We start from the raw sequence: 144,179 nt of genomic DNA, 5'->3' as shown, positions 1-144,179 counted from the left end.
CAGAGTTCAGTAATGGTACAGTTATAGTAATGTTATAGTTTTCTTAGAGTTAATGTAACGGTAGAGTTAAAGTTATGTTAGAGTTAAAAGTATGGCCAAGTTAAGCTAGATGTCGGTAATGTTAGAGTTAAAATATCGGCAGACTTACAGAAATGTTAGAGTTAAAGTTATGTTAGAGGCACAGTAATGTTAGAGTTAAAGTTATGTTAGAGTCACAGTATGTTAGAGTTACAGTATTGTTAGAGGCACAGTATGTCAGAGTTACAGTATTGTTAGAGTTTTTGTCAGAGTTCAGTAATGGCAGAGTTACAGTATTTGTTAGAGTTAAAGTTATGGTAGAATAAAAGTTATGCTAGAGGTCAGTAATGTTAGAGTTACAATATTGGTACAGCTAAAGTAATGTTAGAGTTAAAGTCATGGCAGAGTTACAATAATGTTAGAGTTAAAGTTATGTTAGAGTCATAATATGCTAGAGTTACAGTATTGTTAGAGTTTTTGTCAGAGTTCAGTATTGTAAGAGTTAAAATATCGGCAGACTTACAGAAATGTTAGAGTTAAAGTTATGTTAGAGGCACAGTAATGTTAGAGTTAAAGTTATGTTAGAGTCACAGTATGTTAGAGTTACAGTATTGTTAGAGTTTTTGACAGAGTTCAGTAATGGTACAGTTAAAGTAATGTTAGAGTTAAAGTTATGGTAGAGTTAAAGGCATGTATGAGTTAAAGTAATGTCAGAGTTAAAGTAATGTTATAGTTTTCTTAGAGTTGATGTAACGGTAGAGTTAAAGTTATGTTAGAGTTAAAATTATGGCCAAGTTATGCTAGATGTCAATAATGTTAGAGTTAAAATATCGGCAGACTTACAGAAATGTTAGAGTTAAAGTTATGTTAGAGTTAAAATTATGGCCAAGTTATGCTAGATGTCAGTAATGTTAGAGTTAAAATATAGGCAGACTTACAGAAATGTTAGAGTTAAAGTTATGTTAGAGGCACAGTAATGTTAGAGTTAAAGTTATGTTAGAGTCACAGGATGTTAGAGTTACAGTATTGTTAGAGTTTTTGTCAGAGTTCACTAACGTAAGAGTTACAATATTGGCTGAGTTGCAGTAATGGCAGAGTTACAGTATTTGTTAGAGTTAAAGTTATGGTAGAATAAAAGTTATGCTAGAGGTCAGTAATGTTAGAGTTACAATATTGGTACAGCTAAAGTAATGTTAGAGTTAAAGTCATGGCAGAGTTACAATAATGTTAGAGTTAAAGTTATGTTAGAGTCACAATATGCTAGAGTTACAGTATTGTTAGAGTTTTTGTCAGAGTTCAGTATTGTAAGAGTTAAAATATCGGCAGACTTACAGAAATGTTAGAGTTAAAGTTATGTTAGAGGCACAGTAATGTTAGAGTTAAAGTTATGTTAGAGTCACAGTATGTTAGAGTTACAGTATTGTTAGAGTTTTTGTCAGAGTTCAGTAATGGTACAGTTAAAGTAATGTTAGAGTTAAAGTTATGGTAGAGTTAAAGGCATGTATGAGTTAAAGTAATGGCAGAGTTAAAGTAATGTTATAGTTTTCTTAGAGTTGATGTAACGGTAGAGTTAAAGTTATGTTAGAGTTAAAATTATGGCCAAGTTATGCTAGATGTCAATAATGTTAGAGTTAAAATATAGGCAGACTTACAGAAATGTTAGAGTTAAAGTTATGTTAGAGGCACAGTAATGTTAGAGTTAAAGTTATGTTACAGTCACAGTATGTTAGAGTTACAGTATTGTTAGAGTTTTTGTCAGAGTTCACTAACGTAAGAGTTACAATATTGGCTGAGTTGCAGTAATGCCAGAGTTACAGTATTTGTTAGAGTTAAAGTCATGTAAGAATTAGAGACATGTAAGAGTTAGAGTAATGTTAGAGTTACAGTAGTGTTAGAGTTACAATATTGGCAGAGTTAAAGTAATGTTAGAGTTAAAGTTGTGCTAGAGTTACAGTAATGTTAGTTTTTGTCAGAGTTCAGTAACATTAGAGTTACAATATTGGCCAAGTTACAGTAATGCTAGATTTAAAGCTATGTTAGAGTCACAGTAATGTTAGAGTTTTTGTTAGAGTTCAGTAATGGCAGAGTTACAGTATTGTTAGAGTTAAAGTCATGTAAGAGTTAGAGTAATGATAAGTTGTGTTGAGTTTTGTTAGAGGCCAGTAATGTTAGAGTTGAAGTAGTGTTAGAGGTAAAGTTATGTTAGAGGTAAAATAATGGCAGAGTTATGATTGATGTCAGTAACACAAGAGTTACAATATCGGCAGAGCTATAGTGATGTTAGAGTTAAAGTTATGTTAGAGGTCAGTAAAGTTATAGTTACGATATCGGCAGAGTTACAGTAATGTTAGACTTTAAAGTTATGTTAGAGGCACAGTAATGTTAGAGTTTTTGTTAGAGTTACAGTAATGTTAGAGTTTGTCAGAGTTGCAGTAATGGCAGAGTTACAGTAATGTTTGAGTTTTGTCAGAGTTAAAGTTATGTTAGAGTTAAAATTATGGCCAAGTTACAGTAATGTTAGAGTTAAAGTTATGTTAGACTTTTTGTTAGAGTTCAGTAATGTTAGAGTTGAAGTTATGCTAGAGTTAAAATAATGTCCAAGTTACAGTAATGTCAGAGTTACAGTAATGTCAGAGTTACGATAATGTTAGAGATATGTTAGAGTTCAGTAATGGTAGAGTTACAGTAATGTCAGAGTTAGAGCAATGTTAGAGTTAAAGACATGTAAGAGTTAGTGTAATGTTAGAGTTACAGTAGTGTTAGAGTTACAATATCGTCAGAGTTACAGTAATGCTAGAGTTAAAGTTATGTTAGAGTTACAGTAATGTTAGAGTTTGTCAGAGGTCAGTAATGTCAGAGTTACAGTAATGTTAGAGTTTTGTCAGAGTTAAAGTTATGTTAGAGTCACAGTAATACTACTTTTTTTTTTTTTTCAGAGTGCAGTAATGTTAGATTTACAATGTTGGCTGAGTTAGAGTAATGTTAGAGTTTGTTAGAGTTACAGTAATGTCAGAGTTACAGTAATATCAGAGTTAAAGTCATGTAATAGTTAGAGTAATGTTAGAGTTTTGTTAGAGTGCAGTATTGTTAGAGTTGAAGTAATGTTAGAGCTAAAGTAATTTCCAAGTTATGCTAGATGACAGTTACGTTATAGTTAAAATATCGGCAGAGTTACAGCAATGTCAGAGTTAAAGTTATGTTAGAGTCAAAGTAATGTTAGAGTTCCAGTAATATTAGAGTTAAAGTTATGTTAGAGTCAAAGTAATGATAGAGTTTTGTTAGTGTTCAGTAATGGTAGAGTTACAGTAATGTCAGAGTTACATTAATGTCAGAGTTAAAGTCATGTAATAGTTAGAGTTAAAGTTATGTTAGAGTCAATGTAATACTTTTATTTTTATTTTTCAAAGTGCAGTAATGTAAGAGTTACAATAGTGGCTGAGTTAGAGTAATGTTAGAGTTTTTGTTAGAGTTACAGTAATGTCAGACTTACAGTAATGTCCGAGTTACAGTAATGTCCGAGTTAAAGTCATGTAATAGTTAGAGTAATGTTAGAGTTTTGTTAGAGTTCAGTAATTTTAGAGTTTAAGTAGTGTTAGAGTTGAAGTAATGTTAGAGTTAAAGTTATGTTAGAGTTACAGTAATGTTAGAGTTTGTCAGAGTTCAGTAATGTCAGAGTTACAGTAATGTTAGAGTTAAAGTAATGTTAGAGTTAAAGTTATGTTAGAGTCATAGTAATGGTAGAGTTAAAGTTATGTTAGAGTCACAATATGTTAGAGTTAAAGACATGTAAGAGTTAGAGTAATGCTAGAGTTACAGTAGTGTTAGTCAAAGTAATGCTAGAGTTAAAGGTATGTTAGAGTTACAGTAATGTTAGAGTTAAAGTTATGTTAGAGTCGCAGTATGTTAGAGTTACAGTATTGTTAGAGTTTTTGTCAGAGTTCAGTAATGTAAGAGTTACAATATTGGCTGAGTTACAGTAATGGCAGAGTTACAGTATTTGTTAGAGTTACAGTAATGTTAGAGTTAAAGTTATGGTAGAGTTAAAGTCATGTATGAGTTAAAGTAATGTCAGAGTTACGGTAATGTTAGAGTTACAGTATCTGTTAGAGTTAAAGTTATGGTAGAGTTAAAGTCATGTACGAGTTAAAGTAATGTCAGAGTTACGATAATGTTATAGTTTTCTTAGAGTTGATGTAACGGTAGAGTTAAAGTTATGTTAGAGTTAAAATTATGGTCAAGTTATGCTAGATGTCAGTAATGTTAGAGTTAAAATATCGTCAGACTTACAGAAATGTTAGAGTTAAAGTTATGTTAGAGTCACAGTATGTTAGAGTTAAAGTATTGTTAGAGGTACAGTATTGTTAGAGTTTTTGTTAGAGTTCAGTAATGGTAGAGTTATAGTAATGACAGAGTTACAGTAATGTTAGAGTTTTGTCAGAGTTCAGTAATGTTAGAGTTACAATATAGGCCGAGCTACAGTAATGTTAGAGTTAAAGTTATGTTAGAGTCACAGTAATGTTAGAGTTACAATAATGTTAGAGTTAAACATTAGAGTTAAAGTAATGTTACTTATGTTTCTGTAATACACAGAGAGAAGAAAATATATATTACATGATACTGTGTTTTTAATTTTGCTTGCAGTATCATGTAATATATATTTTCTTCTCTCTGTGTATTACAGAAACATAAGTAACATTACTTTAACTCTAATGTTTAACTCTAACATTATTGTAACTCTAACATTACTGTGACTCTAACATAACTTTAACTCTAACATTACTGTAGCTCGGCCTATATTGTAACTCTAACATTACTGAACTCTGACAAAACTCTAACATTACTGTAACTCTGTCATTACTATAACTCTACCATTACTGAACTCTAACAAAAACTCTAACAATACTGTACCTCTAACAATACTTTAACTCTAACATACTGTGACTCTAACATAACTTTAACTCTAACATTTCTGTAAGTCTGACGATATTTTAACTCTAACATTACTGACATCTAGCATAACTTGACCATAATTTTAACTCTAACATAACTTTAACTCTACCGTTACATCAACTCTAAGAAAACTATAACATTATCGTAACTCTGACATTACTTTAACTCGTACATGACTTTAACTCTACCATAACTTTAACTCTAACAGATACTGTAACTCTAACATTACCGTAACTCTGACATTACTTTAACTCATACATGACTTTAACTCTACCATAACTTTAACTCTAACATTACTGTAACTCTAACAAATACTGTAACTCTGCCATTACTGTAACTCAGCCAATATTGTAACTCTTACATTACTGAACTCTGACAAAAACTCTAACAATACTGTAACTCTAACATACTGCGACTCTAACATAACTTTAACTCTAACATTACTGTAACTCTAACATACCTTTAACTCTAGCATTACTTTGACTAACACTACTGTAACTCTAGCATTACTCTAACTCTTACATGTCTTTAACTCTAACATTGTTGTAACTCTAACATATTGTGACTCTAACATAACTTTAACTCTACCATTACTATGACTCTAACATAACTTTAACTCTAACATTACTTTAACTCTAACATTACTGTAACTCTGACATTACTGAACTCTGACAAACTCTAACATTACTGTAACTCTAACATAACTTTAACTCTAACATTACTTCAACTCTAACACTACTTAAACTCTAAAATTACTGAACTCTAACAAAACTCTAACATTACTCTAACTATTACATGACTTTAACTCGGACATTACTGTAACTCGGACATTACTGTAAGTCTGACATTACTGTAACTCTAACAAAAACTCTAACATTACTCTAACTCAGCCACTATTGTAACTCTTACATTACTGCACTTTGAAAAATAAAAATAAAAGTATTACATTGACTCTAACATAACTTTAACTCTAACTATTACATGACTTTAACTCTGACATTAATGTAACTCTGACATTACTGTAACTCTACCATTACTGAACACTAACAAAACTCTATCATTACTGTAACTCTAACATAACTTTAACTCTAATATTACTGGAACTCTAACATTACTTTGACTCTAACATAACTTTAACTCTGACATTGCTGTAACTCTGCCGATATTTTAACTATAACGTAACTGTCATCTAGCATAACTTGGAAATTACTTTAGCTCTAACATTACTTCAACTCTAACAATACTGCACTCTAACAAAACTCTAACATTACTCTAACTATTACATGACTTTAACTCTGATATTACTGTAACTCTGACATTACTGTAACTCTAACAAACTCTAACATTACTCTAACTCAGCCAACATTGTAAATCTAACATTACTGCACTCTGAAAAAAAAAAAAAAGTAGTATTACTGTGACTCTAACATAACTTTAACTCTGACAAAACTCTAACATTACTGTAACTCTGACATTACTGACCTCTGACAAACTCTAACATTACTGTAACTCTAACATAACTTTAACTCTAGCATTACTGTAACTCTGACGATATTGTAACTCTAACACTACTGTAACTCTAACATTACACTAACTCTTACATGTCTTTAACTCTAACATTGCTCTAACTCTGACATTACTGTAACTCTACCATTACTGAACTCTAACATATCTCTAACATTATCGTAACTCTGACATTACTGTAACTCTGACATTACTGTAACTTGGACATTATTTTAACTCTAGCATAACTTCAACTCTAACATTACTGAACTCTAACAAAAAGTCTAACATAACTTTAACTCTAACATTACTGTAACTTGGCCATAATTTTAACTCTAACATAACTTTAACTCTGACAAAACTCAAACATTACTGTAACTCTGCCATTACTGCAACTCTGACAAACTCTAACATTACTGTAACTCTAACAAAAACTCTAACATTACTGTGCCTCTAACATAACTTTAAAGTCTAACATTACTGTAACTCTGCCGATATCGTAACTATAACTTTACTGACCTCTAACATAACTTTAACTCTAACATCACTATAGCTCTGCCGATATTGTAACTCTTGTGTTACTGACATCAATCATAACTCTGCCATTATTTTACCTCTAACATAACTTTACCTCTAACACTACTTCAACTCTAACATTACTGGCCTCTAACAAAACTCAACACAACTTATCATTACTCTAACTCTTACATGACTTTAACTCTAACAATACTGTAACTCTGCCATTACTGAACTCTAACAAAAACTCTAACATTACTGTGACTCTAACATAGCTTTAAATCTAGCATTACTGTAACTTGGCCAATATTGTAACTCTAATGTTACTGAACTCTGACAAAAACTAACATTACTGTAACTCTAGCACAACTTTAACTCTAACATTACTTTAACTCTGCCAATATTGTAACTCTAACACTACTGTAACTCTAACATTACTCTAACTCTTACATGTCTCTAATTCTTACATGACTTTAACTCTAACAAATACTGTAACTCTGGCATTACTGCAACTCAGCCAATATTGTAACTCTTACGTTAGTGAACTCTGACAAAAACTCTAACAATACTGTAACTCTAACATACTGTGACTGTAACATAACTTTAACTCTAACATTACTGTGCCTCTAACATAACTTTAACTCTAACATTTCTGTAAGTCTGCCTATATTTTAACTCTAACATTATTGACATCTAGCATAACTTGGCCATAATTTTAACTCTAACATAACTTTAACTCTACCGTTACATCAACTCTAAGAAAACTATAACATTACTTTAACTCTGCCATTACTTTAACTCATACATGCCTTTAACTCTACCATAACTTTAACTCTAACATTACTTTAACTGTACCATTACTGAACTCTGACAAAAACTCTAACAATACTGTAACTCTAACATACTGTGACTCTAACATAACTTTAACTCTAACATTACTGTGCCTCTAACATAACTTTAACTCTAACATTTCTGTAAGTCTGCCGATATTTTAACTCTTACAATACTGAACTCTGACAAAAACTCTAACAATACTGTAACTCTAGCATATTGTGACTCTAACATAACTTTAACTCTAACATTATTGTAACTCTGCCATGACTTTAACTCTAACATTACTTTAGCTGTACCAATATTGTAACTCTAACATTACTGACCTCTAGCATAACTTTTATTCTACCATAACTTTAACTCTAACAAATACTGTAACTCTGCCATTACTGCAACTCAGCCAATATTGTAACTCTTACGTTAGTGAACTCTGACAAAAACTCTAACAATACTGTAACTCTAACATCCTGTGACTCTAACATAACTTTAACTCTAACATTACTGTGCCTCTAACATAACTTTAACTCTAACATTTCTGTAAGTCTGCCTATATTTTAACTCTAACATTACTGACATCTAGCATAACTTGGCCATAATTTTAACTCTAACATAACTTTAACTCTAACATTTCTGTAAGTCTGCCGATATTTTAACTCTAACATTATTGACATCTAGCATAACTTGGCCATAATTTTAACTCTAACATAACTTTAACTCTACCGTTACATCAACTCTAAGAAAACTATAACATTACTTTAACTCTGACATTACTTTAACTCATACATGCCTTTAACTCTACCATAACTTTAACTCTAACATTACTTTAACTGTACCATTACTGAACTCTGTCAAAAACTCTAACAATACTGTAACTCTAACATACTGTGACTCTAACATAACTTTAACTCTAACATTACTGTGCCTCTAACATAACTTTAACTCTAACATTTCTGTAAGTCTGCCGATATTTTAACTCTTACAATACTGAACTCTGACAAAAACTCTAACAATACTGTAACTCTAGCATATTATGACTCTAACATAACTTTAACTCTAACATTATTGTAACTCTGCCATGACTTTAACTCTAACATTACTTTAGCTGTACCAATATTGTAACTCTAACATTACTGACCTCTAGCATAACTTTTATTCTACCATAACTTTAACTCTAACAAATACTGTAACTCTGCCATTACTGAACTCTGACAAAAACTCTAACAATACTGTAACTCTGACATACTGTGCCTCTAACAATACTGTAACTCTAACATACTGTGACTCTAACATAACTTTAACTCTAACATTACTGTGCCTCTAACATAACTTTAACTCTAACATTTCTGTAAGTCTGCCGATATTTTAACTCTAACATTACCGACATCTAGCTTAACTTGGCCATACTTTTAACTCTAACATAACTTTAACTCTACCGTTACATTAACTCTAAGAAAACTATAACATTACTATAACTGTACCATTACTGAACTCTGACAAAAACTCTAACAATACTGTAACTCTAACATACTGTGACTCTAACATAACTTTAACTCTAACATTACTGTGCCTCTAACATTACTTTAACTCTAACATTTCTGTAAGTCTGCCGATATTTTAACTCTTACAATACTGAACTCTGACAAAAACTCTAACAATACTGTAACTCTAACATATTGTGACTCTAACATAACTTTAACTCTAACATTATTGTAACTCTGCCATAACTTTAACTCTAACATTACCGTTACTCTGCCGATATTTTAACTCTAACATTACTGACATCTAGCATAACTTGGCCATAATTTTAACTCTAACATAACTTTAACTCTACCGTTACATCAACTCTAAGAAATACTGTAACTCTGCCATTACTGCAACTCAGCCATTATTGTAACTCTTACGTTACTGAACTCTGACAAAAACTCTAACAATACTGTAACTCTAACATACTGTGACTCTAACATAACTTTAACTCTAACATTACTGTGCCTCTAACATAACTTTAACTCTAACATTACTGTCACTCTAACATTGTTGTAACTGTACCATGCTATATCTAACTACTTTTGTATACATACCTGCACATGATCAGGGAGTAACGATACACTCAATGAAAAAACTATTCAAAAACACAATCTAGGATGCTCTGTAAAACACAAGACATATTATAAGACACAAATTATGACACGATAAAACACATCAAACCAAACTGACTTCACACTTCACACCTCAGACAACCCAACTCACAATAAAACATTGTGATACACATCACTTGAAGCTGCTCCCCTGAGAAGGGGACAAGGCTACACTACTGTAACCTCGTACTAGCATTGAAAAGGAGAGACATAGAGACAGAGAGAGAGCACAAGAGATGAAATTACACTTTATGACACCTCATTGCACTTTATGACACCTACTCTTCACAGATAAGTAGATCCAAACAGACAGACAGACAGACAGACAGACAGACAGACAGACAGACAGACAGACATGTGTACACAGATGGGTAGCCTCCGAGAGCCAACTTCTAGCAAAAAGGTGTGAAAAACCATTGGATGGGGTAAGAGCAATGATGGGAGGGAGGGATGGGGCTAGTGGAATCCCCCTGTCCTAGTTTTTTATTACAAAACCCTTGTCTCATCAGAGCTTGTAGATCTGCTGATTTTCGGAGCATTTTTGAAAATGTGTCTGTACCACCCTTATAACAACACTGTAACACTGTAAGAGTAACATTAAAACACAATAAAATTAATGTCGCTGGTTCATGGTTGGAGTTATTTACTGATCCAGTTTAATAAAAACAGCAACATTTTAAACTTAGACCAACTTAAAACACTGTGTTTGGCATATAATACGTATTATAAACTACACATGAGGATTTATAAAACATGTGCAGTCATATTTTATTATTAATGAGAGATTGCTAGATTATTGTATGTATGCGTGCAGTACCAACTATGACCAATAGTGTTCTATGAGGGAGGGGGGTAGTGGGAGACCCCCCCTCTAACTAGCTTTAATTATGACACCTCCCGTTCAGACACTACTGTGGGCCCAATAAAACAAGCTCTAACACGTACGTGCGAAAAAGCCCTCAGCTTGTAGATCAGCTATTTTTTCTAATAGCCTAGATATAAAAAATAAGGCTATAGTGGTTAATGTATATGTTTTATAATGTAATCATTTATATTTGCAAAGTATCTAGTAACTTTTCAAGTTAAGTTTTAAAAATAATTGTAGTGGAGTAAAAAAACAAGACAAAACTACACTATGTGTGGTTGCAGCTGTGGGGCCCCAATAAAACAAGCTATAACACCATAGGTGTGAAAATGCCGCTGTCAGAGGGACAACCGGCCCTGTTCCCCTACGGTTTGATCCCATTGGTTGGAAATAATCACCCAGCATGCAATTGTGAAATTTAGCTGTGTATTCTGCTCTTCTAAAACCATGCGTCATACTGGTAGTGACGAGAGCCATAGGACAGCATCTCCCCTCTGTTAAACTGAACTCGAGTCTATGTTCTGGCCCCCCCATGGGGGGCTAAGTCAGACTCCACCTTTAACTACCAACGCTACGGCCGCTGTTCAAAGAATATTATATATAATTAGTGTTAATTCATTTGTAGAAAAACAAATGAAAAAAAAAAAAAAATAGATTTATAGAGAAAGATCTATAAGGGTCCATTTGGTTACCAACTCTTCATTATTTAACTGGGGATCGCCTGGAACCCCTATCAAGGACCACTGATGGTCCTATGTTTTGGTATTGCACTATGCATTGTGACATCATGCTAACGCTATTAGCATATTAGCATATTAGCTTAACATGTTATCCCCTATGGGTAGGTTTTGGTATTGCACTGTGCCCTGTGACATCATCGATTTTAATTAAATTGACTGAGTAATGAAATAATCAATCTGAAATGATTAATTATGGATTATGGAATGTCAAGAATGTCAAACATGCCAGGAATGTGAGGAATGTCAAACATGTCAGGAATGTGCTCAACAGCGCCACTATTTCCCCTAGCGGTAGGGTCAGGTACTGGAAAGTGACCTGTGACGTCACAAATATTAGCCTGTGGAATGTCAAGAATGTGAAACATGTGAGGAATTTCAGGAATGTGCTCAACAGCGCCACTATTTCCCCTAGCGGTAGAAATGTGTATTAGAACAACACCCTACTATACTACTCACACACACACACACACACACACACACACACACACACACACACACACACACACACACACACACACACACTCACCCACGTACACTCACCCACAGAATTAAGCCTGTTTTGTTTGAAGGAGAAGAACAAACCTTGCCAAATGAAGGAGTAATGTGATCTCCTATCATCTGACAGGATAGTGGAGGCTCAATATATACATAATTGCATTTATGATAGAAACATGCCGCAACTCGCCAATCAGCGGAGGGGAGAGAGGGTGTGTCTGATTCATTTTGTTGTCTAGAGAGTAGAGTGAGGATATCACATCACCCACTAATAACATTTAGGCCACAGATAATTCGAGAAGGCTCAAACCACACAAAGAATCTATTCCATATCCACCTACTCGAATATGCATTCATAATGAAATACCTCTCACATTTGAGCTGTTTGATATTAAATGTTTTGTACCCTTTGGACTGATTTTCATATCTCCGATCTCTGATATTCCTTTTAGTGGATAGTTGTAGGGATTTAGATTTCAGTAGACTTGGAGGATTCCAAAATATCTGCCCTTTGTGCAGCTTCTAATTACGTTTAATTTATAAAATGTGCCTAAATCAGAAACTTCTTTATAGTCTGTTGAAACTATATTCGTATCGTAAGAGGATTAATGACATTGCAATGTCGATTCACAAGCGTCCATATTATGGATAATATGGATCCTAAGAAATCACAATCACCCATTTTTTTTAGTTTAGCCCTTTATTGCATTCTTTCATGTCAAGTAAATTTGAATGGTCTTCTAAAGTGCACAAGAGGACATTTCCACAGTAAACTTGATTAATATTGATTTATGGGTCACATGCAATAATGTTATTTTCATCAATTAACATTAAATAACATTCACTTAATCCCTTTGCCGATATCCATCTATTTTCATCCCCACTAGAGCCGGGAGAGGGTGACAATGTCAATCGGTCGTACGGTCAGTCTGACCGACACTTTGGTCCCGAGCAAGATAGGCCTATCTTTAAAACTACTGGCCGTATTGTCATGTATTGCCGCTCCCCAGAGGATGAACTCTAATAAAGGCCAAAATGGTGCTTTATTTTATTTCCCCGTTGCTGAATCCTACCATAAATGTGTGAATCTGTCCATCCGTCCATGTGTGCATCTGTTGTTCACATATCACGAGAACTGTCCAAGCGATCGATTTCAAACCCCCTTAAGGACCCCTGGGGGTCCCCAGGCCCCACTTTGAGAAACAGTGTTTTTTTTTTACTGATCAATAACTGACCATGCTGCACTTCATCACACATCATTGTGTCCTTTATTACTTCTTGGTTGGTTGGTCTTCTCTGTCAATTTGCAGGCTGCAGCAGGGTCCTTGACATGAAAAAGTTTGAGCACCACTGATATAGAAACATAAGTTTTTTCAGAATACTTTAGAAAACATTTGTAGAATCGGCTTCAGGTCTTAACACATTCCACGCCAGAGTTTAATATAATGTACTCACCAGTGCCAGCGATTTATTGTTGTTTTTTAGTTTTTTTTACGTCGCCACAGACCTCGCTAAATACCTTAAAATCGCGCGTTCAACTGTCTGTAGACACACAGGGTAGCTGTGTGAGACGCCCAGAGAAGACCGTTTCGATCGGCGATTGTCCATTTTGAAGCTACAGCGGTTTACGTTAAACAGCGAAAATCTCCGGATACGGATATTTCCGTTTCCGGTGGTGCTACAATGAAATGTGTCGTGACGAACGAGGCCTACAATGAAATGTGAACCTGCGGAAAAAAAAAAAAAGACCACTTCGCGTAGATCTACGCGACTGGCACGCTGCGCAATTATTTAGGTTCGCGTAGATCTACGCGATTGGCACGCAATGTGTGGGATAACCTCTGTTCAAACGCATGGTTGCGTTACGCAGTGCCTGCGCCTGCACATGGAGGCAGGCAAAAGAAGCCTGTCCTACATTGGCCCTTGGTAATGGAACAACCTCCAGTCATCACTGATTGACCTTAAAGGTTTAATGACATTCACTTTTACACCACATTCAAAGTCTTTGTCCTGGTCCTTCAAAAGTGTACAAAAAGTTTTAAGTGAAAATTCCATTCCAGTGATCCATGGCAGGTGTTTTTCTCTCACATTTCTAAAGCCTTTTCAACTGCAATGAAAAAAGAAATCTTTGCCTGCGGGTGTCGCTGGTGAGGGATTTTGCCTGTCAATCATCGCCTCAGCTCCGCCCCCCCCAAAGGAAAGGATAGGGGAGGGGAGGGGCGAGGAGGAGAGTGGGCGGGATTAATCGACTGTGACCTCACTGTCGAAGGGCCAAGCTCAGATTACTTTTCAGCCTAATTATTCAGAAAACCCCAGACCACAGAAAATCCACTGAATGTTCTAAGTTCAGGTTTTTTGGGTGTAATTGAGGTCATAAAACCCCAAATAAAACATTGAAAATAAAAAAAGTTAAAATGAATGTCATGATACCTTTAGGAGTTTTAAAAAGCTCACCACAGCGCGCTCTGTGATAACAGCGAGGAACTGTATGAAAAACTGTTCAATGCTTTGAACGGTATAGCCACTATAATTGCTTTGGTTTTGCGTATAAAGGACACAGATTATCAGTGTTGGTTGACAACAGCATGAACGCCAACAGATTCAAACACAAAGAAGATGCTGCTTTCCACACATTTTGCCCATGTGCTGTTTGTTCAAACATGCCTCTCTCACCCACGCTCTGTCATGGAGAATTATTTCAATATAGGACATCTGTAATTATATTACCACATATTTGACCATATTACCAAAATGTGCTTTATCAAGGCTGAAGTGGGCCATTTGGTGAAAGAAAAGATAGAAAATAGAATCCCTCCAGAACAGGTCTTTTGTTTAGTTTAGTTTTTTAATGTTCATTGTTTTCAATTGTTTTGCAACAGGAAATGAGAGGAGAAGAGAGAGTAGGAAGGACATGTAGCAAATGGTCCAACCAGTTGGGAATCGAACCAGGGACCAGGGACCATTCTGTGCCCATGCGGTATTCACCCTGACCGCAGAGGCTGGCTCACCGGAGCTTAAGTCAATCGATGAAATCTGTTTTATAAGGAAATTATAATATTCGTCTTAGCTTTTTCAGTGCTAATCATTAACATCTTGACAATCACTGAGTATGTCTTAAAAAACTGAGTTTTATATGCATCAAAATCATGGCAGACATTATCTCACTGTGTGTGTGTGTGTGTGTGTGTGTGTGTGTGTGTGTGTGTGTGTGTGTGTGTGTGTGTGTGTGTGTGTGTGTGTGTGTGTGTGTGTGTGTGTGCTGTGTGTGTGTCTTTTGTTTTGTAACAATGCTCCGCCTTACATGCACTTTGTAACTGGCTGTTTTCCCTTTATCTGACTGCACTGGCAGTGTTTATGTCCTTTGTACATCTTGTACTTCTGTTTATGTGGACATAAATAAATATTTCATGTGTGTGTGCGTGCGTGTGCGTGCGTGCGTGCGTCTCAGCAATCTGGTGTGCAATGTAAGGGCTCTGTCTGGAACAGCCTGTTGCTAGGTTTCTTTGCGCTGTACCTCACTGAACATGATTCAAGCAGATGCTTCCCTGTTGCAAGTAACTGGCACAATAATCATATGGATTGAATTGAAAGGCCACCGAGTCTGACCTACTCAGGAGCGATGCAAGTCGGGAATGCATGCCCCACACGGCAATGCCTGTTGTACCCATTGTCAGTGTAATCATTGTAAATGGTGCATTTATACAGTATAGCGCTTTTATCCAAAGCGCTTTACATAAATTGTGCGTTACATTCACCCATTCACACACACATTCATACACCGATGGGCGGAGGAAACCATGCAAGGCACCAAGCTGCTCATCGGGAGCAATTAGGGGTTCAGCGTCTTGCTCAAGAAGTACAAAATACTAAAAAAAAATTAACTAACCCTTTAATATAAAAGAGTCCCTGGTTTGACTGTGTAGTAAATAAAGACATAAATAATGGCAGTAAACTATTTGTATTGAATGCAGATAATAGAGCAGTCATAGAGCTGCTATCTAGAACCGAAACAAATGAGACAGAGAGCTGCAGTCTTTGTGTCCCCAAGCCTCTGTCCACGTGTCCCCCATGTGCTGCTCTTCCCCCAGACCCCCTGCTGGCCACCGTCCATTTTATTACCAGTCCTCTGACAATGAAGGAATAATTACGGGATGTCAGGAGGTCTCCAAACGCCTGAGGGACACTTCTATACATGTACACACACACACACGCACACGCACACACACACACACACACACACACACACACACACACACACCCCCACACACACACACACACACACACACACACACACACACACACACACACACACACACACACACACACACACACACACACACACACACACACTCACTCACTCACTCACTCACTCACTCACTCACTCACTCACTCACTCACTCACTCACTCACTCACTCACTCACTCACACTCACACTCACACACATAGTGGTGTAAAGTAACTAAGTACATTTACTGTACTTAAGTACAATGTTGAGGTATTTGTACTTTACTTGAGTATTTCCAATTTCCAATACTTTTACTTCGACTCCACTACATCTCAGAGGCAAATAATGTACTTTTACTCCATTACAATTATTTGAAAACTTTAGTTACTAGTTACTTTGCAGATTTTGATCTGCTATTAGATTTATTATTACAAAACATACATTAACCACTTCAGCCCTATATACATTTTGGCCATTTAAAAATAGCTGATCTACAAGCTCACTATGCGTCGCGATGTGAGCTTGTAGATCTGCTATTTTCAAAAGATATTTATACATTTGACAACTTGTGAAATGGGACATTCTTCATAATGAGTACTTTTACTTTTGGTACTTTAAGTACATTTTGATACCAATACTTTACTTATACTCAAGTCAATTTTGAATTCCGGACTAACAGAGTATTTCTACATTGCAGTATTGATACTTTTACTTAAGTACATATTTTTTGTACTTTTTCCACCACTGCGCGCGCGCACACACACACACACACACACACACACACACACACACACACACACACACACATACACACTCAATCAGATGGGCTATTTTCAGCACACGACACCATGGTACGACAGAACATAAATCAGGCATGACTCTTTCACCAGCACGGGAATAGAAAGGGGAGGGAGAGCTAACGCCTGCAGCCAGTGGCGACAGTTGCTCGTGTCTTGTCACAGTATGTAAATCAGTTGTCGCTTTAGATTAAAATCCCCACATGCGAAGATTGCATGACCCAGTGACCCAATATGAATTGATAAATGCTTATAGAAGACAAGTGGGGGTATAGACTGTAAGTGGGGAGATTCAACCGCTAGAGATGGGATTTTTTGCCTTTTGCCTTTTGCCCTCCCCCCCAGGGTCCCTGCCATCTTGCCTTATATGTGATTAATTATGACCCTGGCAGGTGTGTTACGTAAGAAATAAAGAAATAGCGACAGAAAATGATCACTCTGATCAAACCGCAGTTGTTTTCCAACCCCCAATGATGAGGTGGTCTCTCATTCATCAAAATAGTACCAAAGAGATAAAGGATTCATTTCCTGAGTGAGTTTGAATTATGACACAATGCACAATTTAATATTTTAGGTTTTTTGTTTGTTTATTACATTTTAACAACACAAATCTTTTCTCATGTTTTCTCCCTGGTACCATGGGGGTAGCCTGGTAAACACCCCCTCCCTCCGGAAATCTCATGCATTGCATTGCATTTGGTTTCAGGAAGGAGGGTCTGGGATTGCTCACAGAGTAAAGCTGCCCGAACCGCTGCGCATACGAACCAATCAGCGGCTGCTAGGGGCGGGATCATCCAATCACCTGCCTAGTAGCTTGAAAAAATGAAACTCCGTCTGTCATCGATTCTGCGCCCGAAGTCTCAGATGCAAGTACGCTGTGAAACAAAATGTGTGTCGCAAGCTTCTTCCATTTGACGGAGTGAGGTTACCATGGGGGTCCACGACCAAATAGGGCTTAAGTGCATGGGTTACACCTGTGCTGTATGATCTGAATAGTCATTCTTATACAGTACATTCTCCAAATTCTGATGGTGAAATGTAACTGTTCCTCATTTTGCTGTGGACCCTCGAGGAACACCGTCAAGGACCCCTGGGAGTCCCCGGACCCCACCTTGATAACCACTGCTATATGAAGTCTGAGGTGGTCTTGAAACAGAGGTGTCTTTCCTTGCCTTTTTCCTCCAGAAATGGGAGGAAGTGGTTTGCTTTGAAGTGTCCAAATACAGAAGGCAATACTGTAAATAAAAGGAGATTACATATGAATAATAATAATTTATTAATCATAATTAATCATCTGGTTTTATGTGCTGACATTCTTTTCAGCAGTGGTGGAAAGTAACTAAGTACATTTACTCAAGTAGCCTACTGTATATTTAAGTACACTTTTGAGGAGTCTTTACTGGGGTATTTCCAATTTTCAGTACTTTTACTTTTACTCCAATCCACTACATCTCAGAGGCTATTGTACTTTTATTCCACTACAATTATTTGAAAACTTTAGTTACTAGTTACTTTGTAGATTTTGATCATTATTACAAAACATACATCAACCACTTCAGCCCCATTTAAACTTTGGTTATTATAAATGATTATTGTTATTATTATAAATAGCAGAATTATTATTGTTATTATTATAAATAGCAGATCTAAAGCTCACAACGCGTCGCATCGCAACGCATTGTGAGCTTGTAGATCTGCTATTTTCAAACATTTTAGTACTTTTTCTTTTGGCAATTATTTTGATGCCAATGCGTTTCAACACAGGCCTTTTACTTGTAAGTTAACAGAGTATTTTTGTATTGCGTTATTGCTACTTTTACTTAAGTAAAATATCTGAGTGCTTCTTCCACCACTGCTTCTCAGGTCTGGGTGATCACACGGTCGACAAGTCTGTGGTAGCAGGCTACTCAGACTCAGGACTAGAGTCCTTATGTGGAGTGGACCACTCACAGTTTTCAGTGACGCTTTTCAGACTGTTGTTGAAGTGGTCCTTCTGTTGCTCTTTGTCATTAGAAGTGTCACACTTATTTGTTAGTGCTGAAGACTACTGAGTGCCTCACACCAGCTATCCAGTTAAGTTATATATTTTCAAGTTGCTCTGACCTCAGTAGGCCTATTTGCTGATGCTGTTTTGCGGGAACAACGTGTGAAAGACAAATCTTGACAAGTGACAAAGTAGAGTGTTGCGCTCTTTCAGCTAGGCCGAGGAATGGGGCCAATTGTATCCAACTAGTAGCCTGGACCGCACATCTAGTCTACAATATAAGCTATATACTATAAATACAATTATTGTGGGCATGCACATGGCTACATATTTAATGACAAACGCGATGCAACAACAGAGGCCGCACAACAGATGAGTGCAGAGTGCGCATACTCAAAATATTTGCAGACTTTTGATGGTAAAATGTTAATAATTGTGAATGTTTATACACCATATGAGTATCTCAGTAGAATGGCATTCATTATGTCTTTTATTCAGGATAATCCTTCCACCTGCATCTATGTTGTCGGTGACATGAATGTAACTGATGTTAAATCTTTATTTGGTAATCATTTAATAGATTTGTGTTCAGACAGTGGATTGATTTGATCTAGCAAGGTATTTTTTTTTACCTGAGAATAGTTATACTTATATCAGCGAGGCTTGGCACACTACTTCCTGGCTTGATCACTGCCTCTGTACAGCGGATGCTCATAACTTTATTGATACAATGGAAATTGTTTATGATCTGGCTACCACTGACCACATACCCTTTCTTGTGGTGTTAAATGCAGGCAATGTACCTGTGTTGTTGCCTGTGGATAACAGGACGAGTGCTGGGGAAATAGATTGGTCTAAATTGACCAAGAAAGATCTGGATAAATATTTGAATCATTCTGATGCCCTGCTGGGTAATATTAAAGTTCCAAAAGATGTGGATATGAACTGCAAGAACCCACAACACTGTAATATAATGTATTATGTTCCCTGTATGAAGCTATTGTGGAGTCTCTGTGTATCTCCAGCAGGCCTCTCTACAAACATAGGGCAAAAGTGTATAATTCTAAGCCAGGGTGGAATGACCATGTTGAAGAGCTCCATGCAGAGGCTAGAAAGGCTTATAAAATATGAGCTGAGGCCAAGGCCGGATCATCCATAGGCTGTAGGGGGCGAGTGCCCTGGGGCACAGCCAATGAGGGCACCACATGATTAAAAAACAAAATAAAAAATCTGTTACCCCAAAAAATGCCTCTAGCGGCCTAACGGTAAGGCCGTCGGCCGATGGAAATGGTAGTGGATGTGTTGGATGCAGCTCAAAGTGAACTTTACTCAGGTATCTAGTTTGTTGCTGTCCGAAAAACAGGCGACAATGGCCAAAACTCAATCGAAAATCGGCGAAAGTTGCAACTTGAAGTCACCCTGGGGCACCACACTGGGTTAATCCGGGCCTGGCTGAGGCTGGCAACGGTAGACATGGACCTCTGTTTGAAAAGAAAAAACGCACCAATGCTTTTAAATATGCACCTTTGTTTTATCAAAAGAAATGAAAACACTATGAGGTCAGATTCTCTGGCAAGGAAGTTGCATACGAATAATGTAAATTATTTCTGGGAAAAAAAAAAGGAAAAAAAAGTAAAACACGTCTTTCATCAAACATAGATGGTGTGAGTGGTTCTGATGCAATCTCGCAGTTATGGCAGAATCAGTATTTTGAACTGCTAAACTGTGTGAAAAGTAACCCGTTTGTAGTGGATAATGTCGATTTTAATGATGATGTGACTGTCACCGATGGTGAGGTCCATGAAGCTATTCTGAAGCTTGGTGATGATAAGGCCTGTGGTCTGGACAATATATCAGCTGAACATCTTAAATATGCCAGTAAGAAACTGTGTCCTGTAATTGCGATGTGTTTTACAGGTTTCTTTGTTCACAGATTTTTACCTGATTCTATGCTCCCTGTTGTGTTAGTGCCAGTCATTAAAGACAAAGTGGGTAAGCTGAACAGCTCAGAAAATTATAGGCCTGTAGCCTTAGCCAGCGTTTTGTCCAAAGTTATGGAGACAATTATACTGAGTAGACTTGAAAAGTACACCTTGTCTATCGATAACCATTTCGGCCTCAAACGTAAGCAGGGCACTGATATGTGTATTTTTGCACATAAAGAAATGTTTGATAAATATAATAGGCAAAATTCTACAATGTTTGTGTTTTATTGATGCATCACAAGCGCTTGACCGCATTGATCATGAGAAATTATGTTTTAAATTGTTGCAAAGAGGGGTCCCTAGTTTCCTAGTCAGAATCTTGGTCTTCTGGTATGCTCACCAGACGATGCGAGTGAAATGGGGGAGGTCAACCTCTGCTCCCTGTGAGCAATGGGGTATGCCAGGGGGGAATTTTGCCTCCTTTTCTCTTGTTTATATGGATGATTTATCTTTGATTTTAAATGCATGTGATACAGGGTGTAAGGTTGGCAATTCGCTAAATAATCACCTTATGTATGCGGATGACTTGGTCATTTTAGTCCATATAGTGCTGGTTTTCAGCAGCTTCTGAGTACATGCTCACAGTATGGTGTTGATTTTGATATAAAATACAATGCTAAAAAGAGTAAGATGATGATTCTCCGAAGTAGGGAAGATAGACAGTTAACCTTTCCTGACTTCTATCTCTCTGGCACTGCCCTTAGTGTCTGCTGTGAGATTAAATAGTCTCTAATGCCATATAATCTCTAATGACCTCTCTGATGACAAGGACATACTGTACATAGACAGCTTGGGAAGCTGTATGCTCAAGGGAACATGCTGTGTCGCAAATTCAGCATGTGCTCAGTACAGGTGAAGATTTTACTTTTTAAATATTTCTGTACACCTCTGTATACTGCCCACCTGTGGTGTCACTACAAACAAGGCAGCATCAGACGACTCACAGTGGCTTGTAATGACTGTATGCGGCTGCTGCTGAGAGCTCCAAGAAGCTCCAGTGCAAGCCAGATGTTTGTTAGTGTTGGGGTACCCACCTGCTCTGCTGTGCTACGCAATCTTATGTATAGATTTGTGTGTAGAGCATCTGAGCCAGTAAATGACATCATTGCTATTTTTATTTTTTGTATGGTGTTTTTATTGTGATATGGATCTCCCAGATATGGATGTCTGCCTGGTGACAGTTACAACACACACACACACACACACACACACACACACACACACACACACACACACACACACACACACACACACACACACACACACACACACACACACACACACACAGGGCAGCTTCACACTGGATGCCATAAGGCAGAATAGTTAGCTACTGAGGCAAAATATGGGCTAAATAACGAATACAAATGTATACTGAACAATTAAAAGCACACTGTCCAAAGGCTACAGGCATGAGGGATTTTTAGGCGAAATGTGTAGGAAATTGGACACGTGGTCTGCAAGAACATAACGGAGCAGAGACAAAGAATCACACAAAGAACAGACCAATTATTTGTTTACCAACATTGAGACTGGATACACAGGTGATTGTTTCATGCAATCAATTCTCAACCTGTTGTTTCAGGGTGCGCTGGATTCAGCGCACCCCAACCCCCTCTTGTGTGTTGGCTAGTGAGGCGCGTCCTAGCGAGACCTGACAGAATGGGTTTCATTTGCAACCAGTATGACGCTTGCAACCAGTGTGACGTTGTCTGTTAAAGGGTCTATAAGACGGAATAACATCCAAACTCTGCCCCTTTGCAGATAACCCGGAAGTCCTACCATTATATTAATAGAGATTGGCCCAACTCCATCTCGCCTGAGTAATCTACAAATGATCTAGAATGACTTGACATGAATGTAAATGACATTTGCTAGTTTAATGGTTCTCCAAGTGGGGTCTGAGGACCCCCAGGGGTCCTTGAAGGGCTTCCCCAGCTAAATTAGTTAATATAGCATCACATCATCAATTTAACCACTTGAACCGTATTTTATATTTCGACTTATCAAAAACACAGATCTACAAGCTTACGTGCCGTGATGAGATTCATTGTGAGCTTGAAAATGTTTGAAAAATCTTGAAAGAATGTGAAGAAAAAAAAAAGCACTCACATTTTTAGCCCTCAATTTCTATTCAAGGAGTCACCAGGTGTCCACGGTCAAATATATCCTCCTTGACATGGTCCTTGACATGAAAATGTTTGAGAACAGCATGTGCTTATTAATCTGAGGCCTTTCAAAAGGAAAAATAGAAACGATTCTGGTTGTAGGCTGCTTTCATCTCAAGGTTGCCGTGGCGATGAGTTGAATACACATGGACCCCAATGGAAACAAGCGATAGTGCTTTCTTGGCTTTTGATACTTTTAGCAGAGCTTGTATAGAACTGCACTTTCTGTGCTTTTTTTTTGTTGCAAACTGCTAATAAAATATTCAATCAATTAATCAATGGCCACTGAAATTCCACGTGAGACCAGAGTGACAGCCTTCTGTCCGCGGCCAAATACATATCATTTTGGGGGGCCTTGACATGGAAAAGTTGGAGCACCACTGATATAACAACATACTGTTAGAATTTAGAACATTTTTAGATGTGTATTTGGCCGTGGACCCTCATCTCAAAGTGTTTTGTTCCAGGGACCCCCCCAAAAGCAAAGATTTGAGTTACAAATGTTTGCTTTGAAAATATATATATTCAAAAGATTTGCAAATATTTTCACGATTTTTGCCGCGCTATGAGCTTGTAGATCTGCTATTTTTGAATAGCCAAAGAAATCTAAAAATGACACACAGATGCGTTCCCGGTCTTAATGGGTTAAATCAATCAATCAATGATGTCAGAATACACAAATCCGATCTGATCACTTGCACATAACAGTGTGGACAGTCAGTCCTATATAAAGATCAGATTTGAGACACAAATGGGATTTGACTGCTCAGTAACTGAAAAGGTTGTCATGGTCACTAAAATCATTGTGTGGCATGGTGGAGTGTATTGGGAAATTGTCCCATTAGACAGTGGTGGAAATGTACTAAGTACATTTACTTAAGTACTCTACTTACAGTGAGTAGGCTACAGTTTTAAGGTACTTTTACTTTACTGGAGTATTTCAAATTTACTGTACTTTTACCTCTACTCCACTACACTACATCTCAGAGGCAAATATTATACTTTAACTCCACTACAATTATTTGAAAAATTTAGTTACTAGTTGCTTTGTAGATTTTGACTATTATTACAAACACATATTACATTAAGCCCTATATAGATATATTTTGGCCATTTGAAAATAGCCGATCTACAAGCTCACAATGTGTCGCAATGCGACGCATTGTGAGCTTGTAGATCTGCCATTTTGAAAAGGTTTGATTTTATACATTTTGAAAACTTGTGGGACATTCTGTATAATGAGTACTTTCTACTTTTGGTACTTTAAGTACATTTTGATACCAATACTTTTGTACTTTTACTCAAGTAAATTTTGAATTCCGGACTTTCACTTGTAACGGAGTACTTCTACATTGTAGTATTGATAGTAAAACATTTGAGTACTTTACTCTCATAGCCAAAGTAACACTGGTGATTGCATGTGCCTTTATAGGGACACATTCCTTGGCAATTATTACTAGATAGTAGATACCTCTGAAACTTTGAAATATAAAAACAAATGTGTTGCTTTTATCAAGTATTTTTTGTGTGTTTTCTATGTCTGTGCATTTTGGTGATAAGTACTGTAAAAAAAGGTATTTTCTGTAACATAATGCATACAGAAACTGTACAGATTTTTTTAATAATGTCAAGCCTAGTCACACGTTTCACCCAGAAGTCACGACTTTGCTGTGCCCGATGTTTAAATGTGCTCCTCTAGACTCCTACTCTCTCTCTATGCAAGGCCACTGCCGGCTTCATCTCTGCCACTAACTTTGTTTTGTATCTCGGCTCCTCGAGTTATGTCATAATGTTGCTAGTTAGAAGGGAATGTTTTCAGCCCACTACAAACTCTGTGTTCCTCCAATGCAATAACACTTCTTTCAGTGCCACTGAGTGACCGGTCAAGGGCCGAGGTAAAAGTGTTGACCCAGACACTTGGACACTGGGTCACTTTCATCATCTACCATCATCATCTTCATCAGACTTCATCAACTACATCACTCACCGCCAATGAGAGGATTCCACCACCGGGCCTGGCCCAGAGGTTGAGAACCACAGTGATAGTGGATGGACTCTGGACACCTAAAGGACTGATTGATTTCAACTGAAAAGTCAAAAATATATATCCGAAGGCCGGATGCTCATGTGTCTGACATGATGTCATATGTTTATGTTACCAAACTGATAACGACTCATGTTAAAACCCAATCCTTTTTCTTTCTTTCGTCAGAGAGAGGTACGACCGATGATGCCACCTGTCTGTGTTACAGTAACCTTCCATATTCTCTCTCTGTCTGAATAGAAAATACAATATAATCAATATACCCAAATGGCTGCCTGTGTCCATTTGGATTTTCTTTTCGCCTTTCCGAAGGTTCATCCATCAACTGTTATCACAAACAGTGATGTCGGTCGCTGTTGAAGTACTGTATAAACCACTGTACCTGTCCTATACCACCATGATGTCTGTCTGGCCCAAGTCTCCAAGCCAATCCAATCCACTTTACTTTATTTACTTTTTCAGGGTTTCCAAAGTGCTGTACAGAAAATCAAAAACCAAATACACTGGGTAAGCTAAAACACAGAAAACAGCAGCAAAAACATACAGCAAAATATAAAAAATAAAATAATAAATAATAAAAACAAACTAAATAAACAACAAAAGGAGACACTTCACTGGACGCAGCAGCTTCAGCATCCAAAGCCAATCAATACATTCACAAGCCACACACCATATTTGTGCCATTTACAGCTTATGGGATAATGAGCTTTGTTAGACCCTTGCGATTAACAGGTGAGAATACACTTCTTTGGAAATCTATTTAATGTGTGTTGACTCTGTTGAGGAACATCTACAGTATTTCTGCCTGCTGTACTTTCCTTGTGCATTCCACAGCCATAGGATACATTGTAAAGTGTTAAGTATTAAACCGAGGAGAAACTGTATGTAGGGGTCAGGGACACACTGTCAATACTGCAATGTAGAAATACTCTGTTACAAGTAAAAGTCCAGAATTCAAAATATACTTGAGTAAAAGTACAAAAGTATTGGTATCAAAATGTACTGAAAGTACCAAAAGTAAAAGTACTCTTTATGCAGAAGGTCCCATTTCACAAGTTTTCAAATGTATAAAAATCCTTTGAAAATAAGCGATCTACAAGCTCACAACAAGCGACGCGTTGTGAGCTTGTAGATCGTCTATTTTCAAATTGCCAAAGTGGTTTTGTAATAATAATCAAAATCTACAAAGTAACTAGTAACTCAAGTTTTCAAATAATTGTAGTGGAGTAAAAAGTACAATATTTGCCTCTGAGATGAGGTGGAGTGAAGTAAAAGTATTGCAAATTGGAAATACTCCAGTAAAGTAAAAGGACGCAAAACTGTACTTAAGTACAGTACTTGAGTACATGTACTTAGTTACTTTCCACCACTGCACACTGTAGACATGTAATGGAATGGGAAGTCACGCACATCCTACACATCTCATGTACTGTAAGGCATTGGTTCTCAAAGTGGGGTCCGGGGACCCCCAGGGGTCCTTGAGGGTGTTCCAGGGGGTCCCCAGCAAAAGTAGTTAACATAGCGTCACAATATCATTTTAACCACTTTATCCATTTATACATTGGCTATTCAAAAATAGCAGATCTACAAGCTCACAGTGTGGCACGAACTGCGAGCTTGTATATCTGCTAACTTTTTTTTGTGAAAAATATCCAAAGTGCTGATATTTTTTTTTTACTCAAATCTTCTCTTCTGGGGGTTCCTGGCACAAAGCTTTTTCAGATGGGGGTCCACTGCCAAATATATATCATTTTGGGGGTCCTTGCCACGAAAACGTTTGAGAACCACTGCTGTAAGGTACATTACATAAAGATCAGCCCGAAACATACAGTAGCTATTTTGAGAACTCTACTTCCACCTGCTGGTGGATCTGATATGAAAGTAAGCCTTGTTTCTCTATGTGATAGAAGGGCCCGGAACATTTTTTAAAGGCCTCATGCCTGTCTCTAGCTGATAACTTGTGTAACTTTTGAGCACATTGTCACTAATCCACTGCTATTACTTCAAGGGATCGCACATTTATCTGTCTGCCAAAGTGGTTTACATGTTTACCCCTAAAGCAATTAAGCACTCTTCCAAGCTGCAGTAGGAATTGCACTACACTATTTTGAATTACAGTTGGATCATTTTATTTTAATATTGAATGTTAAGGCTGAATATAGTTTGCAAAATGGGAGCATTGTTTGGCATTTGGGGTGTAATATAGTCCAGTGATTGTAAATATTCCCAATACTGGCATTATCGCAGACCGTTAACGTGATGACATGCTGTGGTTAACCAAATCTATTGCCCATTGTTTTCTTATTTTGCTATTAAATATTTGAAGCATTGAGAGTTCTCAGTGCCTTAATATTTGCAAAGCTTTTGTTGAGCAACAACAATTTATATGCATTGTTATGACGACTTGTTTCATTTATATCTCATTCACAATATTGTAGTTGAAGCGTGGTACCCATATGCCATACATTTGAATGTGTTGCTAAAACATGCTCTGTTCTATTTTGAATTTGGTTTCCATCTGAATGTTTATTTTGTTAGTAGCTATATTTGAGACTTTGTCCTAGATTCCTTAGCTGTTGCATGATCAGAATGAACTGCTGACTGGGACCAAGTCAAGTTGAAGCCGAATTGATCAAACATGTGGGGGATTGGGAACCCAGTTGTTTCCAGCAAACCGTTCAAATAAACTGAGTAACTGACCTTTAATTTGTACAGGCATAAATGTAACTATTAAGCTGCACTTTAAGTGGAAAAGCAATGACAGCAATGACGTTAGTTGACTACAATGCCTTGAAGTTACACATTTGAAGAACATTTGATTATTCAACCTGTTTGTCAAGTTATTTTGTATTAAATGTCAACTTCTCCATCTTAAAAATCTAAGTGATAACAGTACGTAAAACCCTCTAGTCTAAAACATTAGAGAAACCCTCTACAAAATGACATGTTTTAGCATTTGTTATTTTTTTATTTTTTTAATACTTTTTTATTTGGGACAATTCAATAGCATATGGCAAAAGTCATTGCATGTAAAGTCACCCCCCCCCCCCCATTTTTTTTTACACATCACAAAACAAACCAAAAGACAACATGCAGTCCCCCCCAAACAAAAACAACGAGTAAACAGCACAACAAAGCAAGACAGCAACAATGTAACAGAGATTAAATACTAATAAAAAAAGTACAAACAAGGTCATGGGTCACATTCATTGTCATTGTGTCATACACCAGTGGGAGAGACATTGAAATCCACTGTCCGCTACACTTGACGCACACAAAGCATTCTATTCTGGAGAGGTATGGTTATTAAAATATTCAATGAAAGGTCTCCATGCCTCAAAAAAGCCTTCAGTGGTTCCTCTGAGAGAGAATACAAAATGTTCTAGGCTTAAGAAGTAGCCTACATCACATCATTAAGCTAGGTTGAGCAAGAGGGTGGTTTTGGAGATTTCCAAGATGGTAGGCTAATAGTTGTATACATCTGAGAATGCAGTTTTATAATTCTCAACTTTTATTTTAGGATTTACTTCATACACGCTAACACGCCATTAATAAGCTTGTACAAGTAGGAAATGAAATTGGTATTGGATGCACTACATTAAATACCCAGTAGAGGTCTCTAAACATTTCATAATTGAATATTTATTGTGTCAGACACTCAGACATTCATTCACATGATAGTGCAACAGTCCAGAAGAAGATGGATAATGCAGATGTAGCTCTTGTATTGATTATGGGAACCAACCAAGTGCTTTTACAATTAGTTGGAATTTATAATTGCTCAAATAAAACTGGTAAGCATAAGCAATAGGCTACAATTAGCCAGATACTTGATTAATGTACTTTATTTAGTAAGACATGAGAACAGTACATGACAGTACATAACAGTACATGGAAGTACAAATTCACAATACAAGGTCTACTAAACTGGAAATCTCATTAAGCACACAGCTTGTTTAAGATGAGAACCCCATGCACACAAATCATGATGACATATAAGAGACAGACAGATATACACACTACTATACAGAATGTCATACAATCAGCTTTCAGGTTACTGGTATGAAGAGAGAAGGTTTCGAATTGCAGCCTCCTGAAGGTGTATCTTTAGGGCAGTTTTGAAAGTGAGTAGGGTTTTACACTCCTTTACTCCTTTTGGTAGGGCATTCCACATTTTTGATGAATAGCATGAGAACGAGTTCATTCCCTTAGTTGAGCCAAATCTGGGTTGAACATGATTTGTGGAGCTGCCTCTGGTGTTATGATCGTGGACTTCATTAACATTTTGGAAGTATTTTGACAAATACAGGGGATCCCAATGTTGTGGTGTATCTTGAAGACCAGGCCCATAGCAAGTTGCTGTACTCTGTCCTCAACCCTAAGCCATCCAAACCTAGCAAAATGAGCAGGGGTTAGATGGGTTTTGTGATTGAGGCCAAGAAGTAGCCTTACAAGTTTGTTTTGTCTCTCCAAACTAATGGCATCAGCTATGTTTGAGACTTTGTCCTAGATTCTTTAGCTGTTGCATGATCAGAATGAACTGTGAGCTGACTGGGACCAGGTCAAGTTGAAGCCGAATTGGTCAAACATGTGGGGGATTGGGAACCCAGCTGTTTCCAGCAAACCGTTCAAATAAACTGAGTAACTGACCTTTAATTTGTACAGCATAAATGTAACTATTAAGCTGCACTTTTAAGTGGAAAAGCAATGACATTGAGGAATTTGCGGCTGCCTGGAAATTCTCTTTTTTTCCCCCAACGGAAAGCAGAGTTTCCACCGAAAATAACAAGTATTAAGTCTTTAAAGTAATGAATTAACTTTATACAAATCTGTCTATCAATTATCAACTGTGTTCACTGGCACTGGCTCATTTAATTCTAGCCCCATTCTAGCGACCACCCACAGACCGTCTGCAACGAAGCATGGTATTGGTAATACCAGTGGTGGAAAGTAACTAAGTAGCCTACATGTACGTACTCAATACTGTAAGTACAATTTTGAGTTTTTTTTTTACTTCATTGGAGTATTTCCAATTTTCAATACTTTTTAAAATTACTTCTACTCCACTACATCTTAGAGACAAATATCAGACTTTTACTTCACTACAATTATTTGAAAACTTTAGTTACTTTGTAGATTTTGATTATTATTACAAAACATACATTAACCACTTCAGCCCTATAGCCTACATTATTTCAGCCATTTGAAAATAGCCGATCTACAAGCTCACAATGTCTCATCATGTGATGCATTGTGAGCTTGTAGATCTGCTATTTTTAAAAGATTTTAATACATTTGAAAACTTGTGAAATGGGACATTCTGCATAATGAGTACTTTTACTTTTAAACAATTATATTTTGATACCAATACTTTTGAACTTTTACTTAAGTAAATTTTGCTTGTAACAGAGTATTTCTACATTGCAGTATTGATACTTGTACTTGGGTAAAAACATTTGAGTACTTTTTCCACCACTGTTTAAAAGGACAACAAAGTTTTTGTGTCATTTTGACACAGCGGTTTAATGACTCCTACAAATCAAAGGAGCCTTGGAGGACCTGCGTGATTCGATTGGCGCATGCGCAGTGTTCCACCCTAAAATAGCCGATCTCCAAGCTCACCGGCATTGAGCGACCGACGCGACGCGACGGCGTTGCGAGTTTGTAGATCGCATATGTTTTGGCGCGCGACACCGTAGTACGACGAAGCATTACGAAGAGCTTCTGAATTGCGTTGCCATGTCCTCTTATTATAAGCAACTTTGGGCTTGTTTGTCTGTAAAGTCGCTTGTAAATATTGTTCATTGCGGGACGGGTTGCGGTTTTTTGGGCTTGTTTCTAAAGTGTGGTTACTTATTTGGACTTGACCCCCAAATTAATATAATGCATTTTAATAATGCATTTACATTCTTGCGAATCTCAGAGTGATAGAGGGGTTTAAAAGCATGGCATAAACAACATAGGAAACCAAAACAATTATATGTATTTGTCGACGGACCCCCATCTGAAAATGTTTCATGCCAGAGACCTCCTTACAAGATTTGTGTTGTTAAAATGTTTAAAAACATTCCACATTTTCCTAATTTTTCCAAGTATTTTTGTTGTTGTTGAAAATAGCAGATCTACAAGCTCACAATGGGTCGCACTGCGACGCATTGTGAGCTTGTAGATCGGCTATTTTCAAATAGCCAATGTATAATTCTAAGGGTAACCGATCAGGTGGGCACCAAAACCATCTGGGAACTAGGAATAACTGGGCAGTGGGCACCAACCCCATCTGGGCACTAGGATCATGTGGGCACTAGGGACACGTGGGCACTAGGGACATGTGGGCAGCTGGTCAACTGGGCACTAGGGACATGTGGGCACCTGGCCGAGTGGGCACTTATAGGGGTGGAGACATCTGGGAACTAGATACATGTGGGCACCTGGAGAGGTGGGCACTTTGACAACTGGGCACTACTACTACTACTACTACTACTACTACTAGGGACATATGTGGCGTTGAAAGGGCGAAGGAGATTGCTTCTTTTAGGGAAGGCATGTTTTCATAGACCTGGTTGCGTGTTTCACTGGCAGGATCTGGCAACCCTGCAAGTCCTGAAGTCGAACACTAAACAGTCCCAGTAGGACTAACTAACTCCAGTGAAGTAGAGAGAAGGAACAGAGAGTTCACTATATATGAGAGTCAATGGAAAGGTGCAGTGTGTCTGTGATGAAGGTAGAGCCAGACTAGAGGAAATATAGACCCTACTGTTGCTGAAGGCTGCGATCAGTCCACTCCTTTTACCTGTGCTTTGTTTGAAGAAACTGTAAGTTCACTAAGTTTTCTCCTTTTAGTTTGTGATCACTGCTACCCAGTGGTGGAGAGTAAATGAGTACATTTACTCAAGTACTGTACTTATAAGTACGATTTTGAGGTACTTTTACTTTACTGGAGTGTTTCCAATGTTCTGTACTTTTACCTCTACTCGGCCACTACATCTCAGAGGAAAATATTATATTTTTTACTCCTATTATTTGAAAACTTAGTTATTTTGTAGATTTTTATTACAACAATAATTGTATACAATTTATACATTTGAAAACTTGTGAAATGGGACATTCTGCACAATGAGTAGGCTACTTTATACTTTTGGTACTTTTAAAACTTTTACTTGTAACTGAGTATTTCTACATTGATACTTTTACTTAAGTAAAACAATTTAAGTACTTTTTCCACCACTGGTCTTTCAAGTCATTTAGAGTTTTCAGTTGGTTCATTCTTAAAGTCCCTTTTAAATGACTCTGCACCCTAACCGAGTGATTTAGAAGAAGAAGGAGAAGATAAAAACATAGCCTAAGGTTGTGTGCTGCTGTGATTCTGTGAAATGCTTCTGTTAAAGCCCGACATTAAGCAGAACTTAATGTCAACTGTTTCATTGTCATCATAACCGGCTGCAGGCTTTGTTTGGGTAAACTCTGTTCTAGTCAGTCTGTCAGGAAAGCCCTCCCTGCGGAGGCATTGTCTGACCTGGCAGCATTCCACACGAGAAATGAAAATCAATCTCAGACAGTGGTGGAAAAAGTACTCGCATGTTTTACTTAAGGAAAAGTATCAATACTGCAATGTAGATGCACTGACTGTGACAAGTAGAAGTTGCAGAATAAAAAATTTACGTGAGTAAAAGTACAAAATATTGGTATCAAAATGTACTTTAACTACCAAAAGTAGAAAGTACTCATTATGCAGAATGTCCCATTTCACAAGTTTTCAAATGTATACAAATCTTTTGAAAATAGCAGATAGTAGATCGGCTATTTTCATAAGATAAAAATGTTATATAGGGCTGAAGTGGTTAATGTATTTTGTAATAATAACCAAAATCTACAAAGTAACTTGTAACTAAAGTTTTCAAATAATTTGGAGTAAAAGTATATTATTTGCCTGAGATGTAGTGGAGTAGAAGTAAAAGTAATAGAAAACTGGAAATACTCCAGTTAAGTAAAAAATACCTCAAAATTGTACTTAAGTACAGTACTTGAGTAAATGTACTTAGTTACTTTACATCACTGATCTGATCTTAGACAATAAACCATATTATGTGTCTGACTGCACACAGTTGAATGCACTTGCATAGAACATTATTTTAGTAAAGCCACTTTTACACCCGTTGGTGTTGCTGAGTGGTTGTGTAGGCCTACATTACATTATAAGTAGGTAAGAATTATGCATTTTACTTTGTTTTATTGTATTTATTTATTCTTTTTTTTTACCAAATAAAACCCTCAAAATGTGTGTCTCTGGAAACACATATTCTTTGTTGGGTGTTTGTTTCAGGCAAACAGGAGCCAACAGAGGCAAAGTCCATTGATAGGACCTGCTTTGTGCTGACAGCAGACTCCACCTACAGTACTGTACAATAATTCAGCACAGACCCATTAAGACCGGGGAAGCATTTGTGTAATTTTAGATTTCTTTGGCTATTCAAAAAATAGCAGATCTACAATCTCATAGTGCGACTATGAGCTTGTAGATCTGCTATTTGTGTGAAAAATCGTACATTTGTGCAAATCTTTGAATATATATATATATATATATATATATATATATATATATATATATATATATATATATAAACTTATGTTGCTATAATATTAGTGGTTCTCAAACTTTTGTCATGTCAAGGACCACCCAAAAGCCAAAATGATATATATTTGGCCGCGGACCTCAAAATATGTTGTTCCAGGGACCCCCCCCCCCTCCTCCAGAAGCAAAGATTTGAGTAAAAATAAGTTCGCTTTAAAAAACAATATATATAGATATAAATTAAAGGATTTGCACACATTTTCACGATTTTTCCAAAAATAGCAGATCTACAAGCTCGTAGCGCATGAGCTTGTATATCTGCTATTTTTGAGTAGCCAACAAAATCTAAAATGACACAGCTTTCCAGGTCTTTATGGCTTAAGTTGTATTGGGCAGACTTTCCTTTTCTTTGTGAAGCCAAGTGTTCACTAGAACTCTACTCTCTTCTTGGAGGCCTATTGTGTCTGAGTGGTTACATTCCATAAACACTCATGGTGTATTTTGTATTGTGATGTAGTGGTGGGAAAAAAGGTTCATTTCAGTGAACGAACGATTTCGTTCACGTTCACGGCAATGATTCGTTCAAATGATTCGTTCACGTTCTCCCTCAGTAGCGCTATTTTCTAGTGTTCAAAAATTTCTCGAGTAAAAGTACAAAAGTATTGGCATCAAAATATACTTAAAGTACCAAAAGTAAAAGTACTAACATATTTGAAAATAGCCGATCTACAAGCTCACAACGTGTCGCGATGCGTTGTGAGCTTGTAGATCGGCTATTTTCAAATAGCCTAGGTATAAAATAGGGCTAAAGTGGTTAATGTGTGTTATACAACAGGTAGTTCCGACCAAGCAATCTGATTGGTTGAAATAGCTATCTAGCCGTGCTTCAAACCAGCATGATAGCACGGGCCTAATCACATTAATAAATCACTCCGCACTGCAGTCCGCACCTGATTAGACCATATGGCACAGCTGTGCTGTGACGTCACGCTGTCCCACGGTAGGAAAACAAACAGACAGTAGCCTGACCCACCGCCGCCACCGGAGAACAAACAGCTATACAAAATGGACTATGTTGTTAATTTTGATTTATTTGGTGGACTTACGAAAATAGCCGATCTACAAGTTCACAACGCGTCGCCATCGCGACGCGTTGTCAGCTTGTAGATCAGTTATTTTGGCCACGTGACACGGTCGTACGACGGAGCATATAGCCTACTGGAATCAGCTGTGTTGATGAGACGGTGCCTCAGAGCGCTGCTACAGGGACTATTTAATGTCTCAGTCAAATAAACTCTTCTCTTTACAGGGAAACGGATAATAGCGAAACATTTTTATTATGAATTGCCCCACAATATGAATACATTTGGATGTGTTTTGTTGGTAACTGTTGTATAATCACAATATTACACTCGAGGGTGTGCTTTACCTACATTATTGGCACTTCAGTGATGCTTGCGGAACTCGGCTCCGCCTCGTTCCTGACCGCATCACTGGCGTGCCAATAATGACGGTAAAGCACACCCTCTCGTGTAATATTGCTTAATTTTATAATGTGTGTAAAACACCATCGCAGGAGCGGGTTTTTTTTACGTCGCGCGTGAATGTAACAGTTTCAGAAATTCGTTTTCGGGGGAAATGCGTACGACGGAAGTCCCGCCCCTATAGACACGCTGCTTTAGGTCATGACCAAGCTTTTCTCTTCGCAGATGAGTAAGGCTGGGAACGAGGCTAATGCTGAGGAGCTTTTGCATGGAGTTTTTTAAGTGATGTGATGGGTGTTGCAGCCAATTTGATGTGGTTTAATATTTGTATTGTGAAGGTGCTGTGATGCTACTGAATTGACCTGGGCGTAGGCGGGGACTCTGTCCACCTGTCACAGGTGCACAGCATTAGGGATTGGGAATCGCAGAGGGAAGCCATACAGTTTTTCAACCGTGTGTGTTTTCGTTTGTTTTCAGTTTGTTTTTGAGTTATTTTCGGTTTGTTTTCTTATCACAGTTAGTTGTTTAGTTATCCGTTAAACACCCGCCTTTGTTTTTCCTGTTATCGTCCTGCAATCATAATAAATAAACATCTTAAATGCACTCAAGAGAAGACCTGATTTACTGTCAACACCACACGTCTGGAAAAGCTTCACAGACACCGTATCCCTCACTGGTAATTATTTGTTGTTAGGTTGCCTTTACAATAGGTTTGTGCAGTGGTTCCCAATCTTTTCAGGCTGCGACCCCCCCCCCCCCCCCCCCCAAATAATCGTTTTGGTTTTTTTTTTTTTTTTTTTAATAATAATAATCAGGCATGCAAACAGCCCCGAGGTGAAAAGGGTGACAACATGTTGTTTTTTTTCGGGTCAGGTGTCACACTATTGCCCTATTTGGATTCAAAACGGCTATTGTAGCTGAAAAGCTACAAGTTTGCATGTCTGAATAATGCAAAAACAGAATTATTTGTTTGCATTTGCCTTTTTTCCTCCCCCATATATTTTCATAATAAAAAAGTGCGTATCGTATCGAAATCGTATCGAAGTTGTGAGCCCAATATCGTATCGTATCGTTTCGGCACACCCCTACTGAGAACCCCCCAAAATAATCATATTTGAACTGGGTACCTGCCACCCAATGTTTGCCTCTTTCTTATATTATTTGATAATTTGGCCAATGTTTTGATGCAGTGATGGTCTTTTTCTTTTTTCTATTTCTTTTTTATTAGGTATTAAAAAGGACTTAAAAGTCCATAAATTGTCACTTTACTGTCATCTGGGGACCCCCCTCCCTACAGGTTGAGAACCACTAGTGGACATGCCAAATTTGAGTGCATATATGTTTGTTTCAACATCGGTATCACACATTGTTCCTGAAATGATTGAATTTGTTACTCAAAGTCCTTTCCTTTCTAAGAAGAAAGGAAGGAAGAAAATTATGTTTTGTCATTTTCAGCAGTCATTGCATTCAGACTGATGTGTGAGTACTCTGCAGGGAAATGGGCACATAACATAATGACTTAAAAAGGAAGACATTTTTCTAGCATCTTCCAGGAAATGCTTCCTGACAGGACAAAGAGAAGGTCATCTTCTTGACTGGGGAAGTGGTTGCTTCAGCTCTATTCAAAGGTCTTCGCAACTGATTCTAGCCAAACTTATGTATTTCTTATAATGCTGATATACTGTAGCTTCATTTTACCGTGGCAAATGAGGATTTAGAGTCTTGGTTTTAAAGTCCATGCTCGAATGGTTCTCTCTTCGGGGCCTGATGCAATGTGCACGTTGTCACTTTTTTGCCATGATATTATGATCTCAAACAGACCATCTCACAGTTTTTCTGCTGGCTAGATGTGCTGCCTGTTACTCAATTCTTCCAGTCCTTTTTTCATCCTAAAGTCCCCCCCCCCTCCTCCACCCCCAGCTCTCTCCTATGTGTTTTTGGCCATGATTTGGTTGGGCCACGTGGAAGAAAAAAAACGGCAGTACCTTGGGATCAGTAACCAGTTCACTACCATGTGACTATAAAGAACAAAGAGTTGTTTGTGTTTGGAATCTGAGTGGGCCTACCACTACCACAGTGGGGAATGGCCTACTAGTTAGAGTCTAGGGGCTGACGTCTCACTCAAGCAGAGAGCAGCCTGACCTAGGCTCCAGCCAAGAACAAAAACGTCATCTTGGCCATCCTTCAGGGGGGGTGGGGGAGTGTAAACAAAAGCATCTCGTGTGTGTAAGAGGTTGGGTCGGTTTCCAGATGGGATTGATTTTACAAAAGTCTCATTCTGGCCCCAATCCTGCTGCCCCCTGCTGGAGTTGGATTCAACTTGCTATTCTTCAAATTTATGTATTTGTGTAAACTAAACTGATATCGTATTAGCCAGCTGAGACAGTTGTCGGATATTCATAGCCAGCCTACAGTGTATTTTTAATCTAGACATCTGAGTAATAAGTATGATGTACTCAGTATTGTCTCCCTGCCATATCTCCTGAATGAGAGACAAGTGTGTCGGCCAGTGCACTTTGCCAGGCACATCTGTACCACAGCTGGACTGTGTGTGTGTGTGTGTGTGTGTGTGTGTGTGTGTGTGTGTGTGTGTGTGTGTGTGTGTGTGTGTGTGTGTGTGTGTGTGTGTGTGTGTGTGTGTGTGTGTGTGTGTGTGTGTGTGTGTGTGTGTGTGTGTGTGTGTGTGTGTGTGCGTGCGCGCAACACACAGGCCTATTTTCTTTTCGAATAAGTGTCCCACCCCCCTCCATCAGCTAGGGGTCAAGGAAAACTTCAACCCTAGGCCAACTCACTGCAGAAGTTTCGTCACATGACACTAACCATGTTAGCTTGAAAATGTGTTATTTTCGAGTGCAGGGGCGGTTTCTCTTTTTCATATATAATTGGCCTGTATAAAAATATGTAATCTGCCAACAGTTTAAATGTGCCATGGTTATGTATTCTCAGTGACATACTGCACATACCGTTTTATGTTTGGACGTGACAAGGCTATTTATGAGAAGATGTATTCTTAATGTGTTTTCATTACTTGGGGTTATTCCCTCTGCGTTACTTAGCTGCCTGAGTTACAGTAGAATATTGCTAATCTAATCAAACCACTGAAATATTGGACAGAACAGTACTGAATCACATTATTTTCTAAAGCAAAAAAAGAAAAGTATCTAGCTGTGTATTACTATTTACCATTTCACTCCACACACACATGCATTGAATACATTTTGACCCTGTGGCATACAAGTTATTTGCAATTAAAATGTTGGCATTTAGCAGACGCTCTTATTCAGAGCGTCTTACAAAGTTCAAGATCTGAATAAGCGACATGAACATACATGTTTCAATCTGAATGTCAGATGTGTTGATGAATGTGCCTCTAGTAGGATTTGAAGCAGGGAGGGAGAGGAAGGGAGTATAGGGTCACAGAGGTCAGGGAGATGTCAGTTCCTTGTACCACTGTGAGGTTTGTGAGGGAGAGAGAACCTGCTCAGGAATGTCTGACTCCCTCCTATCCAGTGGTGGAAAAAGTACTCAGGTATTTTACTTAAGTAAAAGTAGCAATACCACAATATAAAAATACTCTGTTACAAGTAAAAGGCCTGTGTTCAGAATGTTACTTGAGTACAAGTACAAAAGTGTTGTCATCAAAATGTACTTAAAGTACTGAAATGTTTGAAAATAGCAGATCTACAAGCTCACAACGCGTCGCATCGCGACACGTTGTGAGCTTGTAGATCGGCTATTTTCAATGTATAAAATAGGGCTAAAGTGGTTAATGTATGTTATATAATGTAATAATTTATATCTGCAAACTAAGTAACTAGTAACTAAAGTTTTCAAATAATTGTAGTGTAAAAGTACAATATTGTATGTAGTGGAGTAGAAGTAAAAGTACTGAAAACTAGAAGTACCGGTACTCCAGTAAAGTAAAAATACCTCAAAATTACTTAAATACAGTACTTGAGTAAATGTACTTAGTTACTTTACACCACTGCTCCTATCCTACACCAGGGCTGGGCAATTAACCGAAAATGTATCGCAACCAACATTTAGAACCTCTCAGCGACCTAATCTTGCTCATGTCGGTTAATTGACAAGTAGGTTTAAAAAAAATAAAAAAGTCTATTTCTTATTATAGCTACAAGTCAACATGAAAAGTTTTTTATCAGCTCGCCGGAGCAACTAACAATTTAAAATGTGTACACAGCAAACATTTATTCCTCTACACGTGTTCACATATAATACTGAATAATAATAATACTTGTCATTATCTAAGGGTTCGACAGGTGGTGTCACGATGGCCAAAGTGTACATGTCAGATGTTGCTCAGTAGTTGCTGAAGTACCGCTCAGGTGGTTTGAGTGTTTGCTCAGACCGATGAAAAATTTGAGGGAACATTGGTAGGCGGGATTCTAAACCCGGACTGAACGGTAAACAGAACTGCTACTTATCAGTGTGACGTTGTCTGATAAGGCGTCTTATTTGATTGATGAATGGCCCAAACAACACAGTTTATGGAGACCACCCCTCCCCCATCTGACAGTTTGCATGTTCTCCCCGTGTCCCCTAGGGTAGGTACCCTCACAAAAAACATGCAGTAATCCTGGTCTCTATACTGCCTCCCCCTGGTCAGCAAGGGCACCTGATGGAGGGGAAAGGAACTGGTTGGAATAACGTGTGTCCCCCCCCCCCATTGAAGGAGGCATGAGCTCGGCTCTGGGCTCTCCCTAGGCTGGCAGAGGGAGAATAGCGTCCAGGATTAGACAATTGGCACCACTGGGTGAAAAAAAATGGGGTTGCAAAATCGTGGGATAAAAAAAAGAAATGAATAGGTGGGGGCGGAGCCGTCCGCCCTCTAGATATATTATAACTACTAGACCATACCCGGTGAAGTGCGCAGGCGAAAGTAGTTGCAAAGGTGGGGTTATTGCGCTTCCTGTCGCGCGTCCCCCCCACCCCCCCGCGCGTCCTGTCCCAGCCTTCTACTTGTACAAGGTCTGGTTTTGTGAGTTTGAAAGAAAACAAGAATACAATTCCTGTGTTTAAAAATGTCCAATACCATTTTTCATCATTTGTATTGCCCCTCTCTGATTTCATTAGCGTTTGAATGGAAGAGAACAATTTGGCACATTGCAAATTGCATTTACAACGAATACCCGATCACATGATGACTATTAAGATTTTATCTTATGAAATGCGAAAACTCACATGAGACTTATTATCCTCCACTGCTTAATGTAACTTTATACTGCTGCTACCCTGAACAGGGCTCCCTTGTGAAAGAGATCTTGTGTCTCAATGGGACTCACCTGTATAAATAAAGGTCAAATAAAAAAAATATATATATTTTTTTTGAATCACATAGGATAGGATGGGGGAAAATGGACAAGTCATAGTTGACAAGGACAGGAAACACGTGAAGGAAAAAAAAATATTTTACGCATTATGATCTGCTGAAACTTTCGTCCCTGGAACAAATCTGCACCTGGTTAGCTACTCTAATAACAAGGTAGTCCTGAATCCTGAACAGCTCAGTGGAGTGTGATTTCAATAGCGTGGACGACACCACTGATCAAAGTACTGTAATGGTAACTGGGAAGAGAATGGATTAGGTTCTTTAAAACAGTGGTTCTCAAACTTTTTCATGTAAAGGACCCCCAAAATGATACGCATTTGGCTGCGTACCCCACCATCTAAAAAAATATATTGTGCCAGGGATTTTTCAAAAATAAGCTCATAGCCCGGCACTCTGTGCCGGGCTATGAGCTTGTAGATCTGCTATTTTTGAATAGCCAAAGTATAAAATATGGTTAAAGTGGTTAAAATGATTGTGACACTGATGATGATTAACTACTTTTGCTGGGGACCCCCCTGGTACCCTCCCCCCAAGGACCCCTGGGGGTCCCCGGACCCCACTTTGAGAACCACTGTTTTTAAAAAACAAATCTGTTGCTTTATTGAGTGGCCAAGAGTTGGGTTTCTCCCACAGTCTGAGAGACAGGCAGCTGACCAAATACAGCCCCTACCCTGGCCTGGTGTAAGGATAGCTTGCCGTCATACTAAGGAAATACCTTTCGAAAGAAAATGTCTCTTAAGGTCCCTGTGGCCCTTGCTCCACCCTAAATCTTTGTGCCAGCTGCTAAACATAAATGCCAAAGCAAAGTGTCTTTATGTTCAAGCGTCATAGATAGGCTATTTTCTGGAATGTTCATTGAACAATAGTTTTTTTTGTGTTATTTTTTTTAAAGGGCATGATTTCCATTTAGTGCTGTGTGTAGTGGTGGCGAGCTCTATAATGGAGGGATTGTTTCATGTGCTGATACATAACTTTGGATGCGATTCATGGTTGGCTCCCATAATGACAGGTTTATAGGGTAGTGCCAATTACATGGAAATGCAAGTGTGACTATGTTTTGGTGGAAACCGTATCCAGTGTTACTCTATGGGGTCTGCAATTGAAATGAGGCAACAGAGCACTCAAAGCCCCCTTGTGTTGTCAAGAGACCCCCCTCCCGCTGAGATGGAGGCCAGTGGTTTAGTTATACTTGACCTGAAGCCGATTCTACAAATGTCTTCTATCCCAACAGTTTTCTGAAAAACGTATGTTTCTATATCCGTGGTGCTCACACTTTTTCATGTCAAGGACCCCCAAAATGATGTATTTGGCCACCGACCGCCATCTCAAAATGTTTTGTTCCAGGGACCCCCAGAAGTAAAGATTTGAGTAAAAAATGTTCGCTTTAAAACAATATATATGTATTCAATTTGCACACATTTTCACGATTTTTCAAAAATAGCAGATCTACAAGCTCATAGCGCGGCACTCGGTGCCGCGCTATGAGCTTGTATATCTGCTATTTTTGAATAGCCAAAGTGTAAAATAATGCTTTTTAGCTCAAATAAAAAAATGACACAGATGCGTTTCAGGTCTTAATGGGTTAAACCCTCTATACTAATACTTAGTTGATCAGGGTTGGCGCTGTACTTGGTCTGCTCTTTTCCCCCCTCTACATCAAATCTCTTTTCAGAAAAAAGGGGCGATCTACAAGCTCGCAATGCGACGCGTTGTGAGCTTGAAGATCGTCTATTTCCGGAGACCGTTCCCCCCCAGAATACGCATTTCACCCCCAAGTCCTGCCCCACATACCATGAGACCTGGACAACTAGAGTCTGTGTGTGTTGTTAGCTTCTAAATGGCTACTGAAGAGATTTCTTTGTTTTGTTTTTTTTCTCCTGTAGTCCAAGCAAGGCCCCTTTTAAACTCTATCTCATGACAGTTTTTTTTTTAAAAACCAGATCTTATTTGAGGTGATAACCAAGTGATGTGTGGTCAATTTAGGTATGCCTGAATCTAAACGAGAAGCATGTGATCTCTGTTTGAATTCAGCCGTCAAGAAGAGAGAGATAGCTCAGCTCATTGCCACTGTTCAGGTTTGTTATGGAAGTTTGAGATTCCAAGCATGCCAGGGGCTACAAGTCCTCAGACCCCCGGGAGAAAAGAATGGTGCCATTATTGCAGATAGGATAGCCCACCCTCCACTCCACCCCTTTGACTGCAGGCCGCATGGCCTCCGGAAAAACAAGCCCTGGGCTGGAGCTGCAGTTGTAGAAATTAGGCTATACCTCTCTCTCAAATTACCGCTTTCTTTGACTGGCTTTATACAAACCCCATGGTAGATGTATTTATTTATTTAGAAAAAGGAAAAAAAAGGGCAAGAAATTTGAGCCCTGCACATTAATGTGATTACCAGCAAAAACACAATTATCATCTGCCCTTTTGTACATGTATTAAATAGCGTATTGTATACTTATTTATACAGGACTGTTAATCCTTTTAGACCTGGAACGCTTCTGTGTCATTTTAGATTTCTTTGGCTATTCAAAAATAGCAGATATACAAGCTCATAGCGAGGCACTCCGAGTGCCGCGCTATGAGCTTGTAGATCTGCTATTTTGGAGGGAAAAAAACGTGAAAATGTGTGCAAATCTTTGTATATATATATTTTTAAAGCGAACGTTTGTAACTCAAATCTTAGGTTCTGGGGGATTCTACAAATGTCTTCTAAATCCTAATCCTTTTTTTTTTGGATTTGGTCGTGTACCCCCCATCTCAAAATATATTGTTCCAGGGACCCCCAGAAGTGGTAACGGAGTTAAAAATGTTCGCTTTAAAAAATATATATTCAAAGATTTGCACAAATTTTCACTTTTTTTCAAAAAATAGCATATCTACAAGCTCATAGCGTGGCACTCAGTGCCGTGCTATGAGCTTGTATATCTGCTATTTTTGAATAGCCCAAGAAATCTAAAAATGACACACAGATGCGTTCCGGGTCTTAAAGAGTTAAGTGAGCCAGTTTCTCAATGTCGGGATTGGGTTGGGGCCACAGGGGGTCCAAATGGAACCTTACAGGTCTGTAACTCTGAGAGTGACCAAGTGCACATTTGTACACTCTCAGAGTTAAATAAACACTAAGGATTTTACAGTGAAAACTAAATGTATCAAATGGGGGTCCGTGTATATCAAACTGGGTGGGAGTCCTTGAAATGAAAGAAGGTGGAGAATCACTCAGCTGAAGGAAGAAGATGGTAAATTGTGAAGCACTGACCTAGATTTCCTCTAGGAATAGCCCGGTAATGGGGCATCACTTATAACCTCAATAAAGCTTCTGTGGTCTTTGTAGACATTTTATGAAAAGCCTGAAATGGGGCTGATGATTTTGTTTACTTTGGGTTGTTGAGTTGAGGGCTTTTCGGTTGGAGGAACGGCATTTTAAAACATCTTATACGGGTACCATGCTGTTTTGTGGACCCCACAAAACCTTTTGATCAAAGCCCACTTATAATGAAACGGATGTTTTCATAATTTGTATTGCTGTGCTTGCTGTGGATTTTAATTACACCTGATTATGAACAGCATGGAGGTGCATTGATGCCTCACTGGGAGTTTTACTAAATTTTGTTTTATTATTATGCATTATGCACAGAAGTGAAGATAGTATTCCTATTACGTCATTTATAAATGAGAATAATATTTATTCGGGTCTTCTGCTTTCCCTCTCCTCCTCTGCTGTTCACTCAACTGCTTTTTATTCTTTCAGATCCGTTGAGGAGATGATGTCTGACGCCAGCGAAATGTTGGCAGCCGCCTTGGAACAAATGGATGGCATCATAGCAGGTAACCATAGTACACGCTTTGGCATCAAATCCAGCCTATAGCATGTTTTAAGTGGACACAGCATACCATGGGGTTTAGTGAGTCACATCTGGAAAGCGTTGCATTAGAAGGAGGCAATGATAAGTCCGGCAGATTGTAAACAATTTGTCCTTCACACCACTTTCGACCTGCCCTCCCTATTTTGAGGTTTTGTCAAATTTTCAAAGAGGCTCACAATGGGTAGCGACGCGTTGTGAGCTGCTATTTGTGCTATTTAAAAAAAAATGGGGCTTAAGTAGTCAATGCGGTTCTCTTGAAGATGCACTGCAGCATTATGGAATAATACTTGCGCTCAAATGGTGCTGACGTGCTGAGAGAGCATTCCTCTGCCATGAGAAATAAAGTGAGTTTTCCATTGTCCCAGCAGTGTAGGAAACTAATGATTATTCAAGCTCTGGGTATGGGATTTTGGAATATCACACACACACACACACACACACACACACACACACACACACACACACACACACACACACACGTACACGTACACGTACACGTACACTTTTAGGGAACGTTTGCATCTGACTCCATGCTTCGCAGATGAGCCGACCAGACCGTTTGTTTTGATTGTCCTCACTTTTCCGCTGATGTGTGTAATTATAGCATTTGACCTTTTCTAATGGGGAAGAGATGGCTGATCACATGACATCCCCTTGATCACATGACACCCCCCCCGACTCCCTCCATGCACTCCCTTGCCGCATTTAGATATTTATCTAGCTCCTCTCTTCATTATTGTTGGACATCTTCATACGAGGGCTGACATTTAAGCTGTCAGACAGCTGGTGTCTAGGAGTCTCGGGGAGATTACAGCTATACAGTGGGTTTACAGCCGTGCACAGAGGTTCGGTAAACAAGTGTTCACTTCCAAGGCTGGTTCAGAGAGATTAGGAAACTTTGATTGTCACTATATATTTTTCTGGTACTTGTAATTGATGTTTTAGCTTTCTTGACCGAAGCTCCCAGTACGTGTCCAGAAATGGTCATATCCTGCCTTCAAGCAAGCATGAAGGCAGTGTGTGCATAACGTATACAAATATATAAAAAGAATACGTTTGTGCGTAACATTTTGTACATAATATGTTTCTGTTAACCCATTTAAAACTGGGAAAGCATCCGTGTCATTTTAGCGTTGGCAATTGAAAAAATAGCAGATATACAAGCTCACATTTTTGAAAAATTGTGAACGATTTTGAATTATGAAAAAAGTTTTGAAAACCACTGATTTAGAAGGCATTTGGCACCAGACGAATCTGCCAGTGCGAAAAAAAAAAAGATTGCCCTCTGCGATTTGGGTCTGGCACCGCTCCGTTGTGAATCCATTTCCTGCTCCCGAAGTCCGGGGTGACCAATCAGGGCCCAGTATTCAAATATGGGAGACTGTAATTGGTCGTTGGTTGTAGGGCCTAACCAAATGCGTGCCGAGCCATTCTTTTGATCCCGCCCCTTGGGGGGGAAAAAAATCCTCATAGAAGCACCAGACTCATATCCACGCAGTGATATAGTCTGGCCACGCGAGGCTAGGTCTTAATGGGTTAACCCTTCCGTATCTGTCACACACACACATATACTGTATCTCTTCCATTGCCCTCAGGCTCCAAGGCCATGGACTACTCCAACGGGCTCTTTGACTGCCAGTCGCCCACCTCCCCTTTCCTGGGGAGCCTGCGGGCGCTGCACCTCCTGGAGGACCTGCGGGCGGCTCTGGAGCTGATGGACGGCGAGGAGAGGGACAACCTGCGGTGTCAGATCCCCGACTCCACGGCGGAGGGTCTGGCGGAGTGGCTGCAGGGACGAATGGTGAGAGGAGTGGGAGGGGTCACTCTGAGAAGAGCGCTATTGTACTATATAAATAAATACAATTTTCGGGTTTCTGATCCGGTCAGGCGGCCGGAACCCGCACAAGCCGGAACCAGGGGTGCCTGTGGCTGTGTATCACCCCAAAATAATTCCTCGCGATCAAGGGCATTTTAATTTTAGGGCCTACCCAATAAAACCCTTGATGCAGCGTAGTTTAGCTTGTAGAAATTGTTTGTTTGGTATATCCATCCTTTATTCCAACTCGTAGCGACTGGCGAGACTAGTTACTCGATTTAGCTTTTAAATGCTAACAGGGGGAACCAAAACAAAGCGGCACCGAAAAACCGGAACCCGCACACCCGGAACTGGAGGATCCCCCCCCCCCTTTTTTTTTAGTAGGCGTGGCCTAGACCGGATCACACGGGCCATTTAATAACAAATACCATGCTTTCCTCCGTGGTGGAAAGTCTGGTGACGCGAGGTTATGTGTGTGTGCAGTGTTGATGTGCAATAAAAAAGAAAAATCGACGATATTGTTGACCTATAAAATGGTTTGTTGATGATTCAGTCATGGTAACTCCAGATATTCAAAGATGTCATTCTGAGAGTGTAATGAAATTGACTTTTATTAGTTTTTTTGCTGTGTAGTCTGAATGTTTCTCTGTTATTATAGAGCCCCCCCCCCTCCCTATCATCCTATTGTCCTTTGCTTTGAGACCCAATGGTGATGTGATCTGCTTTGCCTCTTGTTCTCACCCTGACCCGTTACTGATACCTCGACTCTGTTTATTGTAAGAGCATTGTTATGACGTGCCTTGCGAGTGATGGGACTTTCTGTAGGAGCCCTGCTGGAAGACGTTTTCCATCCTCGGAGCAAAAGTTGATTCAGTCTGTATTTTTCTTACCCTCCTCGCGGCCCTTCACGTTCCATGTGTGAAATGTGAGAGAGTAGTTTGCTTTTGATTCAAATGCCAAATCGATTGCATGCGAGAGTACTATTGACCCTTTGCATACTTCTCTTCTTACCTGCTTTCACTTGCTCCTTGCTCTCCTGTGCCATCGGGGGGAAAACCATCGGATTTAATTGTCGGGATTGATTGATTCAATACTTAATTAACAAGATTTATATTTTTCAAGATTTTGTTTGGGCTTTTCTGCCTTTTATTTGATAGTATAGTGAAGAATGACAGGAAACGGGGAGAGAGAGAGACGGGGAGTGACACGCAGCAAAGGCCGTCGGGGCTCGGGAATCGAACCCGCGACTCACTGTCAGGCTTCATTAGAGCCTATATGTGGTATGCGCCTTAACCACTGCTAGGCCATCGGCGCCCCATTAACCACTCATTCCCTGCCTAGGACGTAAAAAACGTATTTTTTTCCAATTACCAAACCTGCCTAGGACGTAAAAAACGTAATTTGACCCAAAGACCAAGGAGATATGATTTTTCGAAGATCTAGACTCCCATCCACTTCCTTGTTAACTTAAAACTTAAAAATTCTGTATCTCGGCTCCTGAGTACTTAATTTTTTTCAATGAAAAATCTCTGGCAGTGGGCAAACGCGTCCAGAAATAATTCAGGCAGTGAATGAGTTAAGACCGGGAACGCATCTGTGTAACCACTTTAACCATAATTTTATAATTTGGCTATTCAAAAATAGCAAATCTACAAGCTCATAGCGCGGCACCGAGTGCCGCGCTATGAGCTTGTAGATCTGCTATTTTTGAAAAATTGTGAAAAATGTGTGCAAATCTTTGAATATCTATATTTTTAAAGCGAACATTTTTTACTGAAATCTTTGCTTCTGGGGGTCCCTGGAACAAAATATTTTGAGATGAGGGTCCGTGGCTAAATATAATTTTGAGGGTCCTTGACATGAAAAGGTTTTGAGTACTACTGATATTATAGCAACATAAGTGTTTCAGAAAACTGTTAAAGGTAGGGTAAGTGATTTATGTTGGGTAAAATAAGTGTTAAATAGCTCTATATTCTGATAGTACTCATTGCTTTAGAATGTTTGTTCAGTAAAAGGAGTCTGCCAGCTCTTTATTAAACAGAAAATGCATTTTCAGTGCTTTCTCCTGATTGGCTTAAATGTTGTCACCTACCTGAAAATTGACGTATATTCTGTTTACTAAAGAGCTGGAGAGACCCCTTTGACCGAACAAACGCTCTGTAGCAATGATTACTATTAGAATATAGTACTTTAACCTTTTAACAAAAAAATACCCAAAAATATCACTTACCCCACCTTTACGATTTAGAGGACATTTTGTTGAATCGGCCCCTCAGGTCTGGGTTAACAAGATTATTAACAGGTAGTACAGTCAAAATATATGCTAAAAGGATAACACAAAAAAGTCCCAGGGCCTTGTTTCTTTGTGGGGGTGGGTTATGACACTTCAGGCTTGGACTATACTAGTGTGTGGTGTGTCTTTGGAATCCCCTCTCCTCTCACTTGAACGGCTGATCTATTTTTAAACAAAAGCAATATTCAGTAGAATGTCCTATGCTTTCAGTCGGTTGCAGCTGCTGACATCAGGGCAGATATGAGTGTATGTGTTAAAACCAAATACTTCCACCCATCAAACACGCTCTCAGGAACACATCCCGTTATTGGTCCCCAAGGCCAACACCGAGCTAGGCAAAACAGCTTTCAGTTTTAGCGCTCTCTTTACTTGGAATGAATTGCAATGGACTTTAAAATTGGATTCCATGGTCTCACTGGATCAATTTAAAAATGTGCTCGCTAATCTTGTTGTTTTAAATTGTCACTGTTTTAATTAAGCTGTCTTTATTACTGTTTTTATTCTCAATTTTTTGCTGTTTTCACATACATGTTTTATCCTGCTGTTCTTATTCATCATTATTATTTACACTGTTGTATTTAGGGATGCACCGAATGGGAAATTCTTGGCCGAAACCGAATGCCGAAAATAGAAAATAGTTGGCCGAAAACCGAATATGATAAATATATATACATATATATATATATATATATATATATATATATATATATATATATATATATATATATATATATATATATATATAATGAATTCATTTGTTTACCAATGTTGATCAGCTACCTGATTATGACAAAAGACATGATTATGGCAAAACTTAACTTAAATAATAATCACTATTATGGGTCCATAAAACATCTTTTCAGCGCTTTTCTATTCAGCACCTGTTCTTTCGTGATATTTAGCGTCGCATTTTTTAACCATTATCGGCTGATATGTTTCGGTGTCTTTCGGTAATATTTTTTCGGCGTTAAAACCCTTTCGGCCGAAAGCCGAAAATGCATTTTTTAACCATTATCGGCCGAGTCGTATTTCTTTCTGTAATCTCGGCATCATTGAAAATGAGGGCTCTGCCCTCAATGTATTCCCGAGAAAATAAATAAAGGTTGAATGTACGCGTACGTGTATGTGCAAATGCCATAGCAAACCAATGAGATAAAGCTGTGCCCTCTGACGAGGCCAGTCTTGGTTGTCATTTCAGACGAATGGACACGGTTCAGCGAGCACTGAAGCAGTCTATCAGGACCGTCTCTCCCGGCTCGAAAGTGACAAGGAGTGTCTTGTTCTCCAGGTGTGTTTGTGAGTGAGCGGCCCTACCTCACACGTTAATGACCTTACAGCAATTGAGTGCAAATGGTGTTCATGTAGATGGCTTTGAACTGTGCTTGCGTTTGAAACTCCATAGGGATTTTTCTGGTGTGGGTAATGATCAGTGGTGGAAAGTAACTAAGTACATTTACTCAAGTACTGTACTTGAGTACAATTTTGACTTTACTGGAGTATTTCCAATTGGCTATACTTTTACTCTACTACATCTCAGAGGCAAATATTGTACTTTTACTCCACTACAATTATCTGAAAACTTTAGTTTCAAGTTACTTTGCAGATATAAATTATTACATTATAAAACATACATTATCCACTTTAGCCCTATTTTATACATACTGTTGGCTATTCGAAATTAGCCGATCTACAAGCTCACAACGTGTCGCGACGCGTTGTGAGCTTGTAGATTTTAGTACTTTTGGTACTTTAAGTACATTTTGATATCAACACTTTGGAACTTTTACTAAAGTAAATTTAGAATTCCGGGCTTTTACTTGTAACAGAGTACTTCTACATTGCAGTATTGATACTTTTACTTAAGTAAACATTTTGAGTACTTTTTACACCACTGGTAATGATCATGTCTTATGGTTAATTTATACTGCGTCGCTATGTCGCTCATCAAAAATGATGGATTTTCAACTGAAAGAAAATACCTTTTTGGTTGAGTGACAAAATATTAATTAAGCCGTACTATCTTCCAGGTTAGTGTTCTAAGCGACCAGGTTGAGGTGCAAGGGGAAAAGATCCGGGACTTGGACATGTGCCTGGAAGAACACCGGGAGAAGTTAAGTGTCACCGAGGATCTGCTCCAGCAGGTGAGGCCCCTCTGCAGGATATCACAGGTTTCCCATTGAAAGCAGATGCTCCTGTTTATTTGTTCTCTCTGGTATTTGTTCTCTGATATTGTAGTTGTATTGAGTAATGTAATCTGCTGTATACTGTAGCTTTGAAGCAGCTGCTGTACTCCTATATATTAATGCCTCACTTTTCCTATTACTGAACTGAATGTGTCCCTTCACCCCCTTTTAAACCACTTGTATGCCTATTCTGGGAGGAACATTCCAGCTGTGTTGTGAGCTTGTAGATCAGCTTTTTTTTTGGGCAAAGACATGGTGTAGAGTTGACGGGAAAAAGCGGTCGAAGTACAGTAACCCAGCTCCGTTTTACTAAGAATACATACAGTATACACCCCCACCCACACACACCCACCCACACACATGCAAACGTGCGCTCCAGCTGATGTTATTAGTAGTTTTGGCTGAGCATGCAAGTGGCTGTAAACGGCTGTTTTTACTGTGTCGACTTCTGTCTTCTCAACATTATAAAGCACCTTGAACTCAACTACTTTATGTGTGAATGGTGCTTTACAAATACAATTTATCGGATTTAAGTATAAAACGACACAATCCATCTGCCCTTCCACCTAATCTCAAGAAATGTGGCCTACACGCAACACCATTGTGCGCCTTGACCAAGTGTGCGTATCTTGTTTCATAGGAGCTGCTGAACAGGACCACGCTGGAAACTCAGAAACTGGAACTGATGACGGAGGTGTCCAGTCTGAAACTGAAGCTCTCCTCTGTGGAGAGAGATCACAAGGAGGTCGAGGTAGACACACATTTTAAGAAGTGTATACACACACACCTCACATGGAAACGTCTGAATATTTTCCAGAAAGTTGGACGTTGCAATGGCTGCTATACCTTTCGCTTTGATATGCATGATCCCGAATCTTGGCAGCTACCCATGTCATTGTTTAAAGATAGGTGAATCTGGCCAGGGGTCTGTCGCACTCGACTTCTGTGGTTCTGGGTGAACTGTCATATAAGGGACCAAAACACCCCCCCCCCTCCCCCTCCCCCCTTGCTCCAGCAGCTGTTTCCTCCTATAAACTCTCCCTTCTCCTCTCCCCTCTGAGGGGCTAAGAGAGAGAACTGTGAGAGTTATATTTTCCATGCACCCTTCACCAGCTTGGACATAAATTTGGAGGATATTGTGTGGAGTAGGTTTCAGACTCTTATTACCCATGGGGACTAGACGCCGGAGCCAAACTGCATTATATTTACTCCCCTACTCCTTCTCTGTCTCCTTTTCCCATACCAATAGCTACAAATCAAGGCCGGGCTCAGAACATTACATTTATTCCCCGTGTCAGCATTGTTGATGCACTGTGGTTTGCGTTATTTGTCTAGAGACGAACGTGAGACCGACTCTCTTCACTGACGACACATCTTTCACAAATTCTCTCTGTGTACTTGTAATTGCTCCAAGCTGCAGCTCTCTCTTACAGTATCGCTGATTGGGGTAAAGGCAGCTGTGCGCTAATTGACCGTGGCGTTTCCTCCTTGTCTGTGAATTGTGTCCATGTGTGGAGTGGGCTGCTCTGTCTCTCCAGGGGGACTTTTATCTGAAAGTATTATGTGGTGTCTTCGACAGGAATGCTACCTCGGTGGTGGTGGTGATGATGATGATGATGATGATGATGATGATGATGATGATGATAATAATAATAATACTCTGGTGGCTCAGCTGGCTACTAGTGCGTCAACATTGATTCCAATAGGAATCAAAGCTATGCTGTATTGTCATTGTATTGCCCAATTTGTATTGTTTGTTTATTGTCATAAAATGATAATACCCTCTCCCCCACACACTGCAGAATTCCCCAGTGAAAGTTGCTCTGACAAAGTTGCTTAATACTATGAACTCTAGCGTCCATATTCTGTAGTTGCAGTAATAGTTGCAAAAAGCGTCCATTTGGTGATTTTTTTGGGGGCAAAAAATAGCAAATCTACAAGGTCAACAGGTTGTAAGCTTTTTTTCTATTTTCTCTATTGACGTACAATGAAGTTAATGGGGTTTAAGTGGCTAAAGAGTAAGGGGGTCTTTTTTTTCCTCCTCAGGGCTTATACCAGGAAGTGACAGACCTGCGGTTCAAGTTGACTGATATGGAGCATGAAAGGCTACAGTGTGAGAAGAAACTCCAAGCTTCCCAAGTGAGTGTGCAGTCCACTGGTTAAAGTTATATAGTTACAGTATGCCAAGTTTCACTTGTGACCAAGCATAACAAGAGTACACCGAGTGACTTAGCTTTTCGACAGGGTTAACCCTTGTTATAACAGGATGGTTATTGTTAAGTTTCCCTTGTGCTTTACACTCTGTTACTTTACTTATTCCCAGTAGTGGAAAGTAACTAAGTACATTTACTTAAGTACTGTACTTAAGTAAACATTTTAGGTGTTTGTACTTTACTTGAGCATTTCCAATTTCCAATACTTTTACTTCTACTCCACTGCATCTCAGAGGCAAATATTGTACTTGTACTCCACTACAATTATTTGAAAACTTTAGTTACTAGTTACTTTTCAGATATAAATTATGATATTATAAATTATAATTAACCACTTTGGCCCTATTTTATACATAGGCTATTTGAAAATAGCCGATCTACAAGCTCACAACGTGTCGCATCGCGACGCGTTGTGAGCTTGTAGATCTGCTATTTTCAAATATTTCAGTACTTTTACTTTTGGCACGTTAAGTATATTTTGATGCTTTTGTACTTTTACTCAAGTAACCTTTTAATTCCGGACTTTTACTTGTAACAGAGCATTTCTATATTGCAGTATTGGTACTTTTACTTAAAGTAAAACATTTGAGTACTTTTTCCACCACTGCTTATTCCTGCCTTCCTCCTTTTCTACCTTTCCATTCCAACGTGTCCCTCTCTCTCTTCTGACGGGCATGTCTTTCAACACGCTAACCTGTTAAGCATTCAAAGTGGAACACTTTCACAGCGGTTTCGCTGGAGATGACGAGGCCGTTTGCTCCGCTCCTCTCTTCCCTAATGGTCTTCTAAACCCTCCTCTCTGTCTGCTGCTGCACACTGCTTTTCCTGACTTTCACCACGTTTCCTGTAAGTGCTTCCACCGTCCCTACAGCCGTTCCGAGTTTCAGATCATCTCGCGCACTTGTTAACGTACCCGTTAACCTGTCACTGTGGAGTTTTCTCTGCCCTAAGGGCGCCAGTGGTGGAAAAAGTACTCGAATGTTTTACTTAAGTAAAAGTATCAATACTGCAATGTAGAAGTACTCTGTTACAAGTGAATGTCTGGAATTCAACTATAATATATATATTATAGAGTACCAAAAGTAAAAGTACTAAACTGTTTGAAAATAGCAGATCTACAAGCTCACAACGCGTCGCATCGCGACGCGTTGTGAGCTTGTAGATCGGCTATTTTCAAATAGCTTAGGCATAAATTAGGGCTTAAGTGGTTAATGTACGTTTTATAATGTAATAATGTATAACTGCAAAGTAACTAAAGTTGTCAAATAATTGTAGTGGAGTAAAAGTACAATATTTGCCTCTGAGATGTAGTGGAGTAAAAGTAAAACTGCTGATAATTGGAAATACTCCAGTAAAGTAAAAGTACCTCAAAATTGTACTTAAGTACAGTACTTGAGTAAAAGTACTTCGTTACTTTACACCACTGCCTAAGGCTGAAGCAAAGGATGGCTATTACAGGGCCATATATTTAGTTTACTGCCTGCGGAGCATGCCACACCAATGTTTCTCTGCTTGTACTTGTATGAGTGAGTGACAAATCATTGTAAAGCAGGGGTCTTCAACGTTTTCAGCCCAAGGACCCCCTAGCTGAGAGAGAGATGAAGCAGGGACCCCCCTCTATATTGTATAAAATTGTTTCAGATTAAACTTTTTTTGTTTACTTGGTCTTGCTCTTTCCCTCTACACCTATTACCTCTTTGTCAAAAATAGCAGATCTACAAGCCCACAACGCCTTGCAGCGCGAGGCGTTGTGAGCTTGTAGATCTGCTATTTTTTGGCTAAAGTTCTCTTCCGAAAAGGGATGCTAGGGTTCAAGTGGTTTAGGATTTTTTTTTTATATCGCACAAAGATTTGGCGGACCCCCTGTAGGAACTCTGAGGACCCCCTAGGGGTCCCGGACCCCCTGTTGAAGACCCCTGTTGTAAAGAGTAAGTGTGCCTTATTTCAGATGCAAGCTCTGGCCTTGAGTTTCGATACTTTAATACTTTCTTTAAAGGAGCACTTCACCCAAAATGTTCTTATTTTCTATCAATTACACACCCCCTGAAGCATTGAATTCATTCCGATTTTTTAGTTTTTGTCGCATTCAATACTTTGATTACCGGCGGAAAGATGCTAATGTATATAAATACACCCGGTCATCAAATTATTGGCTCAGGAATATGTGAAAAACTAAAGAATCTCCATAAATTCAAGTCTCCATGGGGTGAGTACCGTAATCGATAGGAAAAAAAGTCATTTTGCGGGTGAACTATCCCTTTTAACGATAAAAATACCATCTTGTTTATGAGACAAGATACAGAGCAGTTACCAGGGTACAGTATTTGTGTTGTAGGTGGGTAATTTGTCATGGTAAAATAATACTTCGGTATGTGGTATTCAAGTAAACATTGTTTAACATGCTTTAATACTGAACACATAGAGTTGGCCGTGCTACTATTCTTCATGTTGGACAAAGCTGGAGTTGGTTAGTGTATCAAAATAATTTATTCACATCCTCCCCTCCTCTCCCAAGGCCTGATTTTAAAAGTTGTTGAGTTGAAAAGTCGTGACTCACTTGTCTTCTCTCCCTCGCAGGAAGAATTGCAGCTTCTGCAGAGGCATTTGGAGGAGAGGGAGACGGAGGTGAGCAGGCTAAAAGACCAGACCAGACTCGGGGGCGAGCGCCAAGACGTAGAAGAGAAAGGTGGGAGACGTTCTTTTAATGGTTGGTCTGGAAACCTCGTCTATCCAGGGGAGTCAAATTCTAATATTTCAGTAGGGTTTATAAGGATTAGACTAAAAGAGACGTGACATTCCAGCAACTGGTAGATTCCCCCTTAAGGGTCCTTTTCTGAAGTAATTATCCTGCACTTTCAACCCGACCTGAGAGATGGAATTCCCCCCCCCCCCCCAAAAAGAAATAATTTCATGCTGTCATGCGCTGTCGTAGTCAGTGGTGTAAAGTAACTAAGTACATGTACTCAAGTACTGAAGTACAATTTTGAGGTATTTTTTACTTTACTGGAGTATTTCCAACTTTACGTACTTTTACTTCTACTCCACTACATCTCAAAGGCAAATATTGTACTTTTACTCCACTACAATTATTTGAAAACTTTAGTTACTAGTTACTTTGCAATCATCAATTATTATATAATAAAACATACATTAACCACTTTAGCCCTATTTTATACATAGGCTATTTGAAAATAGCCGATCTACAAGCTCACAACGCGTCGCGATGCGACACGTTGTGAGCTTGTAGATCTGCTATTTTCAAACATTTTAGTACTTTTACTTTTGGTACTTTAAGTACATTTTTATACCAATACTTTTGTACTTTTACTCAAGTCAATTTTGAATTCCGGACTTTTACTTCTAACGGGGTATTTCTATTTTGCAGTATTGATACTTTTACTTAAGTAAAACATTTGAGTACTTTTTCCACCACCGGTCGTAGTCAACACTGCAACGAGTTGAAGAAGAGGTTTTTCCTTCTGCTCAGTTCTCAGTGTCTGAACACAGTAGAATCCTTAGTGTTGTACAAAATGGTGGTTCCATTTGTACATTATTCTGAGTTAAATTGACACTTAGAATTTTACTGCGTAGGTTTCATACCACACATGTTTGAACAGGATCATGTACTCCTTCAAAGCACTGCTGACTTTCCCTTATCGACGTTTTGTAGCAGAGGAATGCCATTTATTTAGAGGTTACATCTGCAATATTCACGATACTCAAAACAATATGGAGATGATGCCACATTATCTAAATGTTTTCTAAGACTCCACCCTATGCATGCTTCTTGCACAGATAGACACGAGGCCTCTGGAAGCGCTCCTCGCAGAGAGTCTGAACCAGACTGCAAAAACAGATGATTTACGAATACATTTGGGCTTCACGTGGCTCTCGTTTATTCTGCAGTGAACCCATGACGGGGGATTATTATTTTTTTGCCTCTGCACTCACAACTTTGCCCTGGAAACATGAATAACGATGCACACATTGAAACTAGACTCATATAAATAAGTCATATAAATAATAATAATGTTACTCAGCCCTGTCACCTGTAACGCACTTATCCCTCAGTTACCAGGGCTGTTTATATTTGCCTTTTTAGTGCAACGCTGCCTTCTGGGAAATCAGATTTAGCCCGTTTTGCAGCTTCAGTTTCCACAGGGTTGGAGACGGAGTCATCATCTGCTGGAGACGGCGTGCCCACACATACAACCATGACGAACCCATGGGACTTAATTACTGGAAGTAATTCCAATGCACTGCTCTCTGACTCGGTGGGAGGCATAGATTGTGTTGTAAACTCATACACAACAGTGTGAAAACTGAAAGTGGTTAAGTCTGTCTGTGGGTTTTATAAATATTGAACCAACGAAAAGTATTAACCCTTTAAGACCGGGAACGCATCTGTGTGTCATTTTTTTTTTTTTGCTATATTCTATATATTCATATCGCGCTATGAGCTTGTGGATCTGCTATTTTTCTTTTATCGTGAAATCTTCGAATATATATATTTTTTTAAACTAAATTTTTTACTCAAATATTTGCTTCTGGGGGTCCCTGGAACCAAACCTTTTTCATGTCAAGGACCCCCAAAATTATATGTATTTGGCCGCGGACCCCCATCTCAAAATGTGTAGTTCCAGGGACCCCCAGTAGTAAAGATTTGAGTAAAGAAAATTGCTTTAAAAAATATATACATTCAAAGATTTGCATGCAAGTTTTCACGATTTTTCAAAAATAGCAGATCTGCAAGCTCATGAGCTTGAAGATCTGCCATTTCTGAATAGCCAAAGTAAAAAAATAATGATTTAAGTGGTTACACAGATGTGTTCCCGGTTGTAATGTGTTAAAGGTAGGGTAAGTGATTTTCTTTGGTTAAAATAAGTGTTAGATAGCTCTATATTCTGATTGTACTCATTGCTATAGAGTGTTTGTTCAGTAAAAGGAGTCTCCTTGTCTCTCCAGCTCTTCATAAAACAGAAAATGCATTTTCGTTTCAGTTTCAGTTTAATTTCCAATTTTATCCAATCAGGATGGAGAACTCAATCAGGATATAGATTAAACAAGTGAAATTGGAAGTGATGACACTAAGAAATGAGCAGGCAAAATTGCAACTGGAACACTATAAAAATGAAGCTTAAAAATTGGTACTTTCTCCTGATTGGCTGAGATTTTGACACCTACCGGAAAATGTATTTTCTGTTTATTAAAGTTGTACAATGCAAAATAGCAACCTCTGCTGGTCACTACCGTCACTGCATACAATTTCCCTAGTCCTCGATTACCCAGAATTCCATTCGTTTTCACCGGAAGCCGGAAGCGTTTCAAAAAGCGATCTTTTAATTGTTTTATACTATCTACGGATCGTTTCTCTTAGCCAGTGGAGCATTAGTTACCATGAGCTGTGCTTTCTTTTTCTGTTCTTTTTCGATCTCCCAATCCTACATTATCTTAAAATCAGCGTGAGGTTCCTTTTTGTTAATAGCGCGGTAGTTCCTGGCCAAACAGGAAACCGTTGCGGTAGTTCCTGAGGACGTCGGCCACGACGTCATGACGTTGGCCAGGAACGTCATTTTCCCGGGAAAGTCCCCCCCGTACACGTTCAATAGAAAATATATAAATAAAAGGCTTCCGGGGGTGAAATTCACGGAGTGGGTGTTGTGAAACTTTTGCCACTCGCAAAAGATATACAATTTAACTTTAGTTTTGTTGAAAACGTTACCTAGTATTACTTTAAAGAGCTGGAGAGACGGGGAGACTCCTGTTACTGAACAAACACTCTATAGCAATGATGATCACAATACAGTGCCTTAACATTTTTTTTTTGTTTTAACCCAAAAATATCACTTACCCTACCTTTAACTAGAGCTTGTAACTAAATAATAACTCACTGGATCCATTGGAACACCGGTTCATTGGTTAATTTTAAAATGTTCTGAAAAGTTACTTTGACATACAACAACGGTATGGAATGTACCTTGTTTTCAGATGCAGAAATGTTGAAGATGAAGATGGCATTGCAGAACCTCATGTCCGCCAACAATGAGAAGGTACAGTTACGGTACTGTGATGCTGTTGCTCTCCTAGGATGTACAGTAGTAGTTCGGTTTCCGCTTAGACACGCTTAAAGGATTCACCATGGGAACAGCATGTTGGTAGGGGGACCGTGTCTCTGATTTGAACTGAAACAATCCTCTTTACATACAGGAGCAGAGGATAGAGGGGCTTCAGAGATCTCTCACGCAGTACAGGAATGTTCAAGAGTTGGTGAAAGGTGAGGCTCCACTGTTTACTGCTATTAGTAGACAGCAAAAAAAACAACGTTTAATCTATTTTACAATCAGTTAACCCATTCAATCCAGGAACGTGTCATTTTAGATGTCTTTGGGCTATTCAAAAATAGCAGATCTACAAGCTCATAGCGTGGCACCGAGTGCCGTGCTATGAGCTTGTAGATCTGCATTTGTAAGTCAAATCTTTGCTTCTGGGGATTCTATAAATGTCTTCTAAAGAAAGAAGTTTAAAAAAAAAATGTTGTTTGTATGTATGTTTCTATATTAGTGGTTCTCAAGGACCCCCAAAATTATATGTAGTTGGCCGCGGACCCCCATCTCAAAATGTTTTGTTCCAGGGACCCCCCAGAAGCAAAGATTTGAGTTAAAAATGTTCGCTTTAAAAATATATATATATTCAAACACATTTTCACGATTTTTTCCCCCTTCAATAATAGCAGATCTACAAGCTCGCAGCGCGGCACTCGGTGCCGCGCTGCGAGCTTGCATATCTGCTATTTTTGAATAGCCCAAAGAAATAAAAAAATTGACACACAGATGCGTTCCCGGTCTTAATGGGTTAAATGAACACTGTGTGGATTTTACTGTGTGTGTGTGTGTGTTCATAATTTGCAACGGAAATGAAAGAGATGCTTGTATAATCATGTCATTACAATCTGTAGTCAATCGAGTGCCATTTCTAGAGGCTCAAGTTACTTATAGAGAAATGGAGTGAAGCAAGCAGAACATTTGTCACAAACGCATGACTTCTATGTTCACAGAGAAGCTGAACGAAGACGACTATGACGACATCCCAGATGATCCCGCGAGTCCCAACTCCGTGGCGACAGACAAAGTCACCCTGTCATTGGACGAGGAGGAGGAGGAGGAGGAGGAGGAGGAGACAGGAAGGAGCTCTGGTGAGGTAAACAGCCACCTCTGTCAAAACAATCCCACACACAGGATGGACCCCAGACTGGAGAGACTTCCTTAGAAAACACTATTTTAGCCCCCCACTCTGCTCCCAGGAATCCAGGAGGTCAGCGGTCCTGTTTAGGCTATTACTCCAGCAGAAAGCCATTAAAGGAGCAATTCACCTCACTTTCCTGTAATTCGTCTTCACTCGTGTTCCATTGTAAGATGGCACCATTTCCGCCCACACTCGCTCTGTGTCTCAGAGGTGGGCTATTATGGGCAGTTTGGAAACCTGCCTACCAATGACATCATCGATGTAGATTCCAACCTATTTTAAGTTTAAGATTTGATTTGACATTACCACCGATGATGCCATTGGAGGAAACCAATGATGTCGATAGACGAAGGTTTCGGAACTGTCCACAGCCCACCTCTGAGGCGCAGAGCAAGTAGACAGAAATGGTACTTATTATCAGTGGTGGAAAAAGTACTCCAATTCTTTACTTAAGTAAAAGTATCAATACTGCAATATAGAAATACTCCGTTACAAGTAAAAGTCCAGAATTCAAAATTGACTTGAGTAAAATTACAAAATCGCGACACGTTGTGAGCTTGTAGATCGGCTATTTTCAAATAAGTCTATTTTCAAATAAGTCTGCAAAGTAACTAGCTACTAAAGTTTTCAAATCATTGTAGTGGAGTAAAAGTACAATATTTGCCTCTGAGATGTAGTGGAGTAGAAGTAAAAGTATGGGAAATTGGAAATACTCAAGTAAAGTACTTGTAAAGACCTCAAAATTGTACTCAAGTACAGTACTTAAGTAAATGTATTTAGCTACTTTCCACCACTGCTTATAATGAGCATTAGAGAAGACCAATTGTATGAAGATGAGGTTGAAAATGGGTGACGTGCTCCTTTTTAAATCCGTATAGGCTGTGTTTTGCTGTTGAGCCAACGTGTCCACAAGCTAACGCTTTTGTCCCCGGCTCTCTGCCGTGTCCCAGTCTATTCCATGTATAGCGGTGCTCTCGGAAATGAACGAACTGGACAGGGAGAGACAGCTCCAGGCATCAGAAAGGTAAAACTCACCAGCGGTGGACAGTGACCAAGTACATTTACTTACTAATATTGTAAATATTAGTTACAATTCTAGGAAGGGGAAAATAATTGTGAATACATTAATTCATAATTACATTATGAACTAACCACTCCTGTTTAACCTAGTCCTATTTAAACTACAGTGAAAATAACAGATCTACAAGCTCATTTGAACAGGAGTATCTAAATTCTGACTCAAGTACTCGGGGTTGAGTACTTTTGTACTTTAGTCATTTCTGTTTGCCTTTTAGGCTTTGTAATCCAAACTTATTTGACAAATAACTTTAATATACAAATAAATTACGGACATTCTCTTTTTTTTTTATTATGACGATTATGCAAAAATGATTGCGATTATCTCAAATAATTGCGAGCTGTGATTGACTTACCATTTGCCTCATACCTCCTTCCTTCTCACAGTTCCCCAGATGCCCCACACCCGGCTGATCTGGGCCACATGACCATCAGCACTGACCAGGTGAGAACACAAACACACACTTTATTTTTTTTAAACTTATGTTGTTATAATATCAGCCATTCTCAAACTTTTTTCATGTCAAGGACCGCCAAAATGATATGCATTTTGCCGCAGACCCCCATCTCAAAACATGTTGTTCCAGGGACCCCCCAGAAGCAAAGATTTGAGTAAAAAAAATCGCTTTTAAAAAAACAGATACACGCATTTTCACGATTTTCCCAAAAAATAGCAGATCTACAAGCTCGTAGGGCGGCACTCGGTGCCGGGCTATGAGCTTGTATATCTGCTATTTAATAGCCAAAGAAATCTTAAAATGACACACAGATGCGTTCCCGGTCTTAATGGGTTAAAATAGTTCAAATAGCTGATCTAGAAGCGCACAACGTGTCGATGTAGATCGACTATTTTAACTATTTTGAAATGTTTTTCAAAATGGTAAAAAAGAATGCCCAAAAAGTTTAGGTATAAGGGGTAAGGCGGCAATATAGCTCTCTCTCTCTCTCTCTCTCTGTCTCTGTCTCTGTCTCTCTGTCTCTGTCTCTGTCTCTGTCTCTCTGTCTCTCTCTGTATTACATAAGCCTAGCGCGCAAACTGCATAGACACGAGCTTACAGCAAAAATGACCACAGAGACTTCAAATAATCACATTACTTCCAGCAGCTTGAACACCGCACTACCAGCATGTCATGTTTCTTGCACCTTTGACCTCTCAATGTGGGAAAGTTATGAAAAGCGACGATGCAAGACTCATCTACACACTGCTGATTATACATAAACACACACAAAAAAAGCCCATACACAGTCCAGTGATGCAGAAGGCCAGTTGTCCTCTTATCTCTCTCGGCCCAGTGGATTTCCCCGGTTATGAATGAATGACTGTCAGAGTGGATCAGCTTGCTTGGGTGAATGTTGAGGGGAAGCAACAAGTCTTGTGAGCACAGGCTGTTGAGGTGTGCCACCTAGTGGTCAAAAACCACAAATACATGTTTTTTTATTTTCTAATACATATTTATTCATTTATTTTTCAAGGAAAACATGACATTCTTAACCCATTAAGACCTGAGCCCGATTCTACAAAATGTCTTCTAAATTCGAACAGTTTTTTGAAAAAAACCTATGTTGCTATATCAAACGTGGTTGTCAAACTTTTTCATGTCAAGGACCCCCAAAATGATATGAATTCGGCTCGCGGACCCACATCTCAAAATATTTTGTTCCAGGGACCCCCAGAAGCAAAGATTTAAGTTACAAATGTTCGCTTTAAAAATATATACATTCAAAGATTTGCACACATTTTCACAAATTTTCTAAAAATAGCAGATCTGGTAGATCTGCTATTTTTGAATAGCCAAAGTATAAAATAATGCTTTTTAGCTCAAATCTAAAAATGACACAGATGCGTTCCATTATATTTTTTTCATTATTATTATGTTCTTTCATTCCATAGACCAAATTCAAAGAGGGATCCAGTTCTTCTTCCCCTAAACCAAGTGCCACGGGTGAAGAGAGTTTCGGCACCAAGAAGTCTCGCTCCTCGTTTGGCCGCGGCTTCTTCAAGATCCGTGCAGGAGGCAAGCGGTCAGGCAGCGCCCAAAACCTGGGTGAGTCTGGACATCGAATCCCAGATAGATCTCCTTCACACGAGTGTGGTTTGGCCCCCTGGTGGTGGTCATCGGTGTCTCATATGAATTTTTCAAGGCGGAAACTGATTCCGATATTTTAGAGAACAGGAAGGCTGATATCAAACACATTTACCTCCCCCCCTCTCTCTCTCAAAGATTCTGATATCCATAATTAATGTAGTGAACTCTGTATACCCTAAAAGCCATCTGATTCCACTGTCTGCGCATAGTTGTCTTTAATTCTAGATAGCCATGTTTATTGTTTTCCCTATTTTACATTTCAAGCAGTTAAACCTTATATACTTGTACATCAAGTCGCAAGAATAGCAGAATCTACAAGCTCCCAATATGTGGGCTTGTTGATCGGCCATTTTAAGTGTTATCTTTGATGTGTTGCTAATCACTCACCAACATCGAAAGGGCCGTTGAGTTATTCCAGATCTGCCCCTGTTGTCCATTCTGCAGACCCCTTACAGCGGCATAATAGGAGACGTGTGTAAGAGTGAAAATCGTCTATTATAACCGATGCAAAGTTAGTTTTTTCTCTACTACTGCTCATCGTGGAGTCTCATGACACTCAAACATGCACTGAATGTCGCGCACGAGCTACCGTTCGTGCAGAACGAGATGACACTGGTTGCTTGTTTCTTTCACAGACGCCAGGTTCTGTGACACATCAAAGATAACACTTAAAATGGCCGGATCTCTCCTTTAACCACATGATGGTCAGTCGATATACTAACTATGGCTACTGGGGATGGGATATAAATTCCACCATTTTAGAGATTTTAATGGTTTTATTACAGTCGTTCTGTGTTGACATTTTGTGTGTTCTGTTTTACTGCTGCTTTGTCTCCCACGGCTGTCTGTAAAAATGTGAAGATCGCAGCCGGAGTGCGAGTGCACCTACGTTAGGTACAGTATACTGAAAACCCAGGTCAGGCCTGCAGTATGGCTGGCTGGCTGCCCTGGATGATACACAGCTGGATGTGTGCTCTGTGCAGGGATCCTACAGACCCAACCGTGTGATCATCCACCTTCCATTAACTCCATAACAGCATTTCTTAACCACTTGGACCTTAGCGTCCCTATACTGCGGGCATGTCATAACATGTGTAGTAGAGGGCAGTGGTGGAAAGTAACTAAGTACATTTACTTAAGTACTGTACAAGTACCTTTACTTTACTGGAGTATTTCCAATATTTCCAATTTTCGATACTTTTACTTCTACTCCACTACATCTCAGAGGCAAATATTGTACTTTTACTCCACTACAATTATTTGAAAACTTTAGTTACTAGTTACTTTTCAGATATAAATTATTACATTATAAAACATACATTAACCAATTTAGCCCTATTTTATACATAGGCTATTTGAAAATAGCATCACGACGCGTTGTGAACTTGTACTGTAGATCTGCTATTCTCAAACATTTTAGTACTTTTACTTTTGGTACTTTAAGTACATTTTGTACTTTTGTACTTTTACTCAAGTACATTTTTAATTCCAGACTTTTACTTGTAACAGAGTACTTCTACTTTGCAGTATTGATACTTTTACTTAAGTAAAGAATTTGAGTACTTTTTCCACCACTGAGTAGAGGGGGCCCAGGATGGAGCCCTGGGGGGGGGGGACCCTGATCATTGAAATATATACAACCTATTTATATATATATCTTTGTAAAGTTAAGATGGTAAATGATCACATTGTTGTGTTTTGCTATCCTGTAATTTAGATCTAACCATGTTATCCCTTTCTCTCTGGGTGTTGAAGGTGTCTGTGTGGTTGTGTTTCTCTCTAGGGGGGGGTGGTGCTTGTCCATTTTGTTCTAATTTGTCATTTGTCAATGACAAAAATGGTCTCCCATAACCCATTAAGACCTGAGGCGATTCTTTAAAAAAATCTAAATCCTAACAGTTTTTGGAAAAAAAAACTTTTTTTTCACGATTTTTCATAAAGTGACACAGAGCGTTCCAGGTCTTAATGGGTTAAAGGACAACTTTGTTATTTTTACAACCAAGGTTTATGTTTTAGCTTGTAATTAAAGTAAATAAAAGATGAGTGTTAATTCTTTTTCATTTACTGCTTTCTATAGCTTCAGCCATTTTCGCGATCTTTTTTTACAGTGGACGGGGGCATTCGGGCAGGTGGTTAAATATGTATTTTTTTACACAATAACCCGGCAACTTCTTTATTATTATTTACAGTAGCTCTTCTTGCCCCCAATAACTCACATCTGGTCATCAAAGACCACGGGACCTTTTTTATTGTGTAAAAAATACATATTGAGCCACCTGCCCGAATGCCCCCGCCCACTGTAAAAAGGATTGCGAAAATTATAGAAAGCAGTAAATGAAAAAATGTAAACGCTCATCTTTTATTTACTTTAATTACAAGCTAAAACATAAACAGGTTGGTTTGGTTGTAAAACAAACAAACAAACAAAGTTGTCCTTTAAAATCGGGAAAGCATCTGTGTCATTTTAGATTTTTGCGTTGGCTATTCAAAAATAGCAGATATACAAGCTCGAGCTTGTACTGTACATCTACTATTTTTGAGAACTACTGATTTAGAAGGCATTTGTAGAATCGGCCACAGGTCTTAAGGGCTTAATAATATCCAGTTGTCCCTCATCCATGATGAGACACCGTCTGCAATGAGGCCGGTTTCCTGATCCCCCCTGCTAGTGAATCTCTCAAGCCTCTGCTGTCTACAAGTCAACTAGTCCCATTGCATGTGAAGACTGAGTTGGGCTGCTGTGCGTTTCTTTACGTTTTGATACAATTGGGTTGTAGTGGTGCTTATTTAGTAGCTGTGTAGTCGTCTCTCAAGCCAGACCATCTCTTCCACAATCTTTGAATGCTAGAGAGTCTGCAATTCCGCCCCGTAAAAGTTGAGAACAGGAAATTGTCTTCAGACCGGAAGGGTATTCGACCAATCATCATGTTCATAAAATAATAATTAAAAAATATTTACAAAAACATCTTTGTAAATTTCCATTTCTGCTAAGCAGCAGGCTACAGTAGATAAGATAGGCTTTGACTAATTTGATTTCCAATTCCAGTTGGGAGTTATTTACGCAACTGCAAAGGTGAATTCAGAACCTACAAAGTATGGACTGTTGAAGTATTTGAAAATTGTGGGTGCAAACATGTCTGTCTTGAGAGATTAGTAGATGTGTACGTAGTGCGTAGAGACTATCATCGTTGCAGTCTTTGAGTGTTGGGCTAGCAGCAACCGACGTATGTTTGCCATGGCCATGGGTTTGCGGTGTTGGGCCAAACACGTGTGCTGTCATGCTAATGGATACATAATGTATTTACAGCTGAGACGGAACATAAGGGCACAGAACACCTGGACTTGGCAGGGGTCCCTCAGCGTAAATCCCCCGATGAAGCGACTCCGCCGTCAGGGGTCAAAAAGAAGTCTAAAGGTTTCAAGAAATTCTTTGGCAGGTAAGACTCAGATTTTATTTCGCCGGACATAAAAAGGGTGTTGCTGGTTATTTCTTGTGCTGGTATTCAGTGGGGGAAAAAGTACTAAAATGTTTTAAGTAAAAGTATCAGTACTGCAATGAAGAAATACTCTGTTACAAGTAAAAGTCTGGAATTCCAAATTTACTTGAGTACAAAAATATCTGTAACGGTATCAAAATGTACTTAAAGTACCAAAAGTAGAAAGTACTATGAATGTCCCATTTCCAGTTTCATATGTATAAAAATGTATACAAATCTTTTGAAAATAGCAGATCTACAAGCTCACAATGTGTCGCATCGCGACACATTGCGTCGCGATGCGACACATTGTGAGCTTGTAGATCTGCTATTTTCAAATGGCCGAAATATATATGGGGCTGAAGTGGTTAATGTATGTTTTGTGATAATAATCAAAATATGTAATGTAAGTTTTCAAATAATTGTAGTGGAGTAACAGTACAATATTTGCCTCTGAGATGTAGTGGAGTATAAAGTAAAAGTACAGATTATTGGATATTCTCCAGTAAAGTAAAAAATACCTCAAAATTGTACTTAAGTACAGTACTTGACTAAATGTACTTAAGTTACTTTACACCACTGCTGGTATTTACCTTTGCAGACTAAAGAGGAGTCACTCTACCTCCTTCAACCTCGACGACGCTTCGGAGATGGAGTTCAGGAGGGGAGGAGTCAGGGCCACAGCCGGCCCCCGCCTTGGATGGTCACGTGACGTAAAGCACGACACCAAGTAGGTATCAGTGACGCATGATTTTGGAACGTACGGGACAAACCCCCAGAACTACGGTAGAACAGTGAAGCGGCCAAGCCTGGTGGTCAAATCTGAGAATGCACTTAAATGCTACTGCGCGTGCGTTTCCCGTTTTGTGCGCATGCTCACGACGCGTCACGACCCATGGATCCATTCCATTGGTTCATATTGGTTCCATATTGGTTCCTATTCTTACTTCCGGGTGCTTTAAAATGCCACTGAGCACATTCATTGAAATGATAGCTGGGGGCGGGGCAATCCGCCCTCTAGTTATATTATACCTCTATGGTACGGGACCGGTTGTCAAACTCTGCCCCCCGACTGTCTCCACTGGCTGAATCACGCCTGCTTGAAAGGTACATAGGTGGCTTGCTGTATGTTAGTTAGTGACAGGACACTGTTACTAAAAAAACACAATATATAAGACAGGTTCTGTGCATTTGTGCAGTAGGAGAGGCGTTCTCACATGCCCTATTTTCCTGTACAGTTTGTGGTATGTACCATTCTGATTTTTGGCGGAATAGTCGAGTACAGTTAGTACTTACTACTCACGTGAGATATGACAGTACAGACTACTGAGACTAGGCATTTGGTGTTGAGAATTGTCAATATAGCATCCATGATCCATCCATCTTTAGGCTGGCAGACGGCTGTTTCTTAATCCATTGAAATAAAGAAAAGGAACGGATGGTTTTCTGCTGAGGAAACGGCAATGAAAGCGACCAATTCCAGAATAATCATTATATCAATATATTCTATATATCATGTATATTCTATATCATTATCACAGGGATGCGGGGGTTAACAGAGCTGCTCCTGCAGTCTAAAATCTCCTCATTCCACTCGGGGGGGGGGGGGGGGGGGGGATTTGCCAACCGGTCCCGTACGTTTCCAAATCACGCATCAGTCCCAGAGACAACCCTCCAGTTCAGGCTTCTCCTTTGCAACACAACTGAATTGCAATCACTGGTGTTCTTTAGTCCTTTGTCAATCCTTTCCCTTCTCTCTGTCACTCTTTAAGTGCTATGGATGTTCCATTTGCCCAGTGGAATAAGGAGCAGGTGTGTGCGTGGCTGCAGGAGCAGGGCCTTGGTGTCTATGCCAACCAAGGTCAGGGCTGGATCCGTTCTGGTCAAACACTGCTGCGGGCCTCACAGCATGAGCTGGAGAAGGTACAAGACAATGGGGAATTTTTTTTTTTTTTTTTACATCTGACATCTAGATTGTCAGATGTCTTGTATTACTTAGTTCTGTGTGTGTGTGTGTGTGTGTGTGTGTGTGTGTGTGTGTGTGTGTGTGTACTGTATATTTATAATAATATAATAGTGGTGGAAAGTATCTGAGTACATTTACTTAAGTACTGTACTTGAGTAAAAATGTCTATACTTTACTTTTACGCCACTACATCTCAGAGTCAAATATTGTACTTTTTACTCCACTACCATTAATATTGGTAGACTTTAGTTACTTTGTAGATTTTGATTATTATTACAAAACATACATTACCACTTCAGCCCTATTTAAACTTTGGCTATTTGAAAATAGCCGATCTACAAGCTCACAACAAGTCGCGATGTGACGTGTTGTGAGCTTGTAGATCTGCTATTTTCAAAAGGCTTTTTGTACATTTGAAACCTGTGAAATGGCTGGGTACTTTTACTTTTGGTTCTTTAAGTATATTTTGATGGCAATACTTTTGTACTTTTACTCAAGTAAAGTTTTTAAGTTTTATTTCTACATTGCAGTATTGATACTTTTATTTATAAAGTAGAAAATGTGAGTACTTTTACCAGCACTGTTTATAATGTGTTTCCGTTTGTTTAACCCCACCAGGAGTTGGGGATCAGACACCCCCTCCACAGGAAGAAGCTGCAGCTGGCCTTGCAGGCTCTAGGCTCCGAGGAGGAGGACCTCATGGGCAAGCTGGACCACAGCTGGGTGAACAGTGAGTGGCTTTCAGTGGTTGGAAGAAGTACTCACATTTTGTACTTAAGTAAAAGTACCAATACCACAATGTAGAAATACTCTGTTACAAGTAAAAGTCCGGTATTGATTCAAAATTGACTTCAGTGAAAGTACAAAGGTATTCGCATTAAAATATACTTAAGTACTGAAAGTAAAAGTACTCATTTTGCAGAATGTCCCATTTCACTAATTTCCAAATGTATAGAAATGCTTTGAAAATAGCAGACCTACAAGCTCACAACGCGTCGCTTTGCGACGCGTTGTGAGCTTGTAGATCGGCTATTTTCAAATAGTATATAAAAAGTATATATAGGGTTGAAGTGGTTAATGTATGTTTTGTAGTAATATTCAAAATCTTCAAAGTAACTAAAGTTTTCAAATAATTGTAATGGAGTAAAAAGTACAGTTCTTAAAATAGCCATTTATTTTATCCTGAACCATCTGAGGCCTTTACTGGCTGACCCCTGCACTAACCCAACAAAAACAACAGTACCCAATTAATAACGGCCACTACCGCCACAAGATCTATAGGAGTATGTTTGTATATTCTACATCAGGGTTCTTCAATGTTTTCAGGCCAAGGACCCCTTAGCTGAGAGAGAGATGAAGCTGGGACCCCCCCTCTATATTGTATAAAAAAAAAATCTGATTTAACTTTTTTTGTTTACTTGGTCTGCTTTTTTTTCCCTCTACACCTACAACTCTTTGCCAAAAAATAGCCGATCTACAAGCTGCGAGGGGTTGTGAGCTTGTGGATCTGCTATTTTTGGCTAAAGTTCTCCTCAAGAAAAAGGGATGCTAGGGTTCAAGTGGTTAAGGTAATAAAAAAAAACACATATCACACAAAGATTTTGGCGGACCCCCTGTAGTAACTCTGAGGACCCCCTAGGGGGTCCCGGACCCCCTGTTGAAGACCCCTGTTCTACATGACATGCATGGATGGATGTTCTGAGAAGACAATGTTTTGTTTTTGTCAGGATGGCTGGATGACATTGGCCTGCCACAGTACAAGAGTCAATTTGACGAGGGGCGCGTCGATGGACGCATGCTGCATTACATGACAGTGGTGAGCTTTCCTTTCATCTTGAACTGGTGGTGTTAAAAAGTAGGGGTGTTGGAAAAAATCGATTCGAATACGAATCGCGATTCTACTGTTGGACGCAGTGGCGTGCACAGACATTTTGAGGGGCAGGTGCTCAAGTAAAAAAAAAGGGCACCTTGCGCGGCGCGCGGAACCGCCAGCTGCCCTAGTAGTGTGAGAAGAAAATTGCAATGCACATTTTGGGGAATTGTTAATATATTAGAAGTTTTTAATCCAGAATTGATTTTTTTTTTTTTTTTTTTTTTTAAGGGCACTTCTGGTCAAGAGGGCAAAGGGCAGGTGCTCTAGCACCACCTAGAGTCTATCTGTGCACGTCCCTGGTTGGACGATTCAGAATCGATTCTCTTTTTCTTTTTTTTCTTTTTTTTTCCAAAATTTTTTTGAATCGAGAATCGTTTGTTTTGAGAAAAAAAACGTTAAAAATCGGAATCGTCACCCCAAGAATCGGAATCGAATCGTGAGATAGCAGACGATTCACAGCCCTATTAAAAAGTGAGATGAAAACAAGCCAATTCTCTCCTGTTGTGTGTGGAGTACTGTCACCAGTGGTGGAAAAAGTACTCGCAGTTTTTACTCACAAGTGAAAGTATCAATACTGCAATGTAGGAACACTCTTGTTACAAGTAAAAGTCTGGTAATCAAAATTTACCTGAGTAAAAGTACAAAAGTATTGGCATCAAAAAATATACTTGAAGTACCAAAAGTAAAAGTCATTATGCAGAATGTCCCATTTCAAGTTTTCAAATGTATAAAAGGTATTAAAATCTTTTTGAAAATGGCAGATCTACAAGCTCACAATGTCTCGCGATGCTACGCACTGTGAGCTTGTAGATCGGCTATTTTCAAATGACCGAAATGTATTTAGGGCTGAAGTGGCTAATTGTATGTTTTGTAATGATAATCAAAATCTTCAAAGTGGCTAGTGACAACAGTTTTCAAATAATTGTAGTGGAGTAAAAGTACAATATTTGCCTCTGAGATGTAGTGGAGTAGAAGTAAAAGTATAGAAAATTGAAAATACTCGAGTAAAGTAAAAATACCTCAAAATTTTACTTAAGTACAGTACTTGAGTAAATAAATGTACATAGTTACTTTACACACAAGTACAGTACTTGTGTAAATAAATGTACATAGTTACTTTACACACTGGCTATCATTCGATTGTTTACCAGTTGAGTAGCTTTTACTCCAGGCTAGCCCACTTATCTAAACATTGATTTAGTGGTGGATAAATAAACGCCTGCACACTGTCTTCTGAAATACACCAGTAATACACCACCACCACAAGCACCAAACTATAATAACAGAACTACAGGAGAAAGGCTCCACCAGCAAATTTTTATTTAGTTTTAGTCATAGTCTTTTGAATAAAATTCCATTAGTTTTAGTCATATTTTAGTCATCTGAAAAGTTTTAGTTTTCGTCTAGTTTTAGTCGACTAAATATCATAAGATTTTAGTCGACTAAATCTACAGTTGATTTAGTCGACTAAAATGTATTGTGGCGGTGCCTTGATGGCGTCATAATGGCTGATTTTACACTTGGTTGCATGCTGAAAATAGCCGAGCTTGTAGATCTGTTATTTTCAGAGCGCAACACCTGAACGCAACCAAACATAAAATGACTTTTAGTTCTACTGGATCTCTTCTCCACTAGTCCCTCACTAACATTTTAGTCTAGTTTTTTAGTTGTTGACGAAATTGTCAATATATTTCGTCTTAGTTTTAGTCATCATAGCTTAGTTTTTATTTAGTTTTCGTCAGTGAAAAAAGGTAGTCGACGAACATTTTTCGTCATAGTTTTAGTCGACGAAATCAACACTGACGCTCCAAGCTGTATTTAACCTCAGATCAGTAGGGGGAAAGTGTGGAGACCAGCTTATTATTATATCATTTTTGTGACAATGGATGTTTTTTGTGGTTTTGTTCCTGTGCCTATATCAGGAGGACCTGCTGTCTCTGAAGGTAGGCAGTGTTCTCCATCACCTCAGCTTCAAGAGGGCCGTTCAGGTCCTGCGGCTCAACTCCTACGACCCCAGCTGTCTTCGGCGACGCCCCTCTGATGAGGTATGCACAACGACAAACTAATTTAAACCCCTATTTAACCCATTAAGACCGGGAAGGGAACGCATCCGTGGCATTTTAAAATTTCTTTGGCTATTCAAAAATAGCAGATCTACAAGCTCATAGCGCGGCACCGAGTGCCGCGCTATGAGCTTGTAGATCTGCTATTTTGTTGAAAAAAATCTTGAAAATGTGTGCAAATCTTTGAATTTATATTTTTTCTTTTAACTCAAATCTTTGCTTCTGGGGGTCCCTGGAACAAAATATTTTCAGATGGGGGTCTAATACATAATTTTGGGTGGTCCTTGGCATGAACAAGTTTAAGCACCACTGATATTATAGCAACATACGTTTTCTTTTAAAAAAAAGCAGACATTTGTAGAATCCCCAGAAGCAATAAGATTTGAGTTAAAAATGCTTTAAAACAATATATATTCAAAGATTTTCACGAATTTTCAAAAATAGCAGATCTACAAGCTCATAGCGCGAGCTTGTAGATCTGCTATGATTGAATAGCCAAATAAATCTTAAAATGACACAAATTATGCTTTCCCGGTCTTAAGTAATGCAGATGTTTAACAATAATTTACCTCTTGAGAGCCTAAAATGAAAGGGTCCATTTGGTTTCATTTTACACTCTCAACAGTTAAAGATCTATAAGGGTCCATTGGTTACCAACTCTCCATCATTTATATGGGGACCACCTGGAACCCCCTCAAGCACCACTGGTGGTCCCCGGACCACTGGTTGAGAACCACTTGTTTAGAGGAATAGCAATGAGATTATGAAATGATGTCAGTGTATTATGGTGTATATTATTGATTTTTCAATATTAATACCACACTGTAGATTTGTTTTAACATGCATACATACATACATACTGTATGTTAAATGTATATTTCCGGCTTCTGTCATTTATCTTTCTATTCCCACAACAATATACAGAAAGAAATGGCATATTTTGGACATAGTTTGAATGGTGATTAATCATGATTAATTCATTTTTAAGCTGTGATTAATCTGATAAAAAAATTGTATCGTTTGAAAGCCCTAATAAAAACACATCATCATTGGTCTTCTAGATGTATTATATTACAAATAATCAGAAAAACATAAAATAGACGCTGACAACAGTGTTTAAGTTTTAATATGAGTTTATTGAGAGGCTGAATATGAACATTATGGGAGCTCTTTAAAGCACTGGTTCTCACACTTGTTCAAGTCAAGGACCCCCTACATTAATATGTATGTGGTTGTGGACCCCCATCTGTACATTTGTTGTGCCAGGGACCCCCAGAAGAGAAGATTTGTGTTAAAAAAAAAAATCAAAATTATTCAAAATGTTTCAATACTTTCACGATTTTTACAAAATGTTAAAAAATAGCAGATCTACAAGCTCGCAGTGCGGCACAAAGTGACGCTTGAATATCTGCAACTTATACAATATGGATAAAGTGGTTAAAATGATTGCCAGTGTTACATAGAATACACTCTATAAAGTAATGGTATCAGTCCCAGTGTTACATAGAATAGAGCAGAACACCACTGAATGTGTTGTGGTTGTATGAGGAGTTACCATAGACATTGTAGGAATTACCAGGTAAACGCATGTAAACTCTGTCTCCCTGCTCCAGCTCTAGGATCATTCCATTAGACACGTATATAGCACGGTTACCATTGTTCTTTGACCAGTTATTAATGAGGCGCTTGTCATTTTTATACATGAAGATGTCCACAGACTCTGAATCCCAAAAGCTACATGCAGTAAATCTGAACTGATAGACTCCTTTCAATGGTGCTGAGAAGATACCTGAGACAGAACACACACACACACACACACACACACACACACACACACCCCCACACACACACACACACACACACACACACACACACACACACACACACACACACACACACACACACACACACACACACATTGTGAATACTGTGTTAATAAACCCTCCTCTCATATTGTGTACATTAGTCAGTAGTTTCAACCAATATTTCATTCTTTGATCATGATGACACTTTTTAAAGATTCTTTAAAGATGTATTTAGATCAATGGTTCTCAAAGTGGGGTCCGGGGACCCCCAGGAGGTTCCAGGGGGTCCCCAGCAAAATGCGTTAATGTAGCGTACAATCATTTCATCCACTTTAACCTTTTATACTCTGGCTATTCAAAAATATCAGATCTACAAGCTCATAGCGCGTCACTTCGTGCCACGCTATGAGCTTGTAGATCTGATATTCTTTCTAAAATCTTGAACGTATAAGTGAAAGTTTTTTTATACTTATGTTTTAAGTGAACATTTGTAACATAAATCTTCTCTTCTGGGGGTCCCTGGCACAACATAAGTTCAGATGGGGGTCCAAGACCAAATATATATCAATGTGGGGGGGGGGGGGGGTCCTTGACATGATTTTTTTTTATTTAGATTGTACTGTAATGTATTTATGTCTGATAGTCTGTTATATAAGTTAATATGTAATGAGTTGGTGGTAAGTGATAGTGTAAAGTTAATTAACATAATGTAATTAGTTGGTGGTAAGTGATAGTGTAAAGTAAATTAACATAATGTAATGAGTTGGTGGTAAGTGATAGTGTAAAGTTAATTAACATAATGTAATCTCCACCTACCTGTAGGTGGATCGAATGCGTTGCCGATGTTAGTGTGAACGTTCTTGTAGATCAGAGTGGTTTCAGAACCAAATGTTCCACCGTCTCCACTACCCAAACCCACAGAGAAGGCCACCTTTGGTTTGTCTGTCAACACATCAACATTATAATATTGTTTAATATTATAAAAACGTATTGTTGCTGTCAGGAGGAAACCTTGTATGTCCAAAACCATTCCTTTTTCTTTTATTATTAATAACAAAAGTTTTTAAATAGTGAATATAGCAGATTTACAAGCTCAAAACGCGTTGTGATGTGTTGTGAGCTTGTAGATCTGCTATTTTCACCACTTTTAGTGTCGACACTCTTGTATGATGAAGTAGGGCGTTGATTTACGAAAAAACATAGAAAGTTCAAATATGGAGATAAAAGGTATCTGCCTGACAGCAACGATATATTATACTACTGTGTGTGTGTGTGTGTGTGTGTGTGTGCGTGTGTGCGCACAGTGGTAAGTAAAAGTATCAATATCACAATGTAGATATACTCCGTTACAAGTAAAAGTCTGGTGTTAAAAATGCACTTGAGTAAAAGTACAAAAGTATTGGTACATCAAAATGTACTTAAAGTACCAAAAGTAAAAGTACTCATTATGCAGAATGTCCCTTTTCAAGTTTCCAAAATGTATACAAATCTTTTGAAAATAGTCGATCTACAAGCTCACAATGCGTTGCAATGTGAAGTTGTGAGCTTGTAGATCTGTTATTTTCAAATCGCCGAAATATATATAGAGCTTAACACATCAGGTGCCAGCATTTTTTCATAACAACTTACGTTGGGTGCCAGAATTCTCCCCATTGACTGCGCTTTGCTGTTTAAAGCTCTAGATTCCACGAGGAGCAAATCCATGTAAAAAAAAACATCCATTCATGTTGCGCGATGACCCTGGCTACAGCCTGGAACGATAACATTTCACTCGCGAGTTACAATGGGGGGGGATCGTGCATCGCGCATGACCGGTTTTCCCCACCGGAAACAGATTCGGAGATATAGGTGTTTTAAAGAAGGAAATAGACAGGAAGTGGATGGGAGCCATGTTTTTGTTTCCGGTGATCTATCTGGCCTATCCTTCTCAAGATCACAATGGGTACTCCCAGAGCTGCTCTAGCCCCGCCCGTGTGGAGAAAAACGAAAAAAACAAAAAGACATATTTCACGGTCTGGACCGTGTTCGGCACCGGACCGCTACTCTGCGCAAACACGGTTCAGACCGTGTTTGGCACCCGATGTGTTAAGTGGTTAATATGTTTTGTGATAATAATCCAAATCTGAAAAGTAACTAGTAACTAAAGCTGTCAAATAATAATAGTGGAGTGAAAAGTATAATATTTGCTTCTGAGATGTAGTGGAGTAGAAGTAAAAGTATTTAATGCCAGTGTCTCCGTGTCTAAATGCATGCAAACTAATGTACTGTATGTCAGAGCTAGAGCTGAGCTGGCCTAATGTGATGAATAACATGTTAAAATCTATTCTAAAAGAGATTGGCAGACATACAGGATCAGAGAAATGTGGTCCATTGTTTTGTAGCCAGTAAAGTCAGGCTGATGCATTCTGTACAACATTCAGATGATGGACAGACTTTTGAGTAAGTGTACAGAGAGTTACAGTAGTCAAGGAGAAATAAAAGCATAAACTACTTTTTCAGATCTGGACATGGAAAATCTAAACAGACACTACATTACTTAATAGAAAGTTTCAAATACAGATCAGGATATTGCATTGCATTGCAAGCATAGTAAAGTATGGGGGGGGACAGCACTAGTGTATGAACATTATTTGTGAAAATTCAATACATCTCCAAAGAGGTTTGTAGTATTCACACGCCGAGATCATAACTTCAGCATGGTACAGGACGTAATATTTCATAAATCATATAAATATAATTTATGAATTATTACAATATATATATTGATATATACTGAAACTTACGTCACTGTAACAGTAACGTGAGTTCTTGTCAGACTTGCAATAAATATCCCAATAGTATTACTGTAAACAGAGAAAAAATGAATGACACACGCCTTCTTAATAAAAATAGTCTCAGAAATTTATTAATGAAAATAAATGCACAAAAATGATCGGAAATGCCACTGTATTTCGTTGTACGTCATAACTAGGTGATCTTTCATTCAACGTTTAATGACAGGCTGGTGCTGTCCTCAAAGGTCATGACTTAGACCTAGGTAGGTTTCCATCGTAGGCCATATTTTGAGGGAGGCCGGCATGTAATGCCATGCTCTCCATCAATATATGCTAACTACTAGGGAGCCAGTTAGATAATTTAGAACCAAAAAGAACGTATTAGTTCCCCCACTCAAATGAGGGCTTAAATGTTAGTAGATAAAGTGGAACCGAGGATATCATGTGGGGAAAGAATTGAACAGAAATTAACTACCACGCTGCCTGGAAAATTACGTTTCATGGAGCCCTCTAGGAAGGAAGAAGTCTACACATCCATACAGCATATCGTCAGATAGTTGCCATAATTTCATGTTTTAGACTCATACGACCTGGTTGATAGCCCTTTGGTGACAGTCTTTTTCCAGAGTCCAGTGAGAGGTCAAAATCTTTAGTCTCTGGGAGTCGAGACCTCCCAGAGTGCCGGAGTTGCAGAGGAGAGCGTCCCTGGGGGGGAAACTCTACCAGGGTCTTGGTGGGAGAGACAGTACGATGGGTCGTTGCCCCATACCTTCTCCCACCCCCCGGTTCCTCTGGGATCAGGTCATCATCTGGGTTGAGGAGTAGCAGAGAGCAGAAGCAGGAAGAGCGCTGGAGGGCTGGTGCAGGAGAAGAGAGAGAGAACGGGGTAGCCAGTTCTTTTCTATTGAGAGGGAGGGGTCTTCCTCCTCCTTGGCCCATTGGGGGGCGTGTTGGAGGTAGCTGGAGTGGCCACCTCCTTCCTACAATATGAAAACTAAAACTTCTCTGCTAACTTATCTTGGGGACTTCCTATTAACACATCTGGCTGGACATTTGGAATCACAATGAATTTAGAATCGTCTAGATACTAATCATGACAGCTTTATGTTAAAATAGGCAGCAGGTAAGCCTCGAAGTCTAATTTCCAAGAGAAGCATCACATTTAAAAACACCAAAGTTCATATTATTGTGGTAGTCATAAGACAGGACAATAATTATATATTTTAAAGTCGCCGAACATAACACACAAACAGTTTTATTCACATTTATGTCGCTCATTGTCTGCTCCGCCAGCTAGTGTGTGTGACACTGTGATGCCATCTCTCTCTTTCCTGAGTCCATTTCCTGCATGTCATAAATAACTTTGGGCTCCCCCCCTTCACTTCCAGAGTGGAGGGAAGCTGGAGACAGAGAGAGAGTGGCTTGGTGTGTAATCGGAGCTCAGGCTGGCAAACTGCATTCCTTCTTCATCCTTATCTTTATGGCCCTGCAAGGGCCTCGCCTCAGAGTCCCAGGGGTCGCTGAGGTGACACGGTGGTCAGACGTCCGCAGTTACTCTGGCCCTGTGAGCTTGTGGGGAGAGAACCTGATTTGTCTTTAATATCCAAAAATGCACGTATCCGCATAAGTCCAATTTTGGGGGACGGCCTTGCGTTCATATCACTACAGACCCCCCTGTTCATGGTTGCTGGATCCTTGATGTCATCAAGGGTTCATCAGTCTATGAAGAAAAAGAAGAACAGCAGGGCAAAAACCCAAAAATTGGACACGGCCCAGAGACTTTCCGGCCTCTGTGATCGGTAATCATCTTAACATGTCATTATGGCAACACTACTAAAGTCACACATTCGCGACATACACACCAAGGTTGAAAAGCGCAGAGGTGAAAAGAAAATAGGGTGCTTAGACCATAGTATAGGGGTCTCTATACCCATTTCTGGTATACCTTTTTACTTCCTCTATTCAGAGTACAGGCTGCTTTGAGTGGTGAGCAGCTGGTTTAAGGGCCATGATAATAGGGGACACACACAAGGGGTAGCATGCAGTCAGAGTGGCTCTTTGTGAAAGTGAGCCTACTTCTATGAGTTTTTTCCTGAAGGAAAAAAAATTAAAAAAAAAAAACACAAACAAAACGGCTCTTATCCCATTCCTAATATTGTGTGGGAGAGAGTTTTTGGTTTTTAATACCCTATTGGTATTTGTCTTGGATCTATGTAGAAAAACAGACAAGCAACAAAATAAAATAAAACAAAAGAAACCTTGAAAGTATTATTGAACTCATCAAATGAGTCCTAACACTTGACTTGTCATGCAAGGATGGTCTTCTCTGAATGTCTAAATGATGTTGTTAGTTTCCGATCCGATTAGTGTTCAGCAACCTTTAGTAGCTGTGACTTATATAGCACATTTTCACTTGTTTAGGGAGAGGTCGGAGATTTTGTTTCAGTGTGTTAACTGCAACCCTACCACAGTAAAGAACTACAAACATGGTGACCTCTACTTAGTTACCTAAAGTAAATATGTCTATTTGGGCACCATGCTGTCATGGCTTTTGAGCCTTGGTCCATTGTCAACTAGGTTTAGTTAGACCATAACTTACACGTGTTCTTGGGGTCACCCTGGGGTTACCTCAAGCTATCATTAGATAGGCTGACATGAGCACCTGGTGCCAGCATTCAGCACTGCTGTCCCTGAATTGTGTCAACAGACTTGGTCAACAGTTGGCAATCTTAGGGTGATATCATTGTTTATGACTGACCCCCCTTATGAGGAGTTGAGTAGTCAGCAAGGCTTGTCGCAGTGATTGATCAGCGCCGCATTATAATGTCACACCTGAAATTGCCAAGTTTTGAATCACATAAGGGTTGGGGTCTGTGAAGTGGCTTAGCATAGCGAGCCACGAGGTAGACTATATGGGCGGGAAATCGAGTTCCAGCGGTCAGGGTGTCTGTGTAGACATGGTGGGCCCATTGAGGGCCCCAAGTGTATTTAGTAAAAGCAAATGGCACGGGCTTCAGGAGCCACGTGGAAAATGTCAAATGTGCTTAATCTATTCGAGCTGCAACCATTCATTAAGCTTTTGACCCATAAGGAGAAGAGCTTTATTGACAGGAGCCACAAAAGAAATTATAGTAGCACTAATGCATGGGTCCAATTTTAATTGGACATAGTAACACTTTGATTACACCTGGTACCCTTAGCATAGGTCGTCAGTATCATTGACAGCGCCTAGTCCTAGGAAAAACAGTTTGTAACAGTGTAAATAGTAGATTATAGGTACGTTTTTAGTTACAATTGATTATGAAAATAAATTCAATCCATTATAAAACTACATAGCCGAGAGTTTCTTACAACCGTCAAACTTAATGTGTCGTTTTTAAAGGAGAAAGAAAAACTTTTCAACACCGCATGGGCCTGAAGTTGAATCAAGCAGTTAACTATTAACACCTATGGGTTTTGGGTGACTACTATATTGGTTTGTATGGGGCGGTTTCATACACGTTTGAAGTGTGCTTTCTCATACCACGCGTGCAAACCATATGCCCGCCCTACAATTACAAGATATAGCAGACCACATAAGTTATTGATTTTTAGGCAGTGCCCAAAAATATATCACACAACTCCAACACTTATAAGTTCCGTCCGGGGACCTATAGACTTGCATAAACCAAAAGGTAATAGGAATTGTTTAAACGACCCCGATGATCATGGTTAGTTCAGCCGCAGTGGTTTACATGAGTTTAAAGAATACGCCTATCATTAAATGACCCAGAGGTGTGTCCTGGTTAGATAGCCATCATGGGGCGGTAGGCTTACGTCACTCCTGTGTGGAAATATAGTACAAGCGTCAACCTCATGTCTGTTGCTATGACTACTAGTCATGCGTCATGGGCAGGACTGGTTTCTGGGAGGGTGCATTGCGCGCCTCACACAGAAACATGGCCCATACGTCTCATGACATGACCTTTTGAAATAGACAAAAATTGTTTCGCACAGGTTGCTTGTAATGCACACAAAATTAAGGGTCCCCCCTACAGCATTTGGCTAGGGTAGGACACAAAACTAGAAGGAGTGGTACATGCAGCAAAAACTGGTGAAGTACTAGTGGAATTGTACTTAGTAGGCCGTGTGAAGATGAGACAAGGTTTCCCTGATAATTATTTTGAGGTGTTTAGCTTTGTTCGAGACCTAAAAATTTAAGAGGGATTATTAGTCCCAGGTTCCTTAGTTTAGTTTATTTTATTTTTTTAAATAAACGTTTATTTGGTTCGAATAGTAAAGTATCTTTGATTGAGAGAAAAGTCTTTGAAGGTTCCTTTGGGTTTTCCCCAAAATAACCGAGATTCAAAAGAGAAAACAAAATTTTTAAATTTGGAAAAACTAATCAGAGAGAAGTGAAATTTATGCGAAAAAAAAAAAAATCTAGTTTGAAAAATTAATTCCAATTCCAAATTTTTTTTTTTATAAACCTTAACTAAATTCAATCTCCAAAAATTAATCCCAAAAAAAAATTAATAAAAAAAAAAAATTCAAATTTTTCTTTTTTTTATTAAACTTTAAATAATTTTAACCAATTATAAAAACTTCAGAATAAACGTGAACAATCTGCAAAGTATCTTTGGCGACCGAAACGTTGAAAAACTGACGGTATTATAACCGAAAATACTTTGCAACTGTCAAGATTTATTGTGTTGTTTCAAAAAGTAAAAAAAAATATATAATCTGTTTCCAAATTCGAACTAAGATTAGCTTTCCGAATCAAGCAGTTAACTTATTAACCCTTTACTTTAAAACGAGCTCAAATTTTAACTCAGAAAATTACTATGGTCCGTTGGGTTTGGATCCACCAGGCTCTGTCTGTGAGTTGTCAATGAAATGACCCAGATGAAACTTTTGTCACCCCGGTTTTGTTTGTCAAACTCACAGTCAAACTCTCGCCGATTCGAACGCACCATTTATAGCTAAACCTCTAAAAACAACACTGGATCCCAGTCTGTCTTCACACAACGTCACGTCACCACCACAGATCTTTATCTCAAGTGAATGTCTCACTGGAGCTCAACTGTAGTGGGGGAAGGAGTTCTTAGCTCCACAAAGCCGTTGCACGTGCTGTGACGTTATAAACGGGAGGGGCGTGTTGACGTAATTCAAAATGGCGCTAACTGAAATGTCACGGAAGGACCAGACCGCAGTCGCCAGGCTGTACATGCCTGCTGGGTTTGTGTTGAAAACACGGCTTTCCTTCCGGACAGCAATTTTGCACTCAAAGTTAGATTACGGGTCAGTTTGAAGAGGACAGCATTTGGCTAGGGTAGGACGCGCATTGGTTTCCCATGCGGTCTGTCTATCAAACCGTGACGCGACCTTGATTGTGGGGAATCTGACTATACTGCGGTGTAGGGAGGTGCTAAGATACGGTTAGCGCTAACCATATGAGACCTCATACACTCACAAAGTATAGTAGGTCACCGTTATGTAATTTGTAAATTTTGTTGTGATTTTTGGCGGAGACAAAACCCATGTCTATATATATAGCTCCCACAACTGTATCACCATCATCTGTCCGGGGGAAACTAGCAGATCAAAACTGCTCGTCCCCCCCATAGGAAAGCACAGAGGAGACACCTGTAGCGTTGGGGCCAGGGTCTGTAGGCGCTTTGAAGACATTTGTTTCACTTAAGAGCATGCAACCTTGCAGCTACTCTTTAGTTACTCACAGAGTATCATTCTTGACTGATACACAAACACAGGTAAACTACGTCCCTTGAACTATGGCTGCTTATAAAAATTGCCATACCAACTGTTCTGGCTGTTACAGAGTATAGGGCATGACTCTATTTCTCTTGTGACAGGAGGGGACTTCTTATAGCTCCAGTTGTACAGGTCGGTTGAAGCAACCTGATCTCTACACCTTTTTGAAACGGTGGAGTCATGGCTCTCAACTCAACTCAATACAGCCCACCTAGTCTTTTCTCAGTGCATTAATCACCTCGTGCTGGACAAATGTCTTTGTTTGGGCACTCTCCCTTCTTTTTTTTTTTCGGAGTGGTCACAACAAACAAAATTGGTGCCTCAATATATACTGCATGGGCCGGCAACGTAAACACTGTATCACTGAGAGGATACTCTAGCGTATACGGAATTATATTGAATGATCGTGATACTGTTATTGGATTTTAAACACTTGAGAGCTTGGTGAGTATGACTAGGTTGCAAAAATTGCGTACGAGTGGCATACAATCAAATACTTTTAGTTAATTTAAGTATGCAGTAGCAGTGTGCAGTGACATTGTTTTCTCATTTAACTGGGAGTAAACAGGATTGAAGTGAAATGTAATTTCAGTCCAATCTTCCCAGAGAATTCAGAAGCCCGGATTAACCGGAACAAATAGCATGGAACTACTCTCATACACACTTAGGACTATGGGCCTAGTTCCGAATGGTAGTATAAAAGAAACTGGGTTTCTTAGGGAAAAAGGCAAAATGTTCGAGCTTACTCAAAACAAGCACTATTTTGATCAGGATTTTGCCAAACTTTGACCTATACCATTGTTTTGTCCTTAATTTGAATTGAGGCGGAAACATTAAACCAATTATACTTAGGCTCCCATCAAATCATGGTGAAATTAGCAGTGGTCACCTACATTCCTTTCTTTAAAGTCCCTTTTGAACTTGCAAGGCCTCACAGCATGGCACTGGAGGTAAAATAATAGGTGCTGTAATTTCTCAAACCGGGTTACATCCGGTACTTATAGTTATTCTGTCTCTTCTTCGTAATATACCTACATATGGGATAACATATGCCAGTATACCACTTTGAAGATAAGAAAACTGGGCTTACATATGTACCCTCTAGTCATCCTGTCTCCTCTTCGTAATACCCTTACATATGTTATCCCATATGCAAGTACATTACGCTGAAGACAAGAACACTGGGGCCACACACGTAACCTTTAGTTTTAATCGTCTGGTAACAGACTCTCATCATTTAATAGCCTAAGATTGTTTCCTAAATAGACGAACATAACTTTGAAATCATCAGGATAAAAATTTGAGGACTTAAAGTACATTAAAATTTGAATCCTTATTCGAAAAGTTAAAAATGTTAACAGCAATTTAGCATGTAATTGTTTAAAATCTTCAAAAAAAATTAATTATCACCATAAAATGATGACTTCACGTTGAAATCCAATTCGATTCAGTCAGAGTTTTGTCATAATTAAACCATCGTATGTAGTTGTTCTCTTAACAATCAACAAATCATGGCTTTGGATCGACAGAATAAGAATCATGAATTCAAAATCAAATTAAGTGAACTCATAGGTAAAATTTGGAATAATCAAACAATCACACCAAGTCTTTGCATGTCGTTCATTTCAGAATTTTGGCTCATTTGAAAGCCAGGTAGCCACTGTAGGCTAGTATAAATCAAAGTTTGCGGCGGAGATTAATTGAGATAAATTGGGAACTTGAATAGAATTTATTCAATAAAAGTTCCTATGCTTGTCTTAATTTTAGGAGTAAGTCAACAACATTTAAATTGATCGGTACACCTCTCAGTCCTAGTACTCTACAAACAAGTATCACAGTATCACAATATTCAACAGACATGTTTATGTTGAGCCCAAGCAGGGAGGAGGAGGAGGGGTGATTTCTTGCCATTCTGTCCACGCCTGGATAAACATTTGGGTTGGAAGCTACAAAGCTGAGTGGCAGGGCCCTCACATGAAGGTTGTAAAACTTCCCCCCCAATCCATGTTGGATTCAGTTAGAAAAACACCAGAGCAAGACATTTGGAGTGTGACAACAAACACCCACTACCTCCAAAAATAGTAGCCTAATGCTACCCAAATGCACTTTGCTGGAAAATATCTCATGACGGAGGGAGCCTTTTAATTCCCTTAGGTTAAAAGAGGGGACCTCCCTCACCGTCCAACGTGCTTACGTCACAGGGGGCTTACCTATTAGTCCATAAAATTCAAGAGGGCTGTTTACTCTTTGTCTTGAACTTTTATGAATGAATAGGTGTTTTATTGGAGCCATGTGACAGTGTCTGAGATTTCACCCTGTAGGCTCTTGTCAGCCGGTCAAGATGAAATCTGAGACACGCTCTGCAAGACATAGACAAGCCAAAACATTTCTAACGTCTCACCTCCTCTCTCTAGTCTCACAGAGCCCTATGGTTTTCAGCTGTCTGGTTTAATCAGAACCAGGCTACTGTCCTTTTTCTCAGAGAGAGAGGATACACCCCCACCTCCAGTAATCAAGTTACTCAGGGAAACAAAGACCCATAAACTTAGTTTCCTGGTTCAGTGGTCAGAACAGAATTTCCATTCCGCTCTGTGCCACTGGGGTTTGAAATTGGGAATCTGAGGATAGGAATAAAATAAAACCATTCCAAATCAAAAGTTTCAACCTGTTATTTTTTTCAAACACGGTCTGTAAGCTTTTAATGGGATTCTGCGAGGAGGAAGCGTCACAGTTGCTATCCTTTCAGTAATCCCCTCCTTTTAAGACAGTTAAAACTATCTAAAAGGTTTCCTAGAGACCATAACAGCTTTACTAAAGTTATAAATCTCAGTCCAGTTTAGACGTAATTTACACTTGGTTTTGCTTAGATTTTTGTTATCTGATAACTATCTTTCTCTTTTTATTCAAAAAAAGGCCATTGTAAATTAGTCAGGATTTAAAAGGGAAAGGCTCTTTCTAAGTAGCTAGTTTAAAAAGAATATTTTTCAACCTTTTGAGTGCCGGACTCACCTTAAAACATTTCTTAATTTGTTTCCCGGGGGGAAGACAAAAACTCTTTTTACTGTGTCTCCTTCGTTCTGCCGAACGCTTTTGAAACAGTTTTAAAAGGGCGGATCAACTTGCATTCAGCGGTTATCAGCAGCAACCCCTTTTATGCTTTTTTTTAAACTCAATATTTCCAAGAACTGCTTAAAAACAGTTCTTAAAAATCTTGAGGCTCTTACTTCTGCTCTTTACTCACACACTTATGGGCAACAAAAGTGCTACTGTCTATTCAACTCAGCTGTCGTCCGTCCACTGGGGACAGCAGACAGACTTGCTTCAGCACAGATATCCACAGTTATGATCAACTTAATTCACTAAAATTGATTACGAGAAAAAAAAGAAGAAAACAACAACAATAATTGGCCTATTATTATTCTTATTTTTACCAGAAAAAATTTTTTTTTTTCTTTTTTTTTTTCAAAAATATGATTTTTGATATCTCGGTGTTTACAGTACGTACAGTATTGGGATAAGAGTCTGCCTCACACGGGGCACCACCTGTAGTATTCACACGCCGAGATCATAACTTCAGCATGGTACAGGACGTAATATTTCATAAATCATATAAATATAATTTATGAATTATTACAATATATATATTGATATATACTGAAACTTACGTCACTGTAACAGTAACGTGAGTTCTTGTCAGACTTGCAATAAATATCCCAATAGTATTACTGTAAACAGAGAAAAAATGAATGACACACGCCTTCTTAATAAAAATAGTCTCAGAAATTTATTAATGAAAATAAATGCACAAAAATGATCGGAAATGCCACTGTATTTCGTTGTACGTCATAACTAGGTGATCTTTCATTCAACGTTTAATGACAGGCTGGTGCTGTCCTCAAAGGTCATGACTTAGACCTAGGTAGGTTTCCATCGTAGGCCATATTTTGAGGGAGGCCGGCATGTAATGCCATGCTCTCCATCAATATATGCTAACTACTAGGGAGCCAGTTAGATAATTTAGAACCAAAAAGAACGTATTAGTTCCCCCACTCAAATGAGGGCTTAAATGTTAGTAGATAAAGTGGAACCGAGGATATCATGTGGGGAAAGAATTGAACAGAAATTAACTACCACGCTGCCTGGAAAATTACGTTTCATGGAGCCCTCTAGGAAGGAAGAAGTCTACACATCCATACAGCATATCGTCAGATAGTTGCCATAATTTCATGTTTTAGACTCATACGACCTGGTTGATAGCCCTTTGGTGACAGTCTTTTTCCAGAGTCCAGTGAGAGGTCAAAATCTTTAGTCTCTGGGAGTCGAGACCTCCCAGAGTGCCGGAGTTGCAGAGGAGAGCGTCCCTGGGGGGGAAACTCTACCAGGGTCTTGGTGGGAGAGACAGTACGATGGGTCGTTGCCCCATACCTTCTCCCACCCCCCGGTTCCTCTGGGATCAGGTCATCATCTGGGTTGAGGAGTAGCAGAGAGCAGAAGCAGGAAGAGCGCTGGAGGGCTGGTGCAGGAGAAGAGAGAGAGAACGGGGTAGCCAGTTCTTTTCTATTGAGAGGGAGGGGTCTTCCTCCTCCTTGGCCCATTGGGGGGCGTGTTGGAGGTAGCTGGAGTGGCCACCTCCTTCCTACAATATGAAAACTAAAACTTCTCTGCTAACTTATCTTGGGGACTTCCTATTAACACATCTGGCTGGACATTTGGAATCACAATGAATTTAGAATCGTCTAGATACTAATCATGACAGCTTTATGTTAAAATAGGCAGCAGGTAAGCCTCGAAGTCTAATTTCCAAGAGAAGCATCACATTTAAAAACACCAAAGTTCATATTATTGTGGTAGTCATAAGACAGGACAATAATTATATATTTTAAAGTCGCCGAACATAACACACAAACAGTTTTATTCACATTTATGTCGCTCATTGTCTGCTCCGCCAGCTAGTGTGTGTGACACTGTGATGCCATCTCTCTCTTTCCTGAGTCCATTTCCTGCATGTCATAAATAACTTTGGGCTCCCCCCCTTCACTTCCAGAGTGGAGGGAAGCTGGAGACAGAGAGAGAGTGGCTTGGTGTGTAATCGGAGCTCAGGCTGGCAAACTGCATTCCTTCTTCATCCTTATCTTTATGGCCCTGCAAGGGCCTCGCCTCAGAGTCCCAGGGGTCGCTGAGGTGACACGGTGGTCAGACGTCCGCAGTTACTCTGGCCCTGTGAGCTTGTGGGGAGAGAACCTGATTTGTCTTTAATATCCAAAAATGCACGTATCCGCATAAGTCCAATTTTGGGGGACGGCCTTGCGTTCATATCACTACAGGTTTTTGAATGTTTTTATGTTTAATTTGCTGAACATACTTACTCCACAGTTTCTGCACTTTGTCCTCAGCAGCAGTCAGCTTGGTGGACAGCTGAGCATGGTGGGCTGAAATCAGATAAAACACTCATGCAGTTTTCCCATGTAGAAAGCTTAGTCACTCAAAAATACAGTAAATTATATCAAAACTAAATCTATTCTCAAGAGCTCAACTAAAGTAATTAACACCAAATTATTTAGTTTTTAAACACTGTCCTCTCCTAGCTGTATTCACTGAACTGCAGAAATTACCTTCACTTTCTACCTTCAAGTCTTGGATCAGGCCCTCACTGGTAGCCTGGTCACTGTTTTGTGCTGTTTTGTTTTAGTTTAGTTGTATGAAGTGTTGCATGGCTATTGACCAAAATAAACTATTACAACTACTATTACTGCTACTAAATTACACGATTCCCGAGTATAGGTGTCAGCTAGTCCGTCGTCACATTGCTCATCAAATCACATAATCAAAACAGCATCTATTTTCTGAGCTTAACTGAAGTAAACAACACCAAATAACTATTTTTTCAACACTACCCTCTCCTACATGCATTTACTACTAACACTTTTGTTGTTCAAATTACCTTCACTGTCTTTCTTCAAGTCCTTCACCTTGGTCTCACTGGCAGTGAGTCTGGTCTTCAGGTCGTCCACGTTGTTCTCACAAGCAGTGAGTCTGGTCTTAAGGTCGTCCACGTTGTTCTCACTAGCAGTGAGTCTGGTCTTCAGGTCGTCCACGTTGTCCTCACTAGCAGTGAGTCTGGTCTTGAGTTTCTTCACCTTGGTCTCACTGGTACACATTCTGGCTTTAAGGTCTTCCACCTTGTCCTCACTGGCAGTGAGTCTGGTCTTAAAGTTACTCAATTTAGCAGCCATGTCTGAAACATATCACAGAGAAAGTTACATGTTAAACAATTAAACATTGTAAACATACACAGTATCAGTCTGTACCAAAACAACTTATTTTAACTTATTTTTGCACAATAAGCATAAAGCATCTTGACTGTCCTTACCTGAATCCTGCACCCGGAGTTCAGTCACTAAGTTCCTCTGCTCCTTGGCTTCTGCCTCGCTGGCTGCCACCTTTTTCTCCATGAACTCCAACATTGCTCCCTGTTTTGACACGGTGAGTCCCAGGCTTTGCACCATGTCTCTCAGCTCCCTCAGCACAGTCCAGTAGTCAAGCATTGGGGGGGGACCTGGTCCAACATTGTCCCTCTCCGTAGCCGATTCACTCTTTCCTTGAGCCGCAGCCTTAATCGATTCAAAAGGATAAAACACAATAAAGCTAGAGAGCCTAATGCCATTGTGTTGCTTTGAGTGTAAGTGTGTGTAAACTGAGTGCCACATGTTGTGGGGTAGAGGGTGGGAGGTTTGTAGAGAGAAGTATTGATTATATTCTATAATATCCAAAGTACAAGACAACAGAAATAAGAATAACAGCATGGGTACAGTATGGAGCGAGCTAGAACTCAACTAATTTCTGGATATAATTAGGCCAAGCTGCTATTCAACCAGTCCTATATGGGTGACTTAAATTCGACTTAAGGCTTGCAGGTAATTACCTACAAGCAACACATATATAATACATATATAACCTATATAATAATAACTAGAAGAGTTTGCTCCACGGAGCAAAGGTCTCCGCCAGGCCGGGTTGCCTACCCAGGGACCGCAAACTTTGGATGTCAGTCATAGCCACTTGGAGTAGGATCGGAAAAATCTAACTAACTAGACCAGACCCGTCGGGGTATATGAGCACCCAAAATATGTGCTGTGTGGGTTATGCGCTGTGCACAGACAGTATATCAGAGATGGAAAGTGAATGTTGGTATAATTGCACACACACACACACGGCCGGACGGACTCGCGCGCGCGTCCCGTCGCCGTGTCCTGGACCCACAGTGAACACACACACACGAACCCACACAAACACACATATACACACACACACACACACACACACACACACACACACACACACACACACACACACACACACACATACACACACACACAGCCAGACCCGCGCGTCCCGTCGCATCGCGAACCCACACACACTCTCTCTCTCTCTCTCTGACCCCCAAAGTGGTCCACAGACCCGACGCACTGCTCCGCTGCGCTGTGCTCCATTGTATCAATGGCAATGAGTAAACAACAGTAAACAACCCACGCTAATGCTGTTAGCATCAACAGAGATAACATAGTGGTCTGGGGACTCCGTGGCCGCGCATGGCTGTGCACGTGTACGTGGCCGCACATGCATGCGCACGTGGCCAGGCATGGGCAGTAATGGGGAAAACTCGCTGTGTAGTTATACAGGTTCGGAAAAAGGCTATTTAAACGGCTCGAGTTTGGGAAAAGGTTAAAAATATGTTGCACGTTGTCTGCTTATGGTCAGACAACCAGGGCATACCGAGGGCATACCGGTCAGACAAAAGGAATGTGGTTTAGACAGGAGGGTAGAGGTTTGTAGAATTATAGTAGGATACATCTTGAGCACATTATCCTAAAGATAATGTGTAACAATTTGTGTAAGTTTTGGATAACATCTGTGTTATAGTAGCAAAAATGTGTTTTGAAGAAAATGCTAAATGCCGGAAAATGTAATCTTGCACAATCTGGCCCATATGGAGAGTGATGATCCAATTATGGAATCCATGGAAAACATACTTTTATTGTAACATATTTAACATACTTTTAATAGGAGTTTATCGGCCAAAACGCTATGTGGGCTGTTGTACAACAACGGCCCGGCGCCTGGACCACCTCAATCCGGCCCGCAACTTTCTCAAAGGAAAACAAAACGACCCACACAACAAAATATTTAAATGATAAAAGGCAGAAGATTTGGAGGCAAATTAATTCAACTCCATTCCAAATATTGGCAGATAATGATTACAATTTGAGTCCATCCATGCATTCCACTGATGCAGATAACTGTCTGTACTCACATGGTAAAGATCACATGTTTATACATGTGAAACAGTCTGTCTTGAGTCTATATTTAACATAATGCAATGGTGTCTCATCAATGACCTATGAAGTGGTGCATATAAGACACCTGGCAAGATGAAAATAGGCCAATTTAAAAGTTGAAAATGCATTGAGGTGAAAAAAGTGTGAATTTAATTTTTCGGCCCTGAATTGGCTCACTTTATTGAAGTCATTATGGCCCTCTGGAAAAAGATGTCTTCCCTTTAACTAAACACACCTATGGGCTTCACTCACCACTGTGTCTGGGAGACAGTGAAAGAGACAGGCGGGCGGGCGGACAGACAGACAGACTCTGAGCTCTCAATAAAAGCAATTCAGCGGTAGATAAAATGTTAATATTTAACCCAGTCACCCCCTGTACTTTCTGTAGGAAAGATACATGTAGTTTATACATAGTACATAGTAGTAGTATAGTATATAGTACAGTCTATACAGTTCATGTCTATACAACACAGTCTATACAGTCCATACAGGTTCATAGACCAACAATAGCCATTTCTTCACTCACAATATAAACAATGGCTTAAATCATCCCAAGCAATTATGACTGCAAACAACAATGCAAATATAATAATGCATCACAGTAAAGGGGATTTACTGTACAACTAAAGTCACTGGTGTTCACTTTATTCCATCGGTGGGTGGAAGCGATGCAAACATTCTTTTTTTGTGTATTTTACTATTTTGATATCAAAAGTCCATCAAATTAGATTTTTTTTTACTTCCTGTAAACGCAAACGTACTGCGTGATGACAAAGATCTAGGGTTCCCATTTTTTTCAGGCCAGGACACCCCAAAATAATCATATTTGAAATGGGGCACCCCCAAAATAATCATATTTGAAATGGGCACCCCAAAACAAAATAATGGGGGGGGGGGGGGAGCTTGTCATATATGCACAAGCACTTGGAATTGAAGGCATTACATTTAGTTTGACTCGGTTCCACAGATAAATATTGTGAAAATAGCTGATCTACAAGCCTGTAGATCGGCTATTTGCCTCTTTCTTATGTAATATTTGTAAATGTTTCCAATTTGGTATTAAAAAGGTCATAAAAGTCTTAATTATAACTTTATAAATGTGCAGATACCCTGTATACACTTATACTGTACTTTGGTTTTCAGCAGTGGCGTAATTTACATAGGGTTGCTGGGTTAAAACGCGCCCCCCCCCCCCCCAGAGATGAATTTTGGTCCCAGCACGCCCCTGGCCTTTATGGATATAAATACATCTTGATTCCATTCAGCTGTTTGATTCCCATAGCTGCACGTTCCTCCACTCGCACCTGATTTTAATTAGGGAGACATAATTGGTCTGCTACGTTCTTTATCCAACTCAAAATGGTGCATTACTTGTTTTAAACTCAAACAGTACATTCAAATATGTATCTGAAAATATTGGAGGTGAGGAATAAGCAATGCAGTACAGAAGTGCTGCAGCATTATTTTCTCCCCTGAGTCTCTCTCTGTCCCTCAGCTGCGCTCTGATCAGTGCAGTGTGTGTGAGTCCAGCGATCCCATAGCTCGGAGGGAACGGGACAGTCAGCTGACACTATGATTGGTTATCAAAACACACCCTCGTTTCTGAGCTAAACTTAGCAAAAACGTTAGTAATAAAGCCATTTCATGACGACTTTAATTCCGATTGGATAATCATATCATGATCAAGAGAATGGGTGATATTTTCGCGGAGCTAAAACAAAAAAAAATCTGTGTTCTCCTAACACAGAGGACCATTTCATGCAGAGGGACCCCTGGTCACGTGCCCAAAGTGCCCATATGTTAGATCCGGCCCTGGAGGTCGGGGTTCAATACCCAGCCGCTCGGCCGCTCACCGTCACATCGTGACTCGCTTGTGAGCTTGTAGATCTGCTATTTTCTAAAGATCTTGAAAAAAAGATCTTTGAACAATTTTGAATATTTTTGAAACATTTTAACAGCACCAATCTTGTACGGGGCACACAATAATTTCAGATGGTGGTTCGCGGCCAAATGCATATTAATTTGGGGGTCCATGACATGAAAAATTCTGAGTAACCCTGGTCTAGAGAATCGGTTCTCTACGACATAACGTCATGCTGCTGATGGTATACTGTCTGTCCTGGTGATATTATAACTATAATGCCACGACAAGAAAGTTACTGTAAACAATATAGTCTGGTAACAAATGAGAGAAAGATGATCATCTTACCATAAGAAACAATATAGTCTGGTAACAAATGAAAGAAAGATCATCATCTTAACATAAGAAACAATATAGTCTGGTAACAAATGAGAGAAAGATGATCATCTTAACATAAGAAACAATATAGTCTGGTAACAAATGAGAGAAAGATGATCATCTTACCATAATAAGAGCTTCAAGTTGAACCTGTTGATGATCAACTAACGTCTGGAGAGAAAATCACACGACAGGAAACCGCTGAAAGGAATGACCTTTGAACCTTTCTCCGTTCGTCAATGACACTGGTTCTCAAAGGCGGGTCCGGGGACCACCAGGGGTCCAAATGGACCCTTTAGAGGTCTGTAACTGTGAGAGTGTACAAATGGAACCAAATGGACCCATTTGGTTCCATTTGTACTAAAAAGGAAAATTTTGTACTAAAAAGAAACTAAAAAGGTTGAGAATAACTAAACTAGACTAAACTGGAAACCCAGTCTACACTGTAAAATAATCACGGGTCCATTTGGTTCCATTTGTACACTCTCAGAGTTACAGACCCTTAAGGGTCCATTTGGTTCCATGTGTACACTCTCAGAGTAACAGACCCTTAAAGGGTTAAACACGCCTGCATTTGGCTTTATATTCACTTCATGTCTCTCATCCAGAACAACATCACGCCAGCGGAGATCTCCCAGTGGACCAACCACAGAGTCATGGAATGGCTGCGGTCGGTGGACCTGGCAGAATACGCCCCCAATCTGAGGGGCAGTGGTGTGCACGGAGGGCTCATGGTGAGTGGGCCTTATTATTATTATTATTATTATTTCATCGCCTAAGCAAGGGATAATGTATGGGGAGGTAGTCATTATTGAAATTTAAAGCCCGACAGGGTGATTATCCACCGACACGATAGCGGAGGTGGATAATCACCCTGAAGGGGTTTTCGAGTGAGCACTCATCAAAGAGTTGCGTTCTTTGCGCATCATAGAAAGCACACGTCAGAGAGAGATTAAATTAATTTAGTGTCGGGCTCGGGCTAATGAATTGCAAACCCTTGGGTTTGGGCCGGACTCGAACCCCGCGTTCCAGGGCCGGAGCATGGGCTAGTGCAGTGCGCTAATTTTCGCTACTCATTGTGCAACGATGTATATTGGGCTTAACCCATTAACTCTCTCAGTGCCAAGCCCCGAGTTATCCCGAGTTTTAGGGTTATACCCTCAGTGCCAGAACAAGAAATCCCGAGTTTAAAAAAAATTAATAATAAATAAATAAAATGTTTTTTTTTTGTTGTTTTTTTAAGTGTTCAGAACCCAAGATATCATTATCTGAAGATTTGCAGCTCCATCCACTCTTTGTTTAACCTATAACTGAAAAAGGCTGTATCTCGCTTCCTAAGAACTTTTTTTTACTTTGAAAAAAAAAAGAAAAAGGTTGGCACAGTTCGCAATATTTTTTTTATTTCATTGGCACTGTAAGAGTTAAGACGCATCTGTGTGTCATTTTTAGATTTCTTTGGCTATTCAAAAATAGCAGATACAGCATACAAGCTTGTAGATCTGCTATTTTTGAAAGATTGTGAAAAAATCGTGGCAAAATCTTGGATTATATATTTTTTAAAGCGAACATTTGTAAAATATTCCAGGAACCCCCAGAAGCAAAGATTTTAGTTACAAATGTTACAAAAAAAATCTAATATCTGCACAACTTTTCATGATTTTTCAAAAATAGCAGATCTACAAGCTCATACAGCACTCGGTGCCGCTCTATGAGCTTGTATATCTGCTATTTTTGAATAGCCCAACGAAATAAAAAAATGACACACAGATGTGTTCCCCGTCTTAAAGGGTTAAGAAGCGGTTAAGTGTTAACCCCTTGTAATAGGCATTCAAGCACTTATTTTTATTATTGCGTTTTGCTGACGGTCTCTCCCATGTCCACCTGCTTCACCCCAAGGTGCTGGAGCCCCGCTTTAATGTGGAAACTCTGGCGCTGCTGCTCAACATCCCTCCCAACAAAACCCTGCTGAGACGCCACCTGGCCACGCACTTCCACCTGCTCGTCGGCACAGAGGCCCAGCGCCTCAAACAGGACTGCCTGGAGAACCCAGACTACACCGTGCTCACAGCCACCGCCAAGGTCAAGGTATGTAAACAAAGAGTGCAACAGTTAACACATTGTGTGCCAAAAATGGTCCGGACCGTTTTTGAAAAGCCATGCGTGGAGTGCCATAAGGGGCGCCCCCTAGCGCAACTTTGGAATCACCCATGGTGCCTCTAAAATCGAAGGGACAGATGTGGATGGGTGCCAAAAAAACTGGCTTCCGTCCACTCCCATTCTATCTCCTTGATAAAAATCCTCCGGATCTCCTTAACCTTTTACAGTGGTGAAAACGAGCCATTTTCGGTGCGCGAGAGAGATATTTAGAGTTATTGTTCCAGGCGCTAGACAGGACCATCGACCATCGTACACGCACCCTTTTGTTTACATCCGCGTCCTCGTCGTGGCCACTACAGCGCTAAACATATCAGCGTGAATGGTAAAGAATGCCATCACTAGATGTACCCTGTTTTAATAAAACTCTGGCACTTAATGTGTTGAACGATTATGAAAAAATATAAAATATCGACTCCAGGGGAAAGACAGGAAAATCGGCATTTCCGTCTTTGAGTTTGTTTAAATAACAAAAATAGCAGATCTACGAGCTCACAACACGTTGTCGTGAGCTTGTTGATCGGCTATTTTTGGGGCTTAAATCGTTAATCCGACTAATGAATTTAGTTTATCAATGAACCAAATTGATATTTTTTATACAGTATATAATATATTTATATATATATATATTTTTTTGTATATAGAAAAAATCATGCTTTGAAAAAGTTATTGACATCAAATAATCATTAAGAATATAATCTTTACTTAACCACAAGAACAACACACTTCCTGTTGTACTCCAGTGCTCTCCCTGCCTTTTGGTTTCCACAGTTGTCAGTTGATGACTGGCGTTTTGCTCTATATTCACCCCAGTGTGTGTGTGTGTATTTATTGATGTCAACAGCATGAGAGCGGGTTTTATGGCTCCGTTTCTCAGACATTCCATTGAATTCCGTTCCCTCTGCTTCTTCAGCCCAGAAGGCTCTCCTTCGGTGGCTTTGGAACCCTGAGGAGAAAGCGGCAGGAGGACAGTGAGGAGTACGTCTGCCCCATGAACGTGGAGATGCCCAAGAACAGCAGCTTCCAGAGGGGTCTCAGGATCTATGATGATAACCTTGACAGACTGGAACAGGTACAGCGCAGTGTTGATTTCGTCGACTAAAACTATGACGAAAATTTTTGGTCGACTACCTTTTTTCACTGACGAAAACTAAATAAAAACTAAATAAAAACTGAATAAAACGAAGCTACGATGACTAAAACTATGACTAAATATATTGACAATTTCGTCAACAAATAAAAACTAGACTAAAATGACTAGTGGAGAAGAGATCATTTTATGTTTGGTTGCGCTCGGGGTGTTGTGCTCTGAAAATAGCAGATCTACAAGCTCACAACGCGTCGCAGCGCGACGCGTTGTGAGCTAGTAGATCGGCTAATTTCAGCACTCAACCAAGTGTAAAATCAGCCATTACGACGCCATCAAGGCACCGGCAAAATACAATTTAGTCGACTAAATCAACTGTAGATTTAGTCGACTATAATCTTATGATATTTAGTCGACTAAAACTAGACAAAAACTAAAACATTTCAGATGACTAAAATGTGACTAAAACTAAATCAAAATTTGCTGTCAAAATCAACACTGATTTGTAACAGAATGAACCAGGTACCATCTGGGGAATGGCCAATGTTAAAGGACGACTTCACCCATTTTCAACCTATCTTCATATAGTTGGTACTAATGCTCATTATATTATGGTACAATTTCTTTCGACTTGGTTTGTGGAGGACTGTGGGCAGTTCAAAAACCCGCCTACCAGTGACATCATCGATGGGGAATCCAAAGTAACTAATAGAAACGGCAGCCTTTCTATTCCTGGAAAGTTGGCATGCTATGATGGAAGCAATTGTTCTCGCGTTAATAAAATTTAATTAAAAACCTGCCTAACGATGATGCCACTGGTAGGCAGGTTTCTGAAGTGTTCACAGCCCTCCTATGAGACACAGACCAAGTAGAAAATGTTTTAACCATTTTATCATGAGCATTAGTGAGGACCAATTATATGAGGATAGGTTGAAAATGGGTGAGTTGCCCTTTAAGGGTGGTTTATGCTCGGATGCGCACCGGTGTCGTGCACCAAAAAATAACAACGTATTTCTTTTCTCGTGCCACAGAACGCAACAAAGTATAAATTGGGCAGTAGATGTTCAATGTGTGACCGCTTATAAAAACAGGTCAAAGCATTAGTAATTATTCGCGTTGTGACGTTTGCGACCGATTCGCTTCGAAAAGATTCTGTCTTCTGTGTGAATGGGAACGATCTCGGTTACTTCCTCAAACGTTGCCGTTCCTCGAGTCGTTCGTTTTCCTTCCGCGTGGAAGGCCTGGTGACGCGAGGCAGTGTTGATTTTCGTCGACTAAAACTATGATGAAAAATGTTGGTCGACTACCCTTTTTCACTGACGAAAACTAAATTAAAACTAAATAAAAACTAAAGCTATGATGACTAAAACTAAGACTAAATATATTATATATTATATATATTGAAATTAAAATAAAAACTAGACTAAAATGAGAGGTACTAGTGGAGAAGAGATCCAGTAGAACTAAGACATTTTATGTTTGATTGCGCTCGGGAGTTGCGCTCTGAAAATAGCAGATCTACAACGCTGCGACGCGTTGTGGGCTTGTAGATCTGCTATTTTCAGCATGCAACCAAGTGTAAAATCAGCCGTTAGGACACCTTCAAGGCACCGCCAAAATACAAATCAACTGTAGATTTAGTCGACTAAAATCTTATGATATTTAGTCGACTAAAACTAGACAAAAACTAAAACATTTCAGATGACTAAAATATGGCTAAAACTAAATGGAATTTTATTCAAAAGACTATGACTAAAACTAAATCAAAAGGTGCTGTCAAAATCAACACTGATGCGAGGTTCAGTCAGTCGGTGGCAAAATGCAACATTTTGACTGGCTGAAGAGAGACGTTCCTCTTTTGTCATTGGACTGAAATACGTGAAGAGGGCGGAACAGGAAGTGGTGAATGGATCATTTGAACAAAATAACTTGAGTCGTCACTGAAATGAACGATAATTCCCACCACTATAATGTGCTTTTGATGCACGACGATTTTCACACGGTACTCTTGCCTAAGAATTGTCTCTTGTAACAAGTGTTCTCCATTTTGTGTTCTCCACTTGTTTTGATGCTGAAGTCTGTGTGTTCTCCTGTGTAGATGGAAGACTCGGAGGGGACAGTTAGACAGATAGGAGCTTTCTCCGAGGGTATCAACAATCTGACGGTAAAATATCCTAAAATGCTCTCTCACATACTGTACTCACACACCCTAAAATGCTCTCACGTACTGTACTCACACCCCCTAAAATGCTCTCTCACATGCTGTACTCACACACCCTAAAATGCTCTCTCACATACTGTACTCACACACCCTAAAATGCTCTCACGTACTCGCACACGACACTTAACACTTGTTTTGAATAATATATATAGCAAGAAAAAACTAAACGGACCAAAATGAAGTCTAATAACAAAAACCTGCATAACTACAGGTCAGTGGTGGAAAGTAACTAAGTACATTTACTTAAGTACTGTACTTAAGTACAATTCTGAGGTACTTTAGTTAAATTGTGATTATTATTACAAAACCACTTCAGCCCTATTTAAAAATAGCTGATGTACAAGCTGACAACACGTCGCGATGCGACGTGTTGTCAGCTTGTAGATCTGCTATTTTCAAACGATTTTTATACATTTTATACATTTGAAAACTTGTGAAATGGATAATGAATTATTTTGCTTTTCTTACTTTAAGTACATTTTGATGCCAATACTTTTGTACTTTTACTCAAGTAAATGTTGAATACCGAACTTTTACTTGTAACAGAGTATTTCTACATTGCGGTATTGATACTTTTACTTAAGTAAAACATTTTGAGTACTTCTTCCACCACTGATACAGGTATGGATGTAGTGTCAGGGATTGGGAAACAGTGGTTTTAGATGAGGTCTGAGTTCCCGCTATGTGTTGCAGAGCATGCTGACAGATGACCAGTTTTTCCGGGAGATCCCTGACTGTCCTCCTGAGGCTAGCGTGGTACAGGATGCCTGACTGCCCTCCCTGAGGCTAGCGTGGTACAGGATGCCTGCCAAGTGTGAAGGACAGACTGAGCCACAGTTGCTATGCTAACCTACCATTGTGAAACTGTGCCAAAACCATTCCCCAAAACCTTTTGCCTATTAGTGACATATTGTTTTTCAAGAACCTTTGAGACCTCTGCTATTATAGTAATGTCTCTCCTGCTGTCATGTAGCATTCTCAAAAACAACCGTAGCCTTGACCATTTATATTTATTGAAGCTGTCAGAAATTGTACTGCATGAACTTAAAACGCAGCATCTAATACATTTATGTATGTATTCGCGCATTGATTTTAATTATGAGTGTGTATGTTTTTTTGTTTTTGTTTTTTATGTTCACATACAGTAAGTTCTTTTGCATCGTCCCCATTTAGGACTTATTTTTACTACTCTATGACAGACTCACCCTCAGTATTGTGCCTGTGACAGTATCAGTGTTCTTGTTCAAATGTATTGGACACATTATTTTCACGTGTCCCAGGCACATGAATTATGATTTCTGGTACTCAAGTTGCCCTGCGTTATTGCGGAAATGTGATGATTGCGAGTAGGTTTTTCTTACTCTCTAATAGACCAAAGGTATTATTATGTAAGCCATAGCCATATCATAAAAGACAATGTACGGTTCTATTTTTTAAGATTTTGTTAATAAAAAATTGAAAATGCATATTTACTGAATCATCTGCCCATTACTGACATACAGTAGCCGGGAAGGGTTAAGGAGATTGTTTTTGTTTTGTTTTGCTAAACTGCCTTTATAGTTGGTTGTTTGACAGGTTAACCTCAATCTGGGAACCCAAAGCCAAATGAGAATGAAAAACAGCGCCCTCTGCTGTTTGTGCTATCTAATGTTGGCTCTGGGACAATGAAAGCGCAGCACACATGCGCAAAGGAAACCGGGGTTTGAGTCTGCCTTCACGCTGCACTTCCGGGTGGTGCGACTATGTTTTCATTCCCACTAACAATATTTCTACACGGAACACTAACACCACTTCTCCCAGAGAACATGGATCGTTTTGGTTATAAGCCCACTTGTTTCTATGATGAAAGAGCAAGTTAAAATGTGAATATCTTTCCGTGGTTTTGTCTGCTCCGCGGACGCTATTGTTAAATTAGTTTCGGCTTGTTTCGAGTAGGGAAGGATCAGCGGACACGTAAATCCCGCCCACTACATTTGATTGGGTAAAGCGCGGCCTGCAGGCACGCCCATGCCCACACAGTGTGCACACGTTTTGACGAACCTTCACGACAGATTCTAACGCAGAGCAGAATCTGTTCTTGAGAGATTAGGTTAACCTTAACTGTTATGTTTTTGCTCTTACATTTCTAAACCTCGCTGTTTACACCAGAAAAGGCCACAGCAACAAACAATCTCTTCGGCCAAGCCTGCTTTGACTTCACTTGTTTAATGGAGACATTAGGATATCTAGAAGATTGCCTTTGTTCAGTCTTGGCAACACACCCACTTAAAGGGGAAATCCACCCATTTTCAATATTTAACTATGTCATTAATATAGCATAAAGGAGTTGTGTGGAAATAAGAAAAAATTAAAAAAAAAATTAACATTGCAAAAAAATGTAACATTGCAAAAAAATTAACATTGCAAATTACACTGTGATGACTCATCATGGTGTAATTTGCAATGTTAATTTTTTTGCAATGTTACATTTTTTTGCAATGTTAATTATTTTTTTAATTTTTTCTTATTTCCACACAACTCCTTTATGCTATATTAATGACATAGTTAAATATTGAAAATGGGTGGATTTCCCCTTTAAAAGGTTTCAGAATTTAATTATGTATTCCCTGTTATTGGTTTAACTGGTTGGTGGTGGACTACTAGCATTAACATAGAAAGGTCTAGGTATCCACTGACCTGTTCATACACCCTTCCAAATTGAATAATGGGCAGATTTGATATTTACTGTATTTTGGGACTATTTTAACAAAGCTGTCATCCTGCAGCAACCCACAGTAATTGGGTTCTCCAGAGAATTGTCTGTCACCTTTGCTACTACAACAAAAATGGCAGCAGTTTATCTCATTAGCCTCTGTCACTGGTGTGAAGGCCCTTTGGGATATTTGCAAGCAGTGCACTGCTCTGCCAAACAGCTGCGTGAGCTCCCTTAACCATCCCAGACTGCTGTGGCACTGGCAACATCTGCGGCTTCATCATCATGAGTTGTAACAAAATGATGATTCCCATGATTATAGTGTGAGGAATTGCAACGTTTGACCATTGTGCTGTCTGTGCCAGTGTGGGTCTGAGGTGTCCTGCTGATCATGAAAGTCCATATTATTCACACTCAAACTGATTAATTATCTTAACAATTTCACTGAAACGCACAACAGTTGACAACTTTGAACAGATCACCTGAAGTTCAAGTCATTTCTATTCTATAATCAGTGGTTCTCAAACGTATTCATGTCAAGGACCCCCAAAATGATATGTATTTGGCCGCGGACCCCCATCTCAAAATATTTAGTTCCAGGGACCTCCAGAAGCAAAGATTTGAGGTAAAAGTGTTCGCTTTAGAAATGTATATATTCAAAGATTTGCACAAATTGTCATGATTTTTGAATAGCCAAAGTATAAAATGACTGGTCGGGTATGTAATGCATTATAACCTTTTTTTTTTAATAAAACGTTTTTATCCCACGATTTTGTAACCCTTTCTACACCCAGTGCCAATTTTCTAAGTGATCCTGGGCGCTACACTCCCCCCACAGCCTAGGGAGCCCAGGGCCGAACTTCTTGTCACCTGACGGGGGAGTTTCCCCGGTTGGACGTAGCCCGTGTAAAGAACACGTTATTCCAATAAAAAGTACCAGCAACACCCCACCCTTCTAATAATAATAGAACTATTAAATCCCACATGGATTTAATAGTCTGTTTATCATCTTCACTTCAGTTTGTCTCCCACTAACCTCGCGTCACCAGTCTTTCCACCTCGGAGGAAAGCCTGGTATGCGTTACTAAAGACCCATATGATCCGGTCTAGGCCACGCCTACTGGAAAAAAAAAAATCCTCTTTCCGGATTGTCGCGATCCGGTTTAGCGGTGCCGCTTTGTTTTGGTTCCCCAATCCCTATTTAAATGGAATCGAATTTCCGCGTGGGATAATACGGATAATACAGACGCTAAATAGTCTCCGGAAAGTACACTCACATTTATATTTAAAGAATAAGCTAAACTACGCCGCATCAAGGATTTTATTTGGACGGACCTATTTTGGGGTGACGTCTTTCCGGATTGTCGCGATCCGGTCGACTGATGACGCGGATGACGCGCCCGGTGACGTAGGGCTACTTCCGCTCCCGACCGGATCATATACCCGAAAAGGAATGCTGCCCAGGCTAGTCTCCCACTGAGGAGCAGTTAAGGGTTTAGTGCAGGGATACTCAAATAGCTGAACCTGTGGGCCACATTACCAAAATGGCAAGGGGCCAGGGGCCAGTTGATTAAATGACAACATTAAAGGGACAGTTCACCCCCAAACAATATTTTTTTCTTTCAATTAGTCACCCCATGGAGACTTGAATTCATGGATATTTTTTAGGTTTTGTCGCATTCCTTCGCACTCTTTGTGTCTCCTACCGGAACCGCTGCCGGTCATCAAATTATTGGCTTAGGAATACGACAGAAACAAAAAAATATCCATGAATTCAAGTCTCCATGGGGTGACTAATCGAAAGAAAAGTGTCATTTTGGGGATGCACTGTCCCTTTTAATGATACTTGATGACTTCTGTCTTTAATTGGCGCCTTATATTATCTGAACAACTGATACTGTTTTCTGGCAAATTAAACACAGTATTGAATTTGCATGAGATGGTAAAATGAAAGCGAAAGCATCCGTCCATTTTGGGTTAAAGTGCCGGTTCTCTGCATCAACTTTTCAGGGCTTGTTGAGGCTTTTCTTTGCTGCTGCTCTCAATGGGGTCAGGCAGGTGAGTCCGAGGTGACTTGACGTGCCGCTCCATGGTTCTGCAGCGACTAAGTAATGGTATAGTAATACTCAGTCTTTCAGTAGAGAGTTTCCATTGTTAATTTTTGCCAGCTAAACTACAAGAGAAAAACTCAAAAGCACTAAAAGACAAATGCGTGGTCGAACTGGAATGTTACATAATGAAGCTTTAAATGCTGGAGTATTTCAACTTTACTAACTGTGAACCCTAACATACAAAGCAAGACTTCACGAGTGCTAAGTGACAACATGTTGAGGTTAACTGAGTGATGGTGTTGTGGTCTAATGGTCTGAGTTTCAGCACAGAGAATCCATGTTCAAGTCCTATTATGACTTTTTGTCATTGCTGGAGCACTCTGAAATAATAAAGGTCAAACTACACATTTAAAGGGAAAAAAAGTGCAAACTTTGGCAGGCTACTAGTCCTACATACGTACACCTAGAAACCCCATTCAAACTTTAAAATGTTCATCTTACTGTGAACATGTTTGCCTGAAAACACCTCATCCTCCTCCGCCCCCCTCTCCTGCGGGGTCCCCCAGGGGTCAATCCTGGGTCCCATCCTCTTCTCATTGTATACTGTATGCGCCCTCTGGGCTCCATTACGAGGAAACAACGTGTGCAAATCTTTGAGTATGTATATCTTGTTAAAGCGAACATTTATATAACAATGTCTCGGGTCTTTGCTTCTGGGATTCTACAGATGTCTTCTAAATCCTAATTTTGTCAAGCCATAAATCCCAGGTTCAATCCCAGGCCTCAGCAATGTGTCAAAGTGTCCCTGAACAAGACACTTAAAAGAATAGTTCACCCACAAAATACTTATTTTCTATCAATTACACACTCCATGAAGCCTTGAATTCATGGAGATTTTTTTGTTTTTGACACATTCCTGACCACTTTTGCATTTAATTTGTCAGCAATACTTTGCCACGCTTTCTCCCTGGATCCATTTATTGCGGCCATGTTTCCTTTCTTGCTTATTATACATTTTACTTCCTCTTATGATTCCGGGGAGACAAATTTCTCTTTTGGGTCTTGAGTCGAACCAATTACTCCCGCGGAGACATCAAATTTCTCTTTTGGGCCTTGAGTCTTCTCAAGGCCCAAAGAGAAATTTGATGTCTCCGCTGGAGTAATTGGTTCGACTCAAGACTCTTTTGGGTCTTGAGTCTTGGGACATCAAATTTCTCTTTTGGGCCTTGAGTAAAAATGTATTTCCCTCTGGTCTAGTGGTTAGGATTCGGCGCTCTCACCCTCATTTTAAATACGCCACTGTGCTTTTTTGAGCGAGGACCTTGTATTGTGAATTTTACTTCCATGTACTGTTTCCATGTCTTTTCTAAATAAAGTATTCAATCAATCAATCAATTCTACCATTTCTTTACTCATTTTTCATGTTACAGAGGAACGCCATATCGTTCAACGTCTTTTCGCAGCTGACGTCGTATGGCTGTCGAATTCGGACGTTGTGTAGACGTCTGGTTGGTTGGTGGTTACATAGGTGTGACTTGGACGTCGTATAGACGTTGTGTGGACGCCTAGGTTGGTTGGTGGTTACATAGCTCTGATTTGGACGTCGTATGGACGTCCGTTGTTTGTGCGCACAGTGGGAGATTTTTTTTATAAAACGTTTTTATCCCACGATTTTGTAACCCTTTCTACACCCAGTGCCAATTTTCTAAGTGATCCTGGGCGCTACACTCCCCCCACAGCCTAGGGAGCCCAGGGTCGAGCTCATGCCTCCTTCAATGCATGAGAGCCAACTGACCTTCTTGTCACCTGACAGGGGGGAGTTTCCCCGGTTGGACGCAGCTTGAATTATGGATTTATTTATTGAAAATTAAAGTTTTAGATGGCTTCTCCCAACCTGTATGCCAAAAATAAGGTAATTACAGGTGCTGACAAAATCCAGCCCTGAAAAATAAAATCAACACCAACACAACACTTCATTAATTATTTATCTTATCTGTTAATATTGTATAATCATACCCTGACTGTCCTCAAGTTTGTCAATTTAAATTGAAATACTCCAGACCTATAAAAGGATTGGGATTTGAACATGGAATCTCTGCAATGAGTCTGATGCTTAGACCACCACACCATCACTAAGCCACATGTTACAGAGGTGTCTTAGTAATGTACCGTTCATTTGTATGTTAGCCCTCAGTTAGTAGTTAAGTTGAAATGCTCCAGCACTTTTGAATTTCTTTCTGTGAAAGGTTAGCTAAACAGTTCTTTCAGAAATAACCCCCCCACCTTCACCGAACAATCAAATACTGCCATTCTGATTTGCATATCAAAAACTCAAGGAACTAGCAAATTAACATGAATGGCCGTGGCTGCATATCAGTGAGCCGTGGCTATGATTCTACTCATAGAATCATAGTTTAGTCAGTATCATAGTATCATAGTTTAGTCAGTATCGTAGTGAGCATTATTGGGTAATGAATAGTTCTGACATTTAACCTCTTATAAACACTCAATACTTTCCCTGCTCTTTCCCCCTCTACATCAAATCTCTTCGCCGAAAACTCTACAAGCTCACAACGTGCTGGGACCCCTGGTCTCCCTTTTCTCTCTCTCAACAGCAGTCCAGCATGTCACAACATTGCAGCTGAGCTTCCAACATTCCTATGAGCAATACTGCCCCTTGGCAATCAAGAGAGTTGAGGGACTGAGTTTCAGAATCATTCATAGGAGCACCCATGCGTATAGTCAACACTTTGGCCCAGAGGATCGATCGATCAGCCAGCCGATCAGCCAGTGGACAGTCAGATTAAACAAGGGGCATAACCTAAAATGTGTGATAACCAAATGCTAAAACGTTCTGTAATTTTGTGGAAGGTTCCGACATACTCCGTTATATCATTTTAAGATGGAGAACTTGACCTTTATTACAACATAAGGTGACAAACAGGTTGCATAAACAAATGTACAACTTCAGTGGTATTTAGGGGTTATAGTCAACAGACAGAATAAACACATTCAGATGGCAACCAAATTCAAAACATAACCTGTTTTAGCAACACATTTCAAATGTATGGCATACTGGTGCTTAGCCCATACTGTAGGTACAACGCTTCAACTACACACAATATTTTAATATCGACGTAGTGTGACTTGACATAGATGAAACAAGTGCTCAAAACAATGCATAAAAAGAGTTGTTTCACAAATAAAGCTTTGCAAACATTAAGGCACTGAGAACTCTCAATACTTAGAATATATATATATAATAGCAAAATGACAGACGAGGGGCAATAGATTTGGTTAACCACAACATGTGGTCTGCAATAATCAGCTCAAGACGCAGAGACAATGATTGTGTCAAATGCCAGTATTGAGAACACTTGCAAACACTGAACTATTACATTACACCTCAATTGCCAAACAATGCTCCTATGGTTACCAACCACTTTCATCCTTGAAACAAAATGACACTTTGGTAGAGGTTTGGCTTATGTAGTTAACTTGCCATAAATCAGCTCCAATAATTCCCATGCACCACTGTACCTGAATGATCTCTAGCGCAGTGTGTGTTGCGTGAACAACACACTGCGCTTGGCCCAGTTTGACCTAGCAGCTTCCAGTCAGTGTTCTAAACTAATGCTGTAATCAGTATCAAGTATGAACCTGTGTGAAGCAGAGACTGTTGATTTTCTACTTAACCACCTTCAGTTGGTGTTCTGTCAATTAGAAATGTATATTCCAAAATATTCTCATTACATTGTACAGTTAAATAGGTCTCAAAGTCACTCTTTTAGCACATAACAAATGTAAACAAAGCAAATTCTAACAATTTATGATAATACTTTTTATCCCTTTTAAATACACCCGTGGAGTGCCAACTTTCCTAAAAACCCGTATATAAACGTGAGTTTTATCTTTTTGTTTTTTTCGTTTATTTCCATGCGGGAGGGGCTAGAGCAGCTCTGGGATCACCCTAGGCGATTCTGAGAAGGAAGGGCCAGATGGATCACCATGTCAAAAACATGGCTCCCTATCCGCTTCCGGTCTATTTCCTTCTCTAAAACGCCTATAACTCCGAAGCCTTTTTTCGCTGGGGAAAACAACATTTGCATCCGCGATCGATCGCTCCGCCATTCTTACTCGCGTGAGAGATGTTATCGTTCCAGCCGTTAGCCAGGATCATCGGGTAAAATGGAGGCATGCTTTTTTTTCCATGGATTGCTCGTCATGGAGTCTACAGCTTTAAACAGCACAATGGAGCTTAACGGTGAGATTCCCGGCACCGAACGTATTCTGTTATTATAAAATTCTGGCACCCAATGTGTTAATAAAGATGTGTCTAATAGTTTTTCCAGTGTTTATGCCCTTTTAGATCATGCGTCTAAATTGTGTCATTATTGCAACTGTGCGATTTCTATTTTGCCTGTGACTCACAACTGTCAAGCTTCAAACATTTAGTATTATTTTTTTCCCCAGGAAATTATTGACGTATCGAGATTGAATGAGTCCCCTAAAAACCAGGGGAGCAGAACGCGGTGGGGACTCTAGTAACCAAACAATGAGACAATTAAATTATACATTTCTAATCAACGTTGTCAGATTAGTGAAGATATCTCACTAATATTTGGAGTTACTGTACATCATGGCATAACTACAGTTACAACCCAAACCGCTACCAAAGTATAATTTGGCTTTAACATTCAATATCAACATGAAATGGTCCAACTTGAATTCAAAAATATATAGTGCAATTACAACCGCAGCAAGAAGAGTGCTTAAATGCTTTAGGGTTGGATATGTTTACACCACGAGGCGCCCATTATTCGCCCCAAGGTGGAGTCTTACTCTTCGGTATTGAAAAACCGACATATCGAAGCTCAGTGCTAAAAACCTCTAGAAGCTGAACCTCTGGCTGTTTGAGTGGCCAACTTTATCCAGATTGGGGTTGCAGGCAAACTGGATCATAGGAGGAGGTCCACACAGGAGGATGAGGGTGTCGTCGCTGGGTGGAGGCAGGTGGTCCCTCACCATCTCTTCACTGATAAAGCCTTCGCTGTATTCCCAGTCTGAAATAGACGGGGTGGGGTTTGAGCAGACACAAACGTCAAACAAAGTAAAATGCAACAGGGTAGTTTTACTGGTCCACAGAAAGGTCACAAGTTTGATTCCTGCTCTGTAAAGCGACTGAGTACCTAGAAGAGCGCTATAGAAATCGTATGTATTATCATCATTATTATTCCCTCAACAGTCATTGAAGCTGCATAATCTCTAGCGGCTGCTGATGTATTCGTCTATTCTGGATTAGAGCAGCATTGGATTAAAAATATATTCCCAATTTTACACATTTCTTTCAAGATTTATTTGAAAATGGCAGATCTACAAGCTTACAACACATCGCCGGAACTGCAGATTAGTTATTTTCAAATAGCTACTGCATATAGGGTAAAAGTGGTCAAACTAATTTTTATGTTATTAAATCATTTAGCTGGGGACCCCCTGGAACACCTTCAAAGAACTACTGGTCCACAGTAGCTTTTCTTACCCTCAGGTGCTTTGTCCACAGTGAACCACAGTTTAAAGCGGTCAGGGTTGACGGCGGCAATCTCTTCCAACTCTGGTCGAAGCAAGATGTCTTTCTCAGTCTGTAAGTGTACAAGTAGGGTGGGGCAGTTGTGGTATTTTTAGTAACTCGCCCGAGGGTGGCCTCTATTTACTATCAGAAAGCAAATGGCAGACGATGACACACAATCATTCTTAGTTGTGAACTTATTGTTGAGAAGTTTTCCTGTATGTTATTGTGCTTCTAATTGTCAATGTCTCTGCACTAGTGCCACCAAGGCAATTTTTGCCAGTATATTTTAATGGAATTTGCCAAAAGGCCTGGTCACACCAGAAATTGTCATGTGAAATTTCACAACATTGTCATTGTACGATTGGTAGCAGGAATGAACTATTAAATCAAGTTAATTATCTACTCCTGTCTCACGACTTACTGAGTTTAAATGTATATACATAGGTATTAGAGATGCGCGGATCGCGGTTTTAGCCGCGGTTGCCGCAGTTAACCGCAGTTTGGGTGGATTTGGGTCAATCAAATATAATGATTAATTAATATTGGATAAACCGCGGGTGAAATAATGCGGGAATTAAATTAATGATATCAATCTATAGACCTACAATAGCTTTTAAAAAGCACTAAATTTCACTGTGTGCGTTTGTAGTATTTTAATATTACGTCATTTTACACCAGGCACAAAATAGCCGCTCACTACATGTTGCTTTGCAGCCGGCCAGTGTTGCCAGGTTGCGACAACTTGAGAGAGAAATAAGCAGCCAGGTCTATGAAAACAAGCCCACAACAAGTGCCAAACAAAAGTCGCTTATAAAAAGCTTATAAAAAGCCGACATGGCAACAAAGTGGTTGAAAGCGAAAGTAACTCAATGAACTGAATGAAGACGTGCGCTTGTAGTTACCATGGTTGTGGATTGTATACAGTCACTGCATCGCGACAGTGGTGAGTGACATTGTTTATAAGAAAACTAACGTCAGGAAAATAACAATTATTTGGTGCGGTTGGTGCGGATCTATAAATAGGATGATATAATTACCGCGGGTGGATGGCGGATGGATAATGAACTTGTTAACGCGGATTTGGGTGACAAAAAAACCCATCCGCGCATCTCTAATAGGTATATTCTGGCAGAGCAGAATTATATGTGACAGCCTCTACTACTACTTCTGCTCCCCCACCCCCTGGGATCGCATGAATATATCTGCATGTCAAAGTCCACCAAATGTTGACCTCTACACAAATATATGTGGTCATTGGAACCGATTCCTTTCAAATGAATTTAATTGTGAAATATCTCTGTCATGCATGCTGGTGAAATTCACCTGGTTGGCAAAGAGGAGGTGACACACTGTGGTGTCCTGAGGATCCTTCACCACAGCTGTGATGAGCTGCAGCATGGGAGTGATCCCTGAATCAAAAGGCAGACACCACAACATTAAACAATGTTCTAACAAAGTGTTGAATAAATGATGCAACATCATCACTTCATATAATTTGAGAAACGATTGTGAAATGATGCTTTGCTTTTGAAATATCAAGCAACAACAGAGACTATCATTCTCGGGAGTGAAGAAACTATTTTTTGTAAAATCACAAATGGTTCGGCTGTGGATGGCTACGTGTTTGTGGAAAAGGAGCTTTTCTGAATGAGGCCTTTACCTGTTCCTCCAGCAATCATGCCCACTTGTGTGGCTTTCTTTATCACAGCTGGGGATATCCTCTTATCCTTCTTCTTATCCTCTTGGATAGCAAATGTACCTATTGGGAGACAGCCGCAATACGTAAGATATTAAGTCCTAGAATCGCTGATATTCCTTTCCATGAGCACGTACATCATCACAAATTACCGGGTGCAATTACTAAAAAAAAAAAAAAGTCTCAAACATTGATACATTTTAAATCTTAGATGTGTCAAAATAGGTTTAGCTTTTCTATTGACTAGGTATTAAAGTTGTTAGTTAGGCTTAAATTAGGTATGTTTTTTTATTTATAGGCAGTTTTATGTCGTTTTTTCTCTATTTGTCATGTCATATTTGTCACTATTTGTGTGTGGGACCATGGATGGAAATGAGCTTCTAGCTAAATCCGGGATATTTACATGAAATCATGTGCATGGATTGAAATGTTCATTAACGTGCACTGTCCCGGAAATAAATAAAGTCAAGTGAGTTATGTACGTGCTCATTGAAGAAGTTTACACGTGTTTAGTGTCGCTATGAATGTCGTCTCGTCGTGTACAGAGAACGGGGTCAGTGAGAATCTCGTGGAAAAGAGGAGATATTTGACTAAATATGCACTTTTTCCAGAACTCAAGGGATCCGATACTAATTAGCAAGAGCTGACCTCCAGTTGTAGCTATTAATTATAGGGTAAGTACGACAAATTAGAATTCCACGGAGGAGAATCCCCCCAAGAAAGTGCAATGAGTGTTCTGTGGCTGACTGTAAATGTATGTAATGTATGGAATATCAGCCATTCTAAAGTTGGTAAATGAGTTGACTCACTAGACATCGTTAAGTTACTTATGAAAGCTATACTGTACATGGCACACAGTCACACCTCTCACCTTTGCCCTGGTAGACCAGCAGGCCACTGGGCCCTCTGAAATCGATCGTGTCATTGAGTTTGAGGCTCTCCAAATACTGACTCATCTTGCCACCTTCTGGATACTTGGGATTGACATCCTTGAAGTAAATCTGAGAATTGGATACAAATGGGAAAATTTGATTTAGAGAAATGTATGGATATTATTCCTAGCACAAATAGAAAAAAAGAAAGAATAAAGTTGCTCTGAAGTCGCTCTACCTTCACCACCAGGTCCACGTAGCCTTTGTCATCGTCACTGGACACAGGTGTGTATGGCCGAACGACCAGCTTTCCGTCGATTTTGGCAGACAGGTAGATGTGCTGACCTGGAAGTAACAACACAGACGAAAGGATTAATGTCAAGTGTTCCACAACTTATTTACCAGTAGGACGATGATTAACAAGGAGTACTGCCTGATGAAGATTTGTGAAGAATACAAGTTATCAGCCATGGACAACAGGGCACGAGGGGCCTCTAGAGCAGTGGTTCTCAAACTTTTTCATGTCAAGGACCCCCAAATTGACACTTATTAGCCCGCGGACCCCCATTTGAAAAGATATGCCAAGGACCCCCATAAGAGAAGATTTTTTACGGCTCTAGCAGTGATTTTCAACCATTTTACTTTCAAGGACCCCCAGTTTGACATGCATTAGGCTACGGACCCCCATTTAATGGCATTTCTATCTCTGGGACCCCAGTTTATATTGTAAAATCCATGTTAATTTAACTCTGAGAGTGTACAAAATGGAACTAACGGGTCCATTTGGTTCCATTTGTACACTCTCAGAGTTACAGACCCATAAGGGTCAATTTGGTTCCCATCTATCTATCTATCATTTAGCTGGGGACCCCCTGGAACTCCCTCAAGGACCCCTGGGGGTCCATTTGGTTCCATTTGTACACTCTCAGAGTTACAGACCCATAAGGGTCAATTTGGTTCCCATCTATCTATCTATCATTTAGCTGGGGACCCCCTGGAACTCCCTCAAGGACCCCTGGGGGTCCCCGGACCCCACTTTGAGAACCAATGCTCTAGAACATGTCCTGGCCAGCTATTAAAGTACCTTTACTTTAAATCTTGGAAATCAATATTCAAGTCTCCCAGTGAATCGGAAATACTAACCGATGGGGAGTCCAAGGACGTGCTCCGGAGACGGCAGAGCAAAACGAAACTTCCTCGTGTCATGGCTGACAATCTGTAAAAGCAGCAAGCAAATCGGAAAAACCAAGGCGTTAAATCATTCACCAAATGTGTGCCAACATACATGTAAACATTTATTGTTCTCTACAGGAAAGCAACGTTACTAAAACTGCAATCCCAGAAGTTTGTTCATCAGTAAGCGCACCGACTAACAAGGAGTACTGCCTGAAGAGCAAAATCTCCCCTGAAGATTAGAAGCGGGGGGGGGGGTTCCGTTCCGTCTTGGAAGAGCAGCAGTAATGTGTTCTCTCATTAGGAAGATGCAGGTTCTTATCCTGGGACAGGACACCCTGTCCCAGGATAGGATGCAGCAATAATATCATCTTACACAGGTGTATACATGCAGATATATATTCACCTGTTTGTCTATCATCCGTAGTGCAACCTTTATGTTTGGGTCCTCTAATGTGAGGGCTGGCTGTCTCTTGCCGAAGAGCAGTCTAAATATCAGGTCGTAGATGCCTTCAAAGCCACTCCGGATCAGCTGTATTGATGAGGATAAAAAATAAACATACGTTAGTTAGGACTTAAGAATGTTAGTTGTACAACTGTATGTTGCTTGCCGAAAATAGCCGATCTACAAAGCTTGCAACAACTAACATTTCGTAAGCCCCGTAGCATAATTGCCTAAGAGGGGTTCACACAGAGACCCCCTAAGTCAGGGGTCTTCAACGTTTTCAGGCCAAGGACCCCTTGGCTGAGAGCCAGACAAAGCAGTGACCCCCATTATATATTGTATAAAATATTTATTTTTTCATAGATTTCATCGGCAGCTTCATAGACTTGTTTCACAGCACTATCATGTTAATGTGTATTTCCAGACATTTAACCATGCACGTAAACAATACTTAGTAAACCTGACCTTTCACTCTGTACTTAGTCTGCTCTTTTTTCCCCCTATACCAAACCACTTTGCCAAAAATAGCAGATCTACAAGCACACAACGCCTCGGCGTTGTGTGCTTGTAGATCTGCTATTTTTGGCTAAAGTTCTCCTCAGAATAGGGATGCTTGTTTGAAGACTTCAAGTGGTTAATGTAAAAATCACAGAAAGATTTGGCGGTAGTAACCTGTAGTAACTTTGAGGACCCTTAGGGGTCCCGGACCCACTGTTGAAGTCCTCTGGCCTAAGTCATATTTTTAAGGTTTTTTTCATGGGGGCAAAAAAAAAAAAAAACTTTCTGCCTAAGTCATCTAGGGCTAGGCAATCATGAGAAAAAAAAACTAATATAGCCTAATTCATGTTTATCTGCCTTTATTTTTATCTGCCTGCCCTAACTCTATTCTCCTAAAACACTGCGGATTCATCCTGCCTTATTGACAATGTTCTGCAGCCTATCAGAATGCTTGTTATTACATTCAAAAATCTAAAAGTTACAAGTCAAAAAGTTGACTTTAAAGCACATTCTGCCTAAGTGATTTTGGAATGTAACACGCATTCTGATTGGCTGAGGACATATAAGCAATAAGGCACAATGAAGCAGCTGTGTTAGGAGAGTATAGAGTTAGGCAGAAACGTCAATTTGACCCAAAAGGTACATATAGGCAATTATGCTACGAGGCTAACGATGTGTGAGCTTGTAGAACGCATATGTTGATGAGTGACACCGTCATACGACGAAGTGTAAACCTGTCTTTAAGATCACACACACATTAAGCTGCCTCTAAAAAGCCTTAAAAAAGGTCCTTTTAGGGCGTCGTCGCTCCCATGAATCGTTCCTCAAATCCCTCTGCTTTGCCCAGGAGAAATGAGTCATCATACATAAGTAGCATAGCTTTCTGGCCACAGTGTGTGTGTGTGTGTGTGTGTGTGTGTGTGTGTGTGTGTGTGTGTGTGTGTGTGTGTGTGTGTGTGGACGACATGCTAACCATGGCCATGTTATCATTAGCATTAGGCTAGCTGACTGCGAAGCAGCAGAACAAGGGCAGAATTCTTGCGTAATTTGCGTTTTAACATTAATGACGATTGTTTGTATATCCTTATACTTACACCAATGATGTAAGACAGCATCTTCGTTTCGTTTCAGAACTAAAACAAGCAAATTGCTTTATGTTTTACTTTTACGCGAACTACTGTTGTGTTGTACACGGAGGGAGCTGTCAGAATGTGACCGTTTAACTGGTAAACTCAACTTAACTGCCCTCTAGTGTTGCCAGATTTTGTGAGAGAAACAAGCAACCATGTCTATGGAAAAAGCCCCAAAGAAGCGACTATTAGGCCACATGAGCACTTCAAAGTTCAAACCTACATTGGCTATTTGAAAATAGGCGATCTCAACGCGTCGCACCGCGACACAGTGTGAGCTTGTAGATCTGCTGTTTTCTAAATAATCTTGGGAAAGAAATTGAAAAACAAATCTGGTACACGGCCCGGGTCCTATGGCACAAAATATTCTCAGTCCACATACAATTACATATCAATATGGGGGTCCTTGAGATGACTACAACTAAACAACAACACTTTAGAAACAAGCCCAAATAACCGCAACCCGCAAATACCTTTTTTTTTTCCTTCAGAAAAACAAGCCCAAAGTTGCTTATAATAAGTGGACATGGCAACACTACTTCCGCGTTTTACGTCTCCACTGTCCTTCACAATAAAAGACATATCTCGTTCCATCACAATATAAGATGTCTCGGAAATCCCCAGAATGTGCTGCAAAGTTGCAGTGGTTGTTTAACCACTTTGAACCTGACGTCCCTGTTTTGGCCATGTCATAGAACATTTTTAAAAAATGAGAGGGGTATCGGTATCGGGTATGGTATGGTAATTAGTTTGAAAAATAAATACATGTAGCCTAGTATGTTTACAGAGTAATAAGAAATAAAATTAAAATAAAAACAGGAATTTTGTGCCTTGAGATTTTGCCAAGTTTGAAAACCCACTGGGTTCTACCATCTCATCTCACTACCTGATTGATTGATTGATTGATTGATTGATTGATTGATTGATTGATTGATTGATTGATTGATTGATTGATTGATTGATTGATTGATTGAATTCTTTATTAACAGTTTGTAATAAACTAAAAATACAGTACGATTATACAATGATACTAAAACATGTCTATCCAGTGAGCTCTTCCACATCTGCTGTTACTATTGAGTGCCTGCGCAAGAGCTTCAGTACACACGGTTTGCCAGAGATTCTGGTTTCAGATAATGCCACTAGCTTTGTTAGTGCAGAGTTTAAAGAGTTTATGACCAAAATTGGCATCTCACATGTGACCTCAGCACCCTATCATGCTTCCACTAAATGGTCTGGCAGAACGGGCCGTACAAATCTTCAAACGCCTGATGAACATGAGTACAGAGGGAAGCCTGGAAACTATAGAGTGGCTAGAGTTTTGTTCAGTTACAGAGTGACACCGCAGACCACAACAGGCCTGCCACCGGCTGAAATGTTGTTGGGGCGCAAGCTGCGCTGCACTCCTGATTTGATCCATCCGGATATTGCACGCAAGGTCATTAACAGACAGGAGAAACAGAAACATGACCATGACAAAAGAGCAAAAGAAAGAGGATTTAAAGTAGGGGATTCAGTACTGGTCAGAAATTTCAGTCATGGACAGAAATGGGTCCCAGGATTCATAGAGACAGTTACGGGCCCGGTGTCATATACAGTGATGCTGGGGGATGGAAGAGTGGTCCGGAGACATGTGGACCAGGTCTGTTCCAGACAGGAGGCACCGGACAAGTGCATGGAAAAAGTGTTAGTGGACACATGTGAGCCTGCTCTGCTAGGAAGCGGGGCGCTAAGTGAACAGGTCATGGAGACTGTTAGGCCCAGTGGCGAGGAAGAAGGGACTGTCACTGGACTGGAAGGGACTGCCTCTGGGCCATTAGAGACTGAGGCGCTCGTGGTCTCACAGTCTGAGCAGGTGGACACAGGGGCGGGCCTGAGACGGTCACAGAGACAAATAAACTTGCCAAGTCGGCTGAAGGGTTTTGCTTTGACCTAAGGGTCTGAGGGTTTGGGTTTTTCTGTATAAAAAAAAAAAAAAAGAATGTATTGTGCATGAATGTACTGTTTGTTGAATGCAGGTTGAGTCAGGCCAGTGAGGCAGTACGGGCACTTTGTATATTGTTTTTTTGTGTCATTATTTGAATGGTTTCCTTTTGCAGGTTTTGAAGTCTCAGGGTGTTCAACTTCTTAAAGAGGTGGTGCCATGGTTTTGCACTTTTCTGTTTTTCATGTGTCTATGAGGTTGATAGAACTTCATTAAGCCCCCTGGTGGTGTTTTTATGGTGTTTTATGTCTTCTCTGACTACTTTGAGTTTCTTCCTGGAGGCTGAAACCTTGAGGGTCAAACGTGCACAACCAGCGCTTTAGTGACATAGTAAAAATATACCCTCCCCCTCATTATCATAACACAACAGGTGTGGGCATGAGGAGGAGGAGGAGGGACTAGGACAGGTGGGTGGTGCTAAGGTGGAGGAGGTGCTAAGGTGAGAACCAGGTATACTTAATGAAATGGAGGCGTGTCCACATAAAAACATAGTTTTAACAATTTCTGTATACTTTTTTGAAAAAAATCTTCCTCCTAGTATAACCATAATACCTGATGATCATGTTTTAGGGGGGGAAAAATCACTGAAAATCACGGCACCCCGTCTTTAAAGCACTAATAGAAACATGTGTAATGTGTGGAGGAGCCATAGGGCAGAGGATAGTTATGGACACCTCTGTGGGCTTTGGCACAGAAAGCCACACAGCGACCAGGGCCACAGGTTCGATTCCCATCTCTGCAAGCAAGGCCACAGGTTCAAGTCCAGCCTAGCACCGGCACCGAAGCCAATACTCATGGATGTACTCAGTACAGTGGGGGCGTTGTTTCCACACAGTAAAAGTGGGGGTTATGGCAAAATAAACAACACCCGCTTGAACTTTTATGTAACCAAAAGGTAACGATGACAATCAGGTGAGGTCACTTCCAGAACGGCACTTCCTCCCACCTCACTGTTTGATGTCTGTGCCAGTGGTGGAAAAAGTACTCACATTTCTTACTTGGCTAAAAGTATTAATACTACATTGTGGAAATACTCCGTTACAAGTAAAAGTCCGGAATTAAAAATGTACTTGAGTAAAAGTACAAAAGTATTGGTATAAAAATGTACTTAAGTACCCAAAACATTTTTGAAAATAGCCTATGTATAAAATAGGGTTTTAAAATATAATCATTTATATCTGCAAAGTAACTAGTAGCTAAAGTTTTCAAATAATTGTAATGGAGTAAAAGTACAATATTTTTCTCTGAGATGTAGTGGAGTAGAAGTGAAAGTATAGACAATTGGAAATACTCCAGTAAAGTAAAAAAAATATCTCAAAATTGTACTTAAGTACAGTACTTGAGTAAATGTTCTTAGTTACTTACTTAGTAGCCTCGGAAACCCATGCTTTTTTTTTTGTTACTTAGTAACAAAAAACAGTGACTTGTCATGGACAGAGTGGAAAACTGCTGTTTGGACGCCATCTAGTGGCCATCAGCAGACACTACATGTGTCTGGAGATTATTATGGATCTATAAATCAGTGATTCTCACACTTTTTCATGTCAAGGTCAAGGACCCCCACATTAATAATGTATGCATTTGGCCACGGACCCCCATCTGAAAATATGTTGTTCCAGGGACCCCCAGAAGAGAAGATTTATGTGAAGAAATTCAACATTATTCAAACTTTTCCAAATATTTTCGAGATTTTTCAAAACATTCAAAACGAAGTGACGTGCTGTGAGCTTGTAGATCTGATCTTTTTGAAAAGCCAACGTATAATATGTGGAGCTTTCTGACTCCACACATAACAGGTAGATGATCATTGGTTCTCAAAGTGGGGTCCGGGGACCCCCAGGGCAGGGTCCTTGAGAGAGTTCCAGGAGGTCCCCAGCTAAATGATGGATAGTTAGGAACCAAATGGATCCTTATAGACCATATTCACACGGCGGCCATGTTTCTATGAAGTCAATGAAAGTAGCCACCCCGGGTGGCGGCACTTTCAATGTTAAATTCCAATATGGCCGCCGTGTGAATATGGTCTATTAGTCTGTAACTCTGAGAGTGTACAGTACAAATAGAACCAAATGGACCCTTATGGGTCTGTAACTCTGAGAGTGTACACATGGAACCAAATGGACCCTAACGGGTCCATTTGGTTTCATTTGTACACTCTCAGAGAGTTAAATTAACATTGATTGGGATCCCAGATATAGAAATGCCATTAAATGGGGGTCCGTAGCCTCTAATGCATGTCAAACTGGGTCCTTGAAATTAAAATGGTTGAGAATCACTGCTAGAATCTTCTCTTATGGGGGTCCGCGGGGGCTAATAAGTGTCAATTTGGGGGTCCCTGACATGAAAAAGTTTGAGAACCACAGGTGTAGATGGTTTAGTGTTGATGACTTGAAAGCAGTCTGGGGATCTATTCACTCTGCAGGTTGAACATCCGGTCAGAAAACGGAAACGGAAATGGTGCGTCCATGTAAGGTGAACGTGTTCAACACACCGGATTCAGTAGGCGGGGCTTTGGACCGGATGTGAATACGGGTTTAAATAGGACGCAGGCGCACGCCGCTCGTTTGCTTTGAATTGTTTGGTGTGCACCACGCCGCTCTGTAGAAGGTAAATTGATGTTTGATTTATATCAATATGACACGTTTTTTATCCACCAATATTTACACTATTATTATTTAAGCTTCCAAGGTGTTCTAGGACTGTGAATTATTAAGACACCCAAATAGACAAATATGTGAAAAAATATTGTGTTTTATAACCGAGGGAGAAAATGCATCAAACTAGTCATTTGTATCGAGTCTGACTTGAAATGAAATGTCTAAATCGATAAAATGCATCTATTATTAATCCAAGGCTATCATCAAACAAACATATTTGTTCCAAATGATCACAACTAAATTGTCACCTAAAGTTTAAACCTTAAACCACACTCGTACGTTAATGTGCGTTTATAATCTATTTAAGTTTTGGATCAAGACGGTCAGGGATTGTGTTGATGGTGATTGAGTCTGATGTTTGTTGGTAGTTTTAAACTGCTCATAAATCCCCATAAATGAACCCAATCCAACACATAAAGTGTTTAAACCCAAAGACACGGATGTAACTCGTCCATACGGGTCTGTTGTGTTCCGTAATACAGAGCATCGCAGTTCCCGCCCACTTCCTGGTTTTTCCTGGTGCCGGAAGGAAAAACTCAATGCATTTTTCCCATTGACATTTCCAAAAATATTTATATCAATTAATTTAAGCCTAGAAGCCATCCAGGGTCCTGGTGAATCATGACCATAAAACGTTTTTTTCTGTGATTTTTTTTTAAATTATTTTATATTTAATTATATGATATACTATATTTAATAAATACCCTTTGTTTTGCCGTTTTCAAAAAAAAATAATCACAGAATCAAACGTTTTATGGTCATGATTCACCAGGACCCTGGATGGCTTGATTCTAGGCTTAAATTAATTGATATAAATATTTTTGGAAATGTCAATGGGAAAAATGCATTGAGTATTTTGCGGTGGAACCCGGAAGGGGCGGGAACTGCGATGCTCTATTACGTAAAGTTGAATAAAGATGTGTTTTAATCCCGTGTGTTGGAACGCCGTTCTATTTCCACGTTTACATGGAGTGTAATACCTGCGTTCACCTGCTGCAACAGCGCCACTTTACCATTTGTAGTTCTGTGTTTAAGGCTCGTGCGTCTACATTTATGTATGCATTGTGAATATAATATGACTATTTTAAAGCCACAGATGTTATCCGTACATACGGGGTGTTAGTGTTCAGTTAATGTTCATTATAGTTTAATAAAAAAGGGTTTTAATCCCGTCTGTGGAAGAACGTCATTGTATTTCCTTGATTACTTGGGGTGTAATACCGGCGTCCACCTGCTGTACAGCGCCACTTACACCCATTGAATGTTATATACAGTGATGTTCAGACAGACCAGATTGAAACATTTATTAATTGAATAATGTGGAATATTACTGAACATAAAGGTTCTGTATGGTGGGATAACATCTGTGGCTTTGGGATAAACACTTTATACATTTAATATACATTTATCAAGATGTTTGAGACTTTAACATGGAACTAACTACAAACACTATTTTTGGAGTGTTCAAGAATGTCATAGATGAGATTATAATAATAATAATATTTTATTTGTACAGCACTTTAAACATTTCATACTTTTCATAAAATATCTAGAACAAAACAAATGTAAAAGCCTAAGGATAGGAGAGATAACAGAGCTATAAGTTGTAACATAAGATGACACTCAGGCAGGAGAATAAGTAATCTAAACTAAATATCGATATCAAAATCAATAAGAAATCTGAGTCTTGATCCAATGCTAAGATGAAACTATAATATCGTCTCTATCGGAAGGAAACCTCAGAATGTCCAAAAACTGTTACTTTAAAGGATTCATAAATGGAAAAAGTAGCAGATCTACAAGCTCAAAACATGTTGCTTTGTGCGTTTCAAGCTTGTAGATCTGCTACTGTTGATGCTTTTTATGTGACGCTGTAGTATGATCAAATAGGACGAGAGGTTTCTGCCCGACAACAACAAACGTATACTTAACACTATAGCATACATGGGCAACAGGCGGCCCGGGGGCCACATGCAGCCCTCACCTTCACTTCATGCGGCCCGCAGGTTAATAGGAATCTATTGATGTCAGCTGTTCCAATTCCAAACATGCAATCATGACCCGCTTGAATTACTTCGTCTATATTATCAGTTTAATGACTTTGTCCAATGTATTTGTATTTAAAGGGATACTTCACTTTCGGCGGGGGGAAACATTTAAAAAATATATTAAAAATAAATGAAAAAAGTAATGGAAAATTCATGGCCCCCTCACGCATTAGAGTGTCCTACTAATGTGTGAGGGGGCCTTTATTTTGCCATAACTTCTTTCATTTTTTTATATATATTTTTAATGTTTATTTTATGTGAAAGTGAAGTATCCCTTTAAGTTCATAAAGTTAATAAAGTTAACTTAAGTATAATTAAATGTATTTGAAATTAAATTAAACTATTACTTTTTAAGATTCCAATTAAAAAATACCAAAAAAGAATTCAGGATTCCAATTCCAAAATAGCAGATCTACAAGCTCAAAACGCGTCGCAACGTGCTTTGAGCTTGTAGATCTGCTATTTTTGCTACTTTTGTGTGACATACTAGAATGACTAATTTACGAAAAAAGTAGAAAAATAAGGAGATAAGAGGGTCTGCCCGACAGCAACAATATGCAATGTGTCCCTCTGGAGTGAGTGTGGAAATATAGTGGCCCTCTACATCATCAAAGTTGCATCACCCCTGCACTATAGCCTACTTAAAAACTCTATTTTCTATTATTGTTGTTTTTATTATTATTCTACAATATATTAAATGTAATGTTGGTGTATATCTGTGTCTTGCAGGTTAATCATGTGGTGACCTTCAGCAGAGTGGACTAAATCTACTTCATACAGTGAGTTAAAAACGCTGAGTCATGGCTCCTTGCTATGACTCAGCGTTTGACTCGCTGTATGAGTTCTACAGTGAAGGTCCTGGATGGATGGAGTCATCAGGAGATAGCTGGTAATAGAGTGTCTGTAACTCAGGACAAGGGGCTTGAAGATGGAACCTCGATGGAGTCGACGCAGCAACGAGCCCTGAGAGCTGAAACGTATAACGGTGCCAACGAACGCTCTCCGTTGAGATACAAGGCGTACGGTGCTCGGGACGTGGTGCCATACAACCTACGCGGCTCTATTAATACCAGCTATCTTCAACCACGCGGCGGAAGACCCCACACGGTACGTACCTGGATCACACCTGGCCAGTATGAACTATAGGGCTGTGTCACCATTAAGACCGGGAACGCATCTGTGTCAAATGGCAGATATACAAGCTCATCTATGAGCTTGTAGATCTGCTATTTTTTGGAAAAATCTAGAATTTGTGCAAATCATTGAATTTATATATTTTTTAACTAACATTCTTAACTAAAATCTTTGCTTCTGGAACAAAATATTTTGAGATGGGGGTCTGCGGGGGTCTGAGGATTTCTACATTTGTAGAACCCCCCAGAAGCAAAGATTTGAGTTACAAATGTTCGCTTAAAAAAAGTATATATTCAAAGATTTGTAAAAAAAAATCACAATTTCTTTCGAAAAAATTGCAGATCTACAAGCTCATAGCGCGGCTCTCTGTACCGCGCTACGAGCTTGTAGATCTGCAATGTTTGAATAGCCTAAAGAAATCTAAAAATGACACGGATGCGTTCCCGGTCTTAAAGGGTTAATGATTTAATTGTGTTTGGCGTTGAACATGTGAATGCAATTATTCTTTCCGTGCTTTTAGGCTTCTTAAACACAAGTTGCACAAGGCAGATATGACAAATAATAATATACATAATTTAATTACTCTTATACTTTCAAAAAACACATTAATAGTGGAATTAGCGGAGTGGAAATGGACGATCTACAAGCTGGTAGATCTGCTATTCCCACAATAAAATAAAAAAAACGTTTGAAAATATATGAACATGGTAACGATTATGACGATTGTGCAAAACATTGCGAGCATTATGTATGTCAATGTGACGGGTCTAGTAAAACCCTAGAGTCATATTGGAAATAGGCTGCCCCAACACTCCTGATTTCGTGTATAGAGGGGCGGGTGTATAGAGCCGGCGAGAGATTGCGCCTGATCCCATTGGTTCACCGATCTATCCGTCAACCCCCGCCCCGTTAACACAACATTACGAGCGACGCCCACTGCACTCTGGTTGGTTGGGAAATGAAACACTTCCTCATACCGAGTACACCGACGCGCTGGGCCAGGCTTTTATTTTTTAGCAAAACTAAACAATAAAAGCCTGGAGATCGAGGCTATATTGGAAATAAATTGGGCCTCTTCCTCACTTCCCTTCACAGGTGTTACCAATGATGCTAATGAAGGCTCTATTCCAAATGGACCCTTTCGGGTGTGTAACTCTGAGTGTACAGGTGGAAACACATTACAGTCCATCTGTACACTGAGTTATGGGGGTCCTTTGAGAACCACTGTGCTACACTAAATAGAACAGAGCCTTCATCAGTATCATTGGTAACACATGTGAAGGAAGTAAGGAAGGGGCCCAATCCTTGGCCAAATGGATATTCATTTTGGGGTCCTTGATATGAAAACTTTTGAGAGCCGCTGTCTTTAGTTGTTTATGGAACTTGATGAAATGATAAAAATGGTTTGCAAAATTTGCAAAATGGTGTTAAAGGGATAGTTCACCCCCAAAATGACTTATTTTCCCTATGTATTAGTCACCCCATGGAGACTTGAATTCATGGATATGTTTTTGTTTTTGTCTCATTCCTAAGACAATAATTTGATGACCGGCAGCGGTTCCTGTAGGCGACACAAAGAGTCTCCTTTGTGTCTCCTACCGGAACCGCTACCTACCGGTCCATAATTGAAGTCTCCATGGGGTGACTAATCGATAGAAAAGAAGTGTGTTTTTGGGTGAACTATCCCTTTAAGTAATGTAAAGTATACATGATGTGAACATGTACGGTACATCATTATCAGACCTAAATGTACCTTTAACTTACTGTTTTATGCCCATAGTGGCTGTAGGCGACAGGTTTTGTAGCAATTGTAGAAATATTAGGCCTCAATTGTCGAATGTTCAAGCGTCTTCAAATCATGTACTTAAAGGGATATTTCACTTAAAAAAAAATGTGGGTCATTTTATCGTCTACTCAGGCTTTTGTGAGCCCCGCCCCCAGACCGTTTTTAAGTTGCTTGATTCAGTATTTAGACTTTTGATATTCATTTCATTTTCCTATACAAACCATTATAACTTCAAATTCAATTTTTCCCATGTTAGATTCATCAAAAACACCCGTCCTTGGTTCTGGTGACTCACCCCGCCCTCCTAATATGTGAGGGGGGTGTGTTTTTTTGATAACTTTTTTCATTTATTTTAAAGATTGTTTTTGGAAAATGAAAAAAGAAATAATGAAATAAAATTTTTTAATAAAATAAATGAAAAAGAATCTTAAAAACACGGCCCCCTCGCGTATTAGTAGGTCAGGTTGAGTCACCAGAACCAAGGACGGTGTTTTTGATGAATCTAAAATGTAAAAAAATTAGTTTGAAGTTATAATGAGTTTGTATAGGAAGGGGGCGTGTCTGATAAAATGAATATCAAATATCTAAATACTGAATCAAGCAACTTATAAACTGTCTGGGGGGCTCACTAAAGCCTGAATGGACGATAAAATGACCAAAAGTTTTTTTTATAAGTGAAATATCCCTTTAAGTTACTTAAAGGTAGGGTAAGTGATATTTTTGGGTTAAAACAAAAAGTATTTTGTTAAAAGGTTAAAGCATTATATTCTGATAGTAATCATTGCTATAGAGTGTTTGTTCAGTAACAGATGTCTCCCTGTCTCTCCAGCTCTTTAATAAACAGAAAATACATTTTCTGGTAGGTGTCAAAATCTCAGCCAATCAGGAGAAAGTACCCATTTTTAAGCTTCATTTTTATAGTGTTCCAGTTCTAATTTTGCCTGCTCATTTCTTAGTGTCATCACTTCCAATTTCACTTGTTTAATCTATATCCTGATTGAGTTCTCTATCTTCATTGGATAAAATTGGAAATGAAACTGAAACTGAAACGAAAATGCATTTTCTGTTTTATAAAGAGCTGGAGAGACATGGAGACTCCTTATATGGACAGGACACTCTATAGTAACGAGCACTATCAGAACATAGACCCATTTTGCAATTATTTGAATAATTGCTAATCACTTACCCTACCTTTAATTACTTTGAGGAATAGAAATGGCCAATTACACATTGAAGGGCCCACTTTTCCCGGGTGCCCAATCTTCTGGTTACAAAATCGCATATTTGTTTGAGGTAATCGCTATTCGTTTCTATGTTTGAAAAATGTTCATTTATTTTCAAACATGTTCATAAAATGGAGGAAATGGCTGATCTACGTGCCGCGATCGCAGTAAAATCTGCCCTGTTTACGAAGCTTAAAAGCCAGCAATTCTTTTTTATGTTCAATGCCAAACAAACACAATTTAAATCGTTAATCGCAATTATTTGTGACAATTACTCAAGTAAAATGCCATAATGGTGACACAGCCCTGTCAGAGACAAGCTTATGGCTCTACAGACCATCATGGCTTCCAAAATGTCACCCTGTAAGGCCTGCTCAACTCAACGTTTTTGTTTGCTTTTTTGTGTCTTTATAGAACATGAAGATGGTAGGAACACCTTGCTGCTGCTGTGCAGTGAAGATGGCAGGAAGGTAGGAACCTTTTGATTGCAGCTGCTGCTTGTTAAGGGGGCTACATGCTACCATACCAATGGTCATTTGCGTCGTCTATCGTTTCACGTCATTTGCATCGCGTCATTTGTGGGTAAAGCTTCATCACGTCGGTCCACATCACATAGGACCATGTGCCTTTATGTGATGTGGATTTATGTGATTTTATTTATTGTTTCACGTAATTTGCGTCAAGCTTTGGTCACATCGGTCCACATCACATACGACCATATGTGGTCGTAACTTCTCCTCTTTTCCTCTATTCTTTGCTTTAATAAAGCAATAACACAATTATTTGTTTTTATTTACTTTTGTGTCTGAGTTATTTGATCGATTTCTTGTCTTAGAAAAACACTTTCTTATTTTGTTCTTCTTGCCTGTCTATTGCACTAGTTCTTCACTAGTGGTTTAGGTGTGTACAAATGTATGTGATGTGGAGGTATGTGATTTATGTCTGGTATCATTATGGTAGCATGTAGCCTCATTAACACTGTGTTTACAGCCATCTATGCTGTAGGTCTGTGCAAACTAACAGAGAAAGCAAATGATGTCCTTTGTGTCATTTGCTTCCTTTCTTAGTGTTTTTTTATTTCATTTGCTGTTTGAGTCGTGGCTGCTGTTGAAGGTAAGTGATAGTAGTGACACGGTCTATCATTGGTTGTCGGGCAGAAACCTTGTATCTCCATATGTATATGTATATATATATATATATATATATATATATATATAAATATATATATATATATTTTACTTGGTCATACTACAGTGTCACACATTAAAGCAGTACAAATAGCCGATCTACAAGCTCACAACGCAAAGATCATGATAATTACATTGGATCCATTGGAACACAGGTTCTTGTTTGTGTCCATTTTTAAAAAGTAACAGTTTTGGACATACAAGGTTTCTACCTGACCTCCATACTTTAACTTTCCCTCTTTTCTCTATTATTTGCTTTAATAAAGTTATTAGTTTTTGTTTTCGTGTGTCTTTGATTACTCAGAATAACAATCTTTATAAAGTCTATATTTCATTTCTTTCTTCTTGCCTGTCTATTGCACTAGTTCTCCACTAGTGGTTTTTGTGTGTACAAATGGAACCAAATGGACCCGTGTACTGACAGCATACAGTATATGTATACTAGGCTGTTTATGTAGTGACAGGGTACAGTATACGTATGCTAGGTTGTATAATATAGTGACAGGGTACAGTATATGTGGCTCTTGGTCACATAGCTATTTTTGATAAAGTTAAAAAATATAGCTTTTTTGCCCTGTCATAGTATCAAGTAAAAAAAAAATTGTTTTAACCGTAAGTGTCGTTCGCGTTGCGTCACTTAACGGGTGGCGGGTCAGCGTTTTGCGTCCAATGCCCTTCATTCGTGAAGAATATTAAGTAAGAAGGGACTGGACCAGTTTTTTTATTATTGGTTGACGGCCAGCATTTATGTGATTTATGTCTCGTATCGCTGCGCGTCATTTGCGTCGCTTAATTTGATTTGCGTCGTGTCTCAGGATTTCATGTCTGTAATATGCAGGTAAGTCTTCATCACGTCAGCCCACATCACATAAGCCCATGGTGTAGTGTAGTGTAGTATGTGATGTGGATTTATGTGATGTAGCCTATTTGTTGTCATTTCACAACATATGCGGGTAACGCTTCATATTTGATTTGCGTCGTGTCTTATCATTTCACGTCACGTCCGTCATGTGCAGGTAAGTCTTCATCACGTCAGCCCACATCACATATGACCATACAGGGGCCGTATGTGATGTGGATTGATGTGATGTATGTGTTGTGTTGTGTCATTTCACAACATATGCGGGTAAAACTTCATCACGTTAGTCCACGTCACATATGAACATATGTGGAGGTATGTGATGCATGTCGTCCTTAACGTCGCGTGTCGTTTCACGTCATTTAATTCGCGTTGTACCGTTTCAGGTTATTTGCGTGTAAAGCTTCATCACGTCAGGCCACATCACATTACTGGTCGTATGTGATGTGGACTTATGTGATTGTGTGATTATTTAACGACATGTTCGGATAGCTCGTCATTCCAGGGACGTGCACAGATAGACTCTAGGTGGTGCTAGAGCACCTGCCCTTTGCCCTCTTGACCAGAGGTGCCCTTTTGAAAAAAAAAAGAAGAAAAAAAAGGTTTTTATTTTTTTCAGTTTACAGTATGTAGCCCATGGTGACATCGATCAATTCTGGATTAAAAGCTTCTAATATATTAACAATTCCCCAAAATGTGCATTGCAATTTTCTTCTATAAATCTCACACTACTAGGGCAGCTGGCGGTTCCGCGCGCCGCGCAAGGTGCCCTTTTTTTTCTACTTGAGCACCTGCCCCTCAAAATGTCTGTGCACGCCACTGCGTCATTCACATCGGTCGGCAATGTTTTCTTTTAGGCGAGGTACACGCCGTTGTTTAGGTCAGAACAGGAAGAGCTGTAGGGCCATCAATCATATGCATTTAATCACTTTGGTTATTCCTGTTGCTTGTGTTGTATGTTGTGTACTAAAGTCATTCATAGTGTTGTATGTTCTTCATGCTGTTGCTGTATTACTGATATTGGCACAATTGATTTTGCGTTGCGTCATTTGCGGATAAAACTTCCACATCACATATGACCAGTATGTGATGTGAAGGTATGTGACGGATGTCGGCATGTGCATCACGTATAGTTACTCGTTATTTGTGCCGTCATTTGCGAGTAAAACTTAATCACGTCAATCCACATCACATAATAATAATAATACAAAATAATATAAACGATACATATGACCAGTATGTGATGTGAACATCGTTTCACGTTATTTGCGGACAATGCTCGTCATTTGGCAGGAGAATAATGAAGTAAATGGACTGATGCTGGACTGAGACTGATGCAGAGAACGTGAAGCAAAGAATGCTGCTGCCATTGCGTCATATGCGCCTCGTATAATTTATGTCAATCATCCACAAATGACGTAAGTATACGAGTATCTCTATCTCTCTATCCCTCTTATCTCTCCCCCTGGTGAGTAGGTTGGTGAATGTAATGCACATTACAAAGTGCTTTGGTTAAAAGCTACTTTAGATAAATGCACCATGTAAATTGTAAACTTTGAATTGAACTCATAGGCATCAGCTAGCAGCCACTGACACTGTAAGAGGCAGTTCAGTCACTGTAGACTGTATTACTTCTGGAAAATAAAATGAACATTAGTCATAACTGTGTGATTGCATTCTAAACATTACAATTATAACTGATGTCATTCAAAATTTGTAAGCTCTATATTTAACAGCTACCAGGCATTGTGTCACTGCAGAGGTTCCCAAACCTTTTAGCTCAGGACCCAAACTAGTGAAAATAATAGATTTGAAAGCTCACAACAAGCATGTAAATCTATTTTCACAACCTTTTTTTTCTAATTTATTGCTGTTTTTCACGAAATGGCACATGTTCTATTTTTGCTTGCTTCTTATATGTACTTTTAATTCATTTTAATTTTACTATTTGACCCCAGGAAGAACAGTCACTAATGAATCTGGATCTGAAATTAACAATAAACAAACAATGGCAAAAACACACTGGGATGTGAACATTCCAGTGTAAGGATTATCATAACTTTTAGCTCGAGACCCAAAAGACGTGTGATGTCTCCCTGGGACCTATTGAGAATAGCAGATATACAAGCTTGGCTTGTAGATCTGCTATTTTCACTACTCTTATTTTAATGTTGTAAATGGAATTTATTTGATTTTTGTTTTTAAATGTATCGGGTTCTTTTGAAACATGAGAACTTTTTACTTCTCTAAATGTTGTTTTATTCATGTAAAAAATTTTTAGGAAAACTCCTTAGACAGATTAAGAAAATATATTTGTATTTTATTTGTTTCACGTTCATAAAGTGCTCCAAGTGCTCAAAGTGAAAAGTGCAGCAACACACATTTAGGTCATAGGACCATCGTCAGTGCTATATCAACAGATCTAATCATTTGCGGTTAAAGCTTCATCACGTCAGTCCACATCACATAATGACCGTAGTGTAGTGTAGTGTAGTGTAGTATGTGATGTGGATTTGTGTGTTGTCATTTGCTCAAAGCCTCATTATTCACGGCGGTCAGTAGGCGATCGATGGTCCTTTGACCCAAACGTTTGCTGCTGCACTTTTCACTTTTAGGACTTGGGGCTCTTTATGAGCATGAAAAAATAAAACGCCAATTTATTTTTCTTAGTCTCGGGTGTTTTCCTTAAGGTTTTTGTGGAGTGAGTCTTTTCTTCTACCGGTTTTCCTTTTGTATAAAGATGTTAACATGGCTTGATGAAATGATAAAATTATAAAAAAAAAAAAATTGGAAGAGTCAAGATTGTATTTCACTCTTGTAAGTTCTGTAGATATATATATATATTTTAATAAAAAATATGATCTATGTATTGTTTACCCGATGATTAAAAGCATTATCAGGTTATTTGAAAATCCACAGATTTAAAAAGTGTTGAATAAAATAGTTTTTCCTCTAAAAAACATTTAATTGTGAAACTTAATTACATTTTGCTCATGTACAGCGTGTTAATCGGTAGGGTTATGTTTTCATATGCCGTAGTTGTAGATCTTTGAAATGTGTAAATCAGTGCTTCTCAACCTTATTCTGGATCTGACCATTTCACATGGCAGCTGTGTTAAGTGGACAGATGGGTGGGCCTTTTCAGAGCATGCTTTAAAGACCAATCAATCCATTGGAACTAACTTATTTATTTGGTATCACTTTTTTATATTAAATCTTAATGTTTTTGCCAATTACTTGGGCGGAGAATCACTGGTTTTAATTTCAACTAAATGTAAGTTGTATGTTGTATGTACAAATGAAGAAAATAAATAAATGTTTCAATATTCTTTTCCCTACTTTATGGAATTGCTTTTTTTTAAATGTACTTTATGAAATTTGTTTGCGCTTGTGAGCTTGTAGATCTTCACTCTTGGAGATTTTCACTCTTTTCTTTATGGAATTTCTTATTTAGCATATTCTTAAAATACATTCTTTTGAATGTTTTTGATTATTTTCGTGACATTGATCTTGTAGATCGGCTATTTTCACTTTTCATAATGTTTTTGGGACATCAACAATATTCCAATATGTCATATCTGCTCCGTGCAGAACAAACATATCATTTTCAAATTTATTTAATAAATTACAATGTTCAATGAACTGTAATCCACGGCCAATTACCTGCTGGAAGCTTTGATTGATTGAATACTTTATTAACAGGTGGGGGGGGGAAGCGCAGGGTGTTTATTTACTCATGACCCAAGAAAATGTGTCCACGACCCACAATTGAGTCCCGACCCATAACTTGGGGAAAAGCGGACCAGGGTCCATTTGTTGCCTTAAATGTATGAGGTTCTTTTGAAATATGAGAACTTTTTATTTCTGTAAATGTTTTATTTTATTTAAAAAATTGTAGGAAACTAAAAGGAAAAAGAGGAATATTTTCTGACGGTAGCTGGTCTCAAAAACCAAGGAAAATTGGCAGAAATAAAGACTCGCTCCATAAAAATCTGAAGGAAAACTCCTTAGACGGAGACTAAGAAAATATATTTTTATTTTATTTTTTCCATGTTCATAAAGTGCTCCAAGGGCTCAAAGTGAACAGTGCAGCAACACACATTTAGGTCATAGGACCATCGTCAGTGCTGTATCATCAGATGCAATCATTTGCGGTTAAAGCTTCATCACGTCAATCCACATCACATAATGACCGTAGTGTAGTGTAGTATGTGGTGTGGATTTCTGTGTTGTCATTTGCGGGTAAAGCTTCATTATTCACGGCGGTCAGTACGATGGTCCTTTGACCCAAACGTTTGACGCTGCACTTTTCACTTTTAGCACTTGGGGCTCTTTATGAGCATGACAAAATAAAACACCAATTTATTTTTCTTAGTCTCTGTCTAGGGTGTTTTCCTTAAGGTTTTTGTGGAGTGAGTCTTTTCTTCTACCGGTTTTCCTTTTGTATAAAGATGTTAACATGGCTTGATGAAATGATAAAATTATTCAATTTCTTTTTTAAATTGTTTTGTTGGAAGAGTCAAGATTGTATTTCACACTTGTAAGTTATGTGGATATTTTAGTTTTTTTGTTAAAATATGATGTATTGTTTACCCGATGATTAAATGCATTATCAGGTTTAAAAAAAAAGTGAAACAAAAAATCAACAGAGCTTTAAAAAAAAGTGTATGAGGTTCTTTTGAAATATGAAAACTTTTTATTTTAATGTTTTATTTTATTTAAAAAAAAAAAATTAAATAAAAAAACAAAGGAAAACTGGCAGAAATAAAGACAAAATCCTTAAGGAAAACTCCTTAGACAGAGACTAAGAAAATCGATTTTTGTCATGTTCATAAAGTTTTCTAAGTGCTCAAAGTGAAATGTGCAGCAACACATTTAGGTCATAGGACCATCGTCAGTGCTGTATCATCAGATCTAATCATTTGCGGTTAAAGCTTCATTACGTCAGTCCACATCACATATGACCATAGTGTGTAGTGTAGTGTAGTATGTGATGTGGATTTACGTCTCGTATCATTTTCGCGTAATTTGATTTGCGTCTCGTCTTATTTCACGTCACTTAAGTCATTTGCAGGTAAGTTTTCATCACGTCAGTCCACATCACATATGACCATAGGCCCTGTATGTGATGTAGATTTATGTGTTGTCATTTGCGGGTAAAGCTTAATTATTCACGCCGGTCAGTAGGCGAGGCACTGACGATGGTCCTTTGACCCAAACGTTTGCTGGTGCACTTTTCACTTTTAGCACTTGGAGCACTTTATGAGCATGAAAAAATAAAACACTTATATATTTGCTTAGTCTCTGTCTAAGGAGTTTTCCTTAAGGTTTTTGGGGAGTGAAAACATGGCTACCTATTTATGGTCTGTTCATGAATTTTCCATGGCCAGTCATTTGGGATCAATATAAGTAGAAAAAAGGCTGTTATTTTAGTCAGGACTTGTCCTTTAACATGGCAGCCGTGTTAAGTGGTTAAACTAAATTGGTAAATGGATGAACTGTGACGGGATAGATGAGGGAGGTCAGCAAGAGTTTTTTTTTTTGCAAATATTAATTTGAATATCTGTTAGTTTATTGTATCGATTATCTGTATTGTTTTAGTTTCTCCTTTTTTATTGTTGTACTGTTAATTATTGACATGTATTTTGTGCTATTGTTTTCCTGTTTTCTTCTTGGTCGTCATGACTTCATAGGCCTGTCAAAATTACATAATAGCATTAGTCTTTGATGGATAATATCATTGGAAATTACGTAATATTTGCACAAAAAATTGCTTGTTTCGCTAGCACTTTCAGTTGTAATGTACGTTTTGTTTTTTTATTTGAATTGTATTTATTGTTTATTTATTGTATATATTATATATATATATTATATATATATTAAATATATATATATATATATTAAATAAAAGGCGCTATATCACTAAACATTACCGTATCTAATCTCAATAGGCTCATTAACTGTACAGCTGTGCTGCTTCAGTAGTAATTGTAGTGGAGTAAAAGTACAATATTTGCCTCTGAGATGTGGTGGAGTAGAAGTAAAAGTACTTAAAATTTGAAATACTCCAGTAAAGTAAAAAATCTGATTCTCAGATGCTGGGTTCATTTGTTTGTTCAGTTGACCTGGCATCCTATAGTTTCTATGTACAGATTATTATTTTTATTATACTGTTTAGACTGATGATAGGTTCTTGGTTTACCTGTGATCCTAGTTTACTGAGACACTACACTGTCTCTGCATTCTATGTATGTGTTTACCTTGTTTATTGTAAGTCACTCTGGATAAAGAGTATAGATGAATAGCTACATTGTAAATTGTGAAGTGACTTTACTGTTGAAATGTAAATGTGTGAATGGTACCATGTGATTGTAAATGACAACAAAACAAAAACAAGGCTCTGGTGTGGTTCTCCTGGTTTACCGGGATGGGGTTCAATTCCCTGCAGTGCCCTAATCTTAGTGTTGTATTTACCCTTTATATGGTTTATGTTTTATTCTTTGTTCATGGTGTTGTATTTACCCTTACATGGTTTGTTTTATTCTTTATGTTCATAGTGTTATTATACTGTTTAGACTGATGCTAGGTGGTTTACATGGTTTATGTTTTATTCTTTATGTTCATAGTGTTGTATTTACCCTTTACATGGTCTGTTTTATTTTTTATGTTCATAGTGTTGTATTTACCCTTACATGGTTTATTCTTTATGTTCATTGTGTTGTATTTACCCTTATGTGGTCTGTTTTATTCTTTATGTTCATAGTAGGCCTCGATTATTCGAATAGTAGACTAATCAGTCGAGGGGTGTCTGAGTCGACTGCCAAGCTTTTAGTCTAATTATGAAGAAACATCGTTTTTTTTAATTTATTATTCGACTGAGATTGGCCTAGTTTGTTATATTACCAAAAAATAGGATATACATCATGATTTATTGGGAGAAACCAAGCAAGTATCAGACACTAAGCACCCCTACAGCCCAAATGGAATGTTCCTCTATTGCATAACATATTTGCATGATTTGACTGAGATTGGCAGTTCGACATTTTTTTTTCTTCTTTTTTTTGGGTGTTGCATTAGTCGACTGCCAGTCGACTATTGGCAATTAGTCTCGACTATACAAATCCTTCGTCGGGAACAGGCCTAGTTCATAGTGTTGTATTTACCCTTACATGGTTTATTTTTTATGTTCATTGTGTTGGGTTTGGATCCTTCATTATAATTGTTGATGACCAAATGGACCATTACAGGTCTGTAACTCTTTAGTGTACAAATGGAACCAAATGTACCCGTTATGGTGGTCGTTCAAATTTAAAGGGCAAGACCACTTTGTTAGAGTTTTGGGTTGTGTATTTACCTTGCCATGATGTAACTCCAAAGGTGGACAAGAAATAAAAAAATAATTGCTATTTTTATTAGGAAGAAAACCCAGACTGGATCCGCGGATCCGGATCTTCAACTAGTAAAATCAACAGGAAGTTAACATTTTTATGAAAAAAACTAACAGTACTGGGTTTGGTGATGTTCTATAGTGTCTGAATAAGCTTTGTTTGTGTTCATTTACGGGCTAAAAGGGTGACTTTCTGAGCTGTTTCACTGTACAATGTAAGTCAATGAGGAGCTTAATTTGAATGATCAATTTCTAATCAATGGAGCATTTTTTTTTTCTTGTCCATCATTGGAGTTACATTAAGGCAAGGTAACTGCACAACCCAAACCTCTACCAAAGTGGTCTTGCCCTTTAAAGGTAAGTGATTTTATTTGGTTAAAATAAGTGTTAAATGGCTCTATATTGTCATTGTAATCATTGCTATAGAGTGTTTGTTCAGTAACCGTGTTAAATAGCTCAATATTGTGATGGTAATCATTGCTATTGAGTGTTTGTTCAGTAACGGGAGTCTCCAAATCTCTCCACCTCTTTTAAACAGAAAATGCATTTTCAGGTCAGGATACCAATTTTATCCAATCAGGATAGAGAACTCAGTTCAGGAAACAGATTCAACAAGTGAAATTGTAAGTGATGACACAAAGAAATGAGCAGACAAAATTGGAACTGGAACACTGTATAAATGAAGCTGATAAATGGGTACTCTCTCCTGATTGGCTGAGTTTTTGTTGCCTACCTGAACATATATCATATATTTTCTGTTTATTAAAGAGCTGGAGAGACTGGGAGACTCATGTTACTGAACAAACACTCTATAGCAATGAGTATTACTATCAAAATAGTGCTTTAACCTTTTAACAAAAACCTTTTTTTTAACCAAAAAATATTGGCGTCAAAATCTGTTTCTCATTCAAGCAGCTCCAGTCTGTCCTTAATGTATGTTGAGTGATGTCTGTCTGTCTGTCTGTCACAAGGACAGAGAGACTAGAGAATAGTCGTCTCCATTATAGGACAAGTTGAAAATAACTTTATACTTAAGTTTTTAACCACTTGAACCCCTGCATCCCTATTCCGGGGGGAACATTCGTCCAAAATAGCAGATCTAAAAGGCTCGTAACGTTGAGAGCTTGTGTGGTATATTAGCCCGTATGGCTTATAGTTATGAACAGTATGCAAGTAAAAACCATATAGAAATGATACTGAAGTTAAAGAAGAAATAGTGTGTTGTGACCCAGCATAGCGCCTGCATAATCAGGTACACTATGTTAATATTGACCAAATGTCTACAGAGCATGTGGCTGGTAGCCTAGAGTGCAGGGGTGCTAATCAGATAGAGACAATGATGAAAGGACATGAAAGGAGGTGATCTGGTCACCTTTCAGGGTGACCCCCACCCCACCCGCCTGTATTGTAATGTGAACCTAGAGTATAAGAGTGACTGTAAATGACTTGTGAGTGAGTACTGTCCACGCCTTGAGGATGGGGGTGGACAGGGGTTCTGCCCCTGGAAGCTTAATGGACTCTGTGGACTCCGGACATCTTCTCTTCTCTTCTTTATTACAACCAACCAGCCTGGTAACACGCAGTTTACTGCCTCAAATACACGACACTTGTAGATCTGCTATTTTTCGCGAAGATCTACAACATGTACACACACACAACATTTATATCCCTCCATCCTCATTGGCTGTTGAGCCCCCCCAGCCCCTCCCTCGACTTCATTTTCAAAGGAAACATTAAAGACTAAGGGTTTAACCCTAAAAGGACTGTTTTATTTTCTCCCCCTTGTATATTTAAAATACTTCCAAAACAAGTCACTTTAGAGATGTGCAGATAGTCTGTTTACACTTTATCTTCAACCTGTAAATAAGTGAAGCAAAAGACGCTGGTATGGAACTCCTGGTTTACTGGGATGGGGTTCAATTCCCTGCGGTGTCTGCTGATTGCAGGTTAAAAGTGTATTTATACTGTAAGTGTAGTTTAATTTAAAGGTTAAAAGTGTATTTATATTGATGTATAAATACTATGGTACTGACTAAACCACTACTTAGTAAGTACAGAGCATTATTGTTTTTTCAGTTCCAGGAATTAGTCATGCCCCGAGTATTGTTTTTTTTCCAGTTCCAGGAAGTAGTCATGCCTAGAGTATGTAATGGTTTCAAAAAACCATTACATACTCTGGACATGACTAATTCCTGGAAAAAAAATTCAGTTCCAGGAATTAGTCATGCCCAGAGTATGTAATGGTTTCAAAAAAACATTACATACTCTGGACATGACTAATTCCTGGAACAGGAAAAAAAACTATAATACTCGGGGCATGACTAATTCCTGGAACTTTTTTTCAGTTCCAGGAATTAGTCAAGCCCAGAGTATGTAATGGTTTAAAAAAACCCATTACATACTCTGGACATGACTAATTCCTGGAACAGGAAAAAAAACTATAATACTCGGGGCATGACTAATTCCTGGAACTTTTTTTCAGTTCCAGGAATTAGTCATGCCCCGAGTATTATAGTTTTTTCCCTGTTCCAGGAATTAGTCATGCCCAGAGTATGTAATGGTTTCAAAAAACCATTACATACTCTGGACATGACTAATTCCTGGAACAGGGAAAAAAATATAATACTCGGGGCATGACTAATTCCTGGAACTTTTTTCAGTTCCAGGAATTAGTCATGCCCAGAGTATGTAATGGTTTCAAAAAACCATTACATACTCTGGACATGACTAATTCCTGGAACAGGGAAAAAACTATAATACTCGGGGCATGACTAATTCCTGGAACTTTTTTCAGTTCCAGGAATTAGTCATGCCCAGAGTATGTAATGGTTTCAAAAAACCATTACATACTCTGGACATGACTAATTCCTGGAACAGGAAAAAAAACTATAATACTCGGGGCATGACTAATTCCTGGAACTTTTTTCAGTTCCAGGAATTAGTCAAGCCCAGAGTATGTAATGGTTTAAAAAAAACCATTACATACTCTGGACATGACTAATTCCTGGAACAGGAAAAAAAACTATAATACTCGGGGCATGACTAATTCCTGGAACTTTTTTTCAGTTCCAGGAATTAGTCATGCCCCGAGTATTATAGTTTTTTCCCTGTTCCAGGAATTAGTCATGCCCAGAGTATGTAATGGTTTCAAAAAACCATTACATACTCTGGACATGACTAATTCCTGGAACAGGGAAAAAACTATAATACTCGGGGCATGACTAATTCCTGGAACTTTTTTCAGTTCCAGGAATTAGTCATGCCCAGAGTATGTAATGGTTTCAAAAAACCATTACATACTCTGGACATGACTAATTCCTGGAACAGGAAAAAAACTATAATACTCGGGGCATGACTAATTCCTGGAACTTTTTTCAGTTCCAGGAATTAGTCAAGCCCAGAGTATGTAATGGTTTAAAAAAAACCATTACATACTCTGGACATGACTAATTCCTGGAACAGGAAAAAAAACTATAATACTCGGGGCATGACTAATTCCTGGAACTTTTTTTCAGTTCCAGGAATTAGTCATGCCCCGAGTATTATAGTTTTTTCCCTGTTCCAGGAATTAGTCATGCCCAGAGTATGTAATGGTTTCAAAAAACCATTACATACTCTGGACATGACTAATTCCTGGAACAGGGAAAAAAATATAATACTCGGGGCATGACTAATTCCTGGAACTTTTTTCAGTTCCAGGAATTAGTCATGCCCAGAGTATGTAATGGTTTCAAAAAACCATTACATACTCTGGACATGACTAATTCCTGGAACAGGAAAAAAACTATAATACTCGGGGCATGACTAATTCCTGGAACTTTTTTTTTTCAGTTCCAGGAAGTAGTCATGCCCGAGTATGTAATGTCTTCAAAAAACCATTACATACTCTGGACATGACTAATTCCTGGAACAGGAAAAAAAAACTGTAATACTCGGGGCATGACTAATTCCTGGAACTTTTTTTCAGTTCCAGGAATTAGTCATGCCCAGAGTATGTAATGGTTTCAAAAAAACATTACATACTCTGGACAAACAACTGAAAAAAATATATAATACTCGGGGCATAACTAATTCCTGGAACTGAAGAAAACATTAATACTCAGGGCATGACTAATTCCTGGAACTGAAAAAAACTATAATACTCGGGCACGACTAATTCCTGGAACTGAAAAAAAATACTCGGGGTATGACTAATTCCTGGAACTGAAGAAAACATTAATACTCGGGGCATGACTAATTCCTGGAACTTAAAAAAACTATAATACTCGGGGCATAACTAATTCCTGGAACTGAAAAAAAATTATAATACTCGGGGCATGACTACATCCTGGAACTGAAAAAAAAATTAATACTCGGGGCATGACTAATTCCTGGAACTGGAAAAAAAACTATAATCAGGGGTCCTTGAGGGAGTTCCAGGGGGTCCCCAGCTAAATGATGGATAGTAAGGAACCAAATGGACCCTTATGGGTCTGTAACTCTCAGAGTTAAATTATCACTGATTTTAGGATATAAATTGGGGTCCCAGAGATAGAAATGTCATTAAATAGGGGTCCGTAGCCTAATGCATGTCAAACTGGGGGTCCTTGAAAGTAAAATGGTTGAGAATCACGGCTAGAGACGTATTATGGGGGTCCCTGAGGCATATCTTTTCAAATGGGGGTCCGCGGGCTAATAAGTGTCAATTTGGGGGTCCTTGACATGAAAAAGTTTGAGAACCACTGGTTTAAAGATATGGTGACGTCACACAACGCTCACAGACGGCTGTTATTAGATCATACGTATAAATATGACGTAATAATTTAAACTATGACGTATTAATCGCAGACTGTAACATTCTAGACGCAGCTCGCTGACAACAAGCAGGAGTTTTCTTTGGAGCTGTACGGCAGCGTATACCAGCAGGCTCCACAGCGCCTCCTGTTGCAGCGGAGGTGTTTAGAAACACCAAGAGACAATATATATTCAAAGATTTGAGTTAAAAACGTATATAAATATATTCAAAGATTTGCACACATTTTCACAATTTTCTTTTCTTTTTAAAAAAATAAAAGAGAAAAAATAAAATCAAAGGAATAAAAAAATGACACAGATGCGTTCCCGGTTTCAATGGGTTAATCACCTTCGTTTGGCCCTGATCACGCAGGACCAAGAGAGAGAGAGAGAAAAAGAAAAAGAGTGGTGACATAGGCGAGTCAGGTTGTGTGGCGGAGCGGTGAGGCGGGTCAGGGTGGTATAGGGGGCTCGTGGACGACGGTATACCCGGGCCCCGGCCGTGCCCGCCGCGCTCCGGCGCCGCCAGCTAAGACTCAATGTAGCAGGCCATGATTACTGAAGCCTGATCCATACTGCCTCCTCTTCCAGATCCCAGGGAATAGTTTTAGTCATATTTTTGTCATCTGAAATGTTTTAGTTTTTGTTTAGTTTCAGTCATAGTCTTTTGAATAAAATTCCATTTAGTTTTTGTCATATTTTAGTCATTCTGAAATGTTTTAGTTTTTGTTTAGTTTTAGTCGACTAAATATCATAAGATTATAGTCGACTAAATCTACAGTTGATTTAGTCGACTAAAATGTATGTTGTCGGTGCCTTGATGGCGTCGTAATGGCTGGTTTTACACTTGGTTGCATGCTTAAAATAGCAGATCTACAAGTTGTGAGCTTGTAGATCTGCTATTTTCAGAGCACTACACCCGAGCGCAACCAAGCATGAAATAACGTGTCTTTTAGAAAACTGGATCTCTTCTCCACTCGTCCCTCACTAACAGTTTAGTCTAGTTTTTATTTCTTGACGAAATTGTCAATATATTTAGTCTTAGTTTTAGTCATCATAGCATAGTTTCTATTTTAGCCAGTGAAAAAAGATAGTCGCCGAACATTTTTCGTCATAGTTCTACTAGTCGACGAAATCAACACTACCGCATCGTGGCGCATTGCGAGCTTGTAGAGCTGCTATTTTCAGCATAAACTAGAAAAAGTGCTCCTCGGAGCACAGGTCTCCGCCAGGTCAGGTACGTTATTGTGGCCTCCTGGTGGCGCTATAATAGGCCAATGTGAAAGGGGTGTCATTTCTTCTTAGGCTTTTCATGGCAATCAGACACTGCATTCATGATTTGAGGCTTTTGTTCCAAAAATGTGTTTTGCTAAGATTAGACCTGCTGGTGGCGCTATAACAGGCCAATGTGAAAAGGGTGCCATTTCTTCCTCGGCCTAGTGGGAAAATGCGTGTGAAATTTCACGGAAATCGCAAGCTGCGTTCATGATTTGAGGCATTTTGTTCAAAACGGACCAATCCTGCAAACTTTGGAAGCCAACCTTAGCCAATGAGGATGGAATATGGAAAATCGGACAGATCCGCGTTGATCACATGACTATAGAGATAATGTGTACCGATTTGCATGACGTTTGGATAAAATCTGTAGGAGTAAATGGGTTTTGCACAAATCGGCCTCCTGGTGGTGCTATAACAGGGCTATGTGAAAAATTGGCAGAGGTTCTGAATTGGCATCCAGGGAGTGTGTGTGCACAGTTTCGGAGCGAGCGGGCCAACGGTGTCGGAGATTAGCTGTTCACAGACGGACACACGGACGGACGGACGGACGGACGGACGGACGGACGGACGGACGGACACACACACACACACACACACACACACACACACACACGGACGGACGGTAAAACATACTCTCTCGCCATGCCTTCGGCCTGGCGGAGACAATTAAGGATGACGTCACAGAAAAGAAGGCATTCCCATTTCTTTTTCTTTTTTGCTTTATTTCAGACAGGTCAGTGTATAGAGAGACTTGAAACCAAGAGGAGAGAGAGACAGAGGGGATCTGGGTCAGATTCAAAACCGGGTTCAACTGGCTGAGCCACCAGGCACCCCAACCAGTTGTAATTTACTATGAAGCAGCGTTCAACGCTTTTCAGGCCAAGGACCCCTTAGTTGAGAGATGAAGCAGGGACCCCTATACTACATATTGTATGAAATTAAACTTTTTCATACATTTCATAGATAGCTTCATAGACTTGTTTGACAGCACTGTTATCAATATTGTGTGAATTCATGTATTTTAATTTGTTTGTTTGAATAGTTCCTATTAATATGTAGCCTATTCACGTTAATGTGTATTTTACATTTAACCACTTAAACCCTCAATACTTAGTGAACGTTATCGTTGGTTCTGTACTTCTGCTACCAAATCTACACCAAATCACTTAACCGATTTAACCTGAAGTACCTCTGAGGACCCCCTAGGTAGGGGTCTCGGACCCCCATGTTTTTTTTTTCTTTTGTGAGAACGTATGACAAGTTAGAAGCCAATTAAAAACAATGCCAATCATCACAAAAGCTGAGAAAACAAAGCAAAAACAAACCTCATGCTTCATGACTCGACTCGTCCAATCCGACCGGCTTTTTGCAGCAACAGACATTAGAACACCGGTCACATACCGGTCACATACGGTAGCCACATACCGTAGCCACATGACTGGTGTGTCCGACATATACTGTCTGTGTAGATTTTGCTGTATTTTGATACAGCAAAATACAGATTTTGATGTATTACAAGCACTGACCAAGATCAGTCTTCATTAAAAGGCCACTGGACTTATCAAGTCTATTGAAACGTTTACATTTACAGTGATTACTGTGATGCAGGAAAAGATATTGGAGTCCATCAATTTAGTCTCCAAATGATTACATAAGATGGATCTAATACACAGCCTTTCTTTCTTTGTTTTTCTCTCACCTCAGGACTTCCTTTCGCTATCCATGGTGCTGGTGGAGAGGGCGGGGCACAGTACAAGTTTCAAAGGACATTTGTGTTAAATGGCTGCAAGTTTCAACGTCCTGGACTGTCGGACATTGTGTTTTATTGGCTGCAGTGCAAATTAGTCTCGGCAATTGTGTTATTGGCTGCATGTGGCATATTTGCATTTTGAACAATTAAACGTATTTGATTGTATCCCCCGGGGCCCGGATTCTGCGCTATACGCCACTGACACACACACACACACACACACACACACACACACACACACACACACACACACAAAAAGCCCTGAGTTTTGGAGTAGAGGGAAAAAGGAGCAGACTAAAAGTTACAATTATTTTATAATTATGGTGATGCTTTTTATACGGCACTTTAAGGTCACCTGCACTTTTGGTTTCGTTTTGTTCATAAATAGCTTCTATTTCTTAATTTCTACATGTTGCATGTATAGCATAAAATATTCTGACTTAAAAGAAACTTAAGAGAGGAAATCTTTATCAGTTGTGTAACTACAAAATACATGTAAAAGAAAAGAGAAAAAGGCAACTCGAGGTGCCATTTCCTTTTCTTTTTTTTTACATGCATTTTGTAGTTACATGGATCCATGTGCCTAGTGTTGAATATGCCAGTGTGAGGGCATTGAGTGAAACAGGGTTTTAACATATCTATTCTTTGGTCTTGTCTCATCAAGTGGAACTTGTTGCCAAATTTGTGCAGGGGTTTCTGCTGCATACTTATGTCAATGTGTTCTGGTCCTGTGTGTAGCCTAGCTAGCCTACTGTTAATTTAAGTGCAACGTATGAAGATTTACGTCTTGCAACTTGATAATGTGAGCAGTGGTG

General features: G+C 39.3%; 3 protein-coding genes across 4 annotated transcripts; 1 reads left to right on the top strand and 2 right to left on the bottom strand.

Annotated features, from left to right (window-relative positions):
• The first annotated feature begins 31,920 nt into the window (after positions 1–31,920).
• Positions 31,921–100,638, top strand: LOC308079437 (liprin-beta-1-like). Of its 2 annotated transcripts, XM_080420925.1 has the most exons (26): positions 31,921–32,065; positions 44,402–44,478; positions 46,112–46,317; positions 49,824–49,913; positions 50,653–50,766; positions 51,449–51,559; positions 52,855–52,947; positions 55,599–55,707; positions 59,010–59,071; positions 59,229–59,295; positions 60,076–60,218; positions 61,214–61,287; positions 61,728–61,785; positions 63,232–63,385; positions 64,289–64,321; positions 66,735–66,864; positions 67,505–67,633; positions 68,676–68,826; positions 69,488–69,599; positions 70,597–70,685; positions 72,665–72,787; positions 94,319–94,444; positions 95,607–95,795; positions 96,778–96,936; positions 99,050–99,115; positions 99,866–100,638. In XM_080420925.1, exons 2-26 carry the CDS (start codon positions 44,415–44,417, stop codon positions 99,941–99,943), a joined length of 2,730 nt encoding a protein of 909 aa, XP_080277051.1. In that variant the 5' UTR covers positions 31,921–32,065; positions 44,402–44,414; the 3' UTR covers positions 99,944–100,638. The 2 variants fall into 2 exon arrangements, with proteins under 2 accessions (XP_080277051.1, XP_080277052.1); XM_080420926.1 differs by lacking the exon at positions 64,289–64,321.
• On the bottom strand, positions 74,305–93,978 carry LOC308079179 (uncharacterized protein; the record flags this gene model as incomplete). Its single annotated transcript, XM_080420559.1, has 6 exons — positions 93,841–93,978; positions 89,506–89,747; positions 89,077–89,370; positions 88,502–88,564; positions 75,427–75,552; positions 74,305–74,594 (listed from the first exon to the last, which is right to left on the bottom strand). Coding segments are annotated over exons 1-6 (1,017 nt in total). The 5' UTR covers positions 93,843–93,978.
• A 6,172-nt stretch (positions 100,639–106,810) lies between the features above and the next one.
• cyb5r3 (cytochrome b5 reductase 3) lies at positions 106,811–115,404 on the bottom strand. Its single transcript, XM_080421758.1, has 9 exons — positions 115,263–115,404; positions 113,632–113,757; positions 113,196–113,268; positions 112,291–112,397; positions 112,052–112,181; positions 111,145–111,243; positions 110,808–110,893; positions 109,455–109,554; positions 106,811–108,978 (listed from the first exon to the last, which is right to left on the bottom strand). Exons 1-9 carry the CDS (start codon positions 115,281–115,283, stop codon positions 108,806–108,808), a joined length of 915 nt encoding a protein of 304 aa, XP_080277884.1. The 5' UTR covers positions 115,284–115,404; the 3' UTR covers positions 106,811–108,805.
• Positions 115,405–144,179: the final 28,775 nt, after the last annotated feature.

This window comes from Gymnoscopelus braueri (assembly GCF_963280865.1).
Source record: "Gymnoscopelus braueri genome assembly, chromosome: 23".
NCBI classification, from domain to species: Eukaryota; Metazoa; Chordata; class Actinopteri; order Myctophiformes; family Myctophidae; genus Gymnoscopelus; species Gymnoscopelus braueri.
Note: the sequence above shows the minus strand (reverse complement) of the source record. Positions and strands in the feature narration are given on the sequence as shown.

Coding starts and splice junctions, on each gene's coding strand:
- LOC308079437 (XM_080420925.1), top strand. CDS start 44,415: ATGATGTCTGACGCCAGCGAAATGTTGGCAGCCGCCTTGGAACAAATG. Junction 46,318..49,823: donor AGTGGCTGCAGGGACGAATG/GTGAGAGGAGTG, acceptor TTGTCATTTCAG/ACGAATGGACACGGTTCAGC. Junction 55,708..59,009: donor CCAAGACGTAGAAGAGAAAG/GTGGGAGACGTT, acceptor CCTTGTTTTCAG/ATGCAGAAATGTTGAAGATG.
- cyb5r3 (XM_080421758.1), bottom strand. CDS start 115,283: ATGCTGTCTTACATCATTGGT. Junction 110,894..111,144: donor CATGATTGCTGGAGGAACAG/GTAAAGGCCTCA, acceptor CTTTTGATTCAG/GGATCACTCCCATGCTGCAG. Junction 109,555..110,807: donor ACCTCCTCTTTGCCAACCAG/GTGAATTTCACC, acceptor GTACACTTACAG/ACTGAGAAAGACATCTTGCT.